This window comes from Diceros bicornis, chromosome 25 (assembly GCF_020826845.1).
Source record: "Diceros bicornis minor isolate mBicDic1 chromosome 25, mDicBic1.mat.cur, whole genome shotgun sequence".
Classification (NCBI taxonomy): Eukaryota; Metazoa; Chordata; class Mammalia; order Perissodactyla; family Rhinocerotidae; genus Diceros; species Diceros bicornis.
In genome coordinates, this window is record NC_080764.1 from 17372085 (window position 1) to 17481661 (window position 109577).

The 109577-nt window shown below is 38.0% G+C and overlaps 1 protein-coding gene across 6 annotated transcripts; it reads right to left on the reverse strand.

Annotated features, from left to right (window-relative positions):
• Positions 1-537: 537 nt before the first annotated feature.
• RIC8B (RIC8 guanine nucleotide exchange factor B) lies at positions 538-100060 on the reverse strand. Of its 6 annotated transcripts, XR_009223935.1 has the most exons (13): positions 99550-100060; positions 91243-91290; positions 62994-63602; positions 53007-53101; positions 42774-43002; positions 41933-42028; positions 36551-36695; positions 27039-27183; positions 16323-16442; positions 13016-13099; positions 8615-8753; positions 7791-7961; positions 1661-1727 (listed from the first exon to the last, which is right to left on the reverse strand). XR_009223935.1 is itself a non-coding variant. In XM_058568504.1 (11 exons), the coding sequence occupies exons 1-10, from the start codon at positions 99631-99633 to the stop codon at positions 13060-13062; spliced, it is 1611 nt and encodes a 536-aa protein (XP_058424487.1). In that variant the 5' UTR covers positions 99634-100060; the 3' UTR covers positions 7972-8753; positions 13016-13059. The 6 variants fall into 6 exon arrangements, 3 of the variants coding, with proteins under 3 accessions (XP_058424486.1, XP_058424488.1, XP_058424487.1); XR_009223936.1 differs by lacking the exon at positions 13016-13099; XR_009223939.1 differs by lacking the exons at positions 13016-13099; positions 16323-16442 and having other exon boundaries at positions 99550-100059.
• Positions 100061-109577: the final 9517 nt, after the last annotated feature.

Here is a 109577-nt window from a genome sequence, read left to right on the forward strand (position 1 = left end):
AACAAAATATGTTAGAAATGTATGCAAATTTTAGTAAAAAGGCAAAAAGGGGGATTCTTGAGGATCTCTCCTATGAGTAAACTGTAAGAAACTCTGACATCTCTTTTTAGCAACTCAATGGCCTTTTAACACTCAATTCCTGAGCTACTGTTTTGCAAGAAATGACTTCTGGATAAATGACATTTTCACTAATACTCCACGTACTTTACCTGTCCTTAAAAAGGCTATTATGATAAGTGAGATAATGGATGTAAAAGCACTTTTAAAAAGCATAAACTGTGAAATAGTATTGTTTACCCCATGTATCTATAAAGAAACACACACAGATGGCTAAATTGAATCAACCCCAATGTTTTATTTAATTTAGTTTTAAAAGGCAGTGGTTAAGCACATTATCTATGTGTATATATATATGTATGCATACATATATACATACATATATATAAAAGGAAACCAACCCCTTTTCAACTTTAGCCACTGATTAACTAGGCCCACTGTCTATTGCATGATTCATTTTCTACTTCTTCATATGACCAATTCTAAAAGTAAAAATAAACAGCCTTAATCAGTTTAACAGTAACTATTTGTGTTTCTTTTTTTTTAAATAAATAAAGTTACCATTAAACTGATCACTTGGTAGAAAGGGAGAAAACACACACACAAGCACACACACAGTCCCCAAGTTAAAACATTGACGTATGAATGACCTATATGTACAGATGGGTGCCGCTGACTCCCCGCCCCAGCAGAGGCCACAAAAGAACTCCCAGTACTCAGGGAGTCCCCATTCCCTCTGCTGAGTTGGAGGGACATGTGTTCCTGGCACCCCGAGTTAGACCTCAGAATGCATGCTCCCCATGCAATGATACAGATGGGGGTTCAGTTCTATGGTACTAGTGTTCAGGTACAGGAGGGAATAAATAGGCATTTGTAGCTGCCTCAGAACTAAACCATCATTTATAACTCTTTACAGGGAGAAATGTATTCTGAAGTTCTAGTTAAGTGACATACAAACTTTTAGAGTGTAATCAGTTTGCAAGTCTGGGGCTGTGTGTGTGTGTGTGTTTGTGTGTGCATTTCTATATATTTATACAAAATTGAAGTGAAGAGTGGGGCTAGGTTTAAGGAGCAGCTGCTTGGCTTCCATTTAGTCAGTCTTGAGCTAACAAGTCGCTTGCTTCAGCCCTTATTTAGCAGCTCATTCTGCTTCTCACATGCCTCTGTCTGCTGGAAAGATTCAGAAGGGGCAGCTCACACAAGCGAGAGGAAGGACACGGCTAAATCTTCTGCTAAGAATCTTGGCAAACAGAACTGCCAGATTCTACCAGGGCTGCTTTATAGAATGAAGTCCTTCAGTTCCATCCTGATGAAATGGAATTCCTTTTTTTCTCCTTCTAGCCCCTGCAACTCCGTCTAACTGCAGCTCTGTATGAATGCCTCAGTATCGCAAAAACACAGGATCACCTCTTAAATATACTGGATTCTCAATGAGTAAACCAGTTAATGTGTTTCTAGCCAAAGCAAGGGCATAAATGTTTTAGAGAAAAGATTCCCCTGGAGCTACAGAGAAAAGATGCTGATAAAAGCAATATTGAGAGTTGAGCAGGTGATGCTTTTAGTCTGTGTCGGAGCTGGTCTCTTCGATGACAGAGTACTGGTTGAGTGCTTCCTCCAAAGGCGTTATTGTCCCATCAGGTTTTAGTCCCATTGGTTTAAGCAACTCCTCTCTGGAAAAAGAGATAAAAGAGGAAAAAAAAAGTATTCACCAGCATCACACACACACCCCTCCCCCCACCCAAATCCACATCCTTTTAAAAAGGAAAGTCTTTAAAAACCAAAGTATTTTTCCTCAAGCTCTCTCTGTGTGTTTGTAACAGGAAAGATGAAAGGGGCATGGAAAGAAAAAGAGGGAGATAAAAGACTTCATTCACACAGGCCAAACCTACTAAGCCAATTAAAAGTATGAAAAGTCAAGGTCTAAATGGGCTCAGGACAAGGAGCAGGTCTCTTCTGTTTTTAATAATTAACCTTTTTTCTTTCTTCCTTTTGTGGATTCATTTTCTTTTAGTGGAGTTGAAGCTGCCAAAATTTCACCTGTCCCAGTGGGCCAGGCGTACAATTAAATGGCTGATTTGATACGTATGGGTTTCATTCAATGGAATAAACGTCAGATTTGATTTTGCCTCTCCAATCTCTAGTGATACATAAGTACTTATTGATTCATTTCAAATCAGTTGGCCTTCCCCAACTTTCTCCCTCCCTTTTCTTTCCTTCTTTCTTTCCTCCTCCTTTTTTTTTTAAAAAAAAAATACCATTGCTTTTGTTTGTGGCAGTTTAATTATGGGATTGACAGCCAGTTTAATCTCTTCAAAGCTCCCCAACTGCCTCTTTTCAGCTAATCCAATTATATCTGCTCCACAAGTTATAGCCTCATCTAAAGATGATTAATTATTGATTAAGCCAATCAAAAAGCATTAAGAAAGATTTATTTAATCTTTTCATAGGCTCTTATTTATTACATGGAGATTATGGCAAATGTACCTGTTGAGTTGCTAACCCTAGTCCTCCTCCCACCCCCAAAAGGTCAGCAGTGTACTTTAAGAGTAGCCTTAAAGAGGCACATGAGCTGCTTAAAATGTATTTCTCACGGAAATGGGCATCACTCCCTGAAAACATGTCTGTAACCAAGAACCTACATGGCAGCAGCTGTAATACTGGTGGGATTTGGAGTGAAGGGAAATTATAAAACTCCTCTCCCTTTGCCTCCTTGTTGTTGTCTCTTAGGCCAGCACAAAGAAGGGGTCCCTCCTGGGAAAGGCTGGCCACACAGTAATGTGATGGTGGTACAGGTGCAGTGAAATATCCTGGGGAGGGGTAAGAACACTCAGTGGTCACTGGATAAGCCAACAGGAGCCTAATCAAGCAGCTCTGGCTAGCACCAGAAGACTATTTCTTAGAGTTTGAAAAATCTACTTGAGTAACGTGAATGGCTGACTGGCTAAGTTGAGACTCCTGAATGTTATAAAGTAGGAAACGTTGTTTCCTGATCTAAGAAATGGGGTCAGAATCACAGAACTTAAAGTTGAAGGGGCCTTAGAGATCATTTAGTCCAACCCCCTCAATTAATAAAGGAGACTGAGTGACTTACCCAAGGTCACATATCTAGTGGCAAAGTTGGACCTGGGACATTGGTCTCCTGATTCCCAGTCCTGTGCTTTTTGTAGAACACCACATCTGGATTAACTGCTCTAACTGCATTGGAGGAGCACACTCTTGAGTTCAGCTGTTCAATATCTGCTCAATAACTATGTGCCCAGAACTAGATAATATACTGGGGAGAAAAGGAAGACTGGGCACAGCTGCTGCCCTTGAGGAGTAGGTGAAATGGATATATGAAAAATAACTTAGAATGTAATGGGGTAAATGCTGTAACAGAATCATGAACAAAGAACTGTGGCAGCTCCTGAGATGAAGCATAGACCAAATTGCCTGGGAAAGGTAGGGACAGTACCACCAATGAGGTGTCCTATGCCAGGCAAAGAAGGCACAGAGCATTCAGGCAAAGGAGATTATGCAAAGGGCTCTCTATGGTTCCATCTACTTGGGTGATTTTGTAGACTTTTGGATTGTGTCCTTTTTTTTTCCATCTCTGTGCTCTTATGAAGCTGTGAAAGGGCCCAGTGTTTAGGGAGTGGTGAGGTTCAATGAAGGTACAGCAGGAGGTAAGGCTACAAGGGTAGTTTGGGGTCTAGTAGTCAAGTGTCTTAAATGCCAGTGAGGAGCTCAGTTTTTATCCTGTAAGGAATGCCTGATCAGGTCTGTTTTATAAGGAAGCATCTCTGGCAGCAGTGTGGTAGATACACTGGAATAGGGGGAAACTGGTGGCAGAGAGACAAGTCATTAGGATGTCACTGTAACAGTGTGTCTGAGAGGAGACAGAAAGCTGGATTATGGCTGTGGTTGTGGCAAGAAAAGGCAACATTTCTGAGGTAGATCTCTGATCCACTGAAGGGCAGGGGGTTGGTAAAGGAGAGTGGAGTAGAGTGCCCTTGTGGCTTCCAGCTCAGATGACCAAGTGGATGGTGATACCATTCACTGGAGCAAGAACACAGCAGATGGAGTAGATTTGGTGGGGAGATGCTAACATCTTTCAGGACATGAAGAGTTTGAGGTCCTTGCATGATAACCAGGTAGAAATGTTTATGGGAGCTAGAAACAATCTGTTTCCATTAAAACTTCTCTCCAGCTCTGATATGCACTACATATCTCTATTTTTATAACATAGTTTCCTAACTGATTGTGAAGGACTTTGTGATATTGGACACTATTTACTAATAATTGATACAAAAGGAGAAGGGGACAACTTGCTGGGAATGAAACATTAAGGGATAAGCAAGTTCCAAGGTTTAAAGGGGTTGGTGGACTAAAGGTACAGTAAGGTGGGGTAGGGTGAAGGGTAGACGTAGGTAGAAGTAGGATCAGCAGATGGGACTAGAGGAATTCTTTCAAGATAGTGATGAACTGCTCAGTGGATACACCATCACCCTTAACACTACTAACACTACTGCATTTTTTGATAACAGGATGGTACTGGGGCTAGCTACCAACTTACACAAAGTAGCTAGCACTTTCTCATCCAAACCCAAGAAGAATATTTTCAAATCAAATCCACTGTTTCATCTCTACTCCCTAATCCAATTTTACAATGGAAATAATTAAGAACATTATAAAAGTTTTATGGCCAAATTATGGGAATTCATCTACGGAATAAAGGGCTCCATATTTTACTTCTCACTTCTCAACTATTGTTCTTCAATTCTCACTTCTCAACTATTCTTCTTCAAGTATTTATTTTCTGCGTCCTTTGTATCACCCCTCTGCTGACATGGAAGCTCCTCTGAGGGTATGAATTTTCTTTTTCACTTGTCTCCATGCTATGCTTGGACCTACTGACATTTCCGTAGAAGTGTCAGTGATAAATGGCCACATAATCATGCATTTGGGCAAATGAATTAAGGCAAAAGTGTGATGTAGTGGAAAGAATAAAAAGATATGGAGTCAGGAAGTCTGTTTGAAGTCCTGGCTCTTCCACTTACCAGTTGTGTGATCTTGGGCAAGTCTCTGAGTCTCAGTTTCCCCATCTGTGAAATGGGGGTAATGATGATACTAGCTCTATCTACTTCCTAGTGATGATGTAAGAAGTAATAGTACTAGTAGTGGTAGTAGTAATAGTAATAATAATAATGTAGATGGAAGAGTTCTATGAACTGTGAAGGAGTCCTAAATACTAGTTATTATTATTGTGGTACAGTGAAAGGCACATATAGGTTTTGGAGTCAGACAGACCTAGGTTCTAATCCTGGATCCACCACTCAGTAGCAATAAGACCTTGAACTCTCTAAACTTCAATTTTCTTATCTGTAGAATTGGGATAGGAATACCCACCTCACTGAGTTGTCATGAGGGCAAAAGGTCATTGTACATACAAAGTGCGCAGTGCAATGGCTGGAATGCAGTTGGAACCCATGAATTGCATTTTCTGTCCTTTATGTGCTTATGGAAGGTTTCCCTAAGCTTGTTAGGGCTTAAGTGCGAATAAGTGGGGGAAGAATATGCAGAAGCAAATAAAAGACATGGTCCCTGTCCTCAAGAAGCTTTTAGTCAGTTCAGAAGATAAAACACACACACATTAAACAATATTAAAAGAATTACAGAACAGCAGATCAACAAGCTTGAGATGATTAACAGGCAGAGCCCTGCTTTCCCTAGCTTGACAGTTCATCGATATACCCTCATTATAATTGAAATTTGTTTAAAGGAGATTTCTTGTCCTGTTTGGGAGTGGAAGGAGAGAGGATCACTTACAGATATGTAACTTTTTTTTATGGACCCCCAGCTTTACTTTTCAAACCTCCATCTTAACATTGCTGATCTTCCTTCTTTCTATCATACAACTAACAGCCCACAAATACCAAAATGAAATCTTTGATATAGAGACTTACTCCTAAAAGGTCTGATAAAGGACCTGGTTATACTAGACAGTTTCACTTAATAAGATTTGTTGTATCTCCATCAGCAAGATGTGGACAGAGAATGGGAAGCATTAATGAATACCACAGAAATGTTACTCCACCAGTCATATGGGCTATGTACATGTGGGAGGGACATGGGAGGAGATGGGGATGCTGATCACAGCTCCTTGCAGGAGATGGACTCAGGGCCAGACTGTAATGACAGTGATGGATATGGATTCATGGGGAGAAAGGCATCCCAGAAGCAGAAGAATTAGTCAAGCAAAGGCACAGAAGCAAGAGTTAGTTGTGTGCAGGGATTGGCAAGCAGGCTGGCTTGGCTGAGATAAAGGAAAAAGAAAGCTCAAAACAGATATGGGGTACAAGAGGATTTGAATGGAGACTGAAATCCTAGGCTGACAAGTCTGGATTACAGTACAGAGGTATTTCTGTCTCCTATTGTAAGGGCCCCACGTTTAAGAGTATTTATTAAAAATAATTCTCATTACAAAGTTTGAAAGCTATGAAACAATATTCCTCTGAGATATTAAAAAGAAAATGTTCTATGCTTTATTTATTAAATTTTCATGTCCCTATGTGTCTAGCACAGTGCCTTGCAGATAGCAGATCCTCAATAAGTGTTTATGAACTAAATTTAGTTGCAGTTGATATTCTCTTGCACTTTGACAGGAAGGAAAGGTATGGTGTTTTATGGGACACCTAATAAATAAACCACGACCAAGAGAAAAGCTAGATCTTTGAGTATAAGATTCACTTTCAACATCAAGATTTACAGAGTTAGGAAGGGTATTAGCATTACACAGGAAATTCTGCATAATGCTTGCCAGGAATTTCTTGTTCTCTACTAGACTGTGAGCAACTTGAGGGCAGAGTCCATGTCTTATCTGGCTGAAATATGCAGTATTTAGTACAGGATGGGGCACACAGTAGGTGCTTAGTAAATGTTTATGGAAATAATATAATACATGGGTCATAGCATAAATGGAGAAGGGTAGAGGACCATTTATCAGGAATCATTCTGATACTATTTTAACTAAAATTATTTCACTGATGAGTCAATGTCATCAGACATTCTGACAGTCCAGCAGAAGTCAGGCCCCCTTTGTAGCATACAGCCTGTATCCCAACCACTAATTGGTGTGACTCAGCTTCTTATATCTGGGGCACCAGGAAGCCTAGATTCTAGTCTCAGACCTTCCACTAACTTGCTGGGTGTCCTTGGGCAAGTCATTTCCTTCTCTGGGCTTCAGTTTCCCCAGTATAAAATGAAGGGTTGGACAAGATGATCCCCAAGATTCTATTCTAATTCTAAGAGTCTAAATATTAGGCTACTAAATAATTCTGATCTATTTAAAAAGCTGCTAGGTTTTTAAGACACTAGAACTCAATACTGCTAAGCCTTTGTTTCTAATCAAGATGTTCTAAGCCTAAGAGTCAAACACAGCATCCTACCTAATTGTCACTGACATATACCAAGACCAGAAATCCTTTCTGCAAAACTACCAGCAGATGATATAGAATGATTACAAAAGTAAATCAAAGCAATGGCAAGTGTTACAAGGAAGGATCTAAATCCAATCATGGCCCTCAATAAATAGGCCATTTCATGAAGAGTTACTGGTCCTAAATTATGAAGGTCCCATCTAAGAAGGATGGCTAGGTGTCAGATATATGTACATCATGGTTAAACGGAGATACTATATTGAAATGTGCATCAGGATTAAGATATTCACATAGCAACAACTCCTTCATACTTACCTTCAATGCTATACACAGGCCTTAACATAAGTTAAGACTGCCCTCGTTATCATCAAAAAGTACAGTGATGTCTACTGGATAAAGAGCCCATTCTAGGCACAGTATCATGGCGGGCTTCTCATCTGATCAGGCATCTGGCCAGGGAAGAGATAAGCCTCCAAGAATGTTCAACTGGAACGAAACATCATTTAGAAATTTGATCTTACTAAACGATAAGGAACCATAATCTATAAGGGTTTGGCCAGGCACGAGGACACAGATAAAGCACGTCCAAAAAAGGAAACCCTATTTTGCCCCAGCCTAACCCTTGGGACTGTTAATGGAAACCAAAAAATACTTTCTTAAAGATTTAGGGGTGGGAGATTATGGGATTTATACCATATTTTAAATTTTCTGGTCTGTTTTTTTTTTTTTCCTCCAGATATATTTTAACATTTTCCTGAGCCACCATTTCGCTGTAAGTATGGTCCTCTGGGATGCCTGGGCTTATATAACTTTTCAGAACCTTAGAGAAGGTTCCACTTTTTAGGGCTTCTGGTTCCTATGTAACTCTTTCCCCCAGAAATGACAGTGCAGTATTGGGGCTCAGATACTAACATACCCAATCGCACATCATAGAATAGGCCAGACGTGTATGTGTCTAAAACACCTTACTTGACCTGGAAGCAAGAGAATACTCTTGCCCACAGCACATGTTTTTGTGCAATACAAACAAAGCATTCAATTCAAGGGTACTTGTTCAAAAACAGGACATAATTAAGCAGTTGGTAAAATGCATTCTTGCTTCCCACTTGCAAATCTCCCGAGAGTCCCTTCGAATTTACCTATACGAGTTTCAGCTTCCCGCTTGCCACTTAGCTTGATAACGACTCAAAAATCATTCCCTTGTTTTCAAGGGCTCTTCTTTCTTGTCTGCTCTGTGCACTACAGGGCAGTATTGACACATGGAATTAATGACAGGGTCTGTAATGAAACAACAGTCATGCAAACACCAGTCTGCTCTTTTGATAAAACAGCATGTTAGAGACCTAGTCACCTCCCTCTAATTGAGTACTGCATAATAGTTCCGATCCTTTTATGTAACATATTTTGTTCTATGATTAGAAAAGAAGAAAAGGGGGGAACCTATGAGACACTGCTTCCTTCAACCACCCCCTGATTAATTCTCTGTTTTTAATGAGGGTGGCTGCTACTTAGGCAGGTTCTGTTACATACTCGTTTTGTTGACTTCTGTACAATGTATAACAAAACCCAAGACGGGATAATTGGGAACCATTTCTTTGGCACAGGGATTCCTGCTCTTAATGTAAGGTTGGCTTGGAAAAAAAGAACCCTGACATTTTAAATTAGCCATTTCATATTTAATTCCTTTTCACATTTGAAAGACAGGATGAGAAATTGGTATATAAATAAAGCATTTTAATTAACACAGAGCTTTTCCAAAAGTGCCTGCTAGAATGGAGCCCGTGCTAGTCCAGAGAAAGAAGCTCTGTAATCTTTGCTATAATTCCAAGTCTGAGAGTGCATCTTATTTCAAGATTTCAGCATCACTGGAATAGTCCCTAATCCACTGAAGTACAATGGATTTCCCAATGACTTGTTATATTTTTTAAGTGTTTTTAACCCTTTTTTCTCACAGAAATAATATAACTTTTGGCACTGGTTAACATGTTCAGTCCCATACTGTGAAAGAGTGTCCTTTGGGCTTGAACCCTGATTCTTCATCTTTCATTATATCTTTCATCTAATGGCTTCTTAGTGCTGACTGGTTATACTGATCTTTCACTAAGCCACTAACCCAGTAGATAGGAGGGGTATGGTGGCTTATCCATAGCAAATTCGAGGTCTTCAGGCTGCATCTTTCAAACAATGATTCTGAGATTCTTCCCCCAGCTCCACCATTGTGCTTTAGGATTAGGTACGATTGGGAAGGTAAAATATGTAGCATAAAAACATCACTTCCAAGACAAATGGATATGGCATATTGTCTACACCATGTCCTTCCACTTTGTAAAGGTAATTGGGAGTTGCTTAAACAGTCCCATAGGGAAGCCTTTTTAAAGTTAGGCTTTCTTAATGTGATCACATTAAATATAAGAATTTGTTAGAATACCTATAATCATTCCCTTTTCGAAATAATTAAAAGACCTTACATTAACATCGAATCATAGCAGTTTTACTGGTTTCCTTCATATAAAGCTGTTTGTTTCATATAAGCTATTTATTTAGCACGTGACCTGATATTTGAGAAGAGCTCAACTATGGAATAAAAAAGCAGGAATGCATATCCTCCAAATCTTAATTCTCTAATCAGGTAAATACGCTTACTATCTGTCTTTGTGCTTTGCATTTATTTAAAATTTAGAATATTTTATTAAAAATTATCAGACCGACAAATTTTTGAAAGCTGTTGGTAATTTTTCAAGATAACATAGGATCTGGAGTCTTGAAGACTGCGAACAGAGTCCTGGCTATGTCATTAACCAGATGCCTGATCTTGGGTCAGTCACTTAATCATCGGTCCCATTTACTCCTCAGTAAAATACCTCTTGCCCATGTACTTCGCAGGGCTGTTTTAGTGATCAACAGAGATAATATATATGGAAGCACTTTTTAAACTTTAAAGCACTATATAAATATTAGTTTTTTATTATTGTTCTCATTTCTGTTAGAAGATCACATGCAAAGCTTCTAAAAATATGCTACCCAGCTCACATTAAACAGCATGGTTAAGAAAATACAGAGAAAGAGGTTAGGGATAGTGCCAGAAGAATAAAATTCAGTTTTATCCTTAAGCAAAGGTGTTCTTCATTATTTCTGGGTAATTTCTCTACAGAACTTTTCTATCTTGTTGTCCAAATTAGCAAAGCAAATACTAATAAGAGGTCAGCACGCCAACTGACACTGTTGAATAAAGCAGTAGAAATAGAAGTTCTTACGTGCTCTTCCCAATTAGAAAGACTTAAAAGTTAAGGGAGGAGGGTAACTAAAAAAGCAAATAGCCAGTGGAGATTATTCTTATTTAATGTTTCTCTAACCGACAGAAGCCATTTCAGCTAGTGCTTAAACCAAGAGCTCAAAGCAGTCATTCCTACTGCAGAGTTAAAGGACAATGACTACCACTAGGCAATACAAAGGTAGCATGACATCCTACTTAGAGGTGTCTAGCCAGTGGAAGGACCCTCTATAACCTAAAGATATACACTATCAAGTTTCTCAAATTAATCTTCCCCAGCGACTTTATGAGTATAATAATTTAACTGGATCCAAGTTCCCTTAACTGAACTTTAAAGCAAACTTACAGTGTATTTGAATGATGTAGAACAGTGCTATCTAATAGAAATATAACATAAGCTACAAAAGTAAGCCATATATGTAATCTTAAATGTTCTGGTAGCCACACTGAAAAAGTAAGAAAAGACAGGTAAAAGTAATTTTAGTGTATTTTGTTTAACCCAATATATCAAAAATATTATTTCAACATAAAATCCATATTAAACAATTCAGATATTTTACATTCTCTTTCTGTACTGAGTCTTTGAAAGTCTGGGTATTTAACACTTTTAGAACATCCCAATTCAGCCTAACTACATTTCAAGGGCTCAACAGTCATATATGGCTGGTGGTTACCACACTGGACTGCACAGATCTAAAGGTTTTTCTAATGTAATCAGTTAAGATGTTTATACTTTCACACCTACAATAGTTCTCACAATGCTTTAAAAATTGGATCATGTTTCTGAAATGTACCTGAAAAGCATTTCCTTGACTAACTGATCATAAAGGTGGGTGTAATCACAGTTGGTAATATTTTTGTAAGCAGAGTAATTTATTTATAAGGAAAAAATTATGTATTTATTACTTTTCAATCATAAATCACCTGTCCCAGCTTTAGTAAGTTTAAAAATAATCTTTGGATTAAAGGGAACTATTCTTATATTTGGTACCTGGATTTATTAAGAAAGCCATGTCCCAAATACTACAGAATGGCTGGCAAAAAATAATAATAATAATTATTGGATAAGGAGTAGATAAGAAAAGAAATGGGAAAACAACTATTTATTTATATAAATGTAAATTTTAGAAGATTGTGATAGTAGAATATATAAGCAAAAAGGCAATATACCTTGTTAAACAGTGACAGGGTGAGGGTAGGGTAGAAGATTAATCCTGGTTCCAATTAAGGAAGTAAAGGGAATTAGAAAAGTCAAAACAAAGCTGAAATTTGAAATATTATTTCTCTTGGTTAGTTTAAGCTTAAGCGAATCAGTCCTCTCTCCCCTTTTCTGGAAGAGGCTGCATTATTATATACGAGTTGTCTGCTGTAGCTAAGGTGAATGTAATTGTATTAGCCACACTGGACTTGCTTAACCACACACAATCTCCATTCTAATCTACATCTTAAATTGCAGGGGCTTATTTTTTTTCCAGTTCAGAGAAGGAAAGGGGAGGTGGAGAGGCAGGCAAATTTTATCCCCTTTTCTACCTCTGCTTTCACATTAAAAATGTCAAATGAAGATTTCTATAATCTCACGCCTCAGGTCTTAATGCTTATGTTTGATAAATATAATTATTATTCTATATTAAAGGATTATGTATCCCAATATTTACATTAGCCAGTCATGGGCCAAAGTAACTTCATGGAATTCCTTTCTAGCCCTGAATTTTATGACATCTGGCCAAGAAATGGAATTGACAAAAGTTTATTTTAAAGTCTTAAACCACGTAGACTATTTTACGGAGCAAAAAAACTGACCTTCACGTTTGGGGATCAGCTGTATTCATTATTTCATCATCACACACAGGGGAAACCACAGGGTACAAGGCACTGTACTAGCTAGACATGATGGGATTTATAGGGTTCAGATTATTCTTAAATTCAAATTATTCTTAAGATAGACCTCCAGGTCCACTGCCAATCTCCTTATCTACATCTGTCACAAATACAATCCTTATTTTAAAAAAAAACTCACTTAGAATACTACTAAGTCAGTTGGTATTCAACAGGAAGAAAATGTTTGAGCACCAATCTCTCCAGTGTCTTTGGGAATCTAACTGAGATACAGCTGCTAAGGTGGTGAGCTCCTTGAGGCAGTGGCTATGTCCAGTATGGAGGCAAAATGGAAATGTAATTTTAATTTTTGTATTGGTGGTTTTACAGTTTTGGTAGTGAATAACATCTACACCCTACACCAGGCTCAGTAATAGTACTTGGCATGACCAACCTTAGTCATCACTTTGATAAGTGCTTTGGCACGGGCCACTGTTGCTAACCACCATCCTGGTACAGGTCCTTCACATCTGCTCTCCTATGGATGGAAAAAAGGAAGTGTCTAGTGTCCATTCACTGGCCACGTCACCTCCAACCCTATCCTTTACTCACACGCCTTTCAATTCAGGCCCAGGAGAAAAGAATTTCATTTTTCAAAAGGAGAGTTAATCAGACAAAGCTACAGTACACTCTTAGCACAATAAAGACTTGGTGGGATGTAGAACATCCTTAGAGTAACAGTTGAGGGAACTAACCAGTAGCACAATGCTGAAGAGGATGATTAGGAAGTGTTCTGGCAAACACTGACTCAGACAGACACAGTAGCACAGTGGACAGAGCAAAAGTATTGAGTTCTGGAAAATGAAGTTCCTAGTCTCGCTTTATTATGAAGCTAGAAAGAGAATGTATGTGAAAGTGTTTTGTAAACTGTTGAAGGAATGGATTATCACCAGTTATTAGCTTGGAAATGTTTGGGGCAAATCTTTGGGCCTTGCTTCCTCCAATGATAAATCTGACAACATTGTATTAATCAAATAATGATAAAACAACCTAAGCTCTTTGGAAGAAAGATGCAGTATGTGAACGCCAAAAATTTATCTTATTAACAAGAGTAAATTTCCCTCTACCTGGAATGAACGGTCATTTTTCCACTTGTCTATTGAATACCTCTTAAACTTCAAGGATCAGCACTACGTTCCCTATGAAACAGTCCCTGATTCATCCAGACAGAATGAACTGCTCCTTTTCCTGGGTGCGTACAGTTCAACACAGACCTTATTTTGTTATTATTTCCTTCTACCTTGTGTTCTAGTACAGACTACAGCCATTCCTCCACTAGAATGTGAGTTTTCCAAAGGCAGAGACTGTCATGTTCACCTCTGAATCTCCATTATCTTCCTAGCACAGTGCCTTGCACAGAGTAGCTGCTTAATAAATGTTCCTTGACTTGTACTAAATTTAGTCTACTTTGGCTTTATGGTATCTTTTTTACCTTAAAAAAAACAAAAACCAAAAACCAAAAAACAATAGTGAAAAGAGAAAAAGAAACTTAAGACAAACATGTAAGACACATAAAGAATGGCTTCATTCTTTGCATTCCTTCTTTGGAATGCCCATTGCTGATCTCTGTACAGTTTTGTCATTGTAATTAGTGAGAGCAAATGTTAGAAAGCACACAAAGGCAGACAATGTAAAAAACCCACTACGTGTCATGCAAAAAGTCTATGTGATTTAGGACTGTTCTCAAAGTTGCCTTTAGTTTCAACTTCAATGGCAAAATTGGTGCCATCAAAGCCAACACAAGACATATTTGCTCTGCTGTATATGTGCAAAAATCAGTATCACCTTCAGATTGAGTTGGGCATCTGCTGGGTGTTTCTGGGTGAGTATGTATGTTCTTTGGGGCATAGATTAAATCAAGTGGAAGCTTGGGTATTTCAGACTTGATGTTTGTGTATTTATTTGTTGGCAGCTTCTAGAATATGTGGCTCCCCAGAGATTAAAAGGAGAAGGACCAAGCAACGTTTTCTGTCCCTGTTACAGTGACGCCTTATGAAATGGTCTTGTCTCTTGTCAAGGTAAGTCAAGTACCTTGATTATACTGCATTATCTTAGGCAGTTCTTTCCCCCATCTCCCACTTTCCTGTCTTGGAGTTTACTCATCCAAGGTATATGAGCCAGTTGAATAGCATCTGTGTTATCTTTTAAGAACTCATATTATTGAAATGAAATTTATGAAAATGAAATTTATGCAACTTAACTGGCTTACTGTCCTAACATGCTAATATGCTCCAGTCAGGTCCTTGTTAACACTCCCCCTCCAACTTCGACTGGATAGACTCTGTTTGTTCTCATCCTGACTGTTGTGTTTCATTAGTTGTACGTCAGATCCTTTTGGAAGTAGCCAAGCACAAATCTTATTTTTATATATTCATTCAGAACTTGTTATTGCCTCCTCTAGGTTTGCCCTATCAGTATTTTCTCTTGACTGTAAGTTCCTTCAGGGAAGGAACATATCTGTTCTATACAAAGATATGGAGATGTCATTGGCAAACAGATAACAAATGTCTTTAGCATAGTTAGTTAGCTTTAAATTCTAACCTTCTTGGGAAAGGATGAAAATTTAAAAGGACTAGCTGGAAGTCACTAAGTTCTAGTCATACTAGCTTTGTAGGTGATGAAGCTACTTACTTCTACATAACTTCTACCACATTACCAGCATCATTTGAAAAAAGTTCAGACTCCGCAGAGTGTCTAAATACCCATACTTGTTGCACTCCCCATGTCGGCCTGTTGTATTTGAACATTTCTACTCTAAGCCTCCTGCTGTGCTCTTAGCCTCTGCTTGTTTCTTTTTCACACTTCTCCCTTCAATGGTAGGCTTTCTGGCTTTCCCATTTCAGTTGCTACTTTTCTTGACTGAGGGATACTAGCCTTTACATAGTTGTGAAAAAGGAGATGACCAGAAGAAATTCACCTTTAAGTGGCAGCTGCCACCAACACACAGAAGCACTCACTCAAGATGGCTTAAAGGAGATAGTGACTCAATCAATGTAGGACTGGAAAATAGAGCACTTCAGGCAAGTGTGAAAGGAATTAATATTTTCTAATTACTCCTCCAAGACAACTAGTTGCTCATTAGTATGTATTTGATTTAATTATTTTCAAAACTGGCTATTTTTGGAGGGGAAGGAGATGTGAAGTAAGAAAGGGAGGGGAGATTGTTTTTAGAACCCTTAATTAACACAAGCGTCTGCTTTCAGGAAATCTTTCATTTGAGCTATTCCTTTTCACTTTTTCCTGTTGGGTGCATGACATTTTAGAATTCTTGGTTTCAGCAGCAAACCAAAAAGATAGAATTGCAAACTTGCACATCAAAAATGAAGGAAAAAAAAAGCATCATGATTTGGAACAAAAACCAAAACAGACTAAAAGAAAAAATACAAGAAGCGGCAAAATCATTGAACCTAACTTATAGCATCTTTTTGAAGACAGGGAGGTTAGTTGGTTAAATATCACAGTGATCTAGCAGTTACTATCCTAGCTTTGAGAGTTTAAATGTTTAGGAATGCACATCCAGAAGCGGCACATGTAGAAAAACCATGGTAGCCAAGAGTGATCTGAAGTACTGCTGCCTGGGCCACCCTGTGCCAATCAACATGGATTTCCAAAGTTGCTGTTCTATGGTAACTCTCAGTGAGAGAGACAAAGAAATAGAACATTTGTAGAAACCAAGCAAAAAATGGATGGGAATACAATACCTGGAAAGTTTATCAAGCATGTTGACAAGTTTCATGGCTTCATATTCTTTTTGTTCTTCTGTCATTTCATCTATGGGGTTTGGCATTGGTTCCTCTAAATGACCAGTGATAAGATTAATGCTACAAAAAGAAAAAAAAGTTATGCTGTATGTTTTAAAATTATGCTCTTTCTATACTTTTCTGGTCTAAGTTGTAAATTATAATAAGAAAGAGTATAATAGCCAAAAAATTGGCAATAATAGCAATTTTATGGTATAGAACTGCTACAGGAATTCTTGAAAAATTGACTTTTCCTACTAATTTGCTTTGGGAAATGAGTGATAGCTATTGTTTTTAAAAAAGTAAAACTAACCTGCCAACTTTTTTTCTTAATAAAAAAGGCATGGCTGCTTTTTAAAAATGTGAAATTTGATTGGTGCCGTTAGGATAAATATCCTTGGATGCATAGCTTATTCATTAATTATAACAGGACAAATGATTTCAGAGAAGGAGAAATCCACTTTGTGATACAGCATAAAACAAATATGTCAAAAAAATTGAAAAATGATGACAGAGAGGCTGGAATCTGAAAATGAAAGCATGCCAATATATAATCTCAGGAAATTAGTCTATTAGTGAGACCACAGAAGGCAATGAGTGTTTAAATAATAAAAGATAAAGCATAAGAAGAATTTTAATTAGATTTGATCTGACCTAGATAAAAAGAGGAATGAAATCTAGCCTACCAAGAGACAGGCATATCATCTGGCTTTCTGGAAACAGATTTAATAAAGTACCTAAAATGAATACATTCCATAAACTTTGTATGAAGTTCTAATACCAAACAAGCTATCCTCTTAGATAAGAGCCACACTATATGTTTTTTGAGGAGGGGAAATAAAAGATAATTCTTTCAATGGCTGCTAAATATCTATAGCTTAAAGATCTTTCTGCAGAAGCAGACGGGAGGTTACAGCATTTTGTACTAGCCAAGTACAGACAGTTTGTTTTTAATGATCAAATGAAATATCCCTGCAAATAGCAATTGCTAAATTGCTTTCTAGGGTCTACAAACACAAATGCTTTCAGGGGCCAAGACTTCAGGATAAGCAAATGAATGAATTGGTCAAGTATAAACAACGTGGAGTGTTGGGGACTAGGGTAAACTGGAGAACAGCGCTAGGGAAAAAAATCATGCTGGCCCATACAAGGACATTTGATCAACTAGGTCCTCTGGTGGCTAGCTTGCAAGCCCTCCCTGCTTTAGATTTTTATTTGGGCAAGTTAACTTTCTTTAATGACCAGGGCTTTTCTCATTTGGAGTAAGGGCTAGGTCACCAGGTACTATTATCTATTACTAAAAGATTTCCTTTTCTTTTTCTACATTCCTCAGAGGCTACCTGACATACAGATTGTTGTGGAAGGACTCAGTGCTCACCATCCTCAAAAACCAGATCTAAAACATCTGTTTTGCCATTCTTGCTTAAGACCTATGTCTAGAGCCACGGTTAAAAAACTTTTTTAAAGCAGTGGAACCACTCTCCCCCTTTTTAAACAAATGAAATCAACACAGAAAGCTGATATATAAAACAGACAAAAGCAGAACTGCTTAGGCAAAAGAGGAGATAGGGATGGCCAAGGAGAGTGGGGGCCTAAACCCCTTCTATCTGTTCACACTTGTGTCCTCTTAAGGTAGCCCTGAAGGCACTTTCAGGAACTCTGGGGCAACAGTCTGAAAACCCACAGGCTGATCAGTGATTCTTAGCTTTGGCAGTACATTAGAAACGTCTGGGAAATTTTAAAGAAAAGGCTTGGGCTTCACCTGAGGTCAACTAAATCTGTATACATTTTTTGTTTGTTTTCCTAGTGATTCTGATACATAATGAAGTTAAGAACCACTGGGCTAGAGTGCCTACTTCAGACACTCATTATGTGCTACTATTCCTCCTCCTTTTTTGTTCAGTGCTCATAAAAGAATAGAAAAGGCCTCTAGTTAGCAGCCATTAACAAAAACGCTGAATGGGGTCATCATATTTCCCAAAAGTCAAGAACAAGGAGGACCCAGACAAGGCTTCTGAGAACTATGGCATTTTAAGATGTATCCAGATGCCATACTGAAAATGTAATTCCACCACCCATCTATTATTTGCTTAGGCATGTAACAATGGGACATGTTTTCACTAGTTTCTCTTCTATGTGCTAAATTAGAAAAACAACTAGTCTTATAAATAAGTAAAGGTACTTATTATAGGCACATACCACTTCCCAAGCAGACAAAGGATATCAGGCCTTAGAAGAAAGTATAAGGGAAGGCAGATGTATTAACTATGTAGCTCATGCTCTATTTGTCTCTAGAGAAAAGGCTTCTCTCCTCAAGTTCAATGGAGGGGTGACTTAAAAAATCAGATCCACAGACTGTTTTAGAACATAATGACAGTAGCACAAGCCATCATGTGCCTTAAGGAAAGAAATGTGACAGGAGGACACACTGGTGAGCTCTGTGGTATTGTGGATGCCACAGCATACAAAGTCAGGACATGAATTCCTGGATCAGGACACATTTAATTCTTTTCAGGGCTTGGTGAAAATGACGTCCATTTTCCATAACTGACCTCAAGTCTTCTGCGGCTAAAATGATTTAACAGCTTGCTCTGAAATTAGCTACTAAAGTCACAAAATCCTTTGCTCACTGAGCATAAAAGCAGCAGCCAGAAATTCATTCTTACAGAATAAGAACTTACAATGCATTACCCACACAATAAAACATTCCTACCCGCCAAAGTCACTCCAGGGATTCAGGTTTCATTTTTCCCTTTAAAAAGACATCCCTGCCACCAACAACCCCCCCCCCCCCGCCGGTCTATGTAAACACCATCATAGAAAACACAAGTTGGGGCACTGAACTATGCCACTCGCTTATGGGAAAAATGCTAACGTGCTGGGGGCAGGAGGCAGACTTGGACACCTTCTCCCCTCCTGCTCCCCACTTCAAACCAGTCTCGTGCAGTTTCCCTACCCAGAGAGGAAGAGAAAACAAATAATAGTCACCATAACAGTAATGATGTGAGGTTTCATAAAATTATTTTCAGTTGAACAAACACTTGCCACTTTTATAACCTCAAATAGTACAGTCTGAGACTTAACTTTCCAGGTTTCATGATCTTAACACTGAAATTCTGGGGTCAGTTTTATTTTTTCCAAGACTCTGAGTCTTAAGATGCTTTAAGTACACTAATTGTGGTGGATATTTTATTAGGTAATTTTATATTTATCGTGATTTTTCCCACCTTGTCTCTGCTCCCCTCCCACATCTTCCCAGCACTCCAATCCTAGGATCATGTATGTCTTCCAATTAGGTGACAAGAAGTACCTAAACTCTTATCTGTGGTATTTCATCGAGAATTTTGTATTATATAAGGCCATTATATGATCTGACAGCAGCTACGCGCGTGGAGACCAAGGGATTGAGACATACTAGAAAGGTATGAGCAAATGAACTTATGCATAAAAGCTAAAATAAATTTCAAGACTTTTTCTCTTTCTTCAAATTGTTGCTACTTTAGGCCAACATCAACAGTAGTAGGTCACTTAACAAAAAAGAGCCCTGAGCTATATGAAAGTTAACTTCAGTCTCTAAAAAGTGTAGATTAAATTTTACTCAAAGCATTCTGGTTAAAGAAGGGGCTATCAAGTCAAATTCCTACAGGGGCTAGGCAGGTAAGATGGATGAAAAGGACATGCTGTCAAACTCAAGGAGCTTACGCCTGGTATGAGGGGAACCACAACCACTCAACTCCATCAGTCGGCTGTCATATGAGCAGGCAGGCCTCATGTTATCGGAACTTCCACTTTTTCAAAAGAAGTTAGAAATTCAAATTTTCTTTTGAAATATCTGAATTCTAAATTTTGGCAAGTAATTAAATTATTTTAAGCACTATGTAAAACAAAAAATAAAAACACAAAACCAAATAACCAATGCAACATCATGCAAGTCGAGCAGAGCCTACTTGTGGGCTAAATCTAGCTATGGGCTGACAATTTGCAACCTCTAGGAGAGGGATCAGGGTTTTCAGGAACAGGCATTTGTGAGTCCAGACCAGGGAAGAAGGGGGCAGGTGAGGTGGGAAAGGAGGCATTATATGCAAAGTAAGCTAGAAATGTCTCTCCCGGAAAAACTCCCCAGAATATTTGCCCCCCAACAAAACAATAAAAAGAACAGAATGGAAATTTACTATATCCTGATTTTCTTAAATTCCATTCCCTGGCTCCCACTCCCCAACTAGATGTAGAGCTTGACAAGGGCAGGAAGCTCAATCACCTTGGAATCCTAATGCTGAGAAGGGGGCCGACCGACTCAAACTTATTCAACAACTCACAAAATTAATTTATTCAACCAAACTTTACTGAGTGCCTAGTATGTGCTAGGCACTATTCTGGGGACATCTCAATGAATGAAAACACATACACACACAAAAATTTCTTCCCTCATGAAACCTATCTTCTAGTGGGGAAAATGGACTAAATGAATAAGTAAATTATATGGTATGTTATAAGGTGATAAGTGCTATGAAAAAAAAAGCAATGTAAGGAAGTGTGAGGCAGGAGAATTGCAATTTTTAATAAGGAGACAGAATAGGCTTCACTAAGAAGATGATATTTGACTTGAAGGAGGTGAGGGAGCAAGACATGTAGCTCTTTGGAGAACAGGCGTTCTAGGTAGAAGGAACAGTCAATGCAAAGGCCTCAGGCAGGAGCGTGTTTGGAGCATGACAACCACTGAAGAGACCAGTGTGATGACAGCACAGTGAGAAACGGTGCAAGTATATCACTGTGAGGACTTCGGTTTTTAGCCACTGCAGAGTTTTGAGCAGTGATATTGTCTGACTTAGACTTTATAAGTATCACGCTGGCTGCTGTGTTGAGAACATACTGAAGAGGGACAAAGGTAGAAGTAACCAGTTAGGAGGCTATTTAAAATGATCCTGGTGCAAGACAAAATTTTAGCTTGGACTGGAGTGGTAGCAGTGATGGCAGTAAGGGGTGACTGGATTCTGAATGTATTATGAAGGTAGAGCCAGAATTACCTGACAGATTTATGTGAACTAGAATGAACAGAATAGAACTTGCATGCTTTCAGGGATATCAGGGTTTATAAAAATACATTTTCTTCCTCTTATTTTCTATTTTGGTTATATGAAAGAAAGAAACAGACACTCTAAGGACAGAGAAACTATTTGAAGGTCAAACATCTCTCCCTTTGATTGGCTTTGAGGAAGAATACAGTAGCAGTTAAAAAACAAGTGCTGACTTCACACCTGCTAGGATGGCTACTATATTAAAAAAAAACACAGAAAATAACAAATATTGGCAAGGATGTGGAGAAATTGGAAGCTTGTGCATTGCTGGTGGCAATGTAAAATGGTATGGCAGTTCCTAAAAAATTAAACATAGAACTACCATATCATCCAGCAATTCTAATTCTGGGTATATACCCCAAAGGAAAAACAGGGACTTGAATAGACATTTGTACACCTATGTTCACAGCAGCATTATTCACAACAGCCAAAAGATGGAAACAACCCAAGTGTCAGTTGATGGATGAATGGATACAGAAAATGTGGTTTATACATATATGAGGATATTATTCAGCCTTAAAAAGGAAGGAAATTTTGACCTAGGCTACATTATGGATGAATCTTAAAGACATTCTCAGTGAAATTAGTCACAAAAGAACAAATACTATATATGATTTTACTTATATGAGGTTCCTAGTCAAATTCATCGAGACAGAAAGTAGAATGGTGGTTATCAGGGGCTGTGGGGAGAGGGGAATGAGTGCAGTTTCAATTGAGGAAGATAAAAAAGTTCTGGAGATGAATGGTGGTGATAGTTGCACAACAATGTGAATGTATGTAATGCCACAGAATCTGTACACTTAAATGGTATATTTTATGTTATGTATATTTTACCCCCAAAATAAGAAGGCAAAGTGAAGAGCGTAAATAAAACTTTTTTTTTTGAGGTAGGCGAAATAGCAACAAAATTCTCAAAAAACACAAACTCTGGAGTCAGGCCACCTGACGGCTCATGAACTGTGTATCCTGGACAAGTTACTTGATGTCACTGAGCTTTAGTTTCCTCATCTGTAAAATGGGGATAACCCTATCCCAAAGGGTTGCTGTGAAGATTAAATGAGATAATATCAGGAAAGTTCTTAGAACAGTACCTGGCACATATCAGACACTCAATCAATAGCAGCTATTATTATTAGCATAAGTGAGCTGCTTGCTAAGAAATAAGCCAGAAGGCTTTGGATAACTCAGTTAAATTGTCACTACGGAGCTACATGCGCAAGCTTCATTAACCAAAGAAGCTATGCAACAACTAGGTGTTTTGTGGAGTTTGCTATAGTTAAATTCAGATATAAGATATTCTGAAGAGACACCAGTTAATGGTGACTGAGGCTGAAAATGTCTCAAGTAATCTGAGAATTACCATATAAATGTAACAGATTCCACATTAAAGAAATAGGGTAAATTATGAAACAACATCTTAATCCAAGTTTTTACATTCTATTAGCAATGAAAAGAACTAGGGTAATGTGGTGTCATTTGTTCATTCATTTATCAAATATTCATTAAGTGTCTATCATGTATCAGCCATACAAATATACATATTCAATACATATACATACATGAATACCAAGTTGCATCTAGGCAATTTAAAAAGTTCCAAAATGCCTTTTTAAATTATATTGCTTTTCAAACGTTTCCTGTGTTGCGCTGTTGGATTAAGAGTGATATTCTTGATATAAAAGATACAGAAAACTATGCTGTGAATCTATAGCAAATGAAACCTGGAGCAAAGCTCAACACTGTAGTTTAGCTGACACACCTGGCCTTTTGCTGGCCATTTACTCAAATTATAATACAAAAGAAAAATTAGAAGACTCTATTTTGAAAGGGGAAAACTGGTATGAATGCAAATATCACAAAGGCTGGTTAACTTCTGAAACTGGTATACACGGCAGAAGAGGCAATGATTTCATTTTCAATTCTGGCCTTTTAGAGATCTGAATTTAGATTGCGTTTTACGACTGCTTACAGTAAATAAATTCCAGTTCCTAGAATTGCTAGTTAAATTCTATTATACATAAATATACCAACAGAGCCCAAACTAGGCAAAGAGAAAAATCTTCAAGTCCTGGTTTCTGGTTCATTTACTTCAAGAAATATTAAAAACAAAGATAGCTTTTCATTTGTATAGCCCTGATATATAAAGACAATTATAATGGGACTTAAAGCAGCATAACGAAATCTTGACAATAGAAAAAGTCTCTTGTCTTGTGCTGAAGAGACTATCTATGCAGCTGCTGCCACAGCTACTGCTGAGAGAAATGCAGTCAAGAAGGAAACTCCCTTGCGTTGCTTGGTACAATGCTTTTAAGCTTCTGGATGTGATTATGAACTAGTGTGGGGTATTAAGAGTATAAGCAGGTATCCCAGAGTTCTGCCCACTTTGGGCATCCCCTCCCTTCTGCCCCTCCATACAGCAGCCCTTTAAAGACACCTCTTTGGACCCCTAGGCTCCTATATACCCAGCCTGAAAGCTACTGGTCTAAAATGAGCCAAATGTCATTATATACACACCTTTCAATTGATGTTTGGAATGATGTACAAACCATATTAGTCAGTTATATTATACCACCTAAACAGTCAAGGGGTCCTCCATGCTCAGAGGCATACAAGAAACAGGTATAAGTTAGAATTTAGAAATTTGGTTTCCCTTTGATACAGGACCAAAGTTTATCTGAAAACTCTTAACAAATATGGCTAGACATACACCAAAAACTTGTGTGGCATGTAACTTAATTCTATGAGTGTATTTTGTCTAAGCGTGCTAATTGCAGAAAGCCATTTCCACTCCATTAAATACATTTATTTTGACACAAAAAAGACTGTTGTGATATTAAGTGTCTCCCATAGCCTGAATGTAAGCTCCATACAATTCCTGGTTTCAGATTCCACTAAAGGATTACAGGTTACCTTGGTGCGTTATTCAAAATCCACTTACATTTTTGACAAATGGGACTAGGGCCAACTGGATGAAGGGCAATTTCTCTGCTTCTGCCAACACTAGCAACTGCTGTAAATAAATACATCATAAAAAAGCAGACTGATCTTGGGAACACTGATTGGTGAAGGGTAATCAGGGAGTAGAGGAGTAAGCAATCTTTTCAGATGCTGACTTTATAAACTTGACTAGATTGGTAAAAAGTTTTCATAACAATTTTTAGGGAAAAAGTTCTTTGAGCACTGTGGATCACTCCCCAGAGCACAAAGGATTGTCTTGCTTGCAAAGCACTTTGTTCACCACCACTTCTACAGGGACCATTTGAATAAGTATTTTAAATGAACAAATTAAACATCCCACTACACTGTTTCACCTGAAAGAGGGAAGATGTAAGAAAAAAACAGATGCAAATCTATCTTAAGGGGGAAGATGTGATGCTATGTGAGAAACAAATATTTATACCTGTAATGAGCAATGTTTAAGAAATACAACAAGATCTCACAATGATGATTATTCTGACCACACTAACACACATTTCTATGAACAGTATAGGCCAGGTCCAAAGGCTGAAGAAGATTCTGACTAGGAATGTTAAGGCCTAAGTATAGAATCTTCCTATGACAGAGAGCCAAGACAATAACAATATCAACATCAGTCATGGCCCTTGATTTAAACAAAAGGTGCTCTTCTGAAATCTAACATCACTTCCATAATGTAACACAATTCTATTTCCCATACTATTGGGAGACACCCAGTGTTCTTGTATTTTCTCTGAGTTCTTTCTTGTTATAGTAATATTCTGGTGCTTGCTAGGTAAATGACTGTTACCATTATAGAAGTCATCTACCAAACAAAATCAACAATACACATTGAGATGCAACCATGGATATCAACCATCCATGAGTACTTAAGAGTTTTCCATCTTAGTTGACTGTGTCCACATACCCTGGGACACAATGAATGCCTAATGTAATTTCCACCTTCATTTAAAAATGAGAATTCTCAAGTGGTATATTTTCATGTCTCAAATGGAAAGATATAAAAATTAAACTGATACAGAAATATAGTTTATGGAATGGAAAAATCAAGAGCTAACAAGACTAATTAAGAATGATGATTTCTCTAATTAGGGAAAGATTAAAGTATGATTCCTCTATCTTAGCTTCAAATACTTGAATAGAGATGCCAAATTTATAACATCTAAATGGTGACAGTCTTAAGAATTTACTGCTTAGAGTCTCTGCTGGCTTTTTTTCCCCAAGTCTTTTCTTCTAGGACACACTCTATGTGTGTCCACTCAACCCTGCTGAGGCTGTAAGACTGGGGATGCTATAAGTAATGCTACCTACTCAGACCTGATTTGCCAAGAATACAGGCCATATGAGTCCTCTCTGATTAGGGAATGATCTTTTCTTTTACCTTCTGACAACCCATTACTTTCATGTCAACAAGGCACAATCTATACTTAAAAAAAGGGGAGGCCTAATTTTGCAGATAATGATTTTCTATCCTTGCTCAACATGATCCATATCACACTCCAGAAGACTGCCAGTAGAAAACATAGCATGTCAACATCATCAATAATGCCAAAAGGGAAGGGCATACTCTTTTTTTGTGTGTGTGAAGAAGATCAGCCCTGAGCTAACATCTGATGCCAATCCTCCTCTTTTTGCCTAGGACGATTGGCCCGGGGCTAACATCCGTGCCCATCTTCCTCTACTTTATATGCGACGCCGCCACAGCATGGCTTGACAAGCGGTGCATCGGTGCACCCGTGATTCAAACCCGTGAACCCTCGGGCCGCCAAAGTGGAGCGCAGGCACTTAACCACTATGCCACCAGGTCAGCCTCAGAAGGGCACACTCTTTTAACATTCAGTATCGGAAACCAGAAAACTGAGTTCAGATAACTCCTAATAAGTGGAAACTAAGAAATTTACCTAAACTGAGGGTTGAGAGGGGGATAAAAAGGATGGGGAGGGAATAGAAGGAAGTGGAGGCGGTTTGTTTTGGGATAAGAGTAGAATTAGTGTCTTTGATTTGTAAGCACTGACTCAGGGAAGACATGACAGAGTCTCTGGTTTGCCTATTCAGTGCACTAATGCAACCGATAAAAGATGATTCCCTAAGTGTCTGATTAAAATTTACTGTGGAGCCAGACTTCCTTCCTTTTCCTAGTGATGTGCTTCGTTGCTTTATTCTGTTGATTTCTACACTAAGGACTTTAATACAAGAGGGAAGATCAGAATGTATGGAACCTGAGAAAGATTGCTGAGAAAGATACTTAAAAACTTGGTCTTGGTTATATCTTATAAGAGTTCAACATATGGAAAAGAAAGCAAAAAGTAAGCAACAATACTTTTAAAGTATATGACGGCAGATCTCTAAAAACACCATCTCTCTTAATACGTGAGAAGGATAATGAGCATGTTGAAAATATCATGCAGCAGACCATTCCTAGCAATATTATTCTTCCTCAGTCACTTGAAGTCACTCGCTAAGACACTAGCTATGAAACTGCCTTTAAAAACACTATTAAACGGAAAGCTTCCAAATCCACAAAAGAAAAGAAAAACTTGGACAAGGAAACACAAAGCAAGTGAAAGGCAAATAACCAACTCAAAGGCACAGACATAGTTAGGTGAAAAGAAACTTGATACTATACTTTGGTTTTGCATTTTTGTATTCTTCAGTGTCTGTGTCCTCGTCCTCTGAGTACCAATTATCTCCTCTTCCTCCAGCCAAGAGGCCCCTGGCCGCCAACAGTCCTGCAGCATTCCCATAGCCAGTGTATTTCAGCAGGCTATCCACTGCAAAAACAGAATAGGTTTTAGACAGGAATCCTTGGGTGCACACTATCATCATCGACTACTCACCAACACTGGGAGGTTGGAGATATACGCCATGGCAGTAAATCTTAAAATTGAGAGGTTTTCAAAGTGTAGTAGTGATTATACAGAATTACCTACAAATTCTCCTAAAAGCTCTGAGGGCCAAAAGCCTTTTTTCAGGTATCAGAAATTCAAATGGAGCTGTTTTGAATATACTTTGTGGCAGCAGTGAGGCCTCTGTGACCACTGGGCCCTTGGAAAGGGTGGTGTTTTAAGTTTCTGATCGCAAATCTTATCTCTTTATCCAGTTTTAGAGAAATGATGATTAGAAACCGGTGTTAATGAAAGCCAAATTGGGATTTTATCAAAATAGCACATAATGTAAAATCTTGTTTATACCCTCTATAGGAATTAGAGGGAAAGAGTATAAGAAATAAGAAAACTTAAGGATATTAGCAAATAGGATAGGCTAAGTTGTTGCTTTTTCAAAACGTCAGCAACAATATGTAAGCACATGATACCTACTGAGAAGGTAGGCCCAGGAGTTAGACTGGCTGGATTTCAATAATGGTTCTACCACTTACTAGCTGGTTGGCCTTGGGTAAGTTATTTTGTAGCTCTGTACCCCAATTTTCTAATCTGGGGAATTGGAATAATAATATCTACCTCACAGCTTAATACATGCAAAGTGCTCAGAAAAGTATCTGGCACAAAGTAAACATTCATTCTTTTTCCTTGTTAAAATCATCATTTTAGACTTATTTTAGTCAACCAAAAAAAAAAAAAGCCCAATGAAGCATCTGGTGCAGGTCCTCTGTAAATATTGCTTTGTCATCAGTGTAAGGTGATATATTTAAGATGAGCAGACACGTACAACTTTTGCAGGGGAGCCCTGAACTGTAGGAATTTTTTTTTGGTGATTTCTAAGTACCTTTAAGGAAGACACTAAGCAATCATTAGCAGCTTTATTTAGGAGCACTTTCTTTTCTTCAGGTACAATTTTAACGTGAACACTAGAATATTCAATCAAAAGGTAAAAATTGGCAAAACTTAAAAACTTAAGGCTTTATAAAGGCTTCAATAAAATGGCATCCTAAAAACAACTGTAGGAAACAAAACACAACACTATCTTATCAAGTCTTAGTAAAATTTACATCTGAAATATAATTGTAATTCAGGTCACTTACCTCAAAAAAGACAAAATAAAGCTGGAGAAGATTCAGAGGAAGGCAATTAAAATAACTTTGGGGACGTGAGAAGGGGCAGTGGATAGGGAAATAGGTAGGTAAGAAAAGAGGATATATATGTTCAGAGTATGAAATCATGAAGGGCATGGATAGGACGAATAGTCCAGGATAGAGTTGTCCATTAAATTTTCAAATACTTGAACAAGAGGGTACCTCCCTTGACACTGAAAATAGGTTGTTTGGGGACAAATAAAAGGTAGTCTTGCTTTCAAAGGATATATCAAACTGGTGAAATTTGTGCAAAAGGAAACATGGAGTAATAACATAAGTAGATTAAATAAAGTTTACACTGGTTGCTATCAACAATTTTCTACCTTAAAACCTATTGGTAACTGCGGTCTCTTTGGTAATAATTCTCAGCAGATGCTAGATAGAATCATACTAGAATTTAGTGAGGGATCATGGTGGCATAATGTGAAAGCCCTCTGAATAAATCTGATATGCTCCCTCTTGCCATCAGTGCCTCCACAAGATGGAGTGGTTTAGATAAATTAATGAATTCTTACTGGGTTATTAGAAGAAGTGAATATCCAGTGTATACAAGTATTCTTAATATTCATGGAGGTCAGACATGACCTTAATGACATGGTCAGACACAAAGTCACTGAGGCTGAAGGATCATAGATCTTCCCACATGGCACTGATACTCTCATTGTAAGCATTTTTGATAAGGTTTATTTTTTAACAAACAAGGATGGTTTGTTGGTTCCAGAAAAGAAATATTCACTAAAATTGTTCAAGTCTAAATTGAGATGATATGTATAAACGGTTTAAATGAATATACTTAAAAACAAAATAACAACAATAAAAAAAGACGTAAAATGTAAATAACCACCTACAAAGGTTAAAGATTAAAATAGTTTAAGAATGCAGAGTTTATGAAAGGTCAAAACAGGTTAAAAAGAAGTAAACACAATACTAAATAACCTCCTTTCATATGCAGAAAATCCTCCTTGAAGCTAGTTAATAGTAAAAATCCCTACCACTTTTATGAAAATAAAGCTTACTGGTCATTCACTGGAACAAACACTGTGTCAACTCTGTGACAGTTTGGGTTACAAAGACTATTTAAGACACACCTTACCTTCAAAACAGATAAGCTATCTAGCCAATAGTTTTAAAATCAAATGAACTTTTGTTAACAGAATAAAATACTTAAAAATGGGGGTTGGGCAAAGGAGACAAATGGACTACAAAATCCTCATGGTGAGAAGCATTTTCTTTGTAAAGTTTTGATTGACATTACAGTAGTCCCTTGGTATCCCCAAGGGATTGGTTCCAGGACCCCTGCAGGTACCAAAATCCTATATAAGCTCAAGTCCCTTATATAAAATGGCATAGTATTTGCATATAATCTACGTCCATCCTCCCATATACTTTAAATCATCTCTAGATTACTTATAATACATAATACAATGCAAATTATATGTAAATAGTTGTTATACTGTATTGATTAGGGAATAATAAAAAGAAAAAAAAGTCTGTATGTGTTCAATACAGATGCAACCATCATAGGCCTTTCAATCCATGGTTGGTTGAATCTGCAGACGTAGAACCCTGGGATACGAGACTGGACTGTATTTGGTGGAGTGTTTCTAGCTACTTTTTAGTCTATTTTCAAATGCACAGTTTAACATCCTACTTGAATTGGGAAAGTAGTAAAAGGAAAACGGATTGAACTTGGATGTTAAGGTGAGCTGCTAAGGCAAAGAAAAGATTCTTCAGTTGGTCCTTGAAAAAAAAACAAACACACAAATATATTTGTTTTTGTCACAATAATCATCCACGCAGTTAGGTAAAACTGCTGCAGAAATGAAGCAAATCAACATTCAGTCAGAATGTTGCAAGAAATATTTTACCATTGTTTTATCAAGATGCTAGAGGTCTCACACCCCTTCATTCCTTATTCCATACAACTGCCTGATATATCTTTGTAAAGCAAAAATATGATATTATCACATTCCTGGATAAAACCTCTAATATCTTCCCTATAGGCTAAAGCTCAAGTTCTAAAACAGGGCCTAAAGGGCTCTTCATTTTCTGGCCTCTGCCTTCTTTTCCCAATTCATTTCCTATTTCTCCTGCACATTGTGGATTCCTCACACCTTGAACTAGTCTCCTTTCTGTACATACCAAGGCTGTTTCCCATTTTTCTGTACAGACTTTCTCTGACCTTCCCCACACCACCCAATCACTCCCTATTCCAGGTTACCATAGTACCTGGCACATTCCTCTCTTATGGTGCTTACCACAGTGTACTAAAATTATTCCTTTATACAGAGAAATCCACAAGACAGTGTATTTACCACACCGAATTCATAGAGAGCACAAATGTTTGTTCTTTCATTAAACACTTATAGATAGGTACTTTATTAACTATCTATAAGGTACGTTATTAAACACTAGGGATCCAAAGATAAAGAAGACATGATCTACAACGTAAAGAAACTCAAAGTCTAGAATGCAAGTTTGACAAACAAAGAGTTACAACATAGCAAATGTCAAAAGTATTAAAAACACAGATAAGTAAAAATGGTACAAGGCAGATAATGATCAACTGTGCCTTGGATGATCAGAGAAGTCTTCACAGAGATGATACTAAAGCTGATCTTCAGGGATAAATAAAGCTCACCATACTAACAAAGATAGAGAAAGGCATTCTGTGTAAGAGGAACAGCATCTGCCAAGCCATGGAGACATGCCAAGATATTGTACAGTATAATTAGGCAAGAAAAAAAATTTAGTATGATTAAGTAGAAAGTGTAAGGTGGGAGTGGATTTAGAATACACTACAGAGGTAGGCCATGGAGGTAAAATTTACCATGCAGGTGCAGAGAGTCATTAAAAATTAAAGTTTTATAAGGGGGAATGACAACATTATGTTTGTATTTTAGAACAATCCTTCTGTTAGCCATGTGGAAGACAGACTGAAGAAAACCTGACCAGAAACAGAGAGCTATAACTATTTTAATAGTTTAAGAGATACACAGATTTGGGAATCCTCAGCAAACAGACTGAAGCAGAAGCCAAGGGATAAGATGAGATCACTCAGGGAGCAATGTAAAGTGAGAACAGGGGCCAGAAGAGAGCTCTAGGGAACGCCGGCAATTAAATGTGGACAAAGATAGGAGTTAGCAAATGAGACTGAAAAGAAAGAACAGAGAGGCAGGTCAAAAGAAATCTAGGAGTGTGTGGCAGAACAGAAACAAAGAGAGTGGTCAATAGGGTCAACTGTTACGAGAGATATAGTAAGATAAAGACGAAAAAATATCCATTGCTTTTGAAAATTAATTTGTGACCTTACTGAGAGTATTTTTAGTGGAATTTGGGGGGCAGGGAATGGTAGTGGAAAGCCTGACTTGCAGCAAGCCGAAGCCTGAGTGTAAGAATACTAAAAACAGGTTAGTCTTTCAAGATGCTGAGATGTGAAGGACAGTGACATGAAGATGTACACAGGTTAAGGAAAACACATAGAGAGAGTTAAAAAACAAAGGAATAGAGGGTAACAATTGATGGGGCAAGGCTTCTGAGAAGATACGAAGAGAAAAGATCAGCAGGAAAGGGAGACTGTTAGCTGTGAGCTAAAGAGAAATCTATTCCTCTGAGACTGAAATAAAGGAGACAAAAGTTAAGTTTATAGGTGTGAGGCTATGTGCTGAGGGAGTTCAAGCCTTATTTATCTATGCAATTCAGCCCTTACCACAATGCCTAGCACGTAGTGGGAATTAATGAATGCGTTAAAAGGGGGGAAAACCCCACATAGGCAGGGGGTTATTTTACAAATTATTTTCCTTTATTAAACTATGTAAGGCCTATCTCTGGGCCCCCTGTAGAAAGTACACAATTTGCAGAGCAGATAATAAAAATTTAGTTTTGTCAGGGCTCAACAAAAGAAGTTGGTGGCGCAAGTTAACCTGTGGGCCACTGTCAGCTGGAGATACCATTTAGCCCGGCACAGATGGGTATTTAAGACACTTGGATGGCTCTTTCTGTGCCAAGTCTTCCATAAGATTTTGCCCTTTGTATCTCGCCCCATTTTTAATTTTCCTTCTTAGTCTAGTCTCTGTGTTCCTAACCCGATTTTACTGCTACTTACTGTCTCTACTTAGTAGTGGTCTGACCTTTGAGCCTTGATCAGGTACCTTCAAATTTAGCTTTGAACATCCTTAAGAGGAAGTTCAGCCACTCTGATAAATTATTTGAAATTTATTTGATTTTGATATAGTCTGCCTCCAAACCCAACCCAAACTCCAAAAACTGATGACTTATAAGTTTAATGTGGACTACAAACATTTTTTTTTTGGTAGAAGGTTTTAAATTAGAATTAGTTGACAGCATTTAAAAACTGGGAGATTTGATATAAAAGTCCTGAGTCCTGGCTTCTCTTAAAAAATATGAAAGACTTGGCACCAGTGGCCACATCTGCCTTCATGGTAACGATCAGTTGTAGCTAAATAGAAGCAATGTCCTCTTTCCAGTACCCTTGCTCCTTGATTCCCAACCCACTGTCTCCCCAACAATGAGCCAAGTGTCAGTTTTCATGTATCATCTTATGTCCAGTCCATTTGACTTACTTTTATTACCAGCTTGGCACTTGTAGGCATTTGAGTTTGTGACCCTTGATAAGAAAGCAAATAACACGAGGGCAAAGACCTTGTTTATCTTGTATACCGCTGTATTCCTAGGGTCTAGCTCAAAAAGTATTTGATGAACAAGAAAATTTTTATTCCAGAAGAATACATCTACTAAACTTAAAATCAAATTGGAAAGAAAAGCAGGAATATATACAGAATTGTTAAAGGTCAAATGAAAAAGATATAATTTTGTTAATATGAGTTGGCTTTAGGCTCAAAATTAGGACTATGAAACCTTAAATATTGGGTCCAAGGGGGACAAAGCTAACCATTTCAAATGAAAAACAATTAACAAATTCATTTATAAATATATATACCATATTTGCTGTGACACTCACTAAAATCATTAGTAAGGTGATTATATTTAGATATGTAATTTATATATTTAGATATGTAATTATAGAAGAAACAAACTTTATTTTTCCCCTTTTAAAGACTTTTTATAAAGTATACAAGAATGTATACTCATTGTAGAAAAATTATAAAATACAGAGAACTGAAAAAAAAGTCACCAGTCATCCTACTACTCAGAGGTAACAATGGATAATATTTTGGTGTATATTTTGATAAACCTTTTTTAATGAATAGATACACATATGTGTGGTTTCGATTTATATATATACATACATAATTACATTTTAAAAAACAGCTAATTTCTGATTTCAGAAAAATCAATTCAATTCAGCCAGTATTTACAGATTACTATATGCAAAACACTATACCAGTCACTTAATTCCAAGATACTAAATCAATCTTTTTTCAAAGTCACGAAAGAATTGAATTGTTTAAAAGAGAAGATGTTAAATAAACCAGCCTATGATAATAGCTGAAGATAATTATTATGAGAGGAAATATGGCAGAATAGAAAGACAAGACTCAAATCTGGGCTTCAGCCCTATGCAACTGTGTGACCTTGGATAAATTACTAAAAGGCTCTCAAGTGCCAGGTTGCCTCATTTATGACACTAAAATAAATAATAATAATAATAATAATATTCACCTTACAGAATCCTTATGAAAATTAAATGAGATGATGCATAGAACGTCCGGCACATAGCTGTGTTTATTATCGCTGTTACGATATTGATCAAATTATGTTGCTAATATACCATCTTAACAGGAACTGAAGTGGTTAGATCAATCAGTCAGAAATGAAGTTCAAGAATTCAATGGATACAACTCAATAGCGTAAAAGCAAATAATTCAATTAAAAAATGGGCAAAGTACCAATGAATAGACATTTTTTCAAAGAAGACACACAAATGGCCAGCAGATATATGAAAAGGTGCTCAACACCACTAATCATCAGGGAAATGCAAATCAAAACCACAATGAGAGATCACCTCACACCTGTCAGGATGGCTTTTATCAAACAGACAAGAGATAAGTGTTAGCAAGGGATGGGGTGAAAAGAGAACCTTTGTTCACTGTTGATGGGAATGTAAACTGGTGCAGCCACTATGGAAAACAGTATGCAGGTTCCTCAAAAATTAAAAATATAACTACCATATGATCAAGTAATCCCACTTCTGAGTATATATCCAAAAGAAATCAGTATCCCCAAGAGATACCTGCACTCCTTTGTTCATTGCAGCATTATTCACATAGCCAAGAAGTGGAAACAAGATTAGTGTCCACTGACAGATGAATGGATAAACGAGATGTGGTATATAAGGGAATATTGTATATTTTATAATTTCAGCCATGACAAAGAAGGAAATCCTGCTATTTGTGACAACAAAACCCTAGAGAACATTATTCTAAATGAATAAGCTGGACAAAGGCAAATACTGTATGATCTCACTTATATATGGAATCTAAAAAAACAAATTCAAACTCATAGAAACAGCGAGTAGAATGGTGGTTACCAGGGCTTGGGGGTGGGAGAAATGGGGAGATACTGGTCAAAGGGTACAAGCCTTCAGTTATAAGATGAATAAGTTTTGGGGATCTAACGTATAGCATGCTAACTATAGTTAATAATACTGTATTGTGCACTTGAAATTTGTTGTGAGTAGATCTTAAGCGTTCTCACTACAAAAAAAAAAAGGGTAACTACGTGAGGTGGTGGATGTATTAATTAACCTGACTGTAGTAATCATTTCACTATGTATATCAAATCATTATGTTGTATACTTTATATATATATACAATTTTATTTGTCAATTATACCTCAATAAAGCTGAGGGGAAAAAAGAGAATTCAACTGACTTAAGATTTTGAGAAAAGTGAGTGAAGTTTTCCACCTCCAAATTATCTATCTCACAAAACTGGAGTACTTTAAAAAAGTGGAATATAAAATCTGCTTAGATAGGACTTTTATACTAGCACATTTATAAACTAGGAGATGAAGAAAGAAATAGGTAAGAATATCTGAATAACTTAGTAAAAATTCCTTGTTTGGAGAACTTGCCTTTTGCTGAGCAAATAGAACCCATACAATTTTAGGAAATATTTTTAATTATTAGATGTATCTCAGAAGACAATCACTTTATATACTTATAGAGTAGTATTTATTACATTGTAGTATAGTTATTTTTAAATTTCTCTCTACCTCTATCTCACCCTTATCTCAAGGGTAAGGGGTATATCTTAAGACTCCTTTTTTTTGCTGAGGAAAATTCACCCTGAGCTAACATCTGTGCCAATCTTCCTCTATACTGTATGTGGGACACCACCACAGCATGGCTTGATGAGCAGTATGTAGGTCCCCACCTGGGATCCAAACCCACAAGCCCCGGGCCGCCAAAGTAGAGTGCACAAACTTAACCACTGTGGCCCCTAATCTTCCTCTTTTTGCTTGAGGAAGATTAGCCCTGAGTTAACATCTGTTGCCAATCTTCATCTATTTTGTATGTGGCTTGCCACCACAGCATGGCCGCTGATGAGTGGTGTAGGTCCATGCCCAGGAACCAAACCTGGGCAGCTGAAGCAGAGCACAGTGAACTTAACCACTAGGCCACAGGGCCAGATCCTATCTTAGACATTTTTATACTTCTATCCAGTGTATTATATAGCTCACATTCAATAAATATTGATTAAAGAACTTAGTGAAAAGAACCAAAACTCCTATAGCTTTAATTCCAAGAGGAATTAAAGGGGAACTAACCTGAGCCTTGGTATGGTTATCAAAACAGTAGCACCTGACTGACTTAGGCAGATTTTTCATAATGGCTCCAGGTCCTGACTCATCAAGATTAAGAAGTCTGGGTTAAGGATACTGAAGGGAAAGTTTAAATATGAGTATGTTTGGTAGTTTATCTGTCTGCATGTCTCAATGAATTCAGAAGCGTATAGAAAATGTTTTTAAATTATTAATTTTTAATATCTCCTCAGGTCCTCTAATAGAACAGACAGAGAGAAAACTCTGAAAAGAGTGGAATGAGATGGCCACTACTAACAGAAAGATTTCTCAAATTCCCCAAGAAAGATAAAAAAGTAGAGGGCAAAGAGAGTTTAACCTACCTCTCTCTTTGCAAAGGACAAAAAGGAATTCAGCAGCAATTTGCTTGACTCCAAGGTCAACATGTGTCATGAGGCGCACCAGCTTATTTCTCACAGTTGAGCCAACTTCAGGTCGATTTGTCACATCCCTCAATGGTGGTAAAACCTAATGGCACAAATGCAGAACCATCATCAATCATGAGTACTAGACAAAGTGAGGGTGGTACCACGCAACTGGTCAGTCTTGTAATGTCTACTGAGCTCAGTTTTATGAATGGAAAAAATGTTTTGAAAATAAATAGGTTTGCTTCCAAATAAAATAAAACTAAACAGCAACAAAAAACAAACCTCAAATAATTTCATGCCTGTAACGAAATTTCATTTGAAGAGAAATATCTCTTCACTGTACCACCATGATATATTCAAATCCATTTCTGAGTTTTCATTCATCTCAGTACCTGGAATGCCTCTGCCTGCCTCTAAAAAAATTCATTTTAAAGTCTGGGTCAAGTTTCTCTTTCTTTCATGGAGACTTCCTTAATACCCTGACTCATATTGATTTTTCCCTTCTTTTAATTCCTGAGGCATTTTCAGTATTTAATTAAAAAACCTGTACTTACGTTTTCTAGTTTTATTTTATAATAAAAAATGGCTATTAATTATTGAGTATTTCCTATGTGCTAGATGCTCTAATAGATGATATGCATACATTCTCCATAATCAATCCTCACAGTGACCTTGCAGAGGAGGTAGTAACATCATCATCATCCCTATTTTATAGACGGATCTTCAGAGGGCTTGGTTTGTCTGTTCGCTTGCTCGCTCACTCACTCACCCATTCATCGACCCAGACCCCTCCTCCTCTGGTTCTCCTCCTATCTCACAGGTTGCTTCATCTCAGCCTCTTTTGGCAATTCTCTTTTCTCCTCTTGTTTTCTAAGTGTTGGAATATTCAAGGGTTGAGCTCTTGGGCAACATTTCCTCACTATTTTCACTCACTCTATTGGTGATCTCATCTAGTTTTACGGCTTTATATGGCCTCTATATACTGCTAACTCCCTGAATTATATCTCCATCTTGATTTCTTCCCTGGCCTCTAGACTTTTATAAGCCTCTTAAATTTAGCATGTCCTAAACAGAACTCTTGATGTTTCCACCAAAGCTGTTCCTTCTGCAGTTTTCCATCTCACTAAATGGCAAGTCCATTCTTCCAACTGTTTAGTACAATAACCTTGGAAATATCCATGACTCCTCTCTTTCATACTCCACATCCAATCCATCAGCAAATTTTTTTGGCTCTACCTTTGAAATATATCCATAATCTAACCACTTCTCACTATCTCCTCTAGTATTACCAAAACCAAGCTACCAGTATTTCTCGCCTGGATTATTACCACAGCCTCCTAAGCGGTCCCTGCTTCCATCCTGGTCCTTCTATGATTTATTCTCTACATAGCAGCTAGGATGATCCTTTGAAAGTCAGATCATGTCATTTCCTGTTCTCAAAGTCCTCCAGTTCTCATGGCTTCTCATCTTACTCATAGTAAAAGATGAGGTTCTTACAACTCCTTTAGGTTTCACATAATCCAGCTTCTGGCTACTTTTCTGACTTCATTTCTATTATACTCCTTGCTTACATCACTACAGCCACACAGACCTCCATGGAACTCCTTAAACACACCAAGCACTTTCCTGCCTCACGGTCTTTGCATTTGCTGCTCCTTCTGCCCAGAAACTTTTTCTAGAAACTTGCATGGCTCATTCCCTTACTTCCTTTGGGTTTCTGTTCAAATGTCATTTATAGGAAGACATTTCCTGACCACATTATATAACTAACCATTAGCATTCTCTTTTTTATCCCTCTCCCCAACTCTGCTTTAACCTTCCTCATAGCACTTATCACCACCTGACACAGTATACATTGATTTCTTTACTATCTGCCTTCTTCCAAAAGAGTCAGTTCCATGGGGGCAGGGATTTCTCTCTGTTTTGTTTACTGCTCTCAGTGTCTGGCATATTACAGGTGTTTAATAAATATTTGCTGATTAAAGGAAGAATGAATTAACTCAAGTAACTTTTTAAAAGTGCATTCTATAAGCTAGGCACTATGCTAGGAAATGTGGATAGACACAAAGTCAAATAATAATTTATAGTGCCAGAGCCTTTATGTGTATATTATTTTATTTAATCCATTCAACTGACTTTCTTCCTTCCCTCTGTCTCTTTCTATATTGAGTGCCTACCATGTATGAAGAGGTACTGGAGGCACTGGAGATACAGCTGTGAACAAAAATAGAAACTCAATCTCAGAAAATTGAGTAATCTACCCAAAGTGTTCACAGAATCCATACTTTTCAATATTTCTGGTAGGGTAGAGCACAGTGCTCTTTGTGCTCTATAGGCATAAAGTTATTGCACGATAAATTCTTATTATTTGATTCAGCCAACCATACTGAGTTTATTTCCTGTTTCTAGAAGAATGAGACATGTAACAAGTGACTTCATATAGTATGTGCCTAAGTTCCAGAGTAAAGAATCTATTAACAAAGGTTATCACACAAAAACTTTGTTAGCTATGTTTTTAGGGTTCCTTAAAACAAGTTTTTCAAAATGACATTTTGTTGTTTTTACTGTTATATATCACTCCCAGATAAACTGCATACGTAGAGACCCTTTCTATTTCCCCCTAAATACTACCTTCTAACAAATTTTTTCTTTTCGTTGGCAAATCTTGTCCAGTTCCTCTTTCAAACCCACAGAATTCTTCAAACCCACAGAATTCTCACCTCTTCTATAAGCCTCTCCAGACTAACCCAACCTGGGTCAGTAATTTCTACCATCAGTTCTCTTTCTACCTGCCCAAATACAGAATACTCAAGACCAATTTCCTTTGGGTATGCACGAGTTGGATTTAATCAGGTATCAACTATAGGATATAATAATTAATTAGTCATGGTTCCATTAACACTATCATCAAAGCCAATTATCTGTTATTTTAAGTTCTGCTTTTCTTGATCATCATAGTCTACAGCGCATTCTTCTCAGAAGGAAAGTTGATTTCTCAATTGTGTCTTGTATCTTTAGTTATCTTTTATTTGTCACGTCTCATCTCTTTATCTATACTATAGTGTTTCTTTGAGGATAAGGAGTGGGTCTCATAATCTTTTGAATCTATATAATGTGTGGCCCAAAGCCTTCATATAAAGAAGCTGTTTAACAAATAGGTTTTCTGTCTGTCCAGGTTAGAGATAGCAAAACCTAAACAGTTTAGTCGAAACTGGATCTCTTATATGAAAAAGCAAAAATATAGAAAACTTCAAAGTATTTTCATTTATTATTCTTCACCAAGTCTTCCTAGTCACGGTAGAGTGTCTTAAAATAATCAAACTTGGAAATTACCTTAATTTATTAATTAACTAGTTTATTTTGCTTAAATGATTACTCATGCTTTCATGGTACCTCTCTCTTCTTTCAATAGACTGTAAACTCCTCAAACATCGAGTCCCTATGTTCCAATCTCTCCTTATCAGCAATATCTATTAAGGCACTCTACACATAGTGAAGTGCTTACTAAAGCTTGACCACAGACGGGAAAAATGAACCTGGTTCATTTATTAGAGGAAATTCTATACGGCAATAAATGAGCAATGGGGTGAATGGTAGTACCATGTACTGAAATGTGGAAAGAAGAGGAAGAAAGAGGGTGGGGGATGGGAAATCAAGAGATTAGTTTGAGAGATGTTAAACTTACGATACCTATTACGCATCCAAGGAGAAGAGATGAGTATGCAGTTGGTTACATATCTGGAGCTTAGGGGACAGGTCAGGGCTGGAGATATAAATTTGGGAGTCATGAGCCTATAGATGATTTTCAAAACCATGACTGCTGAATGAGATCACCAAGGGAGTGGAAATGGAGACAAAGACAATATTGCCTTGGGGCACTGCAAAGAAGAGGTTCCCTATTATGTTCTAGAAACGGAAGTAAAGAAAATATTTCAAAAAGGAGGGAATACTCAATTACATCAAAATGCTATTGGGGAATTAAAAAAAAGATTTGATAACTATTAGATTTGGCAATATTGGGTTAATGACTTTTGATAAACACCTTTGCAGTGGGGTAGAAAGTATGAAAGCCTAATTACAGTTGGTTCAAGAGAGAATCAAAGATGAGTAAAAAGAATAGAGATGGTGAGTATAGAAAAGTATTCTGAGGAACAGTGCATAAAGAAGAGCAAAGAAATGGGGAGGCAGCTGGAGAAGTGGGATTAAGGGAAGGTTTTTTTGTTTTTAAGATGGAAGATGTGTTTGGATGTGGACAGAAATGATCCAATGTGTTAAAAAAAAAAAAAAAAAAAAACAACAAAAAAAGATTAACCTAAGAAGAAAGAGAGGAAATAAATGCAGGAACAAAGTTCTTGATAAGGTGAGAGGGAAAGGGATCCAGGATACTAGTGCACAGGCTGGCCACAGAAGGAAACAGGGACAATTCATCCATTGTGATAGAGGGGGAGACAAAGGATATGGCGGTACAGACGCAGACAGACACTAGACGCAGTGGTGGAAAAATGTTTTCTTACCATGAACTCTAACTATTACCATCCTATTCCAAACTTTCATCACCAGCTCTCTTTTGGGCTGGACTCTTCCCATCTATTCACACTCCTCTCATCTATCCTACAATAGTAGCCAGAGTATCTTTAAATATAGATGAGGTCAAAATGGTCCAATGCTTTCCAATCTTATTTAGAAGAGAATCAAAAGTCCTAGACAACCTTATGTTATTTGGTTTACCTCTTTTACTTCATCTACCACTCTCCCTCCTTGCAGATTGTTGTCTAGCCTTCTTGCTTTTCTTTAAGCATACTAAAGCATTCTCTCATCTCAGGGACTTTGAACTTATTCTCTCTGGTACATTCCTATTCTAGAACATTCTCAGAGAATATCCTCTTTCAGACATTCTCAGAGATCCTTTTCGTACTTATCCAAATTTCCGCTCAAATGTCATTTCCTCAGAGAGGCCCTCCTGTATTCCCCTAAGTCTCCTCTTTCCTTTCCCCTGTATCTTTCTTCAGAACACTTATCACCACTTGCCATTACATCATATATTTGTTTACTTTTTGTCCTCCAACTATAAGGTAAACTCCACAAGGCAAAGACTTCATCTATCTTTCAGTGCTTAGAACACAGCACATAGTAGATCTCAATAAATATTTGTTGAATAAATGAATGAATAACAAAGAAATACACAAGATCACTTATTTCTGGATTAGGAAGATTTCAAAGATTGACACTAACTCTTCTGAGTTTCTGACAGAAAACCTCACGAAAGAATTCAACTCATTAATTCTATGTTAAAAAAACACATATAAGATTAAGATGTAATATCCATTAAGCAGTTACCTGATCTTTGAGAAATTTTCTGATGTTTCGATGGGCTCGGGAACATTCTGTTAATAAGCTGAGAACCGGAGTTAGACCCTCTCTATAGCTGCTTCCCTAAAAAGAAAACCATACATGCTACATTAGTTTAATTTCTAATAGTATTGTTTTCCTCCATATAACTGAGCATAGTAATACTCCTTTTTTGAGGGGGAGACATTTTATGTTACCAAAGCTTTACAAACTATTTTAAAAATTATTTTCCCAACAATATTTCCATTTCATCAGTTAACTTTTCATGTTTACTAATGCTCATTTTTATTCTTTCTGGATTTTCCTACATTTTGTAGGGTCCTCACTGGCTCAGCCAATGGTCTTAAATGAGGCAAAAGTTTTGATGACCCACCCATACTACTTTGCTGCCTTTTAATATAGTTATCTGACAAAGCAAGTGACAGACCAGGAAAATAAGCAGCTCACAACAAATGAAAAGTTGACGATCTTTTTTCAAAAGATGTCTTTTAGATATTATGGAACGTATTTATCATCAAGTTTTTTGGTGTGATAATTTCTACTCCTAGGACTTACAAAATACCTACATGGAAAAGTAATTAATTTTTCCTCAGCACCAGTCACAATTTTGGTGTTGCATCAACACAATTTTCAGCTTTAAACAAATAAATTCACTTGGTTTCAGTAATTTATCATATATTGCAATAAAATGCTTTCCAGAGTAAAATTATGCAAGACGTCAGCTATAAAAAAAAACTTAGATTAAAAAATCATGCCCAAATGTGATATGTATAGCACATTTACAATCTTTAGAAGCATCTTTCCAAGGCCTCCATTTTATCAGCCTTACCTTGTCTATCCTCTTCTCCATAAAACTGAGTAAAACATGAATGGCCTCCATATTCATACCATTGTATACCATGGTATTGTTTTTCAAAACTGTTTCTTTCTCAGCCGTTTTATCACTGGGCAGTTCATCTAGAGTTGTTGCCTCTTGGGCTGTTTCTTCATGGGTTAATGGACAAATGAGAACATCCAAACAAGAGACCGGAACATTGCTTAAAAGGTTGACTGCATTGCTGAAAAGCAATTTAAAAATACAATATTTTAATTTGATTGAATAGTCCTTTAAAATGTGCACATAATAGTAAGTTCCGAAGTGACTTTTAGGAGTCAATTAAAATTTTTCTTTTTCAAAATGAGCCTTTACTATTACTTGGCATTTACTGACTAAGAAACAGAAATAAAGAGAACTGTTTCAAACACACATGTAACAAATTAGAAAGAACAGATGTTAAATGGACACACAATCATATGATGTCATGTCACTTTCTGAAATGCTAAAATAGGAATTAGTGAGCTTTAACACCAGCTCTTTAATTTTATTATGATACAATGCTAGCTTTGCATTTTTTCCTTGGGGTTTAAATCCTTTTGTGAAGCCACTGGTGTTTTATTATTCCTTAGATTACAACCTAAGCATTTGAGAAGCTGTATATAAGCAGCTTATCACAGAGGCAACAACATTAAAAACCAAATATTGTAGGATTAAGTTTTGTTCTTCTAGATGGAGAAAATACAATTTTTAGATCATCCCATTTTTTGTAAGACAGTTGCAGAAAATGAGTAATGGTGCTTATTCTCCCTCTCTCATCACGAAGTCTCTTTAAAAGAGGCCAACATAACAATTTTGAATCTCTATTTTCTAGGCCTTTCTGCTATGTAATAATGAATATACGAGCCAGGGATGCACACCAGCAGGGGGAACCCAAACCTTTTATTTTTGGTATTCCCTAAAAATCTGGTTCTGTTGTTCAGTGTATAAGAGATGAAAATGCCACTAACAATTTAAAAATTAGACATTTTCTCAATTAATATATTTTCCTTCACGCATTATTTCATATTCTTTCATCTAAAAGGAGAGGCGGTGTTCTGTGCTAACTGGATCTTATAAGCCTGTGCCTCAGAACTTCCTGATAAACAACAATGGAAAGACAGGCATTACATTTCCTAGTGACAGAGAAGCAGATCTAAAAATAACCACATCCTGACTAAAAATAAACTCTTGCAAATGCAATCTAAAAGCCTAACCACTTGGAAACCAAGTTCAGGGCTTAATCTATCTGATGTTGCCTTAATTTAGACCACAGTAGTTCCTTTTAAGTTAGATTATAGTGACACCCTAAAAAATAAAACAAAATAAACAACAACAACAAAACAGAAATAAAATACAAAATTTTTTCTCTCCTTTAGCCTGAAGTATGGTTCCATTTCCCCAAGAATGAATATTTCCTTTCTTTCTTTTTATATTATGGGAAAAAAATTTACAAGAAATCAAAGTTTAAAAATGAGACAATGCAGAATGAGTGATAATGTAAAGGGCATCAAAATATCGGAACCAAGAACAAAAATAATTTACCCAGTCCTATAAATGAATGGTTCCTGGTAAAATAGAAGTTATTTAGTTGTCCCCACTAAAAATCTACTATTCCTGTTGCTGCTGCTATTACTACTACTACTGTTAAACAAAGTTCCTACTTTTGGTTATTTGTAAATAGTCACAATTGGTTCAAATATAATGCTTTCCCCACAAACTTTCTTTATAAAATTTTTGCAAACAAACATCCGTAGTTCCTTATCTATAGTTAAAAATGTTTCGCTTCTGACTTAAGCATTTGGAAGCTGTTATTAAATATCATAGATTCGCTGGGGTTAAAAGAAAAAAAAACTAAAGAATTCTACCTTAGAATTACTTTCTAAAACTGTATAAGCCATTCTGAAATGTTAGGACTTCTTTTCAACACATAGGGCAATAGGCTCTGGAATCCATCGATAGTATGATTCTTTGAATCTACCAGAGAGACCACATTGAAAAGTTTAAGATGATGCATTTCATTACAAGAGAATGTTTTTTCCTTTAAATTCATTTAAAATAAGCAGTTTCAAGGAATTCAGTAAATTTAAGAAACAGAATGTAGAGTCTGATTTAACAAATATTTGAAGGTTTTAGGCTTTTCAAGAAAAGTTCTCATTTTCTCCTTTCTTATTAAACAACTGGGTTCCCAAACACCTACAAAATTCATTTTCTGGCTCACTGTGTTTGAGCTATTCTTTTTAAGTAAGGAAGGCCAGCTTTTTGAGCTCTGTCACTTCTCTGACAGTTTTATTTGTGGTAGAAGAGTGTATGAAATTCTCCAGCTACCAGGAAGTCAGTGACTATGCACAGATCCGCACAATGGTGTTTGCATTCCTACTCCAGGGGGTAGAAATACTGTGTATATTACTCTCCCCTTTTCAGCTTCCTAGAGATCATTAATCACTGGGACACGACATCCTCCTACTCATGCTCCCAGCCCCCTCCTGATATGCAGATCAAAAGCAAGGCCTATTTAGAGCTCCTTAATGCCCTGATTAAAGCCTTGCTAGTATGTGGGAGAGGGAAGGCAATCTAAAACCCAGTCCTGTATCAGTCACTGGACTAAACATAATTTAATACCAGATGACACTGAGGACCATGATAATGGTACATGCAGACCTACAGCTGTTAACAGATCTTCCCGGTCAAATGTATTTTCTCTATATTTGCCGTTCACGTATCTTTTTTCATGGCTGGAAAATCTACTTAAATGAACCTTAACATCTCCAAAAGATTTTCACTTGTAAATACCTAACTTTACTTGAACTCAATTCAGTAATTATTTATTAATTACTTGTACCAGGCATTATTTTAGGCAGGTATCATGAAGAAAATAGAGACAAATCCCTGACCTTATAGAGCTTATTTTCCCACATGGAGAGAACAGTCAATGAAAAGTAAACAAAAAAATAAGTTAACTGAACAGCATGCTAGAAGGTGATAAGGGGTCTGGAGGGAAAACCCAGGAGGGTAAGGTAGGACATGCGGGTTGCAATTCTGAATAGGGTGGTTAGGGCAGAGCTCACTGAGATGGTGTCATTTAAGCAAAGACTTGAAGTTAGAGAGTGAGCCATGTGACTATCTGAGGAAAGAGCATTCCAGAAGAAGAGCAAAGTCCCCAGGGCAGGAGCAGTGGCATGTTTGAAGAAATGCAAAGAGGCTGGTGTGGCTGAACTACCATACACAGGGAGAGGAGTAGGAGAGGAGATCAGACAGGTATGGGGGGGGTCAGATTGGTGTTGCAGGCTATTATAACTTTAGTTTTATTCTGAGTGAAATGGGGAGCCATTGCAGGGTTTTGCATGGTGATAAATAATCTTATGTTAAAAGGGTCACTCTGGCTACTGCATTGAGAACAGTTGGTAGTAAGACAAAGGTGAGGAGGATCAGTTAGGGAGTTACTATAATAATTCAGGTGAGTGAACAGGGTGATAACAGTGAAGTCGTTAGATCCGGATACATCTGGAAGGATTTCCTGACAGGCTAGTTGTAGAGTAGGAGAATCCAAGGTTCTAGCCTTAGTAAGTAGAAAGCTGGAGTTGCCATAAACTGAAATGGGAAACACAGCAGCAGAAGCAGCTTTTTAGGGGAAGATTAAGAGTTTAATTTTGGATATGTTAAGTTTGGGATGTCTATTAGACTTCCAAGTGGAGATGCTAGTAGGAAGTTAGTGTAAGAGTCTGGAGCTCAGGGAGGGAGATCAGGATTAGAAATATAAACTGAGGAGTCATTAGCATGTAGATGGTATTCAAAGACAGAAAATTGAATTAGATCAGTAAGAGAATGAGTGTGGACTGAAAGACTAGGAGGGCTGAGCCTGGGGCACTCCATTGTCCGGAGGCTGAGGAGTAAAGGAAGAAATTATAAGTAGTGAGGTAGGAGGAAAATTAAGATAGTATGGTATCTTTGAAGAAAGTATGTAAGTAAGAATGGAGTGATCACTTTGTCGAATTATGTGGACAGATCAGGTAAGATGACCACTGGATTTAGCAACACAGAAGTCACTAGTGACCTTAATAATTGCCATTCTGGTGGAGTAGTGAGATTAAAACCATAGTAGAGAGAATAGTAGAAGAATCAGACAGTCGACACTTAGAGGAGTTTTGCGGCAAAGGGCAAGAGAGACTGGAGCAGCAGCAGGTAGGGAAGCGTCAAGAAAACTGTGGATAAGTTACAGATGGAAGGACCCCTGAATGCTGCTCTCAGCTAAGTATACCTTTTTAATCCACAGTGACCTCGTCATTGTTCTCTAAATGTGCCAGAGACATATTTCTCATGTCTGTATTTGTCCATGTTTCTCCTGCCTACAACATTCTCATCAAGGCTAGTCCAAACCTCACTTCATTCTCAACAGATATTTACTATGCCTTGTGCTAGGTGCTAAGTATACAAAAATAAATAAAATATACTCCTTTTCCTAAGAGAAAAAAACATAACATAATTTGTAAAGCAATGGTTTGAATTCTAGGTTGCCTCTTAGTAAAAGTGTGTTGTGGGCAAATTACATGACCTCTTCTAGGCCTTGGTGACCTTATCTCTAAAGTAAATGGAAATAAATTTATCCCACCAGGTTAATGTGAGGACTAAATGAAAAAAGGCATGCAAAGTATTCTGCCTGGTACATAGTAAATGGCAACTATTAAGGAGCTTTTGAACAGCAGACAGGTTGCACTATAGGAGGGAATAGCAAAAATTTGGAGTAAGGAGAGACTATGGCATCTGTGGGGAACCAAAAACGTCCTTAAGTCTAAAGCAAAGGACAAGGCCTCTAAAGGAGGGGGCTTAGTATGCAATAAGACCAGAAAGATGTGTGTATGTGTGTGTGGAGTGAGGTGGGCGGATTATAAAGGGGATTGCCATGATGAGATATATGTTTTGGCCAGATAGGTTACTGATAACCTGAAACCAGAGTTGTCCTGGCATAGAAGAAGGCAGAACCCAAGGAAATATAGATTTCCCAGATGAAGCTGCAGATCATTAATAATGCAGTGTGACAAAAGTAGTTTGCTCTTAATCATAAAGGCAGAGGGGAACCACGAGAGGATTCTAAGCAGAGATCAGCTTATTGAGAAACGACTCCGCATGCAGTGGAAAGGATGGACCAATCTGTCAGGTTAGGTAAAACTTTCCCACAGGACTGAGCAGCTTGAGTTTAGAAGTGGAGAAAGAAAGTGGTCTGTCAGATCTGGGGTTGGGTGCTTGAATACTGGCAGGACGTGACAATGAGAGTGTAGAGAGAGGCTGAAATGATGAATCAGTGCTTTAGAATGGAGAGGGAAGAAAGTAAACCTATAAGGGGGCTTACAGACAGGAGAAAAAGGAATCAGCAGGGTACCAGAGGTCTGGATGAGGATGGAGAACAGGTACAGTATGAGTGAGGAAGATTTTCCTCATCATGCTAGACCATAGTGAGCTTGTCCTTCAAATTCTACTAGCAATTATTACTCGGATAATTAATTCACTGGGAAACTATTCAAAAACTATCTTGTGATATCTCTTCTATTCTTATCTTGAATTGTTATTTAACTTTTCATAATATTTATGTCTTGTCTCTCCATTTAGACTCTATGTTCCTCCAGAGTATGCACCGTGGAGTCCTTCAAGCACCTAGCATGGTGCTTAGCTATACAGATCTTCCTTAACTTATGACAGCGTTACATCCCAATGAAAGATGATGAAAATATCGTTAAGTCGAAACTGCATTTAACACACCTAACCTACTGAAGATTATAGCTTAGCCTAGCCTGCCTTAAATGTGCTCAGAACATTTACATTAGCCTCCATTTGAGGAAAACCATCTAACACAAAGCCTATTTTCTAATAAAGTCCTGAATATCTTGTGTAGTTTATTGAATCTGTACTGAAAGTGAAAAACAGAATGGTTGCAAGTGTATCGGTTGTTTACCCCCTTGATGGCATGGCTGCAGCTTGCTGCCACTGCCCAGCATCACCAGAGAATATCCTATCCTACTGCATATCACTAGCCTGGGAAAAGACAAAAATTCAAATTCGAAGTACGTTTTCTAATAAATGTGTATTGCTTTCCCACCATTATAAAGTTGAAAAATTGTTAAGTTGAACCATTGTTAAGTATGAGGACTGTCTATAGTTCAGAAAATACTGTTCACCTAGATAACTGTTATTCACAGTGAGAATCAGGTTAAAGAGCTAAGAGCTTTAATGATAACAAAAAAATAAAAATAAAAAGATCTCCCTGATCTCTCCAAAGTAAACCCTCCTTTTTTCTGTATAACTACATAAGCTTGTTCATGTCTGACACAACACCCATCAAAACAACTGCACTTACCTACTTACGAGTCTGTTTTACCCCCCAGTTGGTGAGCCCTGGAGAGCCCTGAATACAGATTACACTGTATTCATCTTTGTTGCCCTATAGCTCAACATAGTGCCTACCACATAGTAAGTGCTCAGTTAACAAACATAAACTGAAATGAAATCATCCAATTTTCAAACATTTATTAAGTCTGCCGTGTGTAAGACATGATGCTTAGCTAATGCTATGGTGGTAATCATTTTGCAGTATGTAAGTGTATCAAATCAGCAAGTTGTACACCTTAAACTTAATGTTATATGTAAATTATGTCTGAATAAAGCTGAAAAAAAAAGAGATTATGCTTAGGATTGTAATGAGGTGTCATTAGGTACTAAACTGTCCCCTTCAATATATAAGATAAAATGAATTGGTCAGAGGAAAGAAACAACAACAAAAAAGCAGGGACGTAGGTACTTTTTAAAGACATACTGGCTCTTCTGGATGCCAAAAAGGGAAAAAAAAAGAAAAAAAGCACTTTGTAGATGCCAATGTACTGAGTGAAAGAAATTAGACTGAGAGGCTAACAGAAATTAAATCAGATTTGGTCCTCCCCTCTCCTCTCTTCTCTAGTGTGTAGGCCATCCCCATCTTCACCCTTCTCTCCAAAATAAATCAAAACCACTGCCACATCCACAAGTAACTTTTTTTGGTTAAATGTTTATGCATAAGATTATTGATTATAGACAAGAGGGCTAAAAATACTTTTAGGCAGATAGTAGAGAGGAACAGAATTAGGATGTCCTTTAATGTAGCAAAAAAGGCGGATCAACTTGTTACCATAAGAATAGACAAAAGGAAATAAAATAGAACAAACAGATTTTAAAAACTATCTAAGATACTTATTAGTAGAAATAAAGGTCAAGGTCAGCTGTCTTTGTGAGCCAACTCATTTTATCTCTGTGTCCATGTCTGCTTGATTTCTCTGGGCAAAAAAAAGACACTGTCTTACAGAGACAACACATCAGAAAAAACTGCTGCTAAGCCAGTGTTTTACTCACTCGTCTCCTGGAGCACCTTAACAGGCTCCTGACAAGCGTGTATCATAGAATATATCTGGCTTGAGAAAAACTTAAATTAACAGAAAACAGATTTCTCTACATGATCATAGGATATACATAGAAATAAGTTCCTAAACAAAATATCAAAATCAAGAAACAATTTTTAAAAAAATCTGGAACTGAACATTGGATCTAAAAGCCAATATGCTTATTATAATAATAGTAATAGAAGTGGCACTGGCAGTAGCAGCTGCCCTGTTTACTGACAGCTTACTCGGTGCCAGGGATAGAGTGCTTTATTAATTTTTCATTTAATCATTATTACAACCCCTTGAGTTTGATGATAATGCATAACTGTACACTATACTATCTAGGTTTACCTATGTCATTACATTTTTCCTTAAAACAAATCGAAGTGTCCAAAAAAAAAGCAAAAAACAAACTTAGAAAATAACTTAAAAAAATGGAATGAGATGTTACTTTGGAACGTTGTTGTTGTTTTAACTTTTACCTTAAATACACACATACAAACTGTTTTCAGGGTCACTACAAAGGAGCAGAACTTAGAAGAAATTATAATTCTAGTAAGGTTCCTAAAATAGCCCTTTGAGGGGCCTGCCCGGTGGCGCAAGCGGTTAAGTGCACGCACTCCGATGCAGCGGCCCAGGGTTCACCGGTTCGGATCCCGGGTGCGCACCGACACTCTGCTTGTTGAGCCATGCTGTGGCAGTGTCCCATATAAAGTGGAGGAAGATGGGAACGGATGTTAGCTCAGGGCCAGTCTTCCTCAGGAAAAAGAGGAGGATTGGCATCAGATGTTAGCTCAGGGCTGATCTTCCTCACACACACACACAAAAATAATAATAATAAAATAAATAAATAAAACAGCCCTTTGAGGTTGGTGCAGTTTTCTCTGTATTTAAATAGATTAGCCTCGAGTCATTATTGCTCAAATGATACTAATCACTTTAATTCTGATTAAAGGGACATGCAGGGCCAATTCCAGATAAACTGTCAAGTCAGCAGCAACCTCAATCTCCCAGGAAAGCCTTTGAGAAATACTCCTAATCCTGTCTGTGGCTCTATGGATATCCCTTCTTATTTACAGTGTAGCTAACAGATATTTTATCAAAGCAACTTTTAAGATAAAAGCAAATTTAAAGAAAAATATCTTTCAAATTTATTTAAGAAAAATAAATATTTAAAGCAAAATCATCAGACAGGAAAATAAAGATATCTGATTATTTTTTTTTTAAATCTGGTTTTTAAAACCTCTATGCAGTTTTGCTTTCTTTTGACAAATGCTGGGTGCTCTGTTAAAATATTAAATTCATTCTTCATAGAAATCCTTAGCAATGTTTTTTTGTGACTAGTCTAACAATTCCTGTCAAAACACTTTCTCCTCACAGTCTTTTATGAATGCTATTTAACTTGTATTATCTGATTTCCAAAAAAAAAAAAAAATCAACTTACTCCTAGGCTTATAAACCCATTTTCTTTTAGTTTTAGTTTCTAGACTCCTAGTGTCTCTTGATTATGAGAGAAATAACAATGAGTCAAAATGCTTAATAAAATCTTTTTAGAGGATATGATTTATTGCAGCTAATCTGATTATTTTTTAAAGGCACAGTCTCAAGAAGATGAAAGGAACTTTTAATCTGTAGCTGCAGAAAAAATCATACTTTTTAATTGTGAAGAAAACGATCTTTTGAAGGCTTGTAGGGCAGAGTACATAAAGATAACCTACCAACAAACTCAGTACAATATCAAATAATAAATTGCTGACCATAACTAAAACAATATGGATTTGATAGAAAAATAATAATTAAGGGTATGTTTCATTTTACATTCTGGTTGTGCTTCTATAAAGTTTTATATAAGCCATATTTTGGAAAACAGAATACTGTAAATGCTCAAAAGGTAATTTCTACTATTAAAAAGAATTCAATTTTAAATTTATTTGTAAAGCAAAGTTAATGCCAAAGTTATTTGTTTGCAGATTTGAATTTATTTGAATTGTTTAAATACTATTTGTATTCTTATAGACTAAAGCACCATGAGCAGTCTCATGTTAACGTCAGAAGTGTTACTACTAATCTGATATAAGATAAAAAGTAAGAGAACTAGAAAAATGCATTAATACTTATTCAGTTATTCTCAGAGAATAGTAAATTTTAACAGCAGTCCATTAATAGCTCTAACAGGCAAGTCAAAAACTTGAGCTTTTTTTTATATAGTAATACTTGAGAATGTGACCCAATTCTTATAATAAGTTTTTAAAATTTGATTTATATTGCTTAAGATACACTTTTTGGTAAATACTCTAATAATGAAATTAGTAAGAGTATTAGTTTAAGTGTAGTAATTAAAAGCAGGGTTCAAATCCAAGCTCTTTCACTTATTAGGGCTGTGTGATCTTGGAGAAATTGCTTGATCTTTCTGTGCCTCATTTTCATCATCTATTGAAAGGGAAAAACAGTAGTTTTTCCCTCATAAGGTTGGTGTGATGATTAAAAGAAGTTAGCCTTTATAAAGCACTTAGCATAATGCCACACACAGTATTCAATAACTGAGTGGTATTATTATTATTGTTGTTCTGGGCTTTATTGTTGAAGGCAACAAATGCCAAATTCTCTTCTCTTGTTGGGGCTCAATATAACAAAGTCAAAGGGGACAGAATGAAAACTTCTCATCAAGGCATAGTAATGATTTCTGATTTACCTGATTTACTGTAATACTTTCATTTCCTTGTGCTTATAACAATTAAAATTAGATGCATAAAAAGAACAAGAGCTGATGATGTCCTTCACTGATATCAATACAGAGGTTACCTACCTGTGCAGCTCTTCTGTTTTGTCTTCAGTTGGACCTACGATTAGTAAACAATGGCGAAGGACAGCTGCCATGACACGGAACTGATGAGAATCACTCTATGGCAAATAAAAAAGAGGAGAGGAAAAATTGGGGATTGAATGCCTTAGTGAAGGAGTCTGGTGCATTACTACATTGCTGGGAGTCATCTTATGGCCATTCTGCCTCCCAAGAGTCATTCTTATACCATACATGGTAGAAGTCAGGATATTCTAGGAAGAATTTCCATGGCAATATTAAGTGAATAGTCACTGTCTCATATGGACAGCTACAATCACCTCCAGAAATGGCTGAAACCAGAAGTTGTCAATCTAGCCGCTTCCTTATGGTATGTCAGGCAAAGAGAGACGTGATCAGCACCCATGTATCACACACTGTTTTACTTTATCTTAAGATTCAATTCAACTAGGGATCTTTGCCATTTCTAGAAAGTTTAGATTCTTTTGTTTGACGGTATACTGTTCCAGTTTACTAATCATTATAAAAGTTCAAACAGATGTAATATTATCAGATATTTTAAGAGCGGGTTGTACATCCTTAATAAAAATGTCTAGCATCTCAACTTTCAAAAGCAATGGATTAAAATCTATAATCTATCAGCTTCCTTTTAATTAATTTTCTTAATCTCCTAGTTCCTCCAAAGCTAGCAGCAAGTGATGGAAAACAAGTGATCTGAGTTTAATCTCCTATGTTTCCAATGTTTACTCATTGGTAGTGGTATTAAAGACACATAGTCAGAGAGAAGAAAACCAACAGTTGGAAATAAGCTAAGTTCTGAATAATCATTTGGTTTACCTCCTCATTTTTAGTGAGATCTTGGGTCACTACAATTTCTTTAATCATCTGCATCAAGATCATATTTCTCTTCTCCCAGATTTTTAGAAATTAAGAACACACATGAAATTAATGATAATTATGATAGAGATCCTGGATATGCTACACTTGAGGAAGGCTCCATTTACTTCAAAAGCTATTAAAAAATTTTTAAACTTTAGTATATACATAATTTATTTCAAGTCTATATAAAGTGAAATATATTCACATATTATACATAAATATCCTATAATCATATATATCTAACTCAGCCCTTCTAAGAAGAAGATGTCTCTTATAAAATCTAACAAATAATAGCAACACTTTCATTACTCATAATGCAGATGACACTCTTTTAAACACAACACCATCATGTGTAGATTTGCAAGAGATGAAGGCCTCAGGGGCATAATGGAAAAAGCACTGCATGTGAAGTCAGGAGTTTAAGCTGTGACCTTAGACAAGTCATATAGCTTCTCTGAGCCAAGTTTCCCCACATACATCTCCACAAACATGAGACTGTTAGGGTTATAAAAGGATTAAATTAAAGAAGATGATGCACATGAAAGTGCTTAGTACTCTCAATGACACATGTGAAGGTGAGGGAGAAGGATGAGTGAGGAAGGAAATAAAAGGTAAGACTGATAGAGCTGAAATGAGTGATAAGGAAGTAACTGTGTGTTGGGGTGGGGGGAAGGAAATGAGGAAGAGGGACCAGTGGAATGCCAGAGACACTAAGAGTGGTAGAATACACTAAGAATGCTGTCCCATTCACCATCCATTTTCAAATGGCTGAATCAAAATTCCCTAATATGTAAATATATTTTTACTTACTCCAAATTACATGAAGCACACTGAAACACATGTGAAACTCATCCATTACTTAACTCTTAATAAGATCATATTTTCCTTGGTTTTGAAAATTAACTGGGAATGCACTTCCTTTTAAACTAGATTTTTCCTTATTCTAGCTAGCACATGTTCTCTTCTCATGCTGATGTTGACAAACCTCTTGCAAAACTATCCATTTTGGTCTTTCTATTACTTGCAACTGTAAACCAAAATCCTACTTCTTTCCGTCCCATTTCCTCCTGTCCTAATTTTCGTAACACCAATTCCCAAGTGGCACCCCATGTCTGCAATGCCCTCTTTTTACCCTAAAGTAAATCCACTAAATTCTATTTCTCTACTCAAAACAGTTACTGAAATCCCTGGATTGTTTGTCTCCATTCTTGGCATCACTGATTCCTTTTCATCCTCCAGGTCTCAGCTAAAATATCTTCTCAGAGAAGCCCCTTCCTTTACACCTTATCTAAGTAGATTCCTTCCTTCATTATTCTCTATCATTGTATCTTACTATGATTTCTTTTATGAGGTCATATTTTATAATTCCACATTTGTTTACATACTTGCATATATATTGCTTTCTCCACTAATCTATTACCCTTACAATTTTACAAGGCATGTGTTTAATAGGTGCTCAATCATTTTTCATGTAAATGGTAAGTAAAACATACATAAACAAAAAGTGCCCAAATCATAAGTTTACACCTAGATAAATTTTCATGAAATGAGCACATCCATATAAGCAACATGAAAATGATGCAATGCCAAGATTAAGAACCCCAGAATTCCCCTCACGGCCCTTTCAAATGACAATTTCTCACTCTTCCAGGGTAATCCTAACGTCTAACATCACGGGTTAGTGATTTTGCTGTCACTGAACTTCATATGAATAGAATCATAAAATATAGACCCTTTTGTGTCTGGTTGTGAGATTCATCCATGTTGTGTGTAGTCGCAGTTTGTTCATTTTCATTGCTTGAGAGCAGGCTATTCAAAGTGCAGTTTGTGGACCACCACCGGTCCATACCCTGTTTGCCACTGACTGCAACGTAATGAGTACAGAAGGTGTGTGTGAGTATTTAGAAATTTTTAGAGTGGTTTGACACTGTGTGTAATATTGTATTATACGAGTTTCATTCTGACAGATAGGGAAAAAGTATAGTCCTTCACCACAGTTAGGTTAAGAAAGCACTGCTGAATACAATGACTACATTACAATTAACTTATCCATCCTACTCTTGATGGACCCTTGTCCATCAAGAGTATAGCCCCAGTTTATAGCCCCAGTTTGGGGCTATATTGAAGAGTCCTGCTATGAACATATTTCTTGATGTCATTTGGTATGCTGGGTCACAGGGCATATACATAAGTCAAGCTTTAGAAGGTACTGCCAAACAGTGTTTCCACGTATTTATATGAATTTACACTCCCACCAGTTGCTCTACATCTGCACCAACATTTGGTATTGTCAGCTTTTTTAATTTTAGTCATTCTCATGGGTGTGCAGTGGTCTTATGCTTTTATTATGCATTTTCCTGATGACTAATAAAGTTGCACACCCTTTCATACGTCTATCGGTCATTTGGTTAGCTCTTTTGTGAAATGCCTGTTCAAGCATTTTGCCTATTTTCCTATTAGGTTGACTGACTTTATTTGTATGGATTTGTAGGATTTTTAAATGTATTCTGAATAGAGTCCTTTATCATATATATGCATTGCAAATATCTTCTCCCATTTGGTGGCCTGCCTTTTTACTTTCTTCTCTCGATGAATTTTTTTTTTTTGGTGAGGAAGATTGGCCCTGAGCTAACTTCCAATGCCAATCCTCCTCTTTTTGCCAAGGAAGATTGGCCCTGGGCTACCATCTGTGCCCATCTTCCTCTACTTTATATGGGACGCCGCCACAGCATGGCTTGACAAGTGGTGCATCGGTGCACGCCCGGAATCCGAACCTGCGAACCCCGGGCCACCAAAGCAGAGCACGCGCACTTAATCACTACACCACCGGGCTGGCCCCGATGAACTGATTTTAATGAACATCAATTTGTCAATTTTTCCTTTCTGGTTTGATCTTTATTTTATCTTGTTTTAGAAATCTTTGCCTATTTAAGAAATTTCTGACTTAAGATAAAGTCATGAAGATAACCTTCTGTTTTCTTCTAAAAGCTTTATTATTTTATCTTTTATATTTAGACCTCTTATCCATCTCAAATTAATTTTTTGTGTATAATATAAGGTAGGGATTCAAATTCATTTTTTTCCATACAGCCATACAACTGTTTCAGAGCAATTTATTAAAAAGCCCATCTTTTTCCCTACTGCATGTCCATTTTAACTGTATCATAAATCAGTTGACTATGTATATGTAGATTTATTTCTTTATTCTATTCCATTAGCCTAGGTCTCAATAAATATTTGTTGAATGAGTAGTATCATTTAAGAAATCTTACTTCACAAAGGTGAGAGTGGAAACTATTTCCTAGTGTTGGTTAGTTATTCTGCTGTGTGACTTTCCATAAGTAATTAAACTCTCTGATCTTTAGTGTCCTCACTTGTCAAATGGGTCATTGCTCCTATCTCACAAGGATGCTGAAAAGATTAAATATAACTGCTCTTTATAAAACATTATACAAACACAGTTCATACAACTGTCATTTACTTGCCTCATGATCTTAGTTTTGACATCTTTGGAGCATAACAGCCTCTCCTCTGAAATCATACTATCTCTAAAGGTTGAGAAGGAAAAAAAGTCCCCTAAGGACAAGTGAGAGAGAAAGCAAGCAGGCTTGTTGTGATAAAGGAAATCAAAATGAGATAATGGTAAAAGAGAGATAAAAACTTAGGAAATTCTTTAGGATCTCATTACATAGCCTTCACTTCTTAATTACAGATTCTACTACTGTACTGTCGCTTTTTTTCTCCTGTGCAAACTGTGGAAGATTTCACTTTTGTTTGGTAAAGGTATCAATTTCCTCACACTTGTTCATTCAGAACCTTCAACCGATCTAATCAATGCCTAGGAGAAAGTCTGAAGGGACAATACTTCACACCAACGAGTCCTAATACGGTTTTGTTATCCTAGGGTGGTTCTAATTACTTCAAGAAGGTTTAGGAAACTTGTCCTAATAAAAATTTGATTTCAATTCTATAAAAAATGAAACATACACACAGACACCTACACACGCTCAAACGCATGCACGCTTACCTAGAAATATAGCTATACTTCAGGTAGCACTTCACCCTAAGTTTTACCCTAGCCCTTTTGCTCACCTCTGCCATAGTTATTTGTCCTACTAAATTGCATAAGTTCAAAAATATCTGTCTCCTTACAGGCAAAGATTATGCGGTTAACCTCCACATCTTTTGCGTCTAACATGGTGCTGGGCATAAAATAATAAATGCTTTTTTGAATTAACTTACAAAAGGAGATATAAATGTCATAAAATAGAGTGCTATAACTCAAAAAACTCTAGAAATCTGCTGTTCTAAACAATGTTGTTACATAATTTAGACTTCTAGGGAATATTTCAATAGCTTTGAAAATTTAAAAGGTATCATAAACTTTCCTTCCTCCCTGCCAACTTTGCGCTATTTCTCCTATATATTTCTGCTATAGAGGTATCAAACTATATCACATCTTATTTTTCATTAAACAAATATTTACTGAATGCCTACTCTGTGCTAGGTATGTTGCTTAGCAGAAAGACTATGCCATTGAGGTCAGACATACCCCCAAAGAGCTAGAATATGGCATTTGAAGCAGCTGTGCATTGCTGAGGTGATTCTTTTTTATTTTCAAACATATATAAAATATAGAGAAGAACAGTAAATAATGTAACAAAGTTGTATATCCACCTGTGTTTATATGTCTGATTTTCCTACTAGACTGTTAGACAGTGATGCTTTATCTTGCATCTTGTGTGCCTAACACAGAATTTGGCAGATATTGGGTATTCAATAAATGTTTGTTGAAAAAATGATTTAGAAAAAAACATGGCACAGCTTGAAGCTTTATTTTTATTTAATTAATATCACATACTTTTTCATATTTCCTTCAAAGTCTCTAAAATAATCATGGAACTAACCTCTTCTGTTACAATGTGACATTCTCAATTAACTTCTGTGGACACTCACTGTTTTATCTCACTCAAATAGCATCCTCTCACTACTCAGATACTTGTACTACTTCTCTGTTTGCACTTGGTTGTCTGGCTCTAACATGTCTGTTGGTCCTTGTATCTTCTCATTACACTGCAGTGATACCCAGAAAACACTGCAGAAGGGAACGTGTGCTAAGTAAGGGATCTCTAGAATAACACTTGTCCTCCATCAACACAGAGATTTAGCAAAGTGTTAATGCAGGAGGAAGACAAGCCCATTTCAATTAACTTTTCTAGAATTGACTTCAGATCCTGCTAAAGGAATCATCTAACCTTCTTAAACATACTGTCTTTAGGAAAGGGAAGAAAGAGAATGGGAAGGAGGGAGCAAGACAGACTGACACCTCATGTGGAAATAAAACCAGTTATATTTCCTACTGAATGGAAAGGAACCTCCAAGTTAATCTCTGATATCATCAGCAGGCAGGCAGGAATCTAACAGTGAGGCATGAACCTAAAATGAACAAATGAGACTAATGTGCTAAACCTCAAGAAAAATCTAGTCATTAATTTTCTGTTTTTGGTGAATTGTAAATGAACAGTCATAAAAATACCTACTAAAACAGTTAAAACCAAAACCAAAGATCTATATTTTCTGTAATGGTTGAGTTGTGAAATCGGTAAAGATTTTAAAAGTAAAATGCTCAGAGTTTGAAAAGGTATAAACCAGTACTATTCTTCTGTAGGTCAATTTCGCAATACATATCAAAAAACCTTAAAGTTTTGAAAAACTCGTTGGCCCACCAATTTCAGGAATTTATCTACAATGATTTCACAACAAAAAAATTCACTCTATTACTATTTAAAATAGCAAACAATTTCAAACAGTGTGAATGCCTATACACAGGGGATTTGTTCAAGATTGATAAATCCTTATGAAGGAATACTCTCAAGTATATTTAAGGATTTATCAATCTTTAACAAATAGGAGAACAAAGTGGTTGTCAAAACTTTCTTTTGGTTGCAGAACTCTTTGTACTCTCCACATGAAATCAGGTTATAACCTAAATTTAAAGAGAAACAACAGCAGCCAAAGATGCTTTTTTTAAAGTGAGGGTGGGGAACCTGGAACACTGCCAACTCATCCCCAGAGGCTACTCCTAGGAACTTTATGGTTTCAAGGAACACATTTTGAAAACCACTACTCTTCAAGAATATTTATTGTGAAAAAAAGATCAAGATTATAAAACAACTACATTATTGTAAAAAAAAAAAATTATAGATATGTTTATATTTATTTATTTTGGTGAGGAAGACTGGCCCTGAGATAACATCTGTTGCCAATCCTCCTCTTTTTTTCTTGAGGAAGATTGGTGCTGAGCTAACATCTGTGCCAATCTTCTTCTATTTTGTACGTGGGCTGCCACCACTGCGTGGCTTGACAAGCAGCGTGTAGGTTTGCGCCCGGGATCTGAGCCCGCGGACCCCGGGCTGCCAAAGCAGAGCCCTCGAACTTAACCACTACCCCACTGGGCCAGCCCTTATATGTTTATCTTTATATATTATATAGTGAAGAATGGTTAGAAAGATATACATCAAAATGCAGTAGTGTTTATCTTTGAGTGGTGGGTTAATAGGTGATTTGTATTATTGCTTGTATGCTTTTTTGCCCTTAGATCTTATACAATCAGCATGTATTATTTTCATAATAAGGAAAATAATATTAATTATTTTAAAAATTATATTTTAGATTCTTTTGTATAGTAAGTTTTCCACATCCCTTTATTTCAGTTGATATTTTAAAGTATAACAATTCTTTAAGTGCTTGCTGAATTGGAGAAAGATGTCTTTTGTCTGACAGTGAAGGAGATATTAAAATCCAAGTAAATGGACTCTTACTGGCAAGTTTCTTTGCACCCTTATTATAGATTTTCTTTATGCTAAGTTGTGGGTACCTCATTAAAAAGTACTCCGTGCTCTGACTGCTGTTTCTTTTCACATGCTGCTCAATTTCTGGGAAATGTTCATCTCCCCATTCTTCAAATGGCTGAATCATTCTCAGTCTTCAGATCTCAGGAGAGACCACCAGAGGTCCTCTCTGACTATACTAAGTATTCTCAATCATTGCACTGTTTCTCTCATAGCACTTATAATTTGAATTACAAATTTGTTTACTTATTTATTACTTGTCTCACCAACAAAACTGAAGTTTCATGAAGACAAAGATTATGCCTATTATTTGCCAACATATTACACAACACTCAATATAATACTTAGCAATTGTCCATAAATATTTGTTGACTGAATAAATGACTCACGAAATGTTTGCTAAAATTTGAATTTGGAGACTCATGGAAACTCAAGTGGTTTAAAATAACCTTCCCCACACTGTTGCCTAAATGAGTTCCAAAGATCCTGTTTTCAATACTGTTTAAATTTCCGATAGCTTCAATAATAGCCCAGAGTCACCTTAACTGGGCACATTTTATAATGGTTGTATCAACTGATCCATGAATCACAAGAGGCACTAGGTCTGCTAAGATGCCTACCTTCAGGACTACTGATTCTTTCTCACATTATCTTTTGGAGAAAAAACATTCTTTAACATAGAATGAATATTTGCCACTTCAACATTTTCTAAAGCTTCTTATAGCCCCACTATTACTTATAACCGAAGTACACTAATGAGGGCTAATTACAACTGATATTTATTACATGTCCTCTCACTCATATACTGATGTGCAGCCACTGAATTATAAACCCTTCCGTCAGGAATCTGAACAGTGTGAGCAACTATTTTGGGCACTACTTAAATAACAGCAGCTCCAACAATGGCAAACCAACAGTCTCTGAAGAGCTCTTGCAACTAAACGGAGAACTTAAAAACACCAAAACAAACAGTGTAAGAAAAATAACCATAGAAGGTACCAAATAAGCATAGAGACATAACATTTTAAATACTTCCAAATATTTGGTTTCAGAGCATAAATGGAGCATGTGGGCTTTCCATATCTTCTCCTGCCAAGTCCCAGGAAAAACTGACCATACTACAGTCATCTAAAACAGCTGTTAGGACTGATCTTCAAATATTCGGTTTCAAAATATAGACCTATTTGCACTTTAAAACTCAGATGCCTGCATACTCCCACTATAGCACTACACTGAGATAATCCTTTCAAAGTAGGCTGCTGGCAAAAACAGATCTTTATTCATGGTGAGAACTGCTTCAAATGGACACAGCAAAATGTTAGCCTAAGTCCTAAAGTCAATTGTCAGAAAAGATAATTTGCTCTGGCACCAAAATACTTTTCTTCCTTTTTTACTTAAAGGCAGAGGCTAAATTTGACCAGCTATTTAAGGTTAAAGGCAGAGGGTAAATGTGAAATGTTAAGATTCTAGAAGCAAGGAAAACAGTTTATGTCCACTTCACTTAAAATTGTTGACTTCCTTAAACTAAGTTTCTTGTTTAGTATATTGTTCTTGTGGGTACTCAAATACAAACTATCAAATCAGCCTTACTTTGGGTTGCTGGAAGGTCCAAGCCACAGAAAAGGATCTTAGTCTAGAAATAAGTCAAGTGGTTTAAAATAACCTTTCCCATACTCTGGTGTAATTATGCTTGTCCTCTAGGACTGTGTACAAGCATGAATATCTAGTTGTAGTCCTACACTTCTGATAGTTATCTAACACTATAAAGTAACATGCTAGGAGACTGGGATGATAGGTGATACACATAGCATGTTTTACTCTTCTGGGTAGACATCAATTCTGATTCATCCATTTCAACTGGCCTGATTTATCTTTTCTTTAAGATGGCAACCAGTGAAAATGCCTATACCTTTATGAACCACATGGTTTTGTTTCCCTTCAAATCTTATCATTTAAACATTGTTCCTGAAAGAGCCATTCTTAAAAAAAAGACATGGAATAGTACAACTCAGAAAAGGAATTATATTTGAGATCTTACAAAACAGTAGTCCATCTTCACCCTATTCTTCTGATAAGTATTATACAAATGGAAAGAATAACACTTACAATGGTTAAGAATGTAACTTGAGTCATAGAACTTATTAATGGGGGAATTGGAAACTTCTTCCATTTCCCAACTTAGCATTCCTCCTTTGCAGGAAGCTCTAGGGATGCCTCAGACCAATTAAATTCCAGGTAGATAAGAATACCTTCTCAGTCTTACCTCTTTATGCACCTTCCAACTGTCTACCGTCACATTGAAGAGAGCTTTGAGGGCCTCAATGGCACAGTCTGTCTCCTGAGGTGAGAGAGGAGGTCCATTATGGTCTATGGCCGATTCATACTCATCGGTCCACTTGATGCTAAAGGCACTTTCCAAGATCTGAGTTAGCAGCGGTAGTCCCTGGAGCTCATAGCGCAATTGTGACCTGATGTCGGTGTGCAAAAGTGACAGGAGGAAGAGCAAGCGCAAGTCAAAGCACTTAATGTCATTGATAAATTTTCGGTCCTTGCACTTTCTCAGGAGGTTACACAGCTTTGCAGCAAGGTTAAGTTCCAGGCTGAGCTGCTGTGCCATCTGACTGTTGAACACTATGTTACACAGACATTTTAATGACTCCACAATAACTGGGAACTCTGACACCTTCTCCAAAGAATCATCCGATTCATTTAGCTTGGCTAGTCGCAGCAGTATCTGCATATTTTCCTTGGTTGTTACAGGAACTAAAACCTTTTTGTCTCTGGAGAGAATGCGGAGAACTTCCAGGCAGGACACTTGACATGTTGTTGGGATGTCCTTTACAAGGACTTTAAATATGCCTTCACAGAGTTTCTGAAAAATAAGAACGAGTATGCAAAAATCATTATTTGGCTTAAATGATCTAAAACAGAATGTTTCGCTACCAATGTATTTAATAGCAGTTCAGGATCTGGTTAGAAAAGATTTTTATTTTTTTAAAATCACAGAATGTTAGAAATGAAAGAGACCTTATATTTGGTGCACTGCTTTCACTTTACAGATATGGAAATTGAGGTTAAGTTACTTGTACCGGGCCAGAGTGAATTAGTGGGGTAGTAGGAGCTGGAGTATGGGTTTCCTCACTACCAGCCCAATATTCTTTGTATAAAATCACTTATTCTCTTTTAAATTGACTAGTTTCAAATGTCTTACATAGCTTTGTTCTCAATGGTTTTTAACAGACTACACAGAATATCAGGATGGAAGGCAATCAATCTGAATCATAGCTGTTCCCCTCTCAGAAGTAAAGATTAATGCCTCGAGAATTGGTTCACAGTTGCCCACAAGTACAGGTTCTTGTAAAAAGATTTAGAGAAGCATGCACTTCTGCTGAGTTTTAGCTGTGCTATATCTTCCGGATTTATAGTTCTATGGCAGTAGTCCCACATTTTATAAATCTTAGAACTCTCTTCAGCAACATGTAATAACACTTAATCATCAAATGACCCCAGAGAAGATCTTCTTTTGACAAAACTGCTGAAAATTATTTCAAGTGTTGGGTTCCAAAGAAGGCTCAGCTAGCATATATGACGACTTTAAGACAATCACAAAAAGGTGCCTGTCTCCAGGCCAAATAACTGCAAAAAAGTGTTCCTACTGGGTGAACAAATTACAAAAAAGTGCCTCTTCCTCTGGGCAGCCTTGTGCCAGGACACACAGCTTGGGAAGCTCAGAGAGTGGGCAGGATCTTAGTTCCCTTTTGTTCTCTTCGTGTAGGGCTCAGATGACACAAATATATGTAGTAGTCATGGTTCCAAATCTTGCTACCCCTATCTCAGAAACAATTCTTTTAGGATGGACTCAAAGTGTACTCTATCTTGTATTTTTTGAAAAAAGGTTATTTCTATCAGCGCCAAATTTAAGAACCACTTGACCATTCTCTCAAAATTCAGTGTCCAGCCTTCTTCTCCATAAACTGCAGGTCTGGGTCTCTCAAGCTCACGTCTTATATGTGGAGTAAGCCAGTATAACAGTTCCACTGCTGACCATTTCTGTACTTGTTATACTTTATAAAAACAATAGCAACAACAACTATGACCAATATAAGATTTTACAAAGTTTATATTAACCTGTCATCAGCCTTTAACTCTTTAAAAAGAGGCTGTGGGTTAAGCATTATGATCTTGGCAGGAATCCCAGGCTATGTGCACCTTCTCAGTACATCCCAGTTGTACAGTTATGGAAATGCAATTTTAAATGTACTATGTTCTCTAGATGGAGGTGGGAAGGAAATTAACCTGACAAGCTAAAAAAATTTTGTAACAACTACTCTATCCCTGCCATAACTGATAACTAGAGGGACTTTCATTTAATGTTTTAATACGATTGTTAAAGCATTTTTTTAAAATGAATGCAGTTGGGGGAGGGGGAAGCATAATATGCCCATTATTAAAAATATACAATAGAGGGAAAATTTTCTCCAATTTAGATCTTTCACATCCAAGACAAAAAAAAAAAAAATACATTTTACATACTACTTCCTATGTGGTATATTCCTGGGGATGGAGTCAGATAACCTTTGCTCCCACATAATTTTGCTCAAGAGAGAAATCATCTACATTTCTATTTAAGTTAAGAAATATGTAACAAATAAGGTATTATAAAATATTATATGTGAATTTGGAGTTCTACATATCTAATAAAACAAAGACATCTTTAACTCCTTCCTTTCTAAACCAAAAACAACAGCAACAATAAAATCCCAAAAAAATCTATAGGCAATATGGCTCCTTTCTTCCTCTACCTTCAGACTCAAGAAAGGAAATGAGCAAAGCACAAATATCAGCTGGTATAGCCAAGACATGAAAGACATTAGAGGCACTATAAAATTTATAGTTAAAAACTGCCTCATCTAAAGGCTTGCAGCAGATCAACTAGCAACCAAAGAAAAGAGTTCTAGTTTTAAAGCACAGTTTTCAATCATAGTTGTTCTTAAACATGCGATTTCTCATTACACACTTGCCTCACATAATGACTGTTAGGTAGCTTTTGCTATAATGTCTCTTGAAAAGTAATACCACTTTTTTGGACAATGACTCCTCCTTCCCCTTTTTTTGTACTACAACTTAAAAAAAAATTAAAGACATACTCAAAATATAACAAAAGAAGTGATATTTAATAGACACACTCATTGATGTACTAGAAATAGAAATACAATCATTTCTATTCAGAGAACATTATAAAGAACAAATTAATAAATCGTGTACCACATATGGATGAATCAGAAGTTTCGCTTTGCATACGTACACCAAGAGCAAGAGGACTGAAGAGGTAGCACTCTTTACGATTCCTCCATCTGCTGAGTGTGTACACTGCTTCTGTGTTTCAAAGGTGCTCCTGTATTTTGCCCTAACAATATTTTTCTGTGCTATAACTATTTTTTCAGTTGATTTTACTCTTCCTAAAACATGCCCTGCTCCCTTCCAACACTTTCCATAGTTCCCTGTTGCCTACAGAATGCAGCTGAAATGAGCCCAGTGTCCCCTTTCCTACTGCTGTCTCTGTCACACATCTCCTCCCCTTTCTTTTCCAAGTGCTCCAAACCAACTCCCAGGCCTGTGACCTTATGTTCTGAGCCTTTCCCCCACTGTTCCTCTAGCGTGGCTTGGCCTGCCACCATGTCCAACAGTCAGGACCCCACTCTATTTCTAAGGTTGGGTTCAAGCACTGAGGGGTCTATAAGCCTCCCCAGCCAATCCCTCCTTTGCTCTCTTTCTGTTTGTGCCTCAAACAGGCACTCAGTTTTTGCCTTTTTATAGAGTGAGCTGTTGGGGCACCTCACTCCTTCTCCAGGCTTCCTGAGAACAGAGGCTATGTTTCATCCGTATCCCAGTGGCTGGCCCAGGAGTACTATAACTATTTTGAAGTTGAAGATAACCATGAACTCCCAAAGATTACCTGCCTTAAAGTCTACCACCTGACTCTCCAGCACCTTCCAAAGAAAGACTCCTTTGTATTCCACCTCCACCAGCCACTACTCACTATCAAGTCTTCTCTTCCTCTTTTTACAAGTACAATAAACCATCATCACATTACATTTTAAGTACAAACTGTTTTTATTTACTTTCAAAGTATTTATTTATACAAACTTGTTTTCATTGTTCAACCGATATATTTTTTAATCTGAAAATTATTTTGGTATCTTAGATAATCATGGAACATATAATTTTTTCCATTAAAATTAATGGAAATATTTTCTGATTTAATAACTTTTCACTTAGAGGTCAGGTTTTCAGGAATGAACTAAAGTCATAAAGCAAAGGTTAGGTATCCTTATAAAGTATAATTACTAAGAATCAAAGAGTCTAAGAAAAAGCCCTTTTAAAACGCTCATTAACTTAGTAAGCCATTGCTGTTTCTATAAAGTTAGAATGCAAGACTCAGCAGCAGAGATTCAAGAGTAAGATCCCAAATGGTTCTCCAATGCTAATACCAGGTATTGCCAAAAAAATTTTCAGTAGTTTGCTCCTGTACTGAAACCCTAGAGTATACTCTATAGTGTGGTTCTCAAATTTCAGCATGCATCATAATCACCTAAAGGGATTATTAAAACACAGATTGTTGCACGCACTCCGCCACGCCCAAATTTCTCATTCAGTAGGTCTGGAGTGACGCTCCAGAATCAGGACTTTTAACAAGTTCCCAGTTGACGCTACTGCTGCTGACTCAGGAGCCATACTCCGAGAACCACTGAACTATGGTTAACAATGAACTGACATAACTTGGATGTTAGGGTGTAGGGGTTAACTGAGAGTAATAGACCTGATAAGCATGGAAAAGTAGGCAGAGTTGAAAGCTGTTAACACAAATACCTTAACTTCTCCTTGACTGTCCTGAAGATGTATAAGGGGGGCAGTGATAGGGGATGGGATGTCATCATATGGTCACGTTACCTTTCTTAACTTATATGTTAAAAACTACTAGAGGTGTGAAGCTTATGACTTGTTTAAGGTCAGTAGTCCTGGGCTTGAAACTTGTTCAACTTACCATGGATTCTAGAACCAGAACACTCTTCTGATTAAGAGCAGGGATTCTGGATTTATATTGCTTGTGTTCAAACCTTGGTTGTTCTACCGTCTTGTAACAGTGTGCCCTTGGCAAGTTACTCAGCCTCTCTAGGCCTCCCTTACTCTAAGAGTTAAATGACATCACACATGTATAGCACTTAGAATAGTGCCTAGCATGTGATAACTGTTCAGTACAGGTTATCTTTTATATATTACTCTAAGATAAAATCTCAAAGTTCTCAGGTTAGCATTTAAGATCCTCCAACCTGCTTTTTGAGTCTTCTCTTTCATACTATTCCCCTATCAAACCCTTCTCTCTAGCTATATTCCTTTCCAAATTATCTCACAGTGAGCTCTTTTGCTTTCTTACCACCTCACTTCTACATGCATCAGTCCTTCTCCCTTCTTTGACTATTTAAGTTTTAACCATTCTCCAAAGCTAAGCTTAAAATTGACTTTTGATATACAGTTTTCCCTAACCACTTCAGTCCTCAACATTCTTCTTCTTCAAGGAATAACCAAACCATGATTTGTAGCAATCATTTGGTGCTCAGCACATTCTTCTTGTTAGTTTTCTTTTCATGAGTTTGCCTCAACTACTAAAAGCTCTCTGAAGGCGGAAAAGACATCTTTTTTATGAGAGAAGAAAACGTACTGTAGTGGCTTTTGAATCAGAAAGACCTAGGTTTAATACTCGGCTTTGCCACTGTGTGATTCAGACATGTTATTTAACTTCTCTGAGCCTCACTTTCCCATTTGTAAATTAGGAATAATATCACCTATATCTCATAGGGCTGTTGTGAAATAGACTCTGGGTCATAATAAGCACTTTTGACTGATGATTATTATTATATTTTATTTCTTCATAATCTTGTAGCCCTCAGCAGAGCAACTAGCACACAGTAAGCACCCAAAATATAAATTGACTGGATTAATAAGTTTCCCAAATCTAAAACATTAGTATAGGTCTATTAATGTTGTATTAACACTTCTCCTTTCTAAGAAGGAAAAACAGAAATAGTAAAGGCTATTCTTGTGATTGTACTGGTAGGACAGTTTGCCCCATTGGGTACAAAAGTCTTTTCATGTGAGCAGCAGAAAGTATGCCTCTTCATATAAGGTTCTTTTTTCTGAAGAGTTTAAATTACTTAAATATATATGTTTTTTAAAATGTAAAATGAATCAAACTATTAAAGAAAATGGAAAAACATTCATAATTATACTAGCTAGTATATTTTATATGCCATGGACAGAAGGGTTTATCCTTAGTCAATCCCCTTGGTTATCAGTAACATGTGTATTACTTTAACATACAATCATCATGTGTATATAATTGTTTCCTGACTTTTAAATTTAAGTTTTTAACTTAATTATAAGAACTTTCCCACATTGCTACAGAGTCCTTAAAATATAATTTTAAATGAATGCAGTATTAATTATGACTCCTGTTCTCAACAAGTCTCTAGCATGAAATACAGCAGAGTCCAGAAAGAGCAGTGGACTTAGCATCATAAGGGATGGCTTCATAATTTTAATAATTACAGTAATATTGTTTGCTTATGTGCTTTACAGTTTATAGAAAACTTTCATATATGTTCCTCAATCTAAGAGATGCTTACTGAACACTTACTACATGATTCTTTAAAGGACTGCCTAAGGACACTTAACTAAGAAGTAGAAGGCCAGGACTCAACTCAGATCATCTGACTCCAACGTGATTTTCACTGTAGGTCAATGATCATACCATAGCTTTCTCTCATTTATTAACTGTGATCTTTTTTTTTTTAAATAATTTTATTTATTTATTTTTCCCCCAAAGCCCCAGTAGATAGTTGTATGTCATAGCTGCACATCCTGCTAGTTGCTGTATGTGGGACGCGGCCTCAGCATGGCCGGACAAGTGGTGCGTCGGTGCGCGCCCGGGATCCGAACCCGGGCCGCCAGTAGCGGAGGGTGCGCACTTAACCACTAAGCCATGGGGCCAGCCCTATTAACTGTGATCTTGAGCATGCACTTTATTAGGCCCTGTTCTTCATCTATACCATGTATTAAGACTCTCTAAGGCAACCTTCTTCCAGTTCCAGAATGGTAGGGTTTTCACTAGGAATGTGTAAAACTAGGATCAGCTTTGGCTTTAGCTATGAAATAAGGAAAACATGCTATGAAGTATATGTGAGCACTCAAATGATTCATGATTTATATACTGGCTTAAAAGGTGATTTCTAAAAATATTAAAAAATTAAAAGTCAAGTTTTATAAAGAAAATGTCTTTGCTTAAAAGACAGCCATCATAGTTAGTCTACTATACTCTGGCAACCCAAAAGAGGTAGTTAGAAAACGCTTTTAAGCCAAGTGTTACTCAAAAGTGTCTGCAGAATTGGTGCCAGTTCATTAACTCTGTTACTAGACCATGTTGAGATAGGTACATAAATTGACATATAAAAAATTGATAGTATGCATTTAGAAACCTTTATAATAATTTGACTTTGCTGTGACATCCAAAGATGTGATCATTTCTTTTAAGGATTCATTTTTATTGTATTTTACAAAAGTACTGGTCAACTGCAAATGAGGGAAAAAATTAACAAACAAACAAAAACTTTGGTTGTTCAATCACAAATAATTTGAAAAGCACTGTTCTAGAGGATGCATTTTATCCTGTGTAAGTTTTCTTCAACTATATAACCAAGGTGGTAAAACTAACTCAGATCCCAGACTAATGAGGAAATAATATAAAGTCTCATAAATATGCTTATCTAAGACTTAGTTTAATTGTTAGGCATTGCAGTGAAAACTGACAGCTGTCCACCAAAATCCATTCTTCCCTTCTTTACAGTATAGAACTGTAGCAAGGCTGACGGCTGCCTAGTTACACCACATTCCTCAGCTGTTCTTCATGGCCATATGACTGAGCTCTTGCCAGCGGAATGTGTGAGGACACATTGTACGCCATTTTCAGGTTTGGGTCTTTAAGACAGTGGGCATGCCTTCTCCACTTTCTTGTCCCCTTCTGCAGCTCAGAATTTAGAAGTGGCAGCCCAGTATAGGCTAGCACAATGATCAGATGGTGAAGCATGACTTGATAACTTAGAAAGAAACTGGGCCACTGAATAAATTTATGGAGCAGAGTCACCTCCTTGCCTGGTTGATCACCTCACAACTGTTACTTGAAAAGGTAATAAAAACCTATATTCCTTAAATCACTTCTATCTTGGGGTCTCCTTGTTGCAACAACTTAGCTTTAAATTTAAATAGAACGCATCTTTGAAATACAGTGTCCCATCAATGCACCATACAGGACCTCTTGTACCATCATTCCGTAAGTAACAGAAGTTACATTTCACCTCAATGACTACGCAACTACTCCTTATAACTAATACCAAGAGTCAGACCATGGTTGTGCAATGGTTGGTTTGTATATTCATTTGTCCATCTATTCATCCATTTATCAAGAATTCAAGTGTCTATTTAATAAATGGAAGGCAATGTCCTTGGTACTGGGAGACAATGGCAAACTTCCAAGGAACTTACAAGTGAGCGGTGGAGAATTACAAAGAAACACAAGCTATAGATTAATGTGATAAGTGCTCTGATAGATCTAAGCCAGAGTTTCTCAGCCTTGGCACTACTGACAATTTGGACTGGATAATTCTTTGTTGCAAGAGGCTATTCTGTGTATTACAGATATTTAATAGTATCCCTGGCCTCCACCCACTAAATACCAGTAACACCTTCCTACCACCACTACCCAGTCATGGCAATCAAAAATGTCTCCAGAAATTACCAAATGTCTCCTGGGGAGCAAAATTGTCCCCCTACCCCGAGAACAACGGATTTAAGTGTAAAAAACTACGACAGTACAAACCTAAGGCACCTAATCTAGTCTTACCGGAGCGAAATGGACCAGTTCAAGGAAAAACTTCCTAAGGAAGTAGCATCTAAGATGACACTTGAAACATACATGTTCAATTTCCATTCAGTCATTTAACAAATTTGAGTGCCTACTATATTCAAGGCATTGTGCTATGTGATAAGTGTCAGTGGTGAACAAAACAGACATATTTCTGTTAATGTGTTATGGGGATCATAGTCTAATGGGGAAAGATAGATAATAAATAAAAAATAATTAAAATGTTGTAAGGGAAGTGAACAGGATGCTATGATAGAAAATAACTGGAGAAAGAATCAACTTTAGATAGAGTGATATTTAAACCAAGTTCTGATGGTGAGAAGTTGCTAAATGTGTAAAGAGTAGAAGAAAGAGCATCACAGGCAGAGCCTGGCGTATTTAGGGTCTTGAAAGCCAGTGTAGGTGACATTAGCAGCAGATTGCTGTGAGATATAACTGGCGAGTAAGCTGAGACCAGATCATGTGGAGTGTTATAGGCCATGATAAGGTGATTAGACTTTAAATGCTATGAAAAGTCACCAAAGGAATTTAAGCAAAGGAGAAATACAACCCAACTAAAATTTTTAAAAAATCACACTGGCTGCTGTGTGGAAAATGGATTGGAGGGCAACAAATGCAGCTTCAACTAGAGTATAAGCAGTGCAGAGGGAGAAGTAGATGGATTTGATATGCATTTTTGAGGAAAAATTGACAGGACTTGCTGTTTGTGGGGGAAAGGGAGGTTTCTGGCTTAAGCCAGCATACTGCCATTTATTGAGAAAGGACTGACTGAAGGAAGAACAGGTTTTGGGGAAAATTCTATATGGACACATTAAGTTTGCAATGCCCACAGAGAGGTCAAGCAGGAAGCGGAACGTATGTGGCTGGAGCTCTAAACAGCCATCAGAGCTTAAAGGCATTTCGAGCTACAGGAATGGATGAAATCACCTAGAGAAAAATATATAGAAAAAACGACTAAGACAGAGCTGCAAAAAATGCCAACACTTAGAGGCTGGGAGGAGAAGAAGCTGATAAAGGAGATTAAGAGGTATCACCTAGAGAGGTAAGAGGAAATTTCGGAGTGTGGTGTTCTGGAAGACAAGACAGGAAAGTATTTTATGGAAGGAGTAGTCAACTGTTTCAAATGCTGATGAAAGATCAAGTAGCATAAGGATTTGGCAATGCTAGATCACCAATAATCTTCGATAAAAGCAGTTTCTGGAGAGTATTTGGGAAGTGAGAAGGTAGAGAGAGAAGTACATACCTTTCAAGACATCTGGCTATAAGAGAAGCAGAGATATGGGATGGTAATAAGATGGAATATAAGGTCAAGAGAGGTGTTTTTTTTTTTTAAAGAGAGGATATACTAGTCCGTGTCTGTATGCTGAAGGGAATGAACAGTTTGGAATTAATCCAGAGGGAAATGGGGAACTTACTGCAAGGTATTAAGCAAGGGAATAACATTCGATTTGTGCTTGGGAAATGTCACTCTGATGGCAATATGGAGAATGGACAAGAAAGGGGGACAGAACAGGAAACGGTTAAGAAGGTGAGAAATGATGGAGGTCTGAACTAAGGCAGAGAAATGGAAGGCTACGAGGTTTTAAGGAAGTGGAATTAACTGAATGATTGGTAGAATGATTGGATATCAAGGGTGGAGAAGAAAGAGGAGGCAAGGAGCCTCTCAGGTTTCTAACTTGGACAACTTGGCTGATGGTGCTATCATTCATTCATGAGATAGGAGGCTCATTTCCTAAAGCTGGCAGCACAAAGAAAATGTTATGCCTGGTAGATATTTCTCCTTAACTGTCCCACAGTGAACACCTTAAATAAAATGCATCCAAACTCACTAACTAGGAAGGGGTCAGACTCTCCATAACTCACCTTTCCAAAACTCATACTCTACTTATTGTCATAATAGCCTTGATCCAGGCCGAAAAACCTGCTCTCTACTACCTGGGTGAACCTATGTGCCTTTTCTCATATTATTTCCTATACTTAGAACGCCTTCTTAAAACACCCAGATCTTCCCAAATCATTTCTATCTTCAAAGCAACTGTCATCTTCTTTGCCATCTCCCAGCAGGAAGTAACCTCTTCCACCTCTAAATTCAGAGTGCTTAATCTCTACCATTTTTATAGCACTTAACAGCTCTGATCTTAAATTATATTTATGAAGACTTCTTATCTCTCTCATCAGGTTTTGGGAGGGAGGAGTAGGACTTGTCTGATATATTTCTTTTTCTTCCACAGGTATAAAAATGCTGTCAAATACGCTGAATAAATACTTAACACACATACATGCTAAGTGTGACATCTTCAAAGCGCCATGAGTATTATGGCCAGATATTCAACAGGTCATTAAAGCTCTGGGTTTAATTCCCAGCTGCCACTTATTTGAATAAACTGGTCAACTTTTTAAATTTCCTTAACTGTAAAATGGGTATGACAGTACCTATTTCATAGGGTTGTTGGGGGAATTAAATGAGATAATGTGTATATGCTGCCCTAGAATAAAATAAATACTCCATAAATGTTACTTAACCTTATAACTACAATGCATGTGCTACATATAGTATTACCACACCTTAGTAAGAGGCTACATGGTATAAAAGAGAACACGAGTTGCAGAGTCAGACAGACTTCACTATGCTATTTATTACCTGTGAAATCTGGGCAAGTTATCTGGTTTCTCTGAGCTTTAGTTTCATTATGTGTAAAATGGGGTTAAGACCCTCTGTATTACAGTATTGTTTTATTAAATGAGATGATTGTATACAGTAAGAGCTAAAATTGTACATTTCCAACAATAAGACCTATAATAAAAGATCTCAGTCAATAGCAGTATCTTGAAGGAGGCTTGTTTTTCTGATTGAAATCATAAGCCTATATGTAGATTTGACATCTAATTCTCCCTCCAACATCAGTGATCATCAAAAGGATTTAAAGAGCTGAGGTTTTCAAAAATCTTTACTATTTGTCGGTGAAATTCAGGTTAAGATTCACAGATTAATTTAGAATAAAAATGGGCCAATGACTGAATAACCAAATCAAAATGAAACAACAGTGAATAGAGCAAGTGATCATTGCAAAAGACAAGGACTAATGTCTGTTTTATTTAAACAGGAAAATGCAATAACTTTCCAGTTAGAAAGAGGGGCAAGCTACACACACAGCACAGGCACTGAGTTCAACTTGGCAGTAACCCTACAATAACTACAGGCCAGAAAAGAGCTGAAGAGCCAAACAAAATGAGTGTTTTCCAGAATCAGAATGTTAAGAGTTAGAAGGGGTGGGGCTAGCCCTGTGGCTTAGCGGTTAAGTGTGTGCACTCCGCTACTGGCGGCCCGGGTTCAGATCCTGGGCGCACACCGAGGCACTGCTTGTCCGGCCATGCTGAGGTGGCGTCTCACATACAGCAACTAGAAGGATGTGCAACTATGACATACAACTCTCTACTGAGGCCTTGGGGAGAAAAAGGGAAAAAAAGGAGGAGGATTGGCAATAGATGTTACCTCAGGGCCGGTCTTCCTCAGCAAAAAGAGGAGGATTGGCATGGATGTTAGCACAGGGCTGATGTTCCTCACCAAAAAAAATAAATAAATAATAATAATAAAAGAGTTAGAAGGGGCTATAGTGACTACTTAATATTAACAAACAATAGCAGTGCAAAAGGCTCTATTAAAAAAAATGGGCTTCGTGGGAGAATAAGTCTGGGAAACTTATAAGGCTTATTAAAATATTGAAGATTCTCAGATGTATTATGGAAAAGAAACCTGTTTAATTTTTTTTTTTTTTTTTGGTGAGGAAGATCGGCCCTGAGCTAACATCTGCCAATCCTCCTCTTTTTGCTGAGGAAGACTGGCCCTGGGCTAACATCCATGCCCATCTTCCTCCACCTTATATGGGACGCCACCACAGCATGGCTTGCCAAGCAGTGTGTCAGTGTGCGCCTGGGATCCAAACCGGCGAACCCCTGGCCACCACAGCAGAACACACGCACTTAACCGCTTGCGCCACCGGGCTGGCCCCCTGAAACCTATTTAATTTTTTAAAACAGGTAACTCTTTTATTTATCTGACTGCAGAAACCGTTTAAAAAATAATACCCAATAATATACTCAAGACTAAGGAATATTTCTTTCATTTTACAGATAAGAAAACTGACTCCCAGAGAGGCTAAATGATTTGCTTACAGTAGCACAGAAAACTACAATGGGAAAGGGGACTCAGATTCTTATTTGACTCTCAGTCCTACTCTCTTTTCATTCTACGGGTACCTGGTGATATATAAGAAATAAAGCAAAAATGGTATTTCCAATTTAAAAGCAATTCTAGGTTAAGCTAGGCCTGTGAAAGGAATTATTGAGGACTGAGCTTTTTTTCCCCTTAAATAAACATACTAAGTCTGTAAACATGGTTCTACTTATTATTATTATTCAATGTTTCTGTTCTTCTATTGCAGTAGTAGTGAAATATCTATCCTCACAGTCTGCCACTTCCTCTTTAATAAGAATGGACTTCCCCCGCCCCCTGCTTTTTGCCCATTACGTCTACAATGTTAGCTGAATGTTTGATTTATGCTCTCATTCCAATCAACCAGTACTCCTACAGTGATGGGACAGAACCCTAGTCTTAAAATAGGCTATGCACATTCATCTGGGAGATGTGGCACAGTGCCAGGGATACTTAAAGTCACAGGACAATCTTGGTGCATCCTCTTTAACCACTTTTACTAAAGGATTTATTGGGGGTAGGAGTGGGAAAGAATTTCCAGATGAAAATAAACAAATGCATTATAAATCACAATACAAAAAGTCACATGAATATTTAAGATAAAAAAATTTTTCAGATGTCAAAGGAATTTTGTAGTTAAGGCAGGATCCCTTAAATGATGCCTCCCCCTGGCATCTCAAGGTTATGCCTACATTCTCCTCCGATGGATGTCACTGGATATACATTCCACAGGGATCTAATTTTAGTTCTTAACTGGAGCTGAAGGTCAGCCACCTAAATCTGATAGTTCTAAACTTTTGCCCTCTGTATACAGCACGTGTGAGTTTGTGAGTGTGTGTGTGTTTGTGTGCAGGATAGAGAAAGAGAGGTCTTAAATTCTAAAATAAGCTTACTATAATTAACAGTTGGAACAACGTCTGTCCCACAAGACAGACCTATTAAAAAACTGTATTTTACAAAAATATTAAACAGTTAATGACTTACTGCTAGAATTCTAAAATGTGCTTTTAATAAAAGAGAGAGGATTCTGGAGGTCAAATTTGGAATTTCTTTATAAAATAAAAACTAAAGATGAGATTTTCTAAATGAATACTCATGCAGCTGGGTCCATTTATTTAGCTTAATACTATACCTATACACTTTGGGGTTTTTTCCTACTTGTAGTATGGGAGGCAATGGTAATTCTCACTTTTTATTTAATGGATACTGTCCTTGTGAATGAGGATTTATCTCACTTCCTAAATTTCACCTCTAGCTTCCCTTCTTGCACATGTACATTTTTCAGTAATACAATCCTTCTGGCTATGTTCTATATCATGGTGATCTTGCCAAGAAGACTGAAAAGAGAGTTCAGAGTAACAACAATTATGTGAGTTTGGCTCAAGTTTCTTTCTAATTAGCAATCCTGAGAAAGACATGTTGCATCATCAAGAGTTCATTAACAGATGGGAAAGACAGCTTAGGTGTAAATGAAAGCTTACAAAACCAATCAGCTGCCCTTCCTTTCTTGACTGAGGGCAAAAATTGGCATGTCAAAACTTTTTATTTCTTTTCAAACACAGTACCAGCCAACTCTGCTTCTCTTACTACTTAAGTAGGAGTCTTTATTTTTCAGAAAGCTCTTTTCTCCACTAGGTATGCAAAACATATTTTAGTATTTTAAGATAATATACTGGCAAATACAGAAGTATCATCATTTGTAGCATATTAGAATTTAGCAAATAAGGGAACATTATCTCATTTAATCTTTAGTGAGTTCTTATAGCAGCTATAGTTTGATTATGTAGTATATTAACAAAGCTGGAAAATGGACACTCCGTCACGACGTATACCTCATATCTTGGTGGCTGATATAGATCCTGGTCTCATGGATCTCTATAGCCCCTTTGCCTTTTTCAGTGTTATCGAAGTCTTTCCTATATACAGTCTCTTTGGAATTTCCTTATTTTGTCTCCAATGCCACCTACCCCTAAATACTCAACTATTCACCCTAAACTAGTTATTCTATCTCTGAATCCCAAGTTCTCAGCTCTAGTAGTCCAGGCACGTACAGAAGATAGTTAGGCACTCTGACGGTAAGCTGATGTTATGGACTGAATGTTTGTGTCCCCTCTAAATTCATATGTTGAAGCCCTATCCCGCAATGTGATAATACTTGGAGATGGGGCTTTTGGGAGGTAATTAGGGTTAGATGAGGTCATGAGGGTGGGGCCCTGGTCAGATAGGACTAGTGCCCTTATAAGAAGAGACATCAGAGAGCTAGCTCATTCATACTCTCCCCTCTCTGCACAAAGAAGAGGTCATGTGAGCACACAGTGAGATGCCAGCTGCCTACAAGCCAAGAGAAGAGGCCTCAGAATGAAACCAACCTTGCCAACACCTTAATTTTGGACTTCTCAGCCTCCAACACTGTGAGAAGCACATTTCTGTTGTTTAAACCAGCCAGTCTATGGTATTTTGTTACGGCAGCCTGAGTAGATTAAGACAGCCGAGAACAGGGACAAGGGGAAAGGTGTCTCAATGAGACAGTTGTGAGATTTTAGAGGTCTTCAAAGGTACAGGAACATACTAGTGGTACAGCAGAAAAAGCACAGAAACAGACTAGTTCTACTATTTTCTGAACTTGGATCTGGAGCAATTTTTAATCTATCTGAAGCTACATTTCCTCATGTATAAGACAGAAATATATCTATTTCACAGGGTTATTTTCATTATTTATTAATATAGATAGCATATGAAAGCACACATTGTAAGGTGTAAGGAATCTTATATGTTACTTATTGGGAAACAGTACAATTGAAGTAAAGAAAACACCTGGGTTCAAACACTAGCTTTGCCCCTTGTGGCTATGTGATCTTGGGCAAATTTCTTGAAATCACTTATGGCTCATTTCCTCATCTCTAAAAGTAGAGATAACATCTAGGGCTTATAAATATTAAATGAGATGATATATTAAAAAATCCCTACCATAATGTTTGGGGTAGGATAGAGGCTAATGCACATTACATCATAAAGATGGCCAGATGGACAAACAGATCAAAAAACATTAAAAGGCACACTCTGCACAATATTGCTAGGAAGTTTTTATCTGTACAATATTTGCCTTATAATGGCAAAGCCACCTGAGAAAGGAAAGTACTGATGTTATAAACATTGCAATTTTGTATTAATTTTATAGATTCTATAGTGTCCATTCAGAATCTATAGGGTTCATAACTGAGCACTTGTGTACACAGTTCTGATACAAGCACACAACTCAAAATGCTCCCAATTTAAAATTCAAGTACATGCAAATTATTCAAGAGAAATAAATTCCAACCAAGTGAGAAGAAATCTATTTTGGGGTGGGGAGCTATAAAAGCACATGACTCAAGTTATTTATAATATTAGGGACACTGAACATATGTAAAATGAATAAGGAATGTAAACATATAGCAATTTAAACTGTATTAAAAGACTGAAGGAAATTTAGCCAGAGAAAGCTTCTGGATAAATGTGAGTGTTGGGCACTAAATGGGGAAAAAAAATGACAGCGACAGAGTGGCAGAAAAGAAGTAGGAAGACAAGCCAAATGGTGGACAAAGGTAGAGGCAGAGAGGGATACTGGTAAGGTATGATGATCAACCAAAGCAGACTTAGAGTTCATATAAGCAAAACCTTTCAAACAATTAAAGGTATCGAACAGCAGAGAGGCTGCTGTGAGCTTCCCATTACTCAAAGTATTGTCAGAGTGTGACGACCCCTCGTGTGAGATACCTTAAAAGAAATCACTGCACTAGAAGATATTCTGGGCCCCTTACTACACTGTGAGTTCCCCGAGGAGGAGCCCTGCAAAGACAATCACTGAAGGCAGAAAAGGAGACAGAGGACCTGGTTTGAGTCCCAGCTCTTCCACTCATTAATTGGGACCTTGGGCAATTAATAATAAATAAATTCATCTATAAATGGGGAAGTTGGGAACAGTGGAAATGTCCAGTCAGCCAAGAACTCTTTCAGGTGCCTAAGAGTTCTTAATTAGTCGAAGACGTACAAGTTCTCCACTTTCCTTAGTACATGATCAAACTTTGTAAGAAAGAAAAGAGGTAACTGTTGAGAAAAAGAAACCTTACATTTTCGGCAAAAAATAATCTGAGGAATCTAAAAAAACAAAACCTGCAGCATGCCTAACTCCTATAGGTCAAGTACTGTACTGCTTATGGGGAGAACTGACACTAGATATCCTCCCTAGTTATCCTATCCAGTCATTTACACTGCAAAGCATGCTCTTCTGTTTCCTGTCAATGCTGATAATCAGTTCAATGTCAAAATTTTATGCTCTCCATCAAGTCTCAAGCTTTGGATGCCTAAAATCAGAAAATGAATAGAATTGATTCAAAAACTATACAACAAGTCAAGTCAATTATTAATGAGCAGCAGTACGGTGTCACAGATGGGCTGTGGAGCCAGAATGCCTAAGCTTGTATCACGGCCTCCCACTTCATTAATTAGGCAAGTAATTTCTCTGTGTCTTAGTTTCCTCATCTGTAAAGTAAGCAAAATAACAGTACCTACTTTATAGCCTTGTTGTGAGGACTGAATGTGTTAATATTCATACAATGCTTGGAATGATGATGGACATGTAGTGTATGTTATCTATTAGTATTTAATAACAACTTTATTGAGATATAATTCACGTATCATAAAGTTTACCCTGTTAAAGTGCGCAATTCACTGGTTTTTAGTACATCCACATTTATGCAACCATCATCACTATCTAATTTGGGAACATTCTCATCACTCCAAAAAGAAATTCAATACCCATTAGCAGTAACTCCCCATTCCCCACTCCCCTTAGCCCCTGAGACAGAGTTTACTGTCTGTCACTACAGATCTGCCCATTTTAGACATTTCATATAAAAGGAGTCATACATTATATGGCCTTTTGTACTGGTTTCTTTCACTAAGCATAATGTTTTCAAGATTCATCCATGTTATCAGTCACTTTTTTCTTTTTTATGGCCAAATAATATTCCATTGTATGGAGATACATTTTGTTTATCCATACACAAGCTGATGGACATTTGGGTTGTTTCTACCTTTTGGCTATTATAAATAATGCTGCTGTGAACATTCATGTACAATTTTTTGTGTGGACATATATCTTCATTTCTTTTGGGTAGATACCTAGGAGTGTAATTGCCAGGTCATATGGTAACTTAGTTTAACCTTTTGAGGAACTGCCAGACTGTTTTCCAAAGTGGCTGCACCATTTTACATTCCCACCAGTAACGTAGGAGGGTTCTGATTTCTTCACATCCTTGCCAACATGTTATTATCTGACTTTTTGATTCTAGTCACACTAGTGAGTGTGAACTAGTGTCTCACTGTGGTTTTGATTTGTATTTCCCCAATGATTAATGACGTCAAGTATCTTTTCATGTGTTTATTGGCCATTTGTATATCTTCTTTGGAAAAATGTCTATTCATATCCTTTACCCATTTTAAAATTGGGTTGTCTTTTTATTATTGAGTTCTTTATATGTTCTAGATACAAGTCTCTTATAAGACATATGATTTGAAAATCTTGTCTCCCCTTCTGTGGGTTGTCTTTTCACTTTCTTGATAGTGTCCTTTGAAGCACAAAAGTTAACTTTGATGAAGTCCAATTTATATGATTTTTCTTTTGTTGCTTATGCTTTTGGTGTCATGTCTAAGAATCCACTGCCAAATCCCAGGTCATGAAAATTCATTCCTATGTTTTCTTCTAAGACTTATGGTTTTAGCTCTTACATTTGGGTCTGATCCATTTTGAGTTAATTTTTGTATATGGTGTGAGGTAAAGGTTCAACTGCATAATTATATGTGGTTATCTAGTTGTCACAGCACCATTTGTTAAGACTATTCGTTCTCCATTCAATGGTCTTGGCACCCTTGTCAAAACTTGGTTGACCATGGACACATGGGTTTATTTCTGGACTCTCAATACTATATCATTGATTAACATCCATATACAATCATGTGCCACAAAACAATGTCTTGGTAAATGACAGACCGTACATAACAATGGTGATTCCATAACATTAGTACCACTTAGCCTAGGTCTGTAGTAGGCTAAACCATCTAGGTCTGTGTAAGTACACTCTATGATGTTCGCACAATGACAAAATCACATAACGATGCATTTCTCAGAATGTATCCCCATCATTAAGTGACACATGACTATATATATATTTATATTTACCTATCCTCAAGCCAGTACCACATTGTCTTGATTATTGTTGCTTTGTAGTAAGTTTTGAAATCAGGAATTGTCAGTCCTCCAAGTTTGCTCTTTTCAAGATTGTTTTGGCTATTCTGTATCCCTTGCAATTCCATATGAATCTTAGAATTGGCTTGTCAATTTCTACAAAGAAGCTACCTGGGATTCTAAAAGGTATTCCATTAAATCTGCAGATCAATCTGGGAATTACTGCCATCTTAGCAATAGTAAGTCTTCTAATCCATGAACGTGAGATGTTCGTCCATTTATTTAGATCTTCTTTAATTTCTCTCAACAACGTTCTGTAGTTTTCTACAAAACCGAGTTATTTCCTGAGTCTGAGTTATCTCCTTAGTTGTTGCTCCAGGGCTTACTTAGCATATACATCTTATCAGAATCAGCTCTAGATTTATATTAACTTAATTTCAGTGAGATACAGAAACATTACTTTTATATGATGCTATTCCTTTCCCCTCTTTCTGTGGCATTATTGTTATACATACTATATCTATAAATGTTAAATCCAACAATACATTATTATAATTATTACTTTATATAATTTTGTCTTTTAAAAATGCTGAAGGAGAAAGGAGAGCAAATATATACTTACAGTTTTTGATATATTGGCCTTCTTATGTATTATTTCTGGCTCTCTTGATTTGTTCTTGGAGAATTCCAGTTACTATCTGGAGTCACTTCTTTAGTCCAATATAGCTTTGTTCTCATGCACTTTTGTGCTGTTTTTGGCAAATATATTCCATTTCCATATGTTATTGGCTCAACAATACATTATATATAATGTTTTATACAAATGCTTTTAAGCTCAGTTAAGAGAAGAAAGAAGAAATATGCATTTATATTGTCTTTTACAATTACATAATTACCTTTACCAGTGCTCTTTATTTCTTTGTGTGGATTCAAATTGCTGTTTGGGGTCACTCCCTTTTAGTCTGAAGAACTTTTAGTATTTTTTGTAAGCTGGGTCTGGAACAAATTCTTTCAGTTTTTCATTTATCTGGAAATGTGTTTATCTCCCCTGCATTGTTAAAAGATAGCTCTGCTGGATATAGGATTCTTGGTTGAGGTTTTTTCTTTGAGCTCTTTGATTATGTTATCCCACTGTCTCTGACTTACATTTCTGATGAGAAGTAGCTGTGTACCCTACTGACGTTCCCTTATAAGTGATAAGTCATTTTACTCTTGCTGCTTTCAAGATTTTCTTCTTGTCTTTGGCTTTCAGCATTTTTACTATGATGTATCTGTTTGTGAATCTCTTTGAGTGTATCCTACTTGGATACTATTGAGGTTCCTGAATGGGTAGGTTGCTGTCCAATAAACATGGGAAGTTTTTAGCATTCAATTTTTCAAATGTTTTTTCTTCTCCTTTCTCTCTCTCCTCTCCTACTGGTACATTAATGTTGTCTCACATTTCTCTGAGGCTTTCTTCACTTTTCTTTATTCTTTTTTTCTCTCTGTTCTTTACCTTGTATACTCGCTACTGATTTATCTTCAAGTTTGCTTATTCTTTCTTTTGCCAGTTCAAACTTAATGCTGAACCTCATTAGTGAATTTTTATTTAAGTTATTGTACTTTTCAACTCCAAAATTTCCTCTGGTTCTTCTTTTTCTTTTTAATAATCTCTATCTTTGTATTGATATTCTTCATTTCATGCAACATCATCATCAAACCTTGCATTACTTCTTTAATCATGGTTTCCTTTAGTTCTCTGATTATATTTATAATGGCTACTTCGAGGTCTTTATCTGGTCATCTCACAGGCAGTTCCTGTTGCCTGCTTTTTTCCCAGTGTATAGGTCATTCTTTCCTGTTTCTTTGCATGTCTCGTAAGTTTTTTTTGGAAATTGGACATTTTAGATAATATATTATAGCAACACTGGGTATTGCCCCTACCCTTCAAGGCTTACTATTGTTATTTACTTGTTTATTTGCTCAGTGACTGGCTGAATTATTCTTAGTGAAGTACATTCTCCTCCTCCCTCCCTGCAGATGTTGCTCCTCAGGTGGCTCACCCTTGGGTATGCTACAGCCATCCTGGGGTGACAGTGCCTTTGGCAGGCGCCCCTTTCACTTTCTCTTTCCCTGACCACACCCAGCTGTTAAGCTCCACTAACTGCCAGCTGATTGATTATTGTCTTTAACAATGTCCTGGGGCATAAATTGCTCCACAAACTGAACCAATCTATTAGGGCTCCTTTGAAGGGATAGTTCTTGAGGTCAGCATTTAAGATTGGTTCTAATCACAGGAGGGTTCCTTCCAGCTATCTCTTTCCCCCTTCCTCTACAGCAAACTAGCCAGCCTTCTGGTTAGCCTTTATCTCCAAGGAATCTGTCAATCTCCTCCCAATTGCCTTTTACTACAACCTGCAACCTCAGGCATGAACTTCACACTGTTGCAAATGAAGTCAGTTCCTTTGGAGATAGATTCAGAGCTCTCTGTTATAAAGTCTGCTTGTTCCTCTGGGCAAAATTTCTGAGCCCTGGGGTTCTGATGCTGGGGGCAGAAACAATGGCCTGCTTCTCTCTGGGTGACACCTCCTTGAGAGCTCAATTGGAGAGCTCCTTGGAGCTCAAGCTGATCTCCTCAGCTTGCCTCTCCCAGCGTGGAACCTTGTCCCACCAGCTGGGGCAAGGACAACTGGGGCCCCAATATTCTCAAGGGTGCCATACCCAAGATAGAGCCTCTGTCCCATGAGTGGAGACTGGGTGAAAGGTGGGAGACCCCACCTCTCAGCTGCACTCACCTAGAATTTAGTCACAGCAACAGGTAGCTGAGGCAGGATGAGAAATGCTGACCTCACCCCTGTCCCTAGTGGGAAAACAGCCTTCCAACTGGGAGCTGAGGGAAGGGGGAGTTCTGTGTTCTTGGCTGCATCAGTTTGGAGGAGAGTCTTCATCTCACTCAGCTAAGAGGGTGGAGGTTGGGAGCAGGTCTCAGTTCAAATACTACCGACTTTCATTTTTCTGAGTTTCAATAGATTTTCTTTAAAAAGTGCTTCTCCATTGACTGTATGCTCTTAGGACTATTTCCAGAGACCTTCAATGGTTGTTTTTAAAAAATAATTCTCACCAGCTTCGCTGGGGAGCAGGTCCATAGAGCTACTCACACTCTCATGAGTGAAAGTGGAACTTCCTGATGAGTTTTTTGTATGAGAAAATGGATCTGAAACTCTAAAAGTACAAATCAGAAATACTATTTTTATCATTCCCAGGCAGAAATCCTAAACAGTGATCCAAAGATCATATATGGGCTGCCACATCTATGGCTTACTAAGTCAGAAAAGCTATTTGGTTCTTTCTCCCTCATTTAGTTCTTCTATGCCTTGGCAAAACATCTAAAATAAAAAATAGAGTGTGTAATAAAGTTTAAATTGTTTTGTTTTGAACTACGATGAGGCATTCATCCTGCCTATGATATAATTCAACCCTTCTAGTCACGTTTTATGCCAGATCCTGGCTGGACAGGAACTTTAAAAAGTAAAAGGTAGGATGCTTTTGGTAGTGTGTGTGTGTATGTGTGTGGTGTGTGTGTTGTAAAGAAATCAAGATAATGAAAATGATTATCTTCAAAGTTACTGGTTTCTAAATGAGAACTGTACTTGTATCATGTATCAAAGTATTCCCTAAGGTAAAAATAGCAAATAAAATTTGAGTCAAATTTGCAAGGCATATAAAGATCATTTTGTTTTAGTGAAAATTGGAGTTTAAAAATTTCAAATGACTAAAATAAGTGTAAAGGGCTTTCAGAACAAGCATGCATGCCTCAAGCTATTCCTAAGCATGGATTCACAATATAGGATTGATGGTTCTATCTTGGCACATTTTCCTGGGGGAAATCTAGGAAGGAAATTTATCCTTTCATTTTCTATAGTTCACAATGGCAATCCTCAGTATGTATCTGTAGTTGAGAAAGTGCCAAACCCAACACCACAGGCAAATAGCCAACTTAGAAACCAAAGCCTAACACAGGATCCGGTACACAGGAATTACTGAAAAAATATTTGCGGACTATAGAGATCTCTACAAATATGGCAAGTACATCCAAGCCTGGGAGAAAAAAGTAAAAAGAAGAAATATTTTAAATGGCAGAATGGACTTTTGTGTTCATATAAATTTATTTCACTCCATAAACTGGCTCCACAAGTAATACTACCTACAAATCTAATAACATTTTTTATGCTCTCCTAAAAGGAATATGTAGGATAATCAAGAAGGCTCAATTCTAGAGAAAACAAATGATTTTAAAAAGAAGTATTGTTCTTTGCTTATTCCTCCGATCACACTATTATAAAAGAATACAATATATATTATAACATATATATTATACTCTTATATCATTATAATCTACTATAATAGAAAAGTTTAAAATACAGGAAAGGGAAAGAAAAATATCCACAGTAATATAATAATATTCAGACGGCATCATTTAGCAAATTTCTTTGTAGTCATTTTTCTTTCTATAATTTTTATTAGTTTTACATGGTTGTGATCATACTGTATAAATACTTTTGTATCTCGCTTTTTCACTAAACAACATCATAAAATGTGCTTGAGATTCTGTTGAATAGTTAAGAGAATATCAAACTCAAAAACAAACGATATGTACAAGTCATAGAAATTCTGGCTTCTACTCAATCTCCAAGTTCCTTTCATTCATTTAACAGGTTTTTATTGTAGGTGCCTATTTTGTGCCACACACAGTGCTGGGGACTGAGAATACAAAGAAAAGTAAGCCACAGTTCTTGTCCTTAAAAAGTTCTTAACTCAGCAATTACCTTCTGCCTTCACAGAAATATGGGTTTACCTAAGTGAGTTTGAAGGTAATGAAATAAATGCTTGAAATTTGGCTATTTTTAACTTCACTTTTGAGGAAAATTACTATATACACAAAGATTTATCTCAGACAACAACTGACGTTTTCCACATTTGATATGGTTGTATTCCTATCTTATAGGTAAAAGAGCTGCAATTCTTTTATTCATTTTATGACATGTATTTTTCAACATTTATTGCAATTAGTACTCCTTATTGGTCTTGAGATCAGCTGTGTTTTAGAAACCAATATAAGACCTTTTGTTTCCTCAAAATGTAAATTTTCAGATTGTTCATCATACCTCCCCTCATCCTACATATTTGCATGATATATTTGTTTATGTGCTGGTAGATAACTGCTGCTTACCAATTTATTTAGAGGATGTAAAGCAAAAGCTTCAATAAGTACAGGTGCTTCTATCCAAATATACAATGATCCACATGCACCTGGAACTATTTGCATTATATGCACCAACATTAGCAGTTGTATCTGACTTTACTTCTCTGGAAAAATTTAAGCACTCCTAGTTGGTAATTACCTTTGCTATCTTCCGATTGAAGTCTAGTTCCCTAAGTGGTCTTTCAAGGTACAAAATAAGAGATAAAACAAGGTACTGAGTCATAATTTCAAACCTTCTGAAATATACCTCAAGTGGTAATGAGTAGGGGCTATGGAGCACTGAGCAGCGAAGGAGCTGCACAGAATAGTCAGAAAATCTGTTCTCTATTTGAGGCTCCACTACTTACTAGTGATGTGAGTGTTAGCAAGTTGTCATTACTGTGAGCCTCAGTTTTCTTATCCATAAAATAGGGATGGTAATATTCTCACCATACTTGTAGCATTACTGCATTACTGTTGCAAAGCAAATCTTTGTAAAAAGGCAAAACACTACATAAATGTTAGGCATTAGGTGTAAGGATCATTAATTTATAACCATTTCCTAAAAAGCTCAGTGTAATCAAGTTTTATTTTATATTTTGTGAGAAAGATCAGCCCCAAACTAACATCCGATGCCAATCCTCCTCTTTTTCCTAGGGAAGACTGGCCCTGGGCTAACATCCATGCCCATCTTCCTCTACTTTATATGAGACGCTGCCACAGCATGGCTTGACAAGCGGTGTGTCGGTCCGCGCCCAGGAACCGAACTTGCGAACCCTGGGCCGCCGAAGTGGACGGCGTGAACTTAACTGCTACACCACTGGGCCGGCACTCAAGTTTTATTTTTTGAAAGGTTCTGTCCCCTTACATTTACTTCTAAGTTGTTACAAAGATTTTACATAAGAAATGTGTTGTGTTTTTTCTATAAACTGTAGTGTATAGAAAGGGGCACTGCAGGTACCAAAGAGCTGCTGGGAGAAGGCTCCAGAGACATGTTCAGGAAAGAGAAAAAGAGAACTACAGCAGCAAAACAAATTGGACAGTGATTTGAGTTCCTCTTGTTTTCAGATTGGGTTTAATGGGGAGACATGCCTCCTATTCTATGTCTCTCTACCCTGAGAATTTAAAAAGCTGTTAGAACATAGATCCTTCAGAGCAGTCCAATAGTTTGGATTTCTGTCTTTTTAGGGCCTTAGGCATGGAAGAGTCACTAGTGGTTTTAACCCTTGGAGACTGATATGGTTTTGTTTGCCAATGTTTTTCCACTAATGAAGATTACCTAGCTAGGTCCCTAATGACATTTGTTTATATCAGACTTCCCAGGAAGCAGAAATATACACACTATAACTGAAAATAACACCAGTATAGTAGTTACTATCTCCAAAGATCTAAAAGGCAGTAAAAGACTACTTTAAAAATGTTAGGTTTTGCTACTATCCTACAGGAAATAAGCATGCTTTATTAATAACTGTGTGGGAAATTTTTCTCCCTCAACTGAAACTTACATGGAGTGGGGGAATCTCTGTCTTAATGTACTTATTTTGACCAGTAAAAGCACTACCAAAGATTCTAGTGCCAGATTCCCAAGGCACTATGAATCTACAGATGTATTATGGATTCTCCCAACTAAACAAATAGCAGCTGCCTTGCTAGCCTGAATACCTATCATAAGTATGTAAAAAAATATGTTCTTTTTAACATCTTTTTTTTCACTTAACTCTCTCCCATTTGCAAATAAGTCTCTCTCCTTCTCCCTCTCCCTCTCTCTTCACCATAGTATTTCATAGTATTCCATTATGTAGATGTACCATAGTTTCTTCAAAAAATCTCTCACTGCTGGACACTTGGTTGTTTCCAATCTTTTGCTATTACGTACAATGCTTCAATGAATAACTTTGTTTACTTGGGTTCAATCTACCCACAAAATAGATTTCTAAAAGTGACACTGCTCGGTCAAAGTGCAAAATGCATCTGTAATTTTGGTACGCATTGCCAGCTGCTGTTCCATAGGGATTGTGCCATTTTGCACTCCCACAGAATGTGAGTACTTATTTCTTGAACACCATTTATAAAAATACACATGCCTGGATCCCACCCCCCAAATTCTGACTCAGTAGATAAGGGGTTGGGCCTGAGCAGACCTATCTTGCAAAAGTTCTCCAAACAGCACATTCCTAGTTGAGAACCCCTGTTCTAAAAAGTATTCCAGTCTTGTTTACATTGTTCAAATCCAAAAGAAAAGCAGAGTTAAATCTTCAACCTCCAAAGTTTATACTCCATGTCACTCATTCAATAAATAATTTTTGAATGCCTATTATGTGCCGAGCACTCTAGATGTCAAGGATATAAAGATAAAGAACAGCTTCTGTCATCGGGGAGTTCGCAGGGTCTAACAACAAGACCTAAGAGACAATGTATAAGCATGGTCTCAGAGATTTATTGACACAGAATTCAAGGAATATTGAAGAGGGGTATTTCACCCTAACAGGAATGCCAGCAGGAGCTTCCTGGAGGAAGTACTCCTGGAGCTGAGCAGGAATTAACCAGGTGAAAAGGAGAAGAGGTACACAAGAAGGAGAGGGCATTCTACATAGAAAACAATATATGTGAGGGTAAGACGTAACAAAAAGAAGGGATGTGTATGTGTATGTAACCTGAAAAATTTCATATTGCTAGAACATAAAATACAAGGGAGAGAAGTAAGTGATAGACTGCAAAAGTAGGCAGAGATCAGATCACTGAGCATCTAGTATGTCACATTAAGAAGCTTGAACTTTATAGGCAAAGAAAGTCACTCAAGGGTTTTAAGGCTGGGAGTGACACAATCAGATTGTTGTTTTAGATTTATGGACAATGAACTGGAAGGGCACATGATCAGACTGTTGTTTTAGATTTATGGACAATGGACTAGAAGGACACATAACTAGAAAAAGAAAGAACAGTTAGGAAACTGGTACAGTAATCCAGATGAAGGCTTGAATTAGAGAAAGGGTTAAGGAGAGAATGGACTGAAAAAATCTTAAGAGGTAAAATGAGCAGGACATAGATATTAGATGGGGGCTGGAGGTGAATAGAGGGATGATTTCAAGCTATATCAAACCACTACCAGCAAAGCACTAGATTTAAGGTATTTTTACAGCAGCAGTGATAGGTTTACACTGATTCAGTCATGCTTTCTTACCTGGTCTTGGCATTAGTGAGGCCAGGGACAGATGTATGGTGCCCAGCAAAACACTCAGGCAGAGCTGGTGAGCTTCTCCTTTAGCATCATGCTCTAATCAACTAAGTAAAGCAACCATAGGCAACCCCAATAGGCAAACATAACATTACATGGTCATATCTCTGACGCACCCTTCTTATAATAACTCCTCTACTGGTGAGTCTCTTGACTCCACTTCCCTCCATGCCCATGAAGCCAGTCACAATTGCTGACAGTATAAATAAATGCCAGCACAGGGAACGGTATGTGGTTGAGAGGCAGCAGCATGAACAGCTGCTTTCCCAAAACTTAACCCAAAGCCAAGCTTTACAATATTAGCAATGCATTTTGGGCAGCCTGCAGTCCTGCCACCAAAGAAAGTCAATCTCTGGAGGTGAGAAGACACGGGGAGAGAGTCTTCTCTGAACGCTTCCCATTCCCCTGATTTACGCAAGTGCAGTGGTCCTGTGGAGATGGAGCAGGAGAGCGTTGTGTATAATCTATGCTAAACCTGGCACTTGTCATTTTTCTTGGAATTCCCAAAAAACAAACTGAAGGGAAACCGAAAACTTAACCTTCAGATGAAAAGAAATCCATTGTTTAGAAAGTCCATGAATGAAATACACACACACACACACACACACACACACACACACACACACAAACACCAAGGCTTACCTTTCTTTTATCTTCATCTGTTGATTCAAATTTGAAAGTAGCCCTATGCTGAGGGGAAAAAAAGGAAAATACTGTCATTTTAAACACATAGATTTTTAATTTTGGCTATGTTTAAATATACATAATGTCCCCGTAAAAATGTTGCTTTCCCATATTATATCTCAATATTCTTACTAAAGTAAGAGAGAGAGGCACATAAGCAAATAATTACAAAGCAGTGTGAAAAGACTACAGCAAAAATATATGCAAAGGAGCACAGAGTACCAAGCCACTAACTCTGCCCAGGGAAATCTGGAACACTTTGCATAGAGTATAGACCATTTGAGCTGGACCTTCAGGGACGAATAGGAGTTTGCCAGGAGGCAAACGGAGAGCATTCTAGGGATAGATCAAAGGCTCAGATGTGTGAAACAGTATGATGTATTTGTGAAATGAGCTATGTCAGAGTGAAACATAGGACACATGTTAGGGGATGGGGGGAGTGGAGAAAGATGAGATTGGATACAGATCTGGAAAGGTCTTCCAATGTCGTTGAGGAGTTTGTATTTTCTTTTTCATATGCCATAAGAAATCATCAGAGAATTGTAGATAGGGAAGAGATCTGATAAACCGGTATTTCAGAAAAGAAATTCTGTAAGAATGAGGGTTTAAATCATGGCTCCTCCACTTACTATTTGAGCAAGTAACAAACTCTTTATAACTGGATTTCTCATGTGAAAAGAGGGGGTACCTAGTTAACAGAGCTGCTGTGAGGGTTAAAACAGCTAAGGCATATAATACACCATCTCAGTGCCTGGCACAAAGTAAACACTCAGTAAATATTAGTGTTATAATGATGACGACGATGCCAGTGATATTGAGGAAACAATAACTGGAAGAGAAGAGAGTGTCAGACTCTCCCGAAATGACTGGCAACACTGTATTTTCCACTCTGCAGCTGAAATAGAGGATGCAGTAAGTTGACTTGCCCACTGTCACAGAGAGTAAAGGTAACCAAAAAATAGAGCACACAATTTCTCATTCTCCTCTCAAGTTTTATTCAGGAGAACCAAGCACTCTTATGAATCCTAAGCTTTCCTTTAAAAAAATCTCCAATGAACATTTCTCTGCCTTTCCTTTTCTTCCTCTCTGCCTTTCTTCCATTTCTCTCACGGCTAACACTGACAAACGTTTATTGGCAACACACCAGGAGTTAAGTACACTAAGTACTAAAGATATCATCATTACAGGTGGTTCCGCATTGACAGCTTTGTAGAAGAAACAATTTTTGAAATAAGATGAGATGCAGAAATGTTGACAGAGAAGTAGTTCTGAATGTAAGAGACGGTCAAGGGGAAGACTTAGAGGTAAGAGGGAAGGGTCATTTGAGAAAACCTAAGAGAGGCTGCCTCACACATGGTTTGCAAGGCAATTAAAATGGATGATGTCAGGTGGTAAGGGCTTGGATTTAAAAATTTATACCTGAACTGGCAGACAGGTGACAAGCAACCAGGGGAAGACTCTGAGGGAGGTGTGAACAGTAGAGCATTCTGGAAGAATATTTTGGGCAGTAGCTTATAAGCCAGATCAAAGGACAGAAAGACTGAAGACATAAAGCCCTCTGAGAAATGGGCATCAATAATCCAGGCATGATATTGCTGGCGGCAGTTTAAATTGACACAAACTTTAAAAGAGAAAGTGATTTGGCAATACATATTAGAAACCATGAAAATATTCATGCCCTTTGACCCAGAACTTCTATTTCCAGGAATTTATCCTAATGAAATCATCCAGAAGGAGGGAAAATTGTACATGTAAGCATATTCACTGCAGTGTTATTTAACATTATGGAAGAAAAAAAGAGACAATCTGAATATTCAACAACTTGAGACTGATGAAATAAATTGCTGTGCATCCACCTCATAGAATATTATATTGTAATTTAAAAAATAGATGGCTAGACAGCTCTGTAACAACATGGAAAATTACTTATGATGGCATCAAGTGGAAAAACAGTAAAGCATCAAATTATGTCTATGATGATAGTACCTATACAAACATATGGATGCATTCAAACAAAGGCTTGAGTGTTAAAATACAAAAATAAAAGCAATTGTACAGGGTGGTAGAATTTCTGGTGATTTCTTTGATAAAATTCATTGTTAGTATATTATTTTGCATAATTAAAAGGGGAATTCTTAAAATAAAAGATGAATGAATGAATGAACAAGGAAAGAAAGAAGAAAAGGAAGGAAGAAAAAACAAGTTATAAATCTGAAGGCTATAACTAAGGAATTTATAGACCTGAGGTTTAGTAAAAACCTTAGATAAAAGATAAAGAAGCACCAGACACCAGGATAAAGTTGTAAACTGAAGCTTAGTAAAGGTCCAGTACAAATGAAAATGAATAATTGCACTTAGAAACCAAGAAAGCTTATTTTTTTTGCCATTATATGTGAAATAGTAATTCCATAAATTATCTGGAATAAATGTACCTAGTTGCCAACATAACGATTCTCCTAAACTTTTTTTGGCATTTATGGTAAGGAAACAGAAAAAGAAATTATTTTTGGAAAGACCCTCATTAAGTTATAAAAATATCTTTTAAACAATTTCTATGTAGAAGTAAACTTTTAAAGTGATAATTTAGAATAGTACAAAGGACTAATTTTTCTGTTGCTTTTTAAATACAAGATTGATCCTGTCATAAAACTACAACATAAAAAAAGAAAGAAAGAAAAGCTTTCAAAAGCTCCATCTAACTAGCATGAGGGCTTAATTTAATTAGAAAATATACTGGTACATGAGGCAATACAAATTGAATTTTGAATGTGCCAATCTATTCAGAAGCTCAGCCATCTAAGATTGTTTGGATCCAAAGATGTTGGCTTCTCTAAGGCTGGCTTCTTTTATCCAACTTAGATCATACCTAACCTATTCAGTACCTCTAACCCTTATTGTCTCCCCTTCCTAAGGCTGAAAAGGAGGGGAAGGGTAACTAGCATTTCTGACTGTAAACATCTTTCTAGAACTGCTAGCCAACAGTCAACCACCTTACCTTCTTTATTTGCTTAATTTCCAGACGAACAGGGGCAACAAGTCAAATATAAAATAAAGAGTAAAACCATTGTTCAATTTAGAGACTACAGCTCAGTAACACGCCAGACTCATTATGAGGACTCCCCACTGCAGGTTTTGTATCCTCTGAATAGGCTCTAAAAAGCTCAGGCTCGGGTGTCAGACAACACTGGGTTTGAGTCCAGTCCCGCTGTTTACTAAAAATGTGACCTTGGTCAAGTCATTCAACTGAACTACCTGTCAGAGTTTCCTTATCTTTATGTACAGCACCTTACACATAGCAGGTGTTCAATAAGTGGCCACTGTTATTACTGCATGGCCTATGATGTGGCACATGGCCAAAGACTAACCTACTCAAGAACCAGGAGTTATTTCATCAATTTCCAAAGATACACTCAAACAGTACCAATACAAGGGAATTAACCTATCTGGAGTGATGTGTGTGTGTGCTGGACTGTGTTTCACAAATAGAGATCACTTCTAGAACCAAAGGCCAGTATTTGAGATTATATAACCCAATCTGGAACTAAGAAAAAGGTATAACAAAGGAACAGCTCACTAAACATGCTCCTCTGCAAAAATCTGTGGAATGAACTCAGAGAGTCAGAACTCAACCTCAAAGTGGAAAGCAAAAAGTCCTCTTACATGGTCCAAGATATTTATATACCCTATTCAAATGTTGAGGCTGTATTTCCAGAACTGTCCCAGTATCAGGTCCCTATCAATTAGGTTCTTCCAGCACATAAATGAAGAGCTCACTGCCATCAGTATGGTTTTCCTCTCTTAAGAGGACTACTCTTGGAGACCTACCTACCTGCCTGTATCTTAAATACCTTTTACCTTTCATTTGGCCATAAACATGACACACATCCAAAATGGAATCCTGTTGGAGCTTGCTATGGGGTAATAATATACCAGGTGGTCACTATGGCCAAGCCATCTCTCAGGTTATCATCATAGTTGATGACTCTAGGCCTCAGTTTCTTCAGCTATTAACTGAGGGGATTGGACCCAGTTATCTTTGAAGTTCCTTCTAAATATCTTGTGATTCAAGGAACTAAGATACTACTGCGCACCTTGGGGCCCTTGATCACTGTTTATTGTTGATAATCATAGTGAAGGCAACCAATCTCTCTACTAAATCTGTTATCAGAACAGGCCATGGAGGAGGAGGAGGAGGAGCTTGGACAGGCCAGACTAGAACAATACATACTTTCGATAATTAATAGCTCATTCTATTACTAGAGTGAGGGTGAACAGGATCCAACAGTAGACCAGTCCACAGAACTGGTCCTGAAAAATCTTTCTCTTCTGTGCTCAAAAACATAGAATAGACAAAGAAAAGGCAACATGGCCTTGCAAAAAGAGCCCTGCGCATGGAATCTGAAGACGAAGCCTGCCCCTTCCAGCTATGTGCCCTTGAACCTGTAGGTAGTCACTTTGTCTTTCTGAACCTCAATTTCCTATTCCCCACCCCTCCGCAAAAAAAATAACACTTCCATCTCCCTCCTAAGTTTTGTTGTCATCGTTTTTTTTTAAAAAGCCATTTTTATTCCACGGATTCTTTTTTGTGTGTGTGTGAGGAAGATTAGCCCTGAGCTAACATCTGATGCCAATCCTCCTCTTTTTGCTGAAGAAGATTGGCCCTGGGCTAACATCTGTGCCCATCTTCCTCTACTTTATATGGGATGCCGCCACAGCATGGCTTTGACAAGCGGTGCATCGGTGCGCGCCCGGGATCCGAACCTGCGAAACCTGCCGAAGCACAGCACGTGCACTTAACCGCTAAGCCACAGGGCCGGCCCCTCCCTCATAAGTTTTAATGTAAGAGGATCATATGTGATGACATGAGAAAGCATTTAGGATAATACATAGTAGACAGCAGGCACTCAATAAATGTTAACAGGTAAATGGAGAGGAGTGAAAAAGAATAACCACTCTTGCTATTTTTTTTTTTAATACTTTCCTATGCTGAGTCAACTTGCATTATGCCCTTGAGAAACAGACAAGTTTCATTTTTTCTGGGATAGATAGATCTTCTTTCTCCCCAAGATAACAAGGGTCAGTGAATGAAGCAAGAAGGCTTGGAAATTAGAGTCTCTGTAACAAAGCAGAAATGAAATGTTGTTACCTGAAACCAGATAGGTAACTTGGTACAAGGTTATTTTGCTACCGATTAGAAAGTGCAAGGGTGAAGAAAAAAGAGAAAGAATGGAGTATATTCTCCAATTTTTCTATCAGGCTAGGTCAACTCAGTGCCATATGTTTAATGACTCCCCTTTTTGTTCAAAACTAACAGTTATGGGCTCTTCCTCAGTGCCAGGCACTATTCTAACAGTTATGGGCTCTTCCTCAGCGCCAGGCACTATTCTAAGTGCTTTATACATATAATTTATTTAATCCTAACAACACATCTAGGATGTAGGTACTATTTTTATCCTGGTTTGGCAGATGAGGAAACTGAGGCACAGCAAAGTTAAGTAACTTGTCCTAGGTCACACGGATGGCAAGTTAAGCATCAAAGTCTAGGAAGCCCGGCTCCAGAGCCTGTGCTCTGGCCACAGGACGTTTTGAGTACCTTCATTGTTAGAACTATAACTCAACGAGTAAACGCCTCTTAGGTGCATTGTGCTCAGTGTGTGGCATTATATTTCAGTTAATTTAAGCCTCATAATAACTTAGGTGATATTATCCCTATATTACCAATAAGGAAACTGAGACTCAGGCTTAAAATAATTTATCCATAGTCATGAAGCTAATAAACGGCAGATCTGAACCAAGGTTTATCTGACTCCAAATTCCATCTTCTTTCCACCATACGTGACTGCCTCCTTTCGAGGACTGGCTTTATTAGAGAAATAGAGTAGCATAAAGAACTTCCTTCTCCAAACAATGAACTGATATTCTCTCTCTACATCATTCATTTCCCTTCTTGGTTAGACTCCTCAATGCCCCATAATCACCTCTTACCTGAAATACTTCTTAAATCCATTTTTCCAGAAAAGGAAAATGAAGCACAGGGTATCTAGCCACTTTTTCAAGGTTTCAGACTCCATATCTCATAGAGCTTGGCAATTTAATTCCACCTCCCCATTCTTATTGCCAGATCACAGCGATCATACTTTCCCTTCCTATTCATCTACCTCCAAGGTCTCTCGCCTTGAGGGGCAAAGCCCCATTGCCAACACAAAACTCCGCTATTTTCTTTGTACTCCGGCCCTACTATAACCAGCATTAAATATGAGAGCTCTTTTCTTAAGGAGCTGACTGACCAGGTTCGCATCAAGTCAGAGCATCCTCACGCTTGGCCAAAAAAGAGCAAGGGTTTGGGAGGAGTCCCAAACACTTCAGGAACCACCTTAAACAACATACATCTGGCATTATAACTTTAAAAACATTCCCAGTGTGAAAGGGGAGCTGGAGATGTCCAGAACTTAAGCTTTGACATCACTTGGCCAGGAGTGGTAAGTGGAAACCAAGCCGGAGGGAGATCAAGGAGAGGAAGAGAGAAATCAGAGGAAGCAAATCTGGAGATCTAATTAGTTTAGCTATGAAGGGAAGGAGAAATATTGAAGGAGATGATAAGATCCACTTGGAGGTTTTCCTTCCTCCCCTCCCTACAGAAGAAAGGGAATTCCATTTATTGCTGGATATCTGGCATATAGTAAGTGCTAAATAAATATTAGTTGATTCAACACAATGGCTAAGTTTTCTGTTGTATTTTTTTTGAAAATCAGTTTGTAGCTGCCTCAAATCTTTTTTTGGAAAGTAGTTATAAATTAAATGAATATAATCTCCACAATATGTACACCTATGCATTAAATTTCTCCTAAATTAAGCAACTATGCAACAGTAAAGCATATCAGAAAGTGAACGAGCTACGACATGAACAGAACTGAATCCATGCATCCTCCCAAAGAAAACAGCATAGTACTGTAGAAAGCAGTCAGACAACCTAGATTCAAATCTCAGCCCCATCTCTCAGTGGCTGTGTGGACTTGGGGCAAGATTACCTTAAATTTTATCATTTGTGAAGTGGGGAGTACCACCACTTTCCTCACAGGGTTCTTGGGAAGATTAAACGGGAATGAAAGGGCAGAAGGGGCATACTGGAAGCTCAATAATGCAAAGTGTATGGAAGTGCAGTGGTGGGCACATAAGCACAGAAACCGAAATCATGAAGGGAAGCAAATGAAAGCAAGACAGATGTTATATCTAGGGTGTGACTTGCTGTTGAGTGTGTTTTCACAGAAGGGAGTAGTCAGTCATTCCCATAAAGTAGTCTTCTAAATGGAAGAATAAAGGTGTGGTATGCTACCTTTTGAAGTGAGCATGTAAAATTCCTGGAAGGAAAAATAATGGAGAGCTAACGGTTCTTAAAGAGACATTCAGAGAAGTGACAGGGATTTATAACAAGATATCTTTTTACTGCAGTTATAAAGTGGAAAGAGCAATGAATGGTTTTAAGACCTAGGTTGGAATCCTAGCTCACAAGTATGACCTTGGGCAAATTCCTTAACCGATCTAGAATCTCAACTGCAAAATGCAGATAAAACCTCACAGGATTGCTGTCAAGATTAACTGAGATGGGAAAGCCGTTAATGAGATATAAATAATAGGTATTACCAGGAACTAGAGTCTCTCCCCACTTACAACGCGGTATGTCCATGACCTTGGCATGATTTCAGTTCTTAGCACCTCGGTTTTCTCATCTAGAAAATGGGGAGGATGATACCATCTACCCTATAAACACTCTGAGAATCAAGTTAGACTATATGTGAGACATCACGCCTTGAAAGCTGTACAGTGCTACAGGTATACAAAGAACTGCCATCGTGGCTGATGCGTTTTATGCATGTCAAGCGCCGTGTTTATGCACAGAAACACCTATTTTTACGCTACCCAGGTGAGGACGCCTCGCGTGCATTTATGCATCCAAGAGTGGGGCACAGGACACAGACGCACATCTACGGATTCCGGGGGTGTGACTTGCACGCCTGGGAGGAGGACCATAGGACAGGCTGCTGGGCCGGAATCAGAGGAGTGGGCGCCAGAGTGGGGGCGGGGGGATGCAGGACGCACGGATGGGAAAGGCAGGGGGCACAAACACGCATGCCCAAGCCGGAAACGTTTTCAGGGGAGAGCAGTGCGCATCCCCGGAATGAGGGGGGTTGGGAGGGATGCGATGTGCAAGCCCGGAGGGCGGCCCGGGGGCTGCTCTACTGCACGCCGGGGGCCAGGACTCTTTACCTTATCGCTGTAATCCCTCAGGACCCGCTCGATAGCCCCCGCCTCGCCGGCCCGGACGATGTAGAGGGCGCGCTCCTCATCCATGGCCGCAGGTGCGGGGGAGCAGCGGCCGCTCTGCGCGCCCAAGCCGCTGCCTCCAGGTAAACGCCTCGCGCCCCCGCTCGCTCGCTCTTTCCCAGCTTCCTTCCTTCCCTCCTTCCCTCCCTCCCTCCTGCCTCCAACCCGCCAGCCTCTGCCCGGCAGGCCCGACGTCACCGCCCCTCAACTTTCACCCCGCTACGTCACCGGTCCCCCAGCAACCGGCGCCTCGCGGCCGCCCCCGACAAGGCCCAGGACTCGAGAGAAGCCTGGCGAGCGGCCCGAGGCGGGGTCAGGCCCGAAGTCCTGCTTGCTCTCCTGCCTCTCCCTCCCTCCGAGAAGAATCCAGCCTTTTAAGTGGGCTTTCACACACAGAACTGTTCTTCTCTCCTGACGCTCTTCTATGAATCACTCTCCTCAGCTGACGAGAGCGACCCGGCTCTTCCCCGCCCCTCTAAGAGCCAGCAGCTAAATGGACTACAATTCCCTGCGTGCAATGGGGTCATTCCACGCTTCCATCTAATTCACTGGAGTGCCGAATAGCATGCCGGGATTAGTAGTCATCCAGCGGGAAAGACTTCCCCCCAAAGGCATGCTGGGAACTGTGGTCCTGCGAGGGCCGGAAACCGAAGTCCGGGGGCCGGCTGAGGCCAGCGGCCGAGAGACCGTTAGGGGGAGGGTCTAAGCGTCGGCTCTGCCTCTTTTTGTTCCTTATGGAGCTGACGGTCCTGCTGGAGCCTTGACTGGTTGGACTGGTTGACAGTCGCGGAAACTGGCACCCCTTGGTGGGAACTGTGAAGCACCAGTTTAATTCCCTCTTTTCTCGTTTAGCGGTTTCGGTGTCTTTGAAATTCTTTCCTTCCTCCCTTGTTTGCGGTCGGGTTATGTATTCAGCTGCAGTAATGTGGGAAATTGCAGGCAGTTATCTGGATAAAAGGGGACTTGGCGATTTTGTGCCTTAATAATAATCGCTGCCGTGTATCGCGTGCCGCGGGGGCTCCAGACTCATTGCTGGGGGTTTCCTTATAGCCTCTAATTCTCACGACGCTGAGATTTTGTGGAACCAGAGGGACCCGAATGGGTTAAGTAATTTGTCTTAAGCCACGTAGCTAGTAAATGAGGAATTCGAGATTTGAATTCGGGTCTTTCCCCAAAGGCGGCTGCTCTTCAACCGCCAGTAATGTAATAATACTGATATACTAGTAATAGTAGTGATGATGGTGATCGGGATGACAGAGGCTCACATTTGCTAAGTGTTTGCTACGTGCAGGCATTCTATTACATGCTTTTACCTGTGTTATCTCAGTCGATTTCTCACAAATTCAGTCAACAAATATTTGAAAACCTATGCCGTGCCAGGCACTGTTCAGTACAGTTCAGTACTGTTCAGTGTAGACACAGTGAGCCCAAAATAAAGTCCCTGCCCTTATGGAGCTTCCATTCTAGTGCTTAACTCTATGAGGGAGATGCTATTCTCATTTTAAGAAGAGGAAACTGAGTCTTGGAGAGGTTAATAGATTTATTTATCAAGATTGCAGAATTTGGAAACTGAATTTGAACTCGGAGCCTATGCTCTTTCTGCTCTCCCAAGCTATCTTTTAGAGTGTGGATAAATTCTCCAAGTAATTTCCAGTTTTCCATTCCAAGCAACCTGTACCAGAAATCATCTTTAATCCCTCCCCCAACAACCTTTCCCTCTTGAACTGTGCTGAAGAGGAACTAGAGGGGGCAAAAATTTATTCATCTAATAATGACTGAGTTTCTTGTATGTGTCAGGTTTTGTGCTAGGCTCTGGGAATTTGGAGATAAAAACAAATAGGGAATCTGAGCTCATAGAGCTTTTGGTCTTTCTATGGATTATGCTTTTCATGCAGCAAACAGTTATTGAGTACATTTGTTGAGCCAGGCATTGGGGTAGGTGCTGTGTCCATAATAAAGTAAGTCAGAAGATTTTAATCTATCTCTTAAAAAAGCACACCTCTTAGAAAGGTCATGGTATAGTAACTTACATACCTTAGGTAATAGAAATATTTTGCAATTGTTTTTAACAGTTTACAAAACATTTTAATGTACGCCATCTCAGTTGATCATTGAGGAAGGTATTGTTCCTATTTATAGATAAGAAAACTGGCTCAGATGAGTTGAGTAATACCAACTGGGACTCAAACTGAGGGATGTAATGTAACAGTATTTGGGTGCCTACTCTGTGTCCAGTACCGTATTATGTGCTTTTGGGGTAACCATATGTTTATTTTTGGAGCAAGGGCTCCTGGATAGGATACTAACAAGCATAAAGTATCTGAGCAGAGATGTTTCTTTTAAAGAAGGTCTTACACATGTGTTTGAAATGTCTGTTTACCAGAAATAGGCTTATGATTTTAGGCTTCAACCCTGTACTTCTAAAAAGAGATTTAAAAAATGTGAAACCACATGAATTAATGGCTTGGGAAATTGCACTTGAGTAATTTTAATTAAGTGCTAATATTCTGATTTTATAAATCAAAAGGATCTTTGACTCTAATTCAAGTCATCCTTTGACCACTGACGAGACTCTGGTCCCAGAAAAATTAAGTGACTTGTCCAAAGTCAGTAGTTAAAAAGCAGATTCTGGGACTAGAGCCTAGACTAGCTGAATCCTGGGTTACTACATCACTTTACCTCTCTGAATATTTAGTTGTGTGATGCTTTCAGTGACTAGGGTTTCTGGTCCAGCACTAACTCCGGTTCCTGTTGATTCTTGGGTGGCATGGTACCAGGGAATTAGGATTTAGAGCCTGAGTAATCAAAGCAATAAATATTAATTCACAAGTCATTGCTCTGAGAGATAGTAATATAATAATACTACACATATATATGTATGGATAGTGCTTTACTATTCTCAGAGTATCTCTACATAGATGATCTGATTTAATCCTTATAATAGCTGAAAAATGCAAGGTCAATAGGACAGGCACTATCTTCCTTTTTATAGAGAAAAGGGAAGTTCAGGGTGCTGATTAGCTTGCTCATATGTAATAAGTCAGCTACTAAGTGGTATAGTTAAGGACCAGAAGTGCTCTGGGCTCTGATAGCATAAAGTGTTATGGACTTATAGGTCAGGGCCAATGAAAAAGCCTGCAAATAGAAACTAGTCATTTATTTTGGACTTTGATATATCCTGCTGTGGCATTTCCTCTGCCATGGCAGTGGGTTAGTTGGAACGTGCCAAACTGAAGGTGTTTAAGGAGCACCTGGTGCTTTTAAAATCTGAATTTTTCACATGCAATCATTTTTATACATTTTCTTTAGAAGAAAGCAGAAATTTAAAAACTAAACAGCTTGGTCTAGTTGCTACAGCTCCAGAATTGGAGTTCAGAGAATTCCACTAACTCAAGATACTACCACTCAACAAGCACCACACCACTGGGTAAGGCTACTCTCTCAATCTCTCTTAAGGCACAGTGTCCTCAGCCATAAAATAAAGAAATTGATCCAGATATTTTCTTAGCTCTCTCTCAGTTCTAAAATTTTTTGATTCTAAGAACAACAACAAAACCGTATTTGAATATGCTCATTCTTTAGAAAAATCTATTAATAAGAGTGAGGTTGTGCAAATCAAATATAAATATGATATTGCAAATCATATTGCAAATCATGCTTGGGCATACCTGCAAAGATTCTGTTTCAGTTGATCTGTGGTGACGCCTGGGAAGTGGTAGTTTTAAAAGCTTCCCAGTTGATTTGAATGAGCAGCCAGGGTTGAGAACCACTGGACCAATATGTTGATAGAGTATTAACCGCTGAACTAATTTTTGATAGACTTCCAAACTCATGTGCATGTGACTCATTAGTTAGTCTTTGATAAATTAGAATAACCTAGCAAAATAAGTTATTTTAATTTCATTTTCTACCAATAATGAAGTCTCTCTTTTGGAGCAAAGTTAATTGACATGGTTTGTTCCTTTAACAAATATTTTGAGCTCATTGGAGCACAGCATTGTCTTAGGCACCATAAAAAATAAAAACAAGTAGAAACAATTGATCCTGTCCTTTGGGGATATAAGAAACATCCAGGCAATAAGCAAATTTTTTCTACCAATAGGAAGAAACAAATTGAACATAAGTATTATGCAAATCAAAGGAAGATAATAAACATTGGTGGGAAGAAGAGTAATCAGAGAAGCCTTCTTGGAGGAGGTGAACTATAGAGAATAGTAGAGAAAGCTTAGAGGGCTAGCAGATTGGGGGAAATGTCATGAGAAAAGTTCAGGAGGTCAAAATTAATGAGATGCCTCTTGAGAAATGATACCAACTTCATTGAACTTGAAAGGCAGCAATGGAGATTTCTTAGAGCCCAGTTGGTCAGTGGGATAAGGAAAGTTAAATCTGAGAGACATTTCATAATCGATGATGACTTTATAACCAGCCAATCCAACTTTGGCTTACAACGTGTTACATTCTTGAAAACATTATCTCACAATGCCATACGACATAAAGTAAAACAGAACTGGGGGACAGGAGAGTCTGTTGCCGACTGGTGTCAGATCCCTGTGCACATTATTTTAATTTCTCAGGATCTCATTTATAAAATTAGAGTTGGACTAGACGACTTCAAAGTTTTTTTTAAAAACTCTTAAAAATTTATGACTACTTGATCCAAACTTTTCAGCATCTTTATGAGTTTCCTCAGTAATATTCCCAGTATTCTAATTGCTAAAATTGAGCCTATGCTATTAGTGCTTGGCAAATGTACCTATAGTTGTTTAATACTGATTGACTATCCACAGTGGGACTTTCAAATTAAGCACACAAAATGGGCTCTGCCGTTTAGGAGTTTTTATTTATCCAAGAGCTGGAATGTGGGTCAGACCTATTTGCATCTCGCTGGCTTGGAATCCCATCCAAACACCTCTTGGGAAAACCCAGCGCTTTGGGTGGCAATGCTGTAATGTGGTGAAAGAACCTGGACTTGGAATTGGAAAACCTGGTTTTTAGTCCCAACTCACTGTGTGAGTCTCAGAAGCTGATCATTTGTCAAATTCCTTAAAACTCTTCTGGCAACCAATTTTTTGGTATCTAACAGGAAAACTTGAAAGCCAAAAGACTCTAGTTTGAATTTTAACTCAGTCTCTGGGTATTCAGGGATAAGTCACTTGCCTTCTTTGAGCAATGATTTTTCTCAACTGTAATGAGCATAATAATAACTACTTTGTAGGATCTTGTAAGGGTTAAAAGAGATGGCTGTCAAAGTGGTCAGCACAGCAGACCTGGCATAGAATAGCCACTCAAATGTTAGCTGAACTGGAATGAAAAATGCAACCTCCCTCACAATGATGTGAACATTTGGGGATTAAGGTCATGTTATTCCTATTGATGCACAAATGCATGAGTTTTGTTGTTGCTGATGCTGTTTTTAACAACAGAAAAGTAATTCCAACACACTGCTTTGGTCTTTAAACATTGAAGTTAATGTCTTTGACATGCTTTGACATAAGATAGTTTGGGGATAGTGACTGTCATATATATGTGTGTGTAAATAAGGAATCTAAAACCCTCAACACACACACACACACACACACCCCATATCAATATCTTTGCAATTAAGCTTTTGAGATTCACATGTCAGAGGAAATATATTCCCACAACCCTTCTTCCCACCACTTCCTTCTTAACTCTTTATGCAGTAAAGCATTAATTTACTTACCAACATTTGATTAAACTCTTAAGGTTCAACCCTAGGAGGAGGTGGCAGTGGACAAAGGATTATTGTCATTCATCATCAACACATTTTAGCCTACCCTCGAGTTGCCTATGAAGGATTAGCATTTCCCTGAAAAGAGGAGGACAGAATAAATTGCATCTACCGCCAAAGAACTGCCAGCTCCTTTCAGCTGGGGGCACATACCGGGAGCTTTTCCCATATTAGTCAGCTTTATCTCAACTTTTGGGCAGTGCCTACATCTGAATTTCATGGGTTTCAGGGTCAGTCAAAACAGAATTGTAAGGTTGTTGAGGTCAGAGGCCACTGCTGTCAAAGGGTAGTGACCCGAACAGCAAGAGGGAGCCAGTCTCCCCCCCCCCCACCCGCCTCAAATGACTTCATTCTAGTGAATACTTGGCTCATTGCACCTCCCCTGCAGAGCTTTTTTTCGACCTGGTAATAAAAATCCTCCTGTGACCTGGTATTTTTTTTTTTTTTTACATTATTATTGATTTTCTTTTGTTCCTGTTTCTCTATAGAAGGACCAAATCTTGGTCGTTGATAACATATTGGTTTGTACGTACCCTGGGAAATGATAGAGGGAAGGCTAGTCTGCTGTTAACTTACAGTGAATGGAATGCCACCTCGGGTGTGGGGGAAGATCTGGTGCCCAGCTTAGAAACTGCCTTCATTTAGCGCACACAGAAATTTCCCAGAACTTCTGAAACTCTCTTCAACCCCAGTAGGTTCTTTTACCACGGTCAAGGTTGATTTAAAAATTGCAAAGCCGCTTAGGAGAGAGGAATGGGGGTGGGGTGGGGTGGAAACAAAAGTAGGAAGGAAGAAGAAGGCAGTTTTATAGTAAAAAGAGCACAGACTCCGGAGTAGGGCAGTTTTGTTTCAAATCCCAGCTCTGCCACTTACTGCGTGTGACTTTGGGCAAGGCACTAAACTGCTCAGAGCCTCCCTTTCTTCACCTATAAACAGAAATGATTATACCACTGACATTGCAAGGAGGTTGTGAGAGTGGAGACGATGCCTCTGATGTGCCTGGCATATAGCAGACCCCAAGAAATGGGAACCTCTGTAGATTAAGGCAGATCCGTTTCAGAAGTGTGCCACATATCCCTCAGTGTGGGGTGAGGAAAGCGTGTTGCAGGCTCCTCACTTAAAGATTGTCCTTCTGCCTTGACTGTTTCTATTTCTGAGAGGTGTAGCACAGGCCAGGGCATTTTGGATGCCATCTCTGGTGGGGGCACAGTTTGGCAGTTCCTTGAGAATTCACTCTTCTAAACTTCTCTGAGCAGCTTCTCCCTTCTATCAGGAGACTGTTATAAATACCAAGTATCAGCACTGCAGCTGATTCTGATTCTCTCACCCCTGCTGTCATGGCCAGACCTCATTATTTTTCATAATAGTTCTTAAACAGCTGGTTTTAGCTCTTGAGGCATTTTTGATTTCAAAGGGAGGAATAAAACTGGGGAGCCCTATTTCTCTGGCCCACCATCTCTCTTCACCCACACTCCTTTCCTAGCAACAGCTCTTTTCTCAACTCTTGGGGCCCACGTCTTCCGTCCCACCTACACCAGTAGCAGCAAAATATGGGGGTGAGAAGGCTGGGGGGGGGTGTTGAGGTGCAGGAGGAGGAATGGGGGAAGAGCTTCAGGGAGGAGGCTGATGAAGCACAAAAGGTTCTGACCTCGGAAGAAGAGGAAGCCACAAGGGCCGTGTCCAAGCTGGCTTAGCCTGGGAGGCTGCCAAGGAACTGAAGCAGAGAAGGTCCAGGTTAGGAGGGCAGGCGGCAAAGTGGTAGGGAGGTGGGCTGGGCTGAAGGGCAAACAAAACAGTGCAGTTAGGGAAAGGTTTGTCAGCTGCAGAGAAACTGTAACCAGTGTAGATTATTGGGGAGTGCCACTCTTCGCTACTCTGGACAGACTGGAACACTGTAAAAAGGAAACTAGGGGGGCATATTCAGGGAATAGCAGTCCCTGATCTTAGAACTCCAGGGTGGAAGGGGTCATTTTTCTCAACTTCGGCTGCATATTAGAATCACCTGGGGAGCTTAAAAAACTGATGCCCCAGTCACATTCCAGGTCAATTATTTACTGTGAAAGGGACCTATACATCAGTATTTTTAAAAAATTACCCCATTAGGGTAATTCTAATGGGCAGCCAGGATTGAGAACCACTGAATTCCAATCCTACTTAGAGCAAGAATGTCCCTTCTTGAACATCTTTGGTGGAACCAAGATGGAATCTCAGTTCTACCTCAGTTTAAAGCCAATAAGTATATCCATCTTTTTCTTTCTGAGCTTCCAGTGATAATGATTTGCATACTTCAGACTCTTCACCTACAGCAACCCCTCCCCACACTCTTTCCCCACTAATAAAAGGAGTATTTATACTCTCCCCTTCCCAGGATTTAATTTTTTAAATATCTTGTGGTTTTGCCTTTAAGAGGTACAAGAAAGTTGGGACAAATAGCCTGTTTGTTTTTGCTCTTTCCTTCTCCAGATTCCCTTCAGACATTTTGATTTATGTCACTTTAGAGCAAATATTGAGGACAAATCTGGAAACAGAAGACGACTATCCAGACAGTGGAAGAGAGGGTGGGGTTGGGTATGAGGAAGAGGGTGGAACGTTGCTTGGTGATGGTGGTGCAGGTATATGGGCTGAGCTCATGGCATGAACCTCAGGCTGCTTTTTAACACCAGCTGGTGGAGCCGTCGCCTTCTCTCTTGTGGCTGCCACCCTGAATCACTGCCCAGCTGCCAGTCCGTTCTTTGTTTTCCCTGAGCTGTCCACCCTCCTCACCCAGATCTGCCGGCCCTGGTCCATCAGCACACAGACTATAATTTGGGATGTCATAGTCATACAACATGCCTGCTTGGGGTCCAGAATGGGGAGGTGACCCCTCTAAGGTCACATGGTGGTGAAGCCAAGGCTCGCTTTCAGTTGTCTTTCTATGATTTCAGTCCCTCTCCCCATTTAAGTTGGGCTTACTCAGTGGCAAACATTTTTGATTGGTCTGTGATGGGGTTGCAGTCTCAGAGGGGCCACAGATTCCCTTTTTTTCCAGACCTGGGATATAGAGGCCTGACAAAAGGACACAGCAGGATGGATGCCTAGGACGCCACAGGCCTGCGACGTGGGTGAGCCATCCTGGCTGCTGTTCATGACTTCAGCCAGTTTCAAGCTGGCAGAGTCCTTTTCAGAAAGAGTCCTAAAGAGGGGAGTGTCCCTTTATTGCCAAGACTCCTCTGTTCTTCCTCTGACAAGTGACTGGCCCCACTCCCAGCTGCCAACCTTGCCCATTCCCATTCTGGTGACTGGCTAGGAACCATCAGAGAGAGAAGGTGCATTTGAGTCATGAGTTCACAGCATCTGTTGTCTTTTCCTAATCAGATCCTTCTCAGTTCTGAAGTTGAAGGTTTAGAACAATTGGGAACATAGGCAGTACTCTCAGCTCAGATGGGTACCTTGTGCTCTGGAGAGAATGCCCAGTGATCACTTGCCCTCATCTAAAGCTGCCTTCGTCCTACGGCACTGACGACTCCCAGTTCTTGGCTGTGCTGTGAGAAGGAGGCACACATTCTCTTCTCCGCAAAGTTCTTGGAGTGACCACTCTATTCTCTGGGACTCAGGCCCTTGTTGATTGTGACTATTTGTGCATTTAATGAGCTTGGCTGTTACTTGCACATGGGTGTTATTTCGTGCTGCTGCTACCTGGCTAGAGAACTTGGCAATTGCTTTATTATTTGTGCTTAGTAAGTCAAAAATCAGACTTCCTACACCCTTTCATATATGGAGCACTAGCTTTGAACTGTAAGAGAGCGACAGGTCTGGTTATCCTCAAATTTATCTTATACACTAACTAAATTTGAAATTTTATTCTTCCTCTTCCCTTACTTTCCTCATATAAAGCCAACTATCGGATTGTGGCCAAAAGATCAAATTAATTTACCTTCAGAGAGTGAAATCCAACATTTAGTGCTCTCTTTTGGTAGAACAGCATAGCTAAATTTTTTTAGGGAGATGCTATATAAAATATACAATTTTAATCTTAAAATCATTTTTAGGTATAAATAGGTTATGTAATAGCAAGTAAGAGCTTGGCTTTAAAACTAAATCTTTTAAGGGCTGTCCCAATGGCATAGTGGTTAAGTCCGTGCGCTCCGCTTCGGCGGCCTGGGGTTCGCAGGTTCAGATCCATCTTTCAAAATGCAAATTGAGTTGTCAAATTCTAATCCTTTTAGTTAAAATAGTCACT

Excerpts from the sequence above, each read along its gene's own strand:
- RIC8B (XM_058568503.1), bottom strand. The coding sequence starts at position 99,633 with ATGGATGAGGAGCGCGCCCTCTACATCGTCCGGGCCGGCGAGGCGGGG. Across the intron at positions 16,443-27,038 it reads TACAAAAATGCAAAACCAAA|CATTAATCTTATCACTGGTC; the intron begins GTATAGTATCAA and ends TTCTTTTTGTAG. Across the intron at positions 1,728-16,322 it reads ATGCTTGATAAACTTTCCAG|AGAGGAGTTGCTTAAACCAA; the intron begins GTATTGTATTCC and ends CTCTTTTTCCAG.